The 102,500-nt window shown below is 44.3% G+C and overlaps 2 protein-coding genes and 1 long non-coding RNA gene across 6 annotated transcripts; 2 read left to right on the top strand and 1 right to left on the bottom strand.

Annotated features, from left to right (window-relative positions):
* Nucleotides 1-38,177: 38,177 nt before the first annotated feature.
* On the bottom strand, nt 38,178-60,933 carry bmf1 (BCL2 modifying factor 1). Of its 4 annotated transcripts, none has more exons than XM_031580068.2 (4): nt 59,600-60,933; nt 55,092-55,297; nt 53,146-53,318; nt 38,178-43,038 (listed from the first exon to the last, which is right to left on the bottom strand). In XM_031580068.2, the coding sequence occupies exons 1-4, from the start codon at nt 59,779-59,781 to the stop codon at nt 42,934-42,936; spliced, it is 666 nt and encodes a 221-aa protein (XP_031435928.1). In that variant the 5' UTR covers nt 59,782-60,933; the 3' UTR covers nt 38,178-42,933. The 4 variants fall into 4 exon arrangements, with proteins under 4 accessions (XP_031435928.1, XP_031435931.1, XP_031435929.1 ...); XM_031580071.2 differs by having other exon boundaries at nt 59,613-60,924; XM_031580069.2 differs by having other exon boundaries at nt 59,580-60,923.
* Nucleotides 57,676-69,566, top strand: LOC116223434. The gene is made up of 2 exons (XR_004165080.2): nt 57,676-57,859; nt 69,326-69,566. It is a non-coding gene; the product is annotated as an uncharacterized LOC116223434 (long non-coding RNA).
* A 20,551-nt stretch (nt 69,567-90,117) lies between these two features.
* Nucleotides 90,118-101,271, top strand: LOC116223517 (adhesion G-protein coupled receptor G2-like). Its single transcript, XM_031580558.2, has 18 exons — nt 90,118-90,128; nt 90,396-90,480; nt 91,007-91,084; nt 91,191-91,250; nt 91,427-91,579; nt 92,062-92,115; nt 92,360-92,449; nt 94,065-94,236; nt 94,933-95,086; nt 95,376-95,513; nt 95,684-95,794; nt 95,909-95,951; nt 96,356-96,459; nt 96,793-96,920; nt 97,303-97,574; nt 97,968-98,058; nt 98,606-98,889; nt 99,641-101,271. The coding sequence occupies exons 2-18, from the start codon at nt 90,402-90,404 to the stop codon at nt 99,769-99,771; spliced, it is 2,142 nt and encodes a 713-aa protein (XP_031436418.1). The 5' UTR covers nt 90,118-90,128; nt 90,396-90,401; the 3' UTR covers nt 99,772-101,271.
* Nucleotides 101,272-102,500: the final 1,229 nt, after the last annotated feature.

Raw genomic sequence — 102,500 nt, 5'->3', positions numbered from 1 at the left:
TTTCATCTTTCTGGGCAAGCTCTGGGGGTGTCCAATAGTACCAAATACTTAGGGCACATTATCTCAGACACGTTGGAGGATGATGCCGACATGTTCAGACAGAGGAGATCGCTCTATGTCCAAGCTAATATGTTGGTTAGAAAATTCCACCACTGTACATATGATGTTAAAATTAATTTGTTTAGAGCCTACTGCACCCCTCTCTATACAGCTCCACTCTGGGAGGTTGCGTTAATTGAAAGTAGCCTATAATGACTGTCTTAGGATACTCCTGAAGAAACCCAGGAGTACTAGAGCCAGTCAGCTGTTCTGTAATATGGGTCTAACCACCTTTATGGCCTTGCTGAGGAACCTTACTTTTAAGTTTATGAGTCGGCTGGACTGCTCTACAAATTTTATAATTTCATAGACCCTAAGGTCTGGGAACACTGGCATGAGTGCCTTTTTTAGCCCTTCTTTCATTGTATATTTATATGTATTTATGTATTTATATGTAATTTATTGATTATATGTATTGTGCATCTTCCATGTGGGCCTTGAGCCTGTAATAAAGTTAATAATAAATACATATAGACACCAGGCGTGTGTGTGTGTGTGATATGCCACCCTTGAATTTCAACTTGCCACCCCATGTAAAATGTTCTAGAATCGCCACTGGGCCTACGGGCCTTCAATCAGAGCACTGCACAGTCATGTGGCCTACGGGCCTTCAATCAGAGCACTGCACAGTCATGAGGCCTACGGGCCTTCAATCAGAGCACTGCACAGTCATGAGGCCTACGGGCCTTCAATCAGAGCACTGCACAGGTGCGTGGCCTATGGGCCTTCAATCAGAGCACTGCACAGGTGCGTGATTGGATGCGTGGGAAGCCCTCTCTAGCCTCTCCATCAGGTGCTGTGGATAATTAGCTCTGCAGAAAGTAAAGGCAAAATCCTAAAAACACTTGTGTGTGTGTGTGTGTGTGTGTGTGTGTGTGTGTGTGTGTGTGTGTGTTTGAGTGTGTCAGGACTGCCAACTTCAAGGCCCTTGGCATGCAAAGAAATAGCTTGAGATGCATAGCCGTGAGTGTAAAAGCACCAAAGCAGGAATGTAAAGCACCAAAAGTGTGAGAATGGGAAAGTCTTATGAAAGTGTGTGTGGGTGTGTGTGTGTGTGTGTATGTGTGTGGCTTGTGTGTTTGTGTGTATGTGCGTGTGTGCGGCATGTGTGTTTGTTTGTATGTGCGTGTGTGTGTGTTTGTGTGTATGTGCGTGTGTGTGTGTGTGTGTGTTTATGTGTATGCATGCGTGCGTGTGTGTGGCTTGTGAATGTGTGTGTGTGTGTGTGTGTGTTTGTATGTGTGTCGTGTCATTCTTTATTCCTTAGCTGTTATTGTTTCTGGTTTATTCTTGTTTTGTTTTGCTTCACTTCCTTCATGTTTCTTCCCCCTGATTTGATCTCTGCTACCCTCATCTCCTTATCTCGTCTTCTTCCCTCTCTCCTAGTTTTCTCTCCTCTCTTCCCCTCTCTGTTCCCTTCTTATCTCGTCTTCTTCCCCCTCTCCTAGTTTTCTCTCCTCTCCTCCCCTCTCTGTTCCCTTCTTCTCTTGTCTTCCTATACCATTTCCTCCTCACCACTATTGAGTTACTGCATGTGATGCCATACACTGACTTTGGCCCCTTTCTCCCCACTGTTTTGCAGTCACATACTCACACACACTTACACACACACACACACACTCACACACACACACACACACACACACACTCAGTCACACACATAGACACACATACAGTCACACACATACTCACATGCATACAGAGTCACACACACACACACACACACACACACACACACACACACACACACATGTGCGCCCATGTTTGGGGTCAGAGTGTGTCCTGACCCCACTGCCAGCTGTGTATGTGTGTGTATTGTTTAGCCTTCCACGGTGACAAAGCCACTCTGGGCTTTTGGAAAGCTCTCGACACCCGACACAAACCGGTGCTATCCTTCCTCTGAATGCTCGTAAATCAACCACATGTCTCTAGTGTTGTTCACACACACACATCTCTCTCTCACACACACACACACACACACACACACACACACACACACACACACACACACACACAGTCTTGCACTGTATGTTTCCTCTCTGCACACTGACTGACACTGCTGTGAGGCTTCATTTTCCTCTCCCTCTCTCTCCTCCCTTTCTCTTTCTTTATTTCTCTGTCTTCTTTATTTTCTCTCTCTCTCTCTTGCTCCCTCTCTTCTCCTTTCTCTGCCTGTATCTAAGCCAGGTGTTGTTTGGCAGAGCCTGGATTGCTGCTGTTGCCTTCTGCTGTGTGCGGCCTTTGATAAGAGGATTTTATCTGCAGTTTACAGGATTTGCTGTCAACATATCAACAGGATAGGAGTTATCACGGGCCGTCGGCATCTTGACATCAACCCAGTGCTTCAGGATCTGAGGTTTGTTGAAAACAGGACTGCACGGCAGGCCTAAACAATAGCATCACACGGGGCAGGCATCTGTGTGAGTCAGTGACCCGTATAAGAGGAACCAAGAGTCTGAGGGGGACACAAAGTGCGGGTGAAATGGTGAGCCTGTGGCCAAATGAGAATGTCAAGTTCACACACACACACACACACACACTCAGAATGAGTAACACTCACCTCGCCCATGTCACGCAACAGGGCCATTCTCACCACTGGTATCCAATATGCTTATTTATGTTTGTCTCGCAAGTCTCTCTTTCTCTTTCTGTCTGTCTGTCTATCTGTCTGTCAATCTCTGCCTGTCTCTGTCTTTTTTTCTCTGTCTGTTTCAGCAAATCTGTCTCTCTCCTTTTCTCCCTCTTTCCCTCCCTCCCTCTTTCTCTCTCTTTCAGCGCGGCCTGTCAATGTGTAAGGTGTGGGAGATTCTTCGGGGTCTCATGTGTGTATTTTTAACAGGCAGCCGTCCGCTCCACTTTCTCTACTCACTGACCTCCATCTTGCCCTGCTGGTGGCAGACATCTTTGGCATTCGCACAAGTGGCTGAGCGGCCTCTGAGGTTAAGGCCGATAACTCTCACTTGACACGGCGTGCACGAGATGCTGCATGCCAGAGCTGTGGCATGAACTGAATGCAAGGGGAATTGGTGTGTAAGTGTGTGTGTGTGTGTGTTTGTGTGTGTAGGCATGTATGTGTATATGGTTATGTGTGTGTTTGCATTTGCACATGTGCATGTGCATGTGGATATGTGTGTGTGAGTGTGGATATGTGCATGCGTGTGTGTGTGTGTGTGTGTGTGTGTGTGTGTGTGGACGGTGTAATGGGTGAGGGGGCACTGTAGAGGTCGAATGCTAGTGATATGAGTGACACCCCAGATCCTTAGGGAGGTGGAGCACACTGGTATGGCATGAGGCACAAGAATGTAATAAGTGTGTGTGACAGTGTGTGAGAGTGTGCGAGAGTGTGTGTGTGTCTAAGAAGAGCGTGCCTCACGGCAAACAGTGTCCGCAAGTTGAGCTGTGAAATCAGGGAGGAGTGGACTCTGCTGACAGGGGACTCACACACACGCACACACACACACACACACACACACACACACACTCTCACACACACACACTCAAGGCCATGACATATCTATGCTGGTTAACTAGTACTATTGTAAAACATTTTTTTTTGTTATTTTAGTCAGTGGAAAGACACAAACTTCCTTTTACCCTGAGGATAATCTGGGTCTTATTTTAGGGGAAGGGGGGGTTGATACCAAATTTGCACCAGTTTTTGCATACCAAACTATTAGTGAATCATAGCTTCGAAAAGAGTTCACATAAGCTGAGAGAGAGAGAGAGAGAGAGAGAGAGAGAGAAAGAGAGACGGAGGGATGGGGCGGTGGAGAAGACAAGACGGAAGAGTACTCATGCAATGCAAGACTCTGTAGGGAGGGTGGAGAACAGAGAAAGGAGGTGCATTCATAAGATGAGAAAACCCGTGCAGAGGAGGAGAAGAAAAACAGGAGGATTGTGGGAGAAGAATATCTTCAGTTGGAGTGTCGGAAAAGACGTAAGGAAAGAAGAGAGAGAGAGTTTCAGAGAGAGAAAATTTCATTGTGGTGTGTGAGCCCCTCTTACCCACAATCCTTTGGTGAAATTGTAATAACAGTCCACCGAGAGTATTTTTAGAACCATAGCGTGGTAGGAAAACAGGATATCCCATTCTTTGTTTTCCGTCAGACTCTCTCTCTCGTCTTTCTCTTCTCTCTCTTTGTGCGTGTGTGTGTGTGTGTGTGTGTGTCTGTCTGTTTTTTCTAGCAGAACATGTGTTTGTGTGTTTTCCATTCTGCTTGTTTTTATTTACACACAAAGATGTTTGTTTGTCCGCAAAGCATCTATAAAACATCCACCACCCTCAGTGGCAACTCTCATGAGGATTACCACTCTCAACCACCACACTGCATAGACTTCAGCTACTTTAGAGCTCTCTAAAAAACACAACAGCTTCCACCACCCATCAAAATTCACACTCACATGAACAAACAACTCAAGGGGCTCTGTTAATATTGTCATTTATTCACCATACTAATTCTCAGGTAAGAGAGAGAGAGAGAGGCAGAAGCTGGAGAAAAGCAAAAACCTTTCCTACTTATAAGGCACTTCTGGACTTTCGCCTTATTTTTCTAGCTTTAGTTAGGTCGGCCAGAACTAGTTTGGTGCTGCTTACTCTGATCAGATCTACCCACGTACTGTAGCCTGAGTAAGTCTTACAAGTTGTAAGTGTTTTGAAGAGAAGCGTCTTCTAAATGCATGAATGTAAATGTAAGGTAGCGCAGTAGGCTGCGCACCTGGTGTATGGCGGAGGGAGATGTTTGTGTTGTGGTTAGAAGTCTTGATTGCACTATGAACCACATAGTGCCTTGGAAGATGAGCTTCGTGCCATGTGGCTACCAGGGTTACTGAGAAAAAGGCAGGCCTCTGTGTGTTGGTGTTTGTTGTGGTGTGTACTCTTTGCAGTGAGCCGGGTGGGGGTTGGAGGGGGTTGGAGAGGAAGGGGGGGGGGGGGGGGGGGGGGGGGGGCAAGTGGTGGGAGCTGCCAGTGGAACAAAAGGTCGACAGGGGCAGGTTCTGCGGTTGCTGTGAGCTTGCTGATGACCTCCAAATGGTGTTAGTCATATAATGCACCCACACAAACATACACATACACGTACACGTACAAATACACACACACACACACACACTCACACACGCAAACATACACTTACACACACACACCCACACACAATACACACAATACACACATTCATACACATACCCACACACACACACACAGACAGACACAGACAATCCACGCATACATACACATACATACAGACAGAACACACACAAAATCACTCAGAAAGACACACAAAACAAACCCAAAAAACACACACACAAGCATGACACATAATTATAAATGCATACTGATAAGCAGACACACACACTCACACACATAACACATAAAAACACATGCCCAAAAGACACACACACACATCGACCAGCCCTGCTTTGCACACGATATACTGGAGATAAACACTTCCCTCCCTCTTTCTCTCTCTTTCTTTCAGACGATGAGTGAGTTGTTACTCTTGGCAGGAGGCCCAGTCCTGATGCTCAGTGTACTCCACATTGATGTTGTGCTTGCTCTCTCCCAATCTTTCTCTCCCTTTCTCCCCCCTCGTCTCTCTCCCCTCTCCCTCTATCTCTCTCTTTCTCTCTGCCCGCTTTCAGTCTCCACTCTTTCACTCCCTTTTTTTAACCCTCCCTCTACCTTCACCCCCCCCCCTCCTCATCGCTCCCTCCCTTCTACCCTCCACCCCCCCCACCCCCCATCTCTACCTCCACTCCCTCCCTTCTCCCCTCCACCCCCCCATCTCTACCTCCACTCCCTCCCTTCTCCCCTCTGCTGTTCCTCTGCAGACTCTGGCTCTCAGGTTTCTGTTGGAGCTCTGGACAGCCTCCCTGCTGGTTCCCTGAAGCTGAAGACGGACGGAGGGAGCTGCAGCTGGCTGCCCCCCCCTCAGTGTTACCCTATAGACATTAGTGCTTAATAGACCATGGCCGTGTTTCTCTTTGTCAAACTGTGCATTAGGACTGAGATCGCTAGTCATTTTTCTTCTCCAAGAAGTGCTCTGTGCCAGGAAAGCATTACTGTAACGAGGTCTAAGAGGTCCCAGGGTTCAGTGATTGAGTATTACAAAACTTGGGCCCAACGTTCTTTTTATGGAGGCAGTAAATAATCAACAAAATATCTGTTGACATTCATGATAGTGTGAAATAGTAATGGGCTCAGATTTGGACTACGGTTAGATGAAAAGGATGTTGAGCCAAAGTTGATGCTGAGCAAAGGCTTATGAATGTCCCACCTCAACTAAATACACTAAAAACAAATAAAAAGTCAATACTATAAATGGGTAGGGTGGTCATAGGCTATTCAAAGTCACTTGGTCAACATAGAAAAGATAACATGTGTACTGAATGAAATGGTAAACCAGAAGGTCAGAGGTTATTTGACAGCTGGCTGACAGGTAGTTGAGAGCTACACCTAGTTAATAGTTGTGTACTTGTTGAATACTTGTTACATAGCTGTTGACACTCTCTTGACTTCCTCGTAATAGACTAGCATGACTGCTCAAACGGCAGCAATGGTGGTAGTGGTGGTTTTAGAGGTAGGTGGACGCACCGATCTTTTGTCTTCGATCTCACTCATTCTGTGGGGGGGGGGGGGGGGGCTTTTCATGAGTCCATGAGTTTTTTTCCATTTTTTTTTTTAAACCTTCAAAGCTTCGTCATACCTCCCAGCTCATTTTTAAACAGGGTTAGTTGGTGAAAAACACTTCTTGACTCGCCTACCCACCCCAGATAATTTGTCCAAGTTAATCTGTACTCACTTATAACTGCCATAACTTTGGGCTGCTGAAACATGTAGGTTTAAATTAATCAGCGTGTGAACGGCCATGAAACCTCCTCACCCCCTCCCAACACACTCACAAGCAGATGTATGGCCACATGCTTACATGCACACACACACTCACTCACACACACACACACACACACACATAAACATATGTACAGCCACATAATCGCACACACATACATAAACAGACACATGCATTAAAATACACACACACACAGCAAAAAATTCACACATGCACACACACAAACAGACACAGACACAGATACACAAACGCACACACACGCGCCCCAAATGTGTGCTTATTTTTAGCGAATGAGAGAGACAGCTGCTTGCCATTACTCACAGCAATGTGTGAACACTTTCATTCCATCTATGGCTGCACGCTAGTATTGTGTTAGCACCGCCAATATGTGACGGCCCAGCTAACCCCGCCCACGGGCAGATGGGAATAATGGTTTTGTCCTTGTCTCTGCTCAGGTGCGCGTGATTGGCTGGAGGATAAAAGGGCTACGAATCCATCTCTCTCTCCTCCTCGCGGCTTTTGGCTTCCGTTGTGTTTTGTTTGTTGCTCCTACTGATCCACACCACATTTTGGTTATCCCTTTACACTGACTTACACCACACTTATTTAATGTTTATTGCTTTACTATTTCATTATTTCTAGTCTGTGTTAAACTCCTATTATTCTTTATTAAATTCACTTATTATTATTGAAGTCGTGCGTGGTCTCCCATTTTATGTTGCGTACTTAGAGCCGGTACGTTACGAAATACAATACATGTGATTCTCACTGCATGGTAGCCCCTGCTCTGGGGCTAGGCGCTGGTATGCTTGGCAGATTGGTCATTGCGCGCGCCACCTGGACGGGTTTCTGGTTAGTGTTGTGTTTATTGCTAGTCACTAGCCTGTGCAGGGATTTCCATCAGGGAAAGATGTTACTAGTGAGCACAGCCTAAATGCAAACTTTACCCATATTCATCAGGCAAGACGGTAAGGTTACTAAACCTCTTGTCTCGTCTTGTCTCTTCCAAGTGCTGCACTAATCTTCCTCCGTGAGTTCTGTGCCATCTGGGAATCCCTTTGCTCCAGCATTGATAGATCATAAATATGCCTGTAGAGTAGAGCGTCACGCGTGCCAAGTCACAAAAAGTGGGAGGTGCGCGATTAGCCGCAACTAAATGACAGCAAAGTGTAGCATGCGCCAGGGGAAATAACGTCACTTTTTGGCGCACGCCACCTTGCGCATGGACTGCAACAGCGACCATAAATAAGTCACGATGAAACCATATGAACAGGCCCAAGAACAAAACACATCAGTTTTCCATTGAAGCCAGTGAGAAGACGTGTTTTTTGTAGGCTTGTTTACATTTAATGCACATAGTCATTGTTACTGTTGTCCAACGCCCAAGATAAGTCATGCATTGCATATTTATTACAGCGATAATGCTGCTGCTGGATGCTGATGTACATTAGCGCCCTGTAGTTCCTGTTCCTCCGGCGCAGTGAGCAAGGTCTTCCCCCTCTCACTCATCTGCATGCACTGCTCTCCACAGGAAGTCTCATCTGTTTGTGTGTTACATAAACACGCTCTCTTCCTGAAGACCTCAAAAGAACTCACAAAGGACCTGGCCTCTGAGATAGGCCCCTGTTTGTCGAGTTATTCCAATTACTAGAGTGTATTTCTCTCTCTCTCTCTCTTTTTCTGTCCCTCTCTCATTGCCCCCCCTCTCCCCCCTTTCTCCGCTCTCTGCATAAGGGGATTTCCAGGCAGGCAGGGTCTTTCCCAGGGGTCAGAGAGGTCAGCTAATTACCCTCCAGCTGATGGACATCAGAGAGAGCAGCAGATTAGTGCTGTGGCAGTCATTAGCATCTGCATCCCACCCATTTACAGGTGGGGAGTGTGTGTGTGTGTGTGGGGGGGGGGGAGGCTGGGGGGTTGAGAGGAAGAGATACAGGGGTATTTGACCCAGGCAGCCAAGTCCCTATCATCACTCAGAAAAGAATGCTCATCTCTGTTATGCTCATGGTGATAGACAGCAGTGGTGTCTGATTCAGAGGCAGCTGCACATCTGCCCACAGAGAGAGAGAGAGAGAGAGAGAGAGAGAGAGAGTGAGATGTGCTCACAGAAAGTGGTATCAGGAAGAGTGAACTGCACAGAAACCACATTGTGCTATGAAGAGCATGAGGTGTTAGTTGTTGTTAGGTGTGTAAAACATGTGAGCAACGAGTGAGAGAGAGAGAGAGCGATAGTCTCCTCTTCTGCAGCTGTCACCTTTGTTTGTTGTTAGTTCTGTGCTTTGCCGTGACATTTGATTAAAACAGTCTAAGGCAGAGACAGAGGTTGTGACAGAGCTTGTGACTACGTCTGAAAAAACCATGCAATCCACAGGATTTCACAGGATATAACAACAGTGTATCTAAGCGTGATCATTACTACAATTCCATGGCCTGAGTAGTAGGATTATGTGCATCTATGGCCAGTCTAGTTAACACTGTATTACACATTCTGTATTGTATTGTAGCGACCATTAAGTGCACTGACTAGTCATTGTCATTGTGACACTGTTACTCATCACTAACAGACTACCCCTAAGCCTAGTTCATGCTGTTACAGAGAATGAATGAGCTGATAGTCTTTGTTAGTGATGATATTACACTGTACGAACTGCTGTAGTTATACAATAATAGTGAGGGCTATCTAGCATGATGTGTGGCTTTCATGGGCTTATCATCCTCACTGGTTTGTGTTATCATTTCATTTTGTGAGAGCTATTATTGGTCATACGTTTTTTTCGTCCCCCGATAGGCTATTAAGTACAGTTTAATGTTTCATACTGAGTAACAAAGAGTGACAACAGCACATACTTACATATACTACTGGATTATGGATCTATGGCACGTAAGTAATGTAAGTATGGCATGTAAAGTGTTTCCATATGTACTTGCTGTGATATACAGTGGGACCCTATTATTGCATAGTTTTGGTATTGTATGGTTAATAACACTACCAATATATTACTGTGCAGTTATATGTGTTATGGTATTATTGCCACTGTCCCGGACAGAACCTGACTCAGGAGTGTATCTGTCCCTGATCTGGCACAAACGTTTGTAAAATCTGTATTCTCTATGACCTTTAACCTGCACTGTTTACAGCATCACAATACTCCTCACAATGTGAATAGAGAAATGTGTTTATGTCTATTAACACTTGTTATTTTCCTTTCTGCACAGCCTCATAATAACTGAGTCATCTCCATACCACGTAGCTCATGGTGGTTTTAATGTCAGGGCAACATCGCTGTCGTCAAATTGCACAGCTAAATATACCCTGGATGAGGAACCAAAACCTACCCCACAGGAGAAGGCTGTTCTGTGGTCGGTGAGCTTGATGCTGTAGCAACGTGTATTCTCAGCCATTATGAGAGGGGCCTAATTTAGCTCCACTTTAATGAGGAGCCCTGTGTCACTGTTTCACTCCACTGCATTTGCCTATCAGATGACCTTTAGCAATCGACTGACACTCTCTCTTTGTTCTGTCGCATCTCCTCTGCCTCTGACTCATGTCTAGCCAACCGAGCTCTGAGAAAGAGCTTTGTTTTTAATCAGATACATGTGAGAGAGACAATAAATGAGTGTTTGGACAGAGCTACATTTCAGTCTTTCAAACACCTCTAATAATCCAATGTCTCCTCTGCAGTTGCACAGCCATTTCACTGTCACTGATGTGATTTGGACCGATGTCAATGCAGGTCTCAGTACTAAATGTCAGCGACATGTGACACAGAAAATAAAATAAATTAGCGTTTGGATAGAGCTGAATTTCAGTCTTTAAAGCAACATTATTTACAATTTTACCTTAAAATTCAACAGCCTCAAAATCATTTTGGTGGTATACTGACTTGTAATACGGTGAATGGCGTCTGTTGCACTATGCTACTTTGGTGGACAGGGCACAACACCTCTCGCAAGAATAATGTAATGCTTTATGACACCACTTCACACAACAACAATTAGATTAGATCATTTTAAGAAGAAGCTAGCGTAGTATTCTCTGTATGGACATCACGGCAGAGGCGACAAAGAAACCGAAGAAGACATTGTCTGAGGAAGCAAGGAGGAGAAAAAGAGAGAGTAACCGAGCAAGAGTCTGACCAAGAGTCAGCAAAGGCAGATTATGACGCCCCAGCTCTGGCTTTGGCTCTGGCGCTCTGGTGCTTAGGGGGCCCAGTAGGTCCATGCAGTTATGTATTTACGACAGTGGTGTAAAAGTGAACTACACTCCGCAACTTTAGGGGGAGCTCAGTAGCAAAAAATACCAGTTATTTCATAACAGGATGGTAAAACATCTCTAGTAAGTTACATAACCATTCCTAGTGTTTGACTGGTGTAAGTTCTAAGCTCAGTACTAAATAGTTCACAAGAGGGTGACAGAGAAAAGAGGCCATTCTCCTCTCTCCATGGGGACAGGTGGGCTTTGGAAGGTCAACAGGGGTCAAATGACCTAAGAGGTCATGCATGGAGAGAGGGGTGGTGGGGGATGACCTGAATAGGGTTGTTGCGACCTGCACATTTCTAAGGTTTTGTTAGAAAAGGTTCCCTGCGGTCAACATGGTCAATGAATGCTGTCCCCTTTGCCCTATTTTTTCTCAAGGTATGTATGCGTTTAGGTGGGTAGATTTCACATATAAACAGACATTTATAAACAACTTGTATTGATTCCTGTAGTACAAAAATAAATTATGCAATTTAACAGGAGACATGGATGTTGATACACAGGATAGTACAACACACCAAACAGTACCAAACATGACAGTGGTGGCAAGCCACTTATCAACACTCAGTGATCACTTTAGGCCTAGTGCTTCAACTGAAGCCAAACTACTGGTCTGGTGTCATGACAGAGAAAGTCTCTGATGTAAGAAGTGGTTTGTCTATTCAGTTCTATGTAATCAGTCAAAGTATAATTACAAAGATGGCCGGAGGTGGATTTGGAGTCATACCACAATGACACGATCCCTCAACTTATCAGTAATCTGCCACATTTGTTTATGACTAAAGCTTCACTGACTGAATCAATCAGACATGTTGGCAAATGAGTACTGAGTTTATAATTGTTTGCATAGCATCCTCCTGGAATAGCCACATGCTAACGTGTGGTCCAGCAGCAGACGCAGTAGTAAACAGTGTATGGCGAGCAAACACGGCTACACAAATGGCAGTCCGTGTGGACATAACACTTGTTAACCGTGTTGGTTTTTGCACACACTTGCAAATCAAGCCCCTCTCAGGCAACCCGTATCTGCAAATCGCAGATTGCAAAATGACAGTATAAGCAGTGGAGTGGACATATCTCCTTCTGAGATCTAATTTGCTGAAGTGTAAAAAAGGGGAGCAAGTGTTCATAAGTTCACCGTGATTTGCTTGCTTGCGTACTGGTCGGAGCTGGTGGGAATTTGGCTGCCTCAGAGCTGTTTAAAGTGATTGCTGGCCTCAGTGGGCCAGGGTCGCTGGGAGGGTGAGTTAGGAGTGAGAAGAGGAGGTGTTTGGCTGCAGTGGTTTCCCCCCCTCTCTCCCTCATCTGCACAAGTATAAGAAGGGAGGGTGAAATAGTGTGAGAGATACAGAGAGCAGTTGAATCTGGATGCCAGATTAGTATTGGAGTGCTTTTTGGGGAGCTGTTCCCCTTAATCGTTGCCAGTGTAGGAGGAAAGGGTAAAATAGAGAGCAATTGGACCCCCTGGGCAAATCAATTCATTGCAGTTTTCAGTGTTATTTATATACTGTAGCTGCATCATAGCTGCACTCTAAAGGTTTCTCAAGGTGCTTCACAAACCCAAAGGCCCAAACCCCTGAGAGCAAACAGAGGTGATGGTGACCGACCACCTGGCTTTCATCAAGGAGAAGCCTGAGACCTGAGACAGGGTTATTATCATCAACTAAGACTAAGACGAAAACAAATGGTTTTTGAGACATTTTTGTAATGAAATAAAACAATTTACCCAAAGAAAAGGTAAAATGAAAACGAAATGAAACTAATAATGATTGCAAAAAAAAAACTTCAAAACAGCGGACGTCGAATCTATTCAAGGTGGCGGGTGTCACACTCCCAAAATTCTGGGTACTGTGTGTAGCTATAGCCGACAACCTTACGATGGCAATAAGCGTGCCAGAACCTACACTCACTAACTAATTATCAAGAAGAAACCTGACACCTGAGACAGGTCAGAACCGACACTCACTAACTAATAGAGGCCTTATTATCAAGTGAAGAAGTCAGATGTGTTAGGGAGGAAACGTGTGAGTCATGTATGGGACTATTTCAAATTGAATAGTGAAAGTGGTGCAAGCGAATATGGGGCGCCGTTTGTAAAATGTTGCACGTTCGAAAATCCTGCTCAGTTTTGGTACATTTAGCATTATCATATGAAAAAAAAAGCATGACAATATTCAAATGTCACTTTTTCAAGCATTTAGAGATAAATTCATGTAAATTCATGCGATAACTTTTCCAAGGATCATTTTTGGCAGTAACACAAAGTTGTTAAATAATATAAATCTTTCATCTAAATGTTAATGTTAAATGTTAAATGTAAATGTTAAATATAAATGTAAATGTTAAATGTAAATGTTAAATGTAAATGTAAATATAAATGTTAAATGTAAATGTAAATGTTCAGTCTACATGTCAGACTTGACTACAGAACATTACAATATTTACGGCAATTCATAGCTTTCACTCACACTACAAGGGATACCTTGCGGGCAAAAGCGAAGATGTCGACCAACAGTGGACATTGTCGAGCAGTGCAGCCTACTCAATTACGATCGCCATCAAACACAGATCATACCACAATAGCCAGACAGAGATATCTAGAAAAAAATTACATTTTGGGAACCTGTGATCCCTTTACTGCACCCGCTGATATTTGTATTTCTATAACGTCGTAGAAGTCCCTGCCTGAGCTCCAGTTTGGAGATATTTACATCTATCTAATAGAAAATCCGTCCCCCTACACACCTCAAAAACTGAAAGCCTACCAAAAGCACAGATAGTAATTTATTTTTCAGAAGGGGATGGGTTCATAACGATGTCGTCTGGAAGGTGAAAACTAATAAACATCTTCATTATCAGAGCAAAGATGATTGCCATTTAATAGCTAGCTACCAGCTAGCGAGCTACATGCTGTTAGCTAGCAGCCTTTAGCCTACCCAACACTGTTCTTTATCATTTGACACAATTTCCTAGTTAACACAAGTACAACCACCTGGTCTGGCGAAAGACAACTGAAATTATCTTCCCAAGTTTTTTTTACTGGCATTGTAGTATTACCAGTTGGATGACAAAATACAGTAGCCTAGCCTACTTGCTTAGGTACTTGTCCATCTCAGAGCAGAAACCGGGTAATCCAATTTTAATCGTGTTGATGCGTTGTTTCTTGACTTTATTTCTTGATCTATTCCCGTTTTAGGTAGTTATTCTGATAAATGAGGCGACCAAAACAGGGTTACTGCTTTTATTGCAAGCTCCAAAAATAAGGCTACTTTACTGCCCGTCTGAGAAAAGTTGACCCAGAAGACATCTACAATCAGCTGGAAACAGCCGGGCTTGTCTCCTCGCCGATTTGAACAGCCAACCGAGCAACAACTGTCTGGCATTTTACTACCTATGTCAGACAATTTTAAAGCAGATATATTAAATAATCTTGAATGAAAGATGGTCAGTTCCTGTATAAATTCCAGTGGAATATTTGCTATGGCTTTTTAATAAACACTAAGCGCAACACAATGTGAAAATGGCACAGGGTTTATGCCCTGGTACAAGTTATCACGAAGAGACTGTGCTACCGTCACACACCTGTATAAACTCAGTCCCAACAACGACATGCAATGAGAACATTAAGGAACATTGTTAAGGAACATCGTTGAGCGCTAGTGCATCACATAGAGGAAAGTATGCGCCCGCCGCACGGCATTATGGGGCGACTATGCCGGCACGTTACAATATTTTACTGTAGCCTACCAGAATCAGTCCATCAGCACAAAGCAGACATCACAATTTAATTGAATGCATTTCATAAATACATGTTCTCCTCATGTTGGCTAATTTCATGGCTGTTTGCAATAAAAAAAAGAAATGTTTCAGCCTACAAGGCGAATTTGTTATTATACAGTTACTTGCCTAAACGATAGAAGACATTCCTCCAAAATACCCGTTTTTAATGATTTTGTTTCCGTTTCTGATTTCCGCTAAGAAAAAAATGTTTTTCAGGCTAATAGAACTTTAACGTTCCAGGTGTTGCGTAGCAACCCATTACTTGCTGACTTCAAGTTACAATGACTTTCCGGTACGTTAAATGACCGGACTTCTTGCGGATCGATATGAAAGATGTGAATTAGAATTGCCAATGACAGCGGCCATTAACTTTTCGCAGTGGTGAATATCAAGAAATTACAGACCTGCTAACGTTGGGGTGCCCCATTCAAATCAACTGAACTTTTTTGAACATTTTGAAGAGCCGTAAGAAATAAAGGCCTGCCCCTAATACAAGCCTGCCCCAAATACAGGCCGGTGCGCTGTGCAGCCTAAGTAAATAAAAGCCCCGGCCACTATTTGAGGATTTACGGTAGTCCATGATATAAAAACGAAAATGGAACTAACAAGACCCCTGGTGAAACTAACTAAAACTAAACAGGAATTCAGATTGAATACAAACATATTGTTGAAATAAATCTGAAAATAGAAAACTATTATAACCTTGGGCAGAACCCAGCTCAGAAGGGGGGGCCCACTGCTGCACCTCAGTGAGAGAGGAAGCTGTGAAGCACAGCCTCTCTGATCCCTGTGCATCTTGTTTAATCTGCAAAGAAGCAAACCAGCACACAGAATATGCATGGTGGAGAGCAGAAAAACAGCAATGGCAATGCTAGAATAACCATTTTTTCCCTTGGAATAGTCCCTGGGAATCAGAGACGTCATACTGAGGTTGTCACAACTTACACATTTAAGCTGTAGGAACACTACTCCGCTATCTCTTTATTTCCCACACTCTCAGGCCAAATCTCACTCAATTATCACCTAACTGTCTATTCTCACTATAGCCACATTCTAAATAGAAGCAGCAGAAAGGAGGTCAGAAAAAAAACGAGAAAACACAGAAAGGTAGTAGGGTTGTGAGCCTCCCTTAGGAGACACGAGCTACCACAGAGCACATGTAAACAGCTCACTCAGCTTGTCAGACCAGGGCTCCAGGAGACACGCAGCTGCCAAGAAAGAGCACTCGAAAAGAACTTGGACCAGCCTCGTACCGATGGTGTACTTTACAACGGAGAATGGTTTGATATAAAACCCAGATGCTTTATTTAAAAGGAGAATAAAAAATAAAAAAAATGCTAGGGAAAGAGAAAGGAGACAGAGTCAAAAAGACAGAGAGATAGAGAGAAAGAGAGAAAGAGTCGCTGGGGTGTGTGGCGCTTGAACGTGTAGTTGGATGTCCGAACGCCTGGGAGGAGGGGTAGAGGTTTTAATGCACTCCCCGCTGATGGTGTGTTCGTTGTGGAGTTCAAGAGTTCATCGCAGTGCGCTCATATAGTTTTGCTCTTGCACTGTTAACCGCTCGACGCCATTGCCAACCAGAGTTGGTTTGGGGTGACCGACTAATGATACGTAGATCATAAAAAACCCCATGCAGGCAGCAGGCAGGCGGACGAGTGGTTCAGACGGAGTTCACAAGCCCAGGCACACGCTGCAGAGGTAAGACCGTCTGATGGGTTAAACGAGGAAGAGAGCTGGAAAGAGAGAGAGACAGAGAGTGTGAGACAGAGAGAGAGAGAGTATGTCTGGAGCCAGAACCCTATGCCAAACCAATAACTTGGAGCCAAGTCCAAATTGTTTAGATTTTGTCTCTCTCCAAATAGAGCCTCTTCTCAAACATGGCAGACATGATGACCACGGCAAGCGGGATGGTCGGGAGTAGTCGTTAGGAGATACACCACTGCTCCGTGTCCATCACAGTAATGTCATGTTGTCATCCCCATCCCATACACACTGACATTACCCATATATGTTACCACAGCACCAAGCTTGACCCCAAGCTTTATGCAGTTACTCACACAGAGCTTGTTCTATGTGTTACGAGCTGATTGCCTAAGGTTTTGACAGGGATAAAGTACCGCACCATGGAAAACGAGATAAAATGGCATCAAGGAGCATTGGCGTGAGAGACAGTATTGTCCAGGAGGTCCATGGCGTGGCAATCTTGACGGTAGGGACAACAAAGCACTTTTTGTGTCCCTCGTTCAAATGCGCTTTAGGCGAGCATTGTGCACGCCAAAACACACTCTATCTCATTGGTCACAAACAAAATAATAAACATGACCCATGTGACGTCCAAAGGCCTCGTCCTCTTTTCTCTGCTCCCCCCCCCTCTCTCTCTCTATTCCTCTCCTCTCCTCTCTCCTCAGTCTGTTTGTTTTCTACAATGGTGATTAGCAAAGTGAAAAAAAGGAGAGGGGAAAACAAAACTGAACAACCCTAATGGCAAACAATCCCACGGACCCTGAGTGGAGCAGGGCCTCAGCACAGAAGAGGGGGTTAGGGGGTTATAGACGGTATAGAGGGGATTACGAGGGGGGGGCAGTAATGGAGGCTCTGGAGCCTCTCTGTCGGCTGATGGCAGGCATTTATCAGAGGGAATGGAAGGGGACGGCTCCAGCTCTGTGTGTGAGTGTGTATGTGCCAGCAGGCGTGCACGTGTGTAAGTGTGAGTGAATGTGTGTGAGTGTGTTGGCATGTGCATGTGTGTATGAGTGAGTGGTGTGTGTGTGGGTGTGTTAGCATGTGAATGTTGAGTTTTGCTATAAAGTTGCTAACGCTTCATGCTAGCTGCAATTACTTGATAAATGAAGATACAAGCACAACTGTTGACTGATTTATTAAACCTTAACATTTTTCATTCACCTCAACAAGTTAACTCTGTAAGCTACAATTCATCTTGCTAGTTTTTAAAATGTCGCTTGTTGTTGCATTTAGCCAATAAGCATCAACCATCAATGCAAGCCCCACCCAGCAGTCATGTTTAACCAATAAGCATCAACCATCAATGCAAGCCCCACCCAGCAGTCATGTTTAATCAATAAGCATCAACCATCAATACAAGCGCCACCCAGCAGTTTCAGGGCCGCAGAGAAGTACCTACCCCGGAGTCGGCTAATTTCTCCCCCAAAAACGGCCATGAAAGGGGGTGGGGGTTGTTCCTGCGGTAAGAACGCACACACAAATGTGTTTACAACATAGCTGCGACCTGTTGGTGTGTGATGCATATGTCTTTGTGTGTATGTGTGTATGCATGTGCAGGGTGACAGTTTCACTGCATCCTGCTTTATACTAACAGGATTGCTGAAGTGAAGGGGGTGGATTTGTTTATTCATTTAGTTGTTTCTCACTTTCATAGGCTTTTGTGCTAATCCGTGGTCTAGTTCACAGCACAGAGTCTGATTGCAACCACCCTCCCGTCTGCCCTGAATCAAACTTTTAAGAGGCACTTTAAAGTAAACACATAAATATATAAACGTGACATTGACAGCCTCGCTCCAGATTTAACACTACACTGTTATTCTGACAGTAGCACGCCGATGCTAAGTGAGCGCGAGGTCATCGGCAGCCGCTCTGTAGAATAAACCATGACAAGGTGCGCAGACCCACAGAGCGAGGGAGGCCGAGTGAAAACAGCCTATTCATCACAACCCTTATCTGCCGAGGGAGTGGAACATTACGAGACTATGAGACTGAGGCTAAACACGAGAGAGAGAGAGAGCTGACTTCTTTTTTTTTTCACAGGGGGCTTATCAGCAAGCCGTACAGAAGGTGGGCACTGGTAGAACACCGGTTTGATGGTTAGTTCTTTAGTGAACACCTTGCAGATCCGGAGGGGCATTAGAACAGAGTCAGTGTTTTCACGCTGAAATGATCTCTGTTAGCCACAGACTGGTGGTACTGGTGGTACTGGTGCTACTCGGGTGAATTTGAATGCAGATTTTCTCTGCCCCCTCACAGTCTTTGTCAATATGATGAATCCCACCAAGCCCCCCCCCCCCCCCACACCACACACACCTCCTGAAGCAGATCAGAGGGTGTGACCCGCTGTGCATTAAGGGGCTGTGATCTTGCTTTCACAGGTCATTGACTGGATTTATTAAGACTGGTGCTTGTAATCTTGCCGATTTTAATGTAAGCCCATTTGGGGATTGGCGCTGGGGTCGATCACTCTCCGTGGGTTAGTCCAAGGCCGGGGCGAGAGATGAGGAGTGGAGATAGAGCAGGATTAACCAGCATGAGCAGGGGGAGAAATCGACGGAATGAGTTTATTGTTTTAAGCGCCAGGGCCCTCGCAGAAAGCACACAAGCACATCAGGGCTTACTAAGGGTGCTCTGATCCGATCAAAGCTGAAGAATTATGACAGGTCCAAGGTTGCCAAAACAACGGTCTTATACATGCTTTTTTTTATTTGCTCTACTCTGTCCCCGAAGAAAGCGAAAAAATACGATTATTTACATCACGCCTTATCTCTTGTTTTGGATTAGCCATCGCAACGCTTGCAGTTCTGGACGTGCAACTCACAAAAACATCTGAAAGCAATCCAACACGTCCTTATATTTTTCCAACAAGAGGCCAGCTTGCTGAGTTGCCCAGCTGATCACATGAACACATCAGCACTCTTCAGAATCCAGCAAGGCAAACGAGGTTTGTGGCATGCTGCTACATGAGTCCAAAAAGATAAGATAAGATAAGATAAGAAGATGGCAAAGGATGTATAGCCTGGTTTCACCCTTGAATAAACAACACCAACACTTGAAGGTGTATTCAAATGTTCCCCTCACTAAACCGTTAATCAGTTAGGGCTGTGGTGTCTGCGAGGCTGAAGAGTGAGACCTCCACACCCACAGTAGTTTCAGTCCTAAGGTCTTGTTCTGCCCACGACTAGGTTTCAGTGACACGTCCTTCTCTGCACGTCACCCACACACACATGCATACACACACACACACACACACACACACACACACAAACACACACACACACACACACACACACACACACACACACTCCGATAGCAGCAGAAGGTGCAGCAGCACAGTGACCTGCTGCAAACAGAGCCCATGCCAGCCAGCCACCTAGTTTCACATGCACGCATGGCCAACAGACCTGAACTGTCACCACCATGGAGCTATAAACCAACACACCAGCCCCGTGACCCTGTCCTCCCCCACACACACATGTGTCTTTTGCCAACCCCTTCTGTAGTTGTTTTTGTGTTACCATCTCCTTGGTCACATAGAAAGACCTTAATCTCACCTCTGCCTGGCGCTTTGCTGGAAAGCCACACCAGACAGCTCCAAGAAAAACCTCAGCCAGACTAGGCTGAGAGTTCACAAGGTCACCCTACCCACATCGCCCTGATTGGTCTTGTTATCAGAGTGAGTGCGTCAGAACATTACCTCTGGGTATATCTTCATAGTGGCACATATGGTCACATTTGATCTTCCTGTACACACAGATGAAAAGTATGCAGTCCTCTGGAGCTTATCAACCTTATCAGCAGAAAAAACATATAATGTGAGCAGTGTTTGCTCTTTTATGTGAGAGGGTGCTCATTTGTACCTGCAATAAGTGTATTTGTCTGCTTGTTTGTTTGTTTGTGTTTGTGTATTTCCCAAAGTAGCACAAAACACCAGATATCGTTTTGATATTTTGGAGCTCCCACATATGGTCTGTCATCCATGTAGTGGGGACATAATCAGCAAAGACTTTGCAGTGGTGCAGTTTCAGCTTTTTGTTTGTCTATTTGTTTATTTTGAGTGACAGGACAGAGATAGACAATAGCAGTGAAGTGTACTGCTGGTAATGGGAAGCAGAAAGTGGACAGGGAGAACGGCAACTTGAGTCAGAGCCCAGGGGGGGTTCCTAGCTCCAGATGTCTTCGTGTTTTTACTGCCAGAGGTCAAGAGTTCATGCCGCCTCCTCTGGGTATTGTAGTTAACCGTCAAGCCCTCCAAAGGGGCTCCTGGGAAGACTAGCTCGCTGATTGGCCATGATGGCAGACCCTTGCTACCTCAGGCGTGCAATTGGTCAGTTGAGTTAGCATACCCTTATCTGTTTGTAGTCTTAGGTGACTCGAGTATCAAACCCTGAAGTGACCCCTATGGAGTGACACTCTTAATCCAGCCTCTTAATATGGTTAATATGGTTCTCTCGTGACAGACGCGACGATTATGTCATGGGATGTGCTTTAATTCAGTTAAAGGAGTGCAGACGATTTGGAAGGCACCACAAAATTACATCTCAAGAGAGAGGAAAAAGTGTTGGATGAGGAACTGAACACTATAAATACACATACACACAGAAACAGAAAGAAAGACAAAAGTGCCTTGTCAAGCAATTTAAAAGATTTACATTTTTTGTTCCCATTTTCAACACGACAGCCAGAGCCATAGTTGTACCCTCACTCACCACAGACTCATGTAAGTATTGTTTCGAAGTTTGCCAAAATGGGGCCACCGACATAGACCAACATGAGTCTACAGCCAAGCTGGACAGTGCAATGAAAGCCAGTGTGACTGCTGGGAATCACATTTGCTCTAACTTCAAACATGCTTCCTGCTCCTCACGTTTGTTTGATGGTGAAGAGTGTGTTGGTAATGCCTTGATTGTGACGACTGTTTGGAGGTGAGACACAGAGAGAGGGAGCGGGAAAGAGAGAGAAAGAGAGAGAGAGAGAGAGAGGCCAGAGAGATAGGGGGGCCAGAGAGAGAGAAGGTAGCACAAGTTTACATGATGGTATCAATTCGAATCTAGCTTTATTTGGACAATGCTATTTTTTGGGGCAACTGCTATTATCCTAATATATATGGCAGTGAATAAATCGAATCATTGGCCGAAAGCATGTCGTATCCGATACGATAGGTGGCGCTGTTTTCATTACAACTTCTACCATTCTAGGCTAGTGCATGAAAGAGAGATGGAGGAGACACAGAGAGAGATGTGAGAAAGAGACACAGGATGGAAGGTGGTGGTGAGAGGAAAAGAGAGAGCGAAGAGGACGAGGGAGGGGGAGAGTTAGGAGTCCTACTACTCTGTTTATTGCCATCAGGACTTGGCTCCTCCTGGCTTGAATCGCATGCGATTGTTTGAGGGGAGCTGGAAGACGGCCAAGCCTGGAATAAATCAACACTGTCAGCCCTCAACAACAGCCAGAGAGAAAGAGAGGGGGGGAAAGAGCAAGAGAGTGAGTGTGTGAGAGAGAGAGAGAGAGAGAGAGAGAGAGGGAGAGAGAGAATGAAGGGGGGGGGACTAAAGTTTTGAGCAAGGAAAGTCAGGAAAAATGAGAGAAGCTGGTCAGCATGCAGAAATAGGGCAGAAAACAAACCAAAACAAAGAAAGGAGAGAGAGAGAGAGAGAGAGAGAGGGGGCAGTCTTTGTCGGTTGTTTTGAAACCTGAGCTTGAATAATATCCCTGAGTTTAACACTTTTCCCCAAATGTTTTTGCAGTTGTTACTTATGAGCAATCCATTGCGTGAGCAGACACACGCACAAATACCACACCAACACACACCCATATTTTTTACACACACCACACACACACGCACCCACACAGGGCACACACTGTGCATAGGGCAACAAAAAAAATACATTAAAAAGCTTTTCAATGGATAACAACAATCTAGGTTTTTCTACGGACTACCACACCATTAAACGAATATAGGCTAAACACTATATATTTTACCGAAATAATAACATGAATCATTGTGGTGCCCCTCTCCCTGTGGTTTGTTTTGATTACTTCTGACAACCCTCGCAGTGACAAAGGCAAAAGCTATAGCAAAGGGAGTCGGGAGCAAAGGGAAAAAAAGCTTTTGCATCTCTTGAGCGTATGTCTGAACGTGTTCATTCTTAATATATTGGAACATTAACATTAGCCTACATAATGGATGCATACCAGGCAAGAAACGTCCAAGTTTAACAGTAGCTTGCTATTGTTAGAAAGCTAAAGATCTTATAGACTACATTTAATGTTACAAGCCTAGTCTAGGTGGCAAAAAACGAATGCTAGACAGCATTGAAGTTAGTGAGTGTGTATGTGGTTTATTCTAAGACAATTATGACATGGTTAACACGTAGCCTACCGTCCGTTTGCTAGCCTGTGCACCAGTGTCTCCTGCTTCAGATGTAACTTTAGCATCTCATCTGATCCGTCCTTCTTGTACAGTAAGTAGCCTATAGGATGACTTGTTGAACTCCTAAACTCAACAAAGACACATCTCCAGTTCGTTTAGTACAGCATTTAATGGACAGTATTTCTTAGTATGAGATTCACACCCCTTCAACTATGTCCCAACCAAACAAACAGCACAAACAGTTCTCCCATTTAACATCTTGGTAAAAGGCCAAACTATGAGAACGTAGCCTAAACCAAACATCTGAAAGTGCCACCAATCCACCATTAATGAATTCACCATCACACTGCATCAAGTTGGCTACAGTGAGAGAGTATGGGCGGCTCCTGGCATGCCATGCCGGTGAGAGACTGAGTGTTCTGTTGGTTTGTAGGGTTCTGTTCTAGAACAATGCAGTGGTTTTTTTGTGTAAAAGAGTGTATGGGTAATGTCCATCGTTAGTGTCTTGAGCTAGTTTAATGTATCTGTCTACCTTTAATGTGTCCATCAGTGTGAATGCAGACCTGCCCTCCTGTTGTACTATTGAGTTAAGAGTTTCTGTATGTGTTTCCCAGTTCATGTGCATTTCAAAACAGGCCAAAAAGAACCTGTCTCGCTACATCGGTGTCAGAAGATTTGCTGAACATCCTGAAGATGACGACGCCACTGTAGATTGAAAGCAGATATCCCAAGAGTCTCAATGAGACTAACAGATGCCACGTCCCTGCCCGGTGCCTGCACAAGTGTAGCTGCCAACGGAGCCAGTATTCCCCGCTCGGGCTGCTGAGGTTGCCGGGCTCACCAGGGGGAAGATGCAGACAAAGCCTGCGTTCCCCATGTGGGCCATGGAGGGAGCCCTGGGTATAGCCAGCCCCGCAGCTCCACTGGGGCCGATTCCAGTGCAGTGCTCTGCCTGTGCGAAGCTGTCATCAGACCCAGCCATGCCGGGTGCCTCGGGACCAGCCACCGATTTCTCCGCGGCTCATCCTCGGCAGGGGACGATAAAGCTGCCACGCTGCAATGACGAGGGGCTGCCAGACATAGGATGCCCTTATAGATGCTGGCACAGCTCGACTCGGGGTCAATGGAAGAGAAGTCAGTCCAAGTCACACTCGCCCTGGAAGGCAAAGCCCTGTGAGTCTCCAGCCAGTGGAACGACTGAACTGGTCAGCCACCTAGTGAGTGCTGCAGCGCCGGTTCAGTCGACCTGTCTACACCGCTGTGACACTAGTGACAAGCTGGTCAGCCGACGCAGGACAGAGGAAGAGAGCCAGAGAGGCTACGCAGCGAACCTCCACTTCTGCGTCCGGCGGGGGTACCCCACCTTCGATGGCGTAACGCAAGAAGAATTTGCCCTCCAAGCCTTTGACTTGGGGGCTCAAGCGCACCATGGACCCTGACAGCGGCCCTGCCCGAGGCAGAGCGTGTCCAGCATGTCCTGCGCTCCCCCAACATGAGGCACCAGGAGCGCCAGGCGAACCTGAAGGAAGGTGATAAGAGGGAAGTGACCCACCAGGCCACCACCACACCTCCGCAGCGATCATGGCGGGGACCCTGGAGAATGGCTGGGCAGTTCACGGAAGGGTGCATGGGGATGCCATGCGAGCGGAAAACTGACTGAGAGAGTGTTTCATTGGTTTGTAGTTTTCTGTTCTAGAATAATCTGGTTCATGTTCCTTTTGTGTCCGGTATGTGTACGTGTAATGTCCATTGTTTAGTTCTGTGTTATTCTGTTTATTTCCAGTTAGTCTCTTGTGCTAGATGAATGTATCTGTCTTCCTGTTAATTTGTCCGTCAGTGTGAATGTTGACCTGCCCTCCTGTTGTACTATTGAGTTAAGAGTTCCTGTGTGTGTTTCCCTGTTTGTGTGCAATTAAAAATAAAGACTTGAAACCAAGAAGAACCTGTCTTGCTACAATATGTTCTTTGCAATTTCAACCAAATAAAGAAGAAAATATCTATAGCCTGTAAGATATAGGCCTCATATTTTGTATTTACTTTAGTTGTTTGTGTTCACACCATAGCTTCACATTATTACTCAGAAAGAATATTACTTAATAACTATTAAATAACTATTATAATAATGTTTAATGTTTTGGGGAGGGGACACACCACAAAGCAATTCTGCTTGTGGCACCCAAATGGCCAGCAGCGGCCCTGCACACACAAACAAAAAGCAGCTATACTCTCATCCTCAACCCTGGCGTGCAATTATGTTACTCTGCCGTCCTGCTGTTCCACCCATCTCCCTTATCAAAGAAAGACGCTTAATAAGCCAGTTGGACGACTCCGTTAATCAGTCTTCCAGCAGCCTCTATAAAACAGAGAGGCTCGACTGGACTCCATTTTGCCTGAAGGCTTTATCATCTCTTTTTTTCAGTATTCTTTGAGCTTTAGAGACACTCCCTGACTGTCTCCCAACGCGACTGTCTGGAAGGCGGGTACGGGCGAACACCCGTCTCATTACCGCTTCCCACATGCAGAGCCGGCGAGGTGCAATTGAAGTTTACGCTCTCGTTTTGATAAAAAAAAAAAAACGACAAAACGAAAACTGTAGGGGGAAGAGAAAGAGAATATGGCAACTGCCTATTTTCAGACAAGAGAAATCCCTTCTCTATTGCTGACATCCCACAAAGAGCGGGTTTGTTTACCCTGTCAGTTGAGTGAAAAGCCGGCCGTCCATAGGAGGCTGCTCAGCGCTTTCAGCTGTGTGCCAAAAAGGGACTGTCTGTCAGATATATGGCGGAGCTTAACACAAGTCCCAAGTGATCTGTTCATTCGCTACAGCACACATGTAGCTTACTCATATCAATCCTTATTTATTCATTTGTGTTAAGTATTTTTTTATGCTTGAGTCAGAACTCAAAATCGCGTTCACCAAAACAATTCACTGCAGCCAATTCAGCGTGAGCAAAAAGTTCACTGGGTTCGCATGCTGTGCTTGGAAGATTTCAGGTCCCTCCCCCTGACCACAGGATAGGCTGGTGTTTGCGAGGCTGTGTGTGTGTGTATGAGGGGAGGAGGGGGGCTGAGCGTGATTGTGCACACGTGTTTATGTGTCTAGTGTGTGTGTGTGTGTGTGTGTGTGTGCCACAGCTGTGAGACTGGGAGTGACTGTCCCCTCCGGCTCAACAAAAGACTTACCCGGGTAAAGCGTATCTCAGTTAACAGTGTATGTTTATGTGCAATTGCACAACACACGGGATTGATAGGTGACTGTCACAGTTTCAACCCATTACATAAAGGTACACGGCCATGAGCAGACACTGAGAAGAGACTGACAAGTTGAATGGCTACCTGGACAAGCAGCTTGTTATTCAACCTTTCACCACTCCTATTGTTACTCACTGTACTTTTCTTCAGGCTGTTTTCAAGATAACACCCCCCCACAGACACACACAAACACACACAAACGTACACAACACTCATGCATGTGAAGAACACAGTGTCTTTTCTTTCCCCTGTATTGTCTGTTTTACTGATGGAATGTTGGAGTTAACTGTGCTTAAGTGAGAGAAGAGTACATCCCAAGAGATATTGAGATACCAGGGGAATGGGCTTTGTGTTTGCACTCACGATAGAGTTTAATGGCTTTCAAGGATGGCTGAATTAGAACCAACAGTAGAGTGTGCTTTGTGTGCACGGGTAGACACACATACTCACACGCACACACACACACACACACACACACACACACACACACACATACACACACACACACAGACACATGCACACACACACCTAAATACACATAGATGAACACACTGACAGGTCATATGGAAATGTACACACACACACAGAGTGAGAAACGACATATCCAAAGATAGTTTCAATATTGACTTAGAATCAACAGGCATGTCTTGCATTGTGGGAGTGGACTTGGGTTTTCATTAAGTGCTGACCGCCCGCTGCTCTCAATCTCTCTCGCTCTCTCTTTCAGGGCACCAGTACCATGGAGAGATTGTTTTGGGGGGGGTTACTCAGCTGTTTGAGCCCCTACCCCTAAACCCCTTAACCCCCCCCCCCCCCCCCCCCCCCCCCCCCTTCTACCCATTCCACATGTGCCTTTGTTGGTGGGGTTGTAATTCCCTTGACAACGACGTGAATTTGTGTGAGCGTGTGTGTGTGTGTGTGTGTGTGTGTGTGTGTGAGCATGAGTATGTGAGTGTTTGGTCCCCTAGAGCCAGCTGTGAGAAGACAAAGGAGAGGTGGTGCTGGGAGGTACGTGGAGGACGGAGTGGTATAAGACTTTTCCCCCTCTCCACTCCCCTTTCTCTCCTCACTTTTTCTCTCAGTCCTCTTCCCTTCCTTCCTCACCTCATCCAGCCTTTCCTCCCCTTGTCTCCTTATTCTTGCTCTCCGCTGGTTTCCACGTCTTTTTTAGTCCCAGTCATCCCTCTTTTCGTCTGTTCTCCTCCTCTCATGAAGCCTTTCCTTCTTGCCCTTACATTTACTACCCCTCCCCCCACCCCTCAATTTAGCTGCATGTGGTAATGGGGTGGATTGTGGGTAATTAAGATAAATGGCAGAAGTACACAGTGTAATAGAGAATCTAGGCCAGCTGACCAGAATGTTGGCCAATTATCCAGAAAAGCAACAAGATAAGAACCAAGTCACTGGGCAAAGGTGGGGGCATTACTGCAGTTCTTTCTCTTTGTCTGAGAAGGGAGATTCAGAGAAACCTTTTGCTTCTGTAATTGTTTTCAGTGCCGAACAACTCAAGGCTTAGAAACAACTGGGGTGGAGCAAGTTGAGTGAGGCTTTTTTAAATAACATGGCCAGAAGTTTAAAAGCAGCAGTGCTGCTAAATAATGCTGGTGAACCGAAAACATTAAGCAACCCAAGTAGAGGTTTTGGGGGTGGATTGCATTAATGTTGTTCTATTTTTAGACATGAGTCACAATCAACACGTAAAAGCAGAACTCCAAACAGAACAAATAGCATGACTGTGTAAGACTCACAACAGTGACAACAGGAATCTCTTTTGTGAGCTGACATCAAACAACAAACAAGTAGAGACTGTGTTTTGCTGGACACTTCAGTGTGTGTGTGTGTGTGTGTGGGTGTGGGTGTGTGTGTTTGTCCCCTGCTATGGGCTTCATTTCGCATGCAGGGCAGAGAATAGTGTGTTTATGTTCTAGTCACTCCATCTTCTCACGGTTCTCCAAAACCCCACACGAGAATCACACACACACACACACACACACACACACACACACACACACACACACACACACACACACACACACATACACACAGTGGAAGTTAATGAGCTGGCTTCCAGCCTTCCTGTCGTCCCTCGTTTCTGTCTTTCCCAGAAAATGCTACCAGACAACACAGCATGACAAAAATATTCAGATACAACAGAAAAGGAAACCTTTTCACAATTGTGTTTACTGATTTAACTCCTTCAACATCATGAAGTCTTGAAGCATACTCATTTTTTGAAAACTACATGCAGATCTAGTATTCTGCATCCTGTTTGTCAGGTTTAAGATGATCATATATTCATAATAATAATTCATAATAATAATCTTCATTTTTTGACTCTTACAACAGAGGAATGACCAATGGTAGCAGATCTGTGTGTAGCCATTTCTCGTTCATCTGCAGTGGCACTCCAGCTGAAATGATTTTTTGATGCTGATTTGCATGTTGATCTTCTTCAAAGTCTGCACCATGAGGTGAACTGATACCACACTCTGGAATATCTTGTTTGGTTTCTCTTCCTCGAGACAAAAAAAAAACAGCCAACAACAACTCTTAGCCGACTGAGGAAATAAGCATGTTCTTTAAAGCGGCAATTAAGCAATTATCTCCCAGCTGGTGAGAAATGATCTATGATGGAGGCACAGCCAGGGGAAACCGCTATGGGTTTCACTCTGTGTGGGGTTCAGGACACACCTTTCAGCACTAATTTGCTGTTAGCGCTGTTGCTGATTGCTCCTTTATTCACCGACTGTCAGCCAGCCCTTTGGGTGCATTTAACACCACTGAGGCAGAGCATTAAAACCTGCACTGTAATTAGTAGCGAGCCGCTATCATAGCACTTTGGTGAACTCCCTTAACGTCTCTCTGCTTCTAGGAAGGGAGACTAAAGCATCACAAGCTTATTAGTCTTTGTCATTGATACGTCTGTATTCTATCTATCCCCTCCAATTCAAACCTCTGCAAGTAAAATAAGGAGCTGTTTTGACCGTGCGTGTGAGGGAGAGACAGTGTAAACACCAACTGCTTTCTCCAATGCAGGATCCAGCACAGAAGGGGTTAAGAGCGAGAGGCAACAGGGGTGTTTTGATTGGCTTCGCAGACATAAACAAGAGCCGCACTTGTCAGTGACCCCTAGGCCCGACCCACGGAGAGATAGACGGGCGCACTAATGGGTGTCTCTTTCAGCAGAGCGAACGGAGAACAGAGGAGCCATTGTTCAAGGGGCCTCGGCGGCCAAGGCTCTCCCCGGCGCAGAGAAAAAAAAGTGCTGATCCAGCCGGAGTAGCAACTTCAGCAGGCCAGCAGCGAGCGGTCTGCACACACACACACATACTGACACACACACACACATACTGACACACACACACACAGGGCTCCATCCCCCACCCCTAGCACCACAACAGTCTGTCCCGAGGGAGATTTTAAACCCCATGCAGGATAATCATCTCTCCCCCCTCCTCCTCCTACCCCCTTCTTTTTCTCTCTTCTACTCGCCGGACTGTTTACACACAGAGGCACAATAGGTGCTGAGGTGGGCCGGAGAGGGGTGTGGGGTGGAGGGGTGGAGGGGTGGGTGTGGTTACTGATGCAGGAGCCACTGGTTTCTTAATCTGAGATCGGTCATCTGAGACGGGATATTTTTTTACAGCCCTGCACACTGACTAATTATGCACATCAGCGTTTTATCCTGCAGGTCTGGACTTCGCCTTAAACTCTTAGGAAAACAAAATGGCACACATCAACAGGCAGCATCAAGTCAATGGGGCTGGCTGGGCTTTTCATTCAGTGTGTGTGTGTGTGTGTCTGTGTGTGTCTGTGTGTGTGTGTGTGTGTGTGTGTGTGTGTGTGTGTGTGTGTGTGTGTGTGTGTGTGTGTGTGTGTGTGTGTGTGTGTGTGTGTGTGTGTGTGTGTGTGTGTGTGTGTGTGTGTGTGTGTGTGTTTGACAAGCACATTCTCATTCACTGTCAGTGGGTGTGCTGATATTGTCATTAGTCTTCTTTTCTTACTGATGGAGATAATTTCCAAACACTGTTAATGACTTAAGAATATAATAATCAAGTGCCTTGTATTATTAATTACCTTATATGAATCATGTGCTTATGTAAGCAGGAACATGGCTTTTCTGTGTTTCTGTGTGTGTGTAACTTAGATTATAAGGTGCCACTTAGTCTGCATATGTACAAGAGCATGTTTAGACCAGAGGTGATAAGAAGGGTCGAACTGTGCTTCTTCTGACCTTGCAAAACTTCCATCCTTGCCTCGGACGTCAGAGATCCACCACGTGGTTATCCCTACGGAACGCTAAACTTCTGTCTATATAAACCTTGTGCGATGTGTTTATCATTGCTTCACTTTCAGCCTTGTGCTGGGAGTGAGCCCGATTGCAATTGTTGTTTGTCTAATAAATATACTTATATGCAGCTCCGGAGTCCTGAGGTAACTAGGGTGAATTTTCACCTATCACTTACCAGTTAAGGTTAGGGTTTGGGTTAACATTAGCATTAGGCTGAACGTTTGGTTAAGACTTCTACTACTCTGGACATGGCCTTATACTGTTTTGTGTGTGAATGTGGAGGTATGTGTTTCCCTGGGTGATATATCCGAATATCTGAAGGAAAGCAGTGGGTTCAGCAAGAGCGAATATTATTGTCACACTTTATAAAAAGTAGTTTGTATAAAAAAATCTGTCATATGTGGAGAAGTCTACTCTGCCATTCTTGTCTCCTTTGAGTTAGATATGTTGAGAGATCAGCCTGACAGATTGGCGTCTCTAGACGTCCCTTTGTGTTTTTTTTCCCCAGACTGCTCTGACTGTGATTACCTCCCTGCTCTGTTGTTCGGATCAAAACCACATCCCCCCCTGACAGACGCAGGAGCGAGCCGGCGCTGGTGCCAATGCCAGTGGTGCCTACGGCAAGATGGAGGGAGGGAGGGAGGGAGGGAGGGAGGAAGGAAGGGTGACGGGGAAGTGGCGGAGCAGGTGAGTCAGGTGGTGCGAAAGCATACCTGACAGTGCTGAACAACAGGTCTGCCACGCGAGAGAAAGGGAATGAGAGAGAGAGAAACCTGGAACTGCACACCTCCGGGTTACGGCTTTAAACAAAACAACAGATGTAACCAGAGTTGCGTCTCCAGCTGCTCCGGCTCAGGAGAAAAAAAAATTGTCTAACTGAAAGATTTCTCTAGATGTGTGTGTGTGTGTGTGTGTGTGTGTGTGTGTGTGTTTTACTTTCTGTGCATGTGTGTGTGTGTGTGTGTGTGTGTGTGTGTTTTACTTTCTGTGCATGTGTGTGTTTCTGTGACTGACTGGGGTGATGTGGTTTTTATCTGCTCGTCTACAGAGAAGATCGACAGTGAAAACATGTTTTGGTTAATTTTGTCAATTAACTTCCAGCCACCCTAATGAGCGTTAATCTCCAGAGACTTAGCTGCTCTGTTTTGGTAGTTTGGTGTGACTTCACTTGGGCAGCCAAACAGACATTAGGGCCATTGGGGATCAAACCCCAGTGACCCCTCTGCTTTTCTGCAGTACACCCAGATGACATCGGACTATGGCGTCCATCTGGCCCAGATCTGGCCGGACCGTTACAAAAGACCATAACCAGCATCCATCTAGACAGCCGTGACCTTTGGTAAAAAATGACATTAATTTAGAGTGAGAGGGGACTCTATAAATGGATGTAAACACTGCAAACCCCTCTACAACGCAGCAGGAGGCTAGGGCACAGGTCAGTTTTGGTAGTGTGTGTGTGTGTGTTACTTCACTGATTAACTGAAGAGCGAGTGTGAGCCTGGTGTGTACCTGAGCCAGGGTAATGTGTGCCCTGTGTTATTCAGCATCACTGTTTTGGTTGAGTATGAGTGTATGTTTTTGCATGTGTAGGCAAGGTTGCGTAAGAGTGTATGTGTTTGTTGAAATCTCACCGCAAACATGGTTTGATAGTTAGTGTGTGTTGCCACCCTGCTGTTCCTTTGGTAGAACGTGTGTGTATATATTTGTTTCATAACATTGAGTCCCATGTGTGTGTGTCCTTTACCAACACCCCTGACTAGGAGATGTGCTTGCATGAATGCGAACATAGTGTATAAAATAGGGTGATAGTGATGGAATGAAACCCAAAAGGACTATATGCTGGTGTACTTGAAATAGGTGACAATCGCCACAGGTTTGTCCGGTCAGAACAATAACGGATGCCAATGTTCCAATGAGGTCTGATTTATTGCACACACACACGAAGTGAAGACATGAAGTGGTTGATGAATGATGCCCGTGAATATAATTATCCCGTGTAAAGGGACTTATATCCACATTTGAATCCGTGAACTGACTGATATAATCCGTGAAATGATAGAAATGAATCCGTGGTTTCTATTAACAATACAAATGACAAATATATACAATTAAATACAATAAAGATGATATATACAACAAGAATGAAACAGTATATACACTATGAATATTACGGCTATGATTAACTACGGATATGTTCCTTTCACACCGTGCCGCGTAACGGTGAACATTCCATTATCTCCCGTTACTAACATTAACTGATTGAAGTGACGGTAACAAGTGAAATACAAATTATACAGATGACACATATCACAAACACTCACATTCTCAATGACGCACGGCAAGAATGAAAGTGAATGTCTCTGATCGTGATATTGTCCGATGTGCTCCTTGATGATGACTTCTCCAACACCGCTCGACTTGACCCACAACTTGGCCAGAGGAGGGTCGGCCTTATATAGTGGAGAGATGACGGGGGCCTTGAAACTGTCTTGAAACTGTTGAAGTGGCCAAATGGTCAGTGAAATTCCACTGTGCACGAGCCCCACGGAACTCTGGGATCAACTGATAGGCTGACCTTTCATGGACCCCAGGTCCCGTGAGTGGCCGGCACAGCGGGGGTGCACAGCTGGGTGCAACTGGTGGCCTTTTTAACAGCCGCCCTCAACTTTGCGTAGCAAAGGTGTTTTCCTGCAATGAGCCAGTTGCATCCTGCAGGAATGATGGGAGACGGATTGCAGCGGGCCGCGTGTAGGTCCGGTCCTCGACCTGGATCTGCGCTGTCCGTATGCTGATGAGGTGTAGTTTGAAGCAACCACACCTGTTGAAATAGAATGCGGCCTGGAAAGCCGCAAGCTGATGGGTGAAAAGTCAGCCATTCTGGAAATGACTGAGTTGCTGCGCCATCTTCGGCACTCAGCACAGCCGTGCTGGTGCTTCCTGACGGCCTGTCTCCCCCTCAAGATCCAGAACCGTCGCCGTAGCTCAGAAACCACCCTGTCCGGGCCTGGATGCATGAGCCGGCTGTCACCGTCCTGGATGATGAGCTTGGTGATGGGGTGATGAGGATCCAGCACTATGGGGTGCAATGCGTCCTCCTCCAGGGACTCACACCTGCGGAGCCGCCCCCCCACGCGGATCAGTTGGACCTTTGCGTCAAACTCAGGAGCCAACCTGAGCAGTCTGCTGGCTGCAGGGACAGGTTTCCCTGTGGAAAGAAGAATGAATTCCTCCGGGAAGCAGTCTCTCTGAACTGTCCGGAGGAGAGCAAGCTCAGCTTGCCTGACGTCCTCTGCTGCGGGGTCTGTGGGCGTGGCCGCCCCATGACATGCTCTGATAGAGGCCTCCAGCAGCTCTTGGTAGCTGCTGAAACCTCCGGGATCTGGAAGAGACTGAGCAGAGGTCACAGAGACGTTACCACAGAAGATTGACTTCCGCAGGTTAGCAGGCTCGTAGAATGCTGACCCGTCTCTTCCTGCTGACGGGGAAGGCTTCTTCCTTGTGCCTTTGCTGCTCCGTGCCTCTGCACGGATGGACTCCTGACGCAGCCGTTTCCCAGTGCCACACCGGGGACCAAGGACGGACTGTTGGAGTGCTTGATGAGGCAGGCGATCCACCTTCACTCTGACTGTCTTCTCCTCCTGTGACCTGACAGTGGCTGTGTCCTGCTTTGACCGTGTGATGAGCTTCACATTCGGGGAGGGCAAGACATCCATCTGCCAGGGCTGAGCCATGTGATGAGGCAGCTCAACCGTTGGAGGATGAGTCCCAGTGAGTAGACACTGAGGGGTGGAGGACTGATGCATGGGTACATTGAAAGGGCCTTGCAGTGTCCAACCGAGGCGTGTGCGCAGTGCAGCCGGTCCACCTGGTGGGCCTAGGTGCACTCGCTCAACTGGGGTGAGGAGATGAGGGTAGTCAGACCCGATGAGGAGAAGTGGTTGGGCCTGACTGAATGAATGAAGGGGCAGGTCTCTGAGGTGGTGATAGGCTTTTTGCAGGGCTTTGACTGGATATGAATGAGTGGATAAACCAAGCTCTGTTGAGGTGAAAGCTTGCTCTATCCTGAACCGCTTCTGAGGATGAATGGCTGATGCCACAGAGAATGAGACTGACCTCCCTGGCACAGCCCTGACGTCCTGACGGATGGTTCTGAGTGCCAGCTCCTCACTTCGTCCGTGAAGACCCAGCTCCTGAGCAGCACTGTGCAGCAGCATTGTGCGCTCGGAACCGTCATCCAAGATGGCGTAGGTCTCCATCTTCTTGTTGCCATGGAATAGGCACACCTTTACCATTTTCAGCAGTACGCTACCACCCCTCCTGGCAGGATCGAGGTAGTACGTCACCGGCTGACTGGCTTTGGGGGCTGGCTTCTCCGGTCTGGCGTTCACCTCGTGCAGCACTTCCAGATGCGTCAGATTGCATGTCTGACATCTGGCCTTGAGGTAGCACTGCACTGTTTGATGATCCCTTCCACACCTCCAGCACCGTTTCCCTTTCTTGATCCAGCTGACCTTCTGATCCTTGGTCAGCTGCTTGAATGTTGTGCACTGATTGAAATAGTGCTGTATGTTGTTGCAGAACGGGCAGTACTTCTGCGGCTGCTCTGCCTTGCATGGTGAGGGCTGTGCTGTCTTGGTGGGCTCGACTGCCTTAACAGGTGAGTCACACCCAAGCAGGACAGTGGTTAAGTGCACGGCTGGGCTCTGGTTCGACCTGGCGCCTTTCTGGCGGTCAGGTGGCTCTTCCAGCGGTGCTCTGGAGTGGATGAATGGCACCTCATCCTGCTGAACACGGACCTCCTTCTCCAGCCAGTAAGAAAAGTCCAGCAGTGTGGGGATTGGTGTCCGAATGGGGTCGATATAGCGTTTGAACTGGATGCGCAAGTCATGTGGAAGCTTTGACAGCAGTCGTGACACATGTGACCCACACTCCAGTTCTGTTCGCCCTTCTTTCCCCAGCTGGTCCAACATCCCCACAAGGGCCCGCACCTTTAGTGCGAACAGGCGGAACCCCCTGCTGTCACCGCTCTTGACTGGAGATTCAGCAAGGACCTCGTTGATGCGCTGCAGAGCCAGCCTGTGTGGCTGGCCATACAGCTCGGTGAGTGATGCCATGGTGTTGGTGTAAGGATACCGGCTGTTGCAGTAGGAGTCTGCTATCAGCAGAGCATCCTCCAGCTTCAGGTGGTCGACCAGGATCTGGTACTTGAACCGCTCAGTCGCATCCGCAGGCAGGATGTTCTCCAATGCCAGCTTCAGGCGGGCAAACTGGCGGGGGTCTTCATCTGTGAAGCACGGGATGTGAGGCTTTGGTCCTCTGTAGGTGCTCTCTCGTCGGGGAGGAGTAGGTGGCCCGTCGTAGGGACCCTGCCCCAGTGGCCTCAGTCCAGCAACCGGGTATGATGCTGGGTTGTAAGGACGAGCTGATGAGGTGCGAGGAGGGGTGAATGGCACCATGTACTGCGGTGTTGGTACCTGAGATGGCGGTGCGTGAGCAGCTGGGCTGTGCTCTGGACGCATATGCATGCTCCGCATATGATCAGTCAGCTCAGCCACAAACTGTTGAGGTGGATGATGTGGGCGTGGCACCTGCCACGGAGACGTGTCATCATCTGGTTGGACCACCAGCTGAGAATGATGAGACGTAGTCCACGGCACACCTTGCAGGTCATCCACTGGCTGAAGGAAGGGCTGCCTGGTTGTCAGCGGCGTGGATGAGAAATCCGGGAAGGGAAGCCTTGAATAGGATACCCCACTGTCTGCGACGTGGGGTCGTCCTCTGGATGCGGCAGCGAAGCTGGTGGTTGGAGCTGGTGGTGCCTCTGATTCACGTGGTGAGAGGGCTTGGACAATTTGCTGCATATCAAGCCTTAATTGCTGATTGTCCTCCCGCATCTCCCTGAGAGCTGAGAGGAATGCCTCTGGGAGTGGGCTTGACTGCTTCTGTCCAGCAGGTGGTGCTAGAGCGTCCACATGGCTGGGACTGATGGCTCCACCAACGGCTTGGTCTGGGAGTGCGTGTGCCTGATGTAGATGAGGCCTCGAGAGCTTCACCGAGTAGTCATCCAAGCAGCTGGGCTGATAACCATCACGGCGAGCACGAGTGTTGTCTCTTGGCATTGACATCTTTACTGTGGTAAATGTAATCTCCGGCTCGAAGGACCATATAAAATAGGGTGATAGTGATGGAATGAAACCCAAAAGGACTATATGCTGGTGTACTTGAAATAGGTGACAATCGCCACAGGTTTGTCCGGTCAGAACAATAACGGATGCCAATGTTCCAATGAGGTCTGATTTATTGCACACACACACGAAGTGAAGACATGAAGTGGTTGATGAATGATGCCCGTGAATATAATTATCCCGTGTAAAGGGACTTATATCCACATTTGAATCCGTGAACTGACTGATATAATCCGTGAAATGATAGAAATGAATCCGTGGTTTCTATTAACAATACAAATGACAAATATATACAATTAAATACAATAAAGATGATATATACAACAAGAATGAAACAGTATATACACTATGAATATTACGGCTATGATTAACTACGGATATGTTCCTTTCACACCGTGCCGCGTAACGGTGAACATTCCATTATCTCCCGTTACTAACATTAACTGATTGAAGTGACGGTAACAAGTGAAATACAAATTATACAGATGACACATATCACAAACACTCACATTCTCAATGACGCACGGCAAGAATGAAAGTGAATGTCTCTGATCGTGATATTGTCCGATGTGCTCCTTGATGATGACTTCTCCAACACCGCTCGACTTGACCCACAACTTGGCCAGAGGAGGGTCGGCCTTATATAGTGGAGAGATGACGGGGGCCTTGAAACTGTCTTGAAACTGTTGAAGTGGCCAAATGGTCAGTGAAATTCCACTGTGCACGAGCCCCACGGAACTCTGGGATCAACTGATAGGCTGACCTTTCATGGACCCCAGGTCCCGTGAGTGGCCGGCACAGCGGGGGTGCACAGCTGGGTGCAACTGGTGGCCTTTTTAACATAGTGTATTCTAGTTGTGAAGCCAGGTTTGCACGGGTGTGTATGTGGGTTACCACACCCCTGCTGAAGTAGCATGTGAATGGTGTGTGTGTGTGTGTGTGTGTGTGTCTGTGTCTGACTGGAAGTCATTAGCCTGGTCAGGAGGCTTGACTGGGTCCAGTGAATTAATGACCTCACAGTGGGAGAGGGAGGCAGCGGGCAGAGGCGCTGCCAAACGCCTGGTTGCCCACGGAGATGCCCGTTACAAGAGGATACACTCCAGAGACAGAGAGAAAGAGAGAGGGTGGGAGGAAGTGAGTGAGAGAAAGAAAGAAAGAGAGATGGAGAGAAAGAGAGAGACACACAAAGAGAAGGTGGGAGGAAGTGAGTGACAGAAAGAGAGAGATGGAGAGAGAGCAACAATGAGAGAGGTAGTGTGTGTGCTACAACAATACGTTATGCTCTTAGTACACAATATATAAACTTAATTTTAGGTGAAGTTTAAGTATGGTAAGGAAAAGGAGACACTCAATGTTTACAGTTTAATACATTTTTATTGAAAAAAAAGTACCAATTAAACAACAACAAAAAAAAGTTTTCTTTCAGAGAAAAGCTCTTATTTACATTGCACATATATTGCACTATATAACAAATCGTCTAGACCTCCATACTGTATAAAACCAGGGAGAGAAAAGTAATGAGTGCACAGTACAGTCTCGAAGACACACAGTCAATGTTTACAAAAATGCTACATTTTTGCTGGGTCTCATTTCTTGGTATACAGAGTATGTGTGATCCTCAAGACTTAGTTAAAAATGTATGAAATGAAGGCAACTTCAAGGATTTCAGCAATAAATGTAACTAACAGTATATGTTGAAAAACAGATATTTCTTTTTTGATCCCAATACATAACCATGCCAAATTAAGTCAAATGTGATGCATTTTTCCCCCGTTCTGTTTTTTTTAAACATCACTATAAAAAGTGAATCTTACAAGCCCGTACCGCTCTTTCCACACCACAGTTCAGCAAGGAATGTTGTAAATTCATTTCCTTTCTTTAAAAAAATAAGAAAGCCCTTGATCTCATTTGATATTTCATAGAAATCCCGAAAGGTATTAAAAACAATTTACAGGCTAAAACTGCCTCTTAAAAGCAGATGTATGAAAGTTTTGTTTTTTTTAAAGTTAGAAAAAAAAATCATGAGCAAGAACAAATCGTAAGGTTCACACTTCTTCAGGTCTTCTTATTGAATTACAATGGACAAAAAAAAAATTGTAATAATTCAAGACACTGACGGTTTTCAACACTAAACTGACTGTTCTTGTGGACCATCCTCGAGCTCGGTCACACTTAAACTGACCCAACTTCTTTCAGTAGCTCCTTCACTCAACCTCCCTCTAACCCCCACAAAAAACAATGCTAACACTGGGCAACATGGTGGCTTGCTTCCCCTCCACCTCAACCTTCAGAAAGTGGACCAAAAACGTCGAGTCCATACAAAAATAACACAGGAGGACATGTAATTTGCCTGTCTGGCACCTTATCGTCAGATTTCAGAAAATAACCCAGAGTGTATGTATGTACGCTTTACTACAACAGCCAGGGATTATGGACACGTTAACATTAAAGAACCGCAAAATATCTTTTTTTCTTTTCCAGTGCATATCAATTTAAAAAGTGTTGAAAGTCTAACCAATAAGCAATGCCCAGTGACTTTACAGAAGATTTGGACAGAGTTGAAGAAATTGTACTAATTTCACTGCCATCATTCTTCCAAGGCGAAATGATCACTGTGGCTAACTTGTAAAGACTAACTTGATGATTGACTAATCTATGAGGGCAAGTCTTGTATGTGCAATGACTAACAAAGGCAGAGTGACAAACAGCATCTTTAGCTGCTAATTTCAGTGTACAGGGATTCAGTGGGCTTTGAGCTAGTGGTTGAAGGGAAAGCTTGGTCCTTAGCTTTTATGTGAAGACATCACTCAACAGAACAAGCCTCGACAATAGAAAGGCACAGCTTTCTGGGTAAAAAATAATAAACAGCAGTAGCTTTCTGCTCGTATCAGTTTTTTTTTGCCCTCATGATTGTTTTCGTACACGTAACACAGCACAAAAATGTCGCTGGTGTAGTGTAGAAGGCAATTAGACTTGTTCAAGCAGGTCTCTGTATCAAACCAAGAGTTGGCCCTTCTGATTTTCTTTTTTTTGTTGCCAATACTATTCTTTTTTTTTTTAGTTGATTGTTTTGAATTTAGTTTGTTTCTGTTTTGTTTGCTTATCCTCATTGAGTGAACACAACTGAGATTCTGGACATTAAAATGTACTCCCAAGAAACAATCAGACAATGGTGGCCCCTACCATTCAGCAGAGAAACACAAATGCAATATATACAAATCTAAGACCAATAAAATGAAGTAGAGAAATTGCACACATGAATGTATACAGTAGGAAATGGGCAAATATACAAACAATAAATAAGAGGAAAAACTAAAAAAAAGAAAACAAAATAAAAAATAAATTACAAAATAAATGAGTAAAATCCCCAATGTCCTATATAAGTTTTGGGAGCAGTCCACATGTACAGGGTCCAGAGAGACTAAAGTATGGCAAGACTAAAATGGAAAAAGGGAGAGATGGAGAGGCAGAACTACAAGGACAGTTAACTGGCTCAGCGTTCAAATTTTGCAGGAAACAACTACAACTTTCAGCTCCTAACGAAAAACATGCTTCAAATGTAGATTCTGCCTCCAATAGCTCTCAACTTTATAGTCACCCATTTACAGCTACATCCACAAGAGAGTCTACTGTACCATACTGATGTACCCAAGGTTGCTACCTGGTGGCAATTGAAAAGACAGCTTTGTGAACGGTTCACAACTGCACAGGCTGCACATGTGATCTTCATCCTTCATGCATAAGACTCTGAAAACTGAATCGGCTAGAAATGTATGAAATGATAATCATTTAAATGGGATTTTTTTGTTGATTAAAAGGGACAAAGGTGTAACAGTGGGGGTGACTTGGACAGGAGGACAGGTTGTACGTTTTTAAAAGCCCTTCGAAGTGAGACATGTGGTTTCGTCAGAGCATGTGGACTCCTCAAACTTGGACATGAAGTTGGAAAGGAATAATAAAACAAAAACGCAACACAAAATAAAAATAGCCCCCCCCCACACACACATAACAGCATTGACGAGAATTAATCAGTGTCTTCAAACATACCAAAAACATTATAACAGTAATAACAGTTCAATTCTCTCTTCTGAAGATTTTCTCCTCTAGTCTTGTAAAAAAATGTTTAAAAGGCAAAAAAGTAGTGGTCATTTATATTCAACAACACCACTGCACCGTTTAACAAGGTCACCTGAAAGGTATATAGTCATATGCTTTTTCTGTTTTAAACTTACAAAAGCCCAGATAAGTATCCTGAGAAGAGATGCAGTCGATTCACAGATTTGTTTGCACAGTATTGCTCAGGTGCCAAACACACAAGTGGTTTGGAGTCTCTCCAACGGGCAACAAAGACGAGCACACTTTCAAAACATCTTGGGGGGGGGGGGGGGGGGGGGGAGGCACCTATGTCAATTTTAATGGTTGAAACAACTGCATTTAGTGGATTGTTTCTGTTCAGTCAAAGACTGCTATTTTGTAGTTCAATAACCCTAATTTTGTCCCTATTCTGGATAAGTTTGCCATTTTGTCTGATTTGAATAAAGGGGAGATAAAAACAAACAAACAGTCGTATCTCTTGGGGGAAAATAAACATGTTTTCAGTCACCTTCATTACACACTTCGAGAGGTTTGTGTTATTAATCAAATTTCAAACTTCACCACATTCATTCAGATTTCAGTTTCAGGACAATTAATCCCTATGAATTTTTGTGTCCCTGACTGGTAGGGAAAAAACTAAAAGAAAAAAAGAAAATAATAATACAAATAATAAAAGCAAATAAAAAAACAAACAAACAAAACAAACAAACAAACAAAAAAAACAATGTGCTTTGTGATTCAAATCCACCACCCTTGGCAGACGTACTCTAGTGCAAGCAAAATGGATTCCACAGCTCATCTGGGGCTCTGCCGGTTGTATGACAGAGGTGCCTTCTTCTGATACTCTTTCGTTTCATGATATGCCATCGGGAGACGCTGTTACCCCCCAAAAGACTAGGAGGAGCAGGGAGCACTCCTGGGTCTCCTTACGCGAGCAGACACCAGGAGAGACTCTCTGGAGAGATACTTGGTTGGATTCTTTCGTCTGCCTTTCATATCTACAGTAGGAATATCACCAGTTTTGTAATCCTTTCGGATTTAGCCCGCGCCTCACTTAACGCACTTCATGATGCCATACATGGCAAAACAACTAGACAACAAACTGGGACTTGAATCCGCGTGAGGAAGCCATTGAGGACATAACATTTGAAAACAAAAAATGTATAGACACTGGGGAAAAAACAAACAAACACACACGCATTGATACAAACACACACACACACGCACGCGCATACACGCACACACACACACACACACACACACACACACACACGCACACACCAAAAGGTTAAAGAAAGAACAAAGAATATTTAACATCTTGTTGAAAAAAAAACGTAACTGGACAAGCTGAGGTGCAAAACAGAAAAAGAAATACAAAAAAAAACAGCCTCTTTGGAGATTAGTTGGTTGTCAAGTTGATTGGTTTCCTGGGAGATTTCAGAACAGGAGCTCCATGCCACCCCATCTTTTTCCTTTCGTTTCCTTCCTTCTTCCCCTCTTCCTCGTCCCAGGGTGGCATGGAAACAATAAGGCATTCCCAAGACATACGGAGGTCATTCAAGAAGTACACATACGGAAGTGCAAACAATAAAACAAGAACAATATACTGTACAAAATACTACCTCCACACGTTCATTTTTTTCTCACTCCTTTTTTCTATTTGTCTCTTTTTTTATGAAAATAGGAATAGAGAAAATCTTGTGAACAGTATGGCATCATCTTCTTCTTGGAGAGGAAAAAAACCACCTCATCCTCAAGAGGGGGGTTTAAAAAAAAAAAAAAAAAGCAAAGAAAAACAGCAGAAAAGAGACTCAGGTTCCCCGACCAGCGGTCAACCAGCCTCTCCTTTTTGCTCGTCTCTCTGTCGCTCTCTCCATTTCTCCCTCTCTCAGTCCTTCTTTCGTCTCCAAACCCGTGTTGAATCTTGGACAGTGCCATTGGAGGTCCTTGCCACGCCAAGTGGGACCGGGCAGGACGGTCCGGTCCGTGGTGGCGGCTGGTCCGCTCGGTCCGTCTCACCTCGGCCTGCCGCCCTCCGGTCTCTCGATGAACAGGGTGTATAAAGCCCACGCCAGACGCCACAAGAATGGCTGCCGCTGGTGCCTTTGGTTTATCTGGAACTGTAAACAGAGCAGACAAAACAGAAGGACCATTATAACAGATGAAGTTGAATGTAGGTGTTAACAGGTTGGGCAACGTCAATTTCTGATGACTCACTGTTAGTAACTGACTAACTGTTAGTAAGGGTGGGAAAATGTCATTTTTTATTGACACAGCACACAAGTAATCAAACACCAAGATAAGACCACAAAACAATAACGATATTTTCACAAATCACTTATTCTATGACTTCTAGTGAAGATCAGAGGATCGGAAAGCCATAGAAGGACAGAGAGCCTTTGTATCACTGTGTAATTTCACTGTGAACACACCCACACCAGGATTCACTGGCAAGGACACATTAGTCAAATATTACACTCCTCTCAATTTCAGTCGTCATGGGTAACTGTGCCAAAGACCACTCTTTGACCTGGGCTACCCTAAGAGACACTCTCAGAAACACTGCTTGGATATACATACTACACACACACAGTATACACACACACACACACACACACACACACACACACACACACACACAAACACACACAGTATAGGAAACAACACTATAGATGTATTATACAGGCACACTATAGAGAACAGTCTTCCCCAGACTGCATGCCTTCTCAGGGAAGTCAGCAAAAGCAAATTGTCCTCACGCACACCTATCTGGCTGGCACCAGGACTCTGACTGGATTGAGAGATTAGCCTGAGGGATAATGCCATCACTGCCACAGACAAGCACAGATAAGATAATTGTAATAAACAGGATTAAGGAGGGGTGAGGGGGGTTACTGTGCAGTCAGTGAAAAGATTCGGGTAATGTTTGTGTATGTGTGTGTGTGTGTGTGTGTGTGTGTGTGTGTGTGTATGTGTTTTGAGAGGGGAGTGCTGCTGCTGCTTTGGCTCAGAACTCGAAGAGACAGCCAACACTGATATGGTATCAGCCCCTTTTTACCGACAGCCCATAAAACTCCGTACGAGTGAGCGAGCGTCCTCTCAGTATCCTAATCCCACCTCCACTCTCTCCCTCCGTGTTCCCTCCGATACCTGACTGGCACGCCGCTTTCTTCCTGCACTTCAGATGTGGGTTTACGACTTGGGGGGAAAAGGGACTTTTGGGACTCTCGATCGACATGTGTGGACATGTCTTTTCATGACCCAGATTAATGATACAGATGGTATAAAAATACCATCCTCAATTTCAACATGGTATAATAATAATAACAATAATAATGATGATAACTGTAATCGCAATAACACGGATGACAACACTGTACGCTCTGTGTTATGGAAAATGCTAAAAATAGGCAGACAGTAATGCACTTCTGCACCCACACATTTTCTGTCCCGGCTTCTGGACTTCCTCCATTGTTCGAGGAGGCGGGCTTCCATTGGCTGGCAGAGACGAGGGCAAACATTGCACAGCGTTGCATAAGCCTGCGCCAGCAGCCCCGGATTTCTCCTCGTGGGTAGCGAGCTGGCTGGCTGGCTTATGCTTGCGCTGCACTCGCACTGCTCTGTGCAGGAAGGAAAAATAAAAAATAAAAAGTGAGTGAAGAGCTGCCACCCCCCGTCTGCAGCTCTGCAGGGAGTCGGGGTGTGTGTGTGTGTGTGTGTGTGTGTGTGTGTGTGTTTTTTTGGGGGGGGGGGGGGCTATTGTTGTCATCCACTGCAGAGTGTATTTGAAAGCAGACACAACACATACTATCAAGTTTGCGACACTGTGTTGTTGTGTATTTGGTCCTGTCGTGCTATGGCGATGAAAACAAATCAAACCAAAATGAAACAAAAATAAAAATAATTTCCTTGTGTCCCTGTGGATGTTTAAGTGTATAGGTGGTAGGCCTATGTGTAAGTGATCTCACGTAAATCTGTGTTTGTGTCGTAGAATCTAAATTGATTAACAATCAAAATTCTACCAGCAGAATATCACACTCAGACAGACAGACAGACAGACAGAGAGACAGACAAACAAACACACACACGCACACACCAAGCAGTCTTTGAAGAGTGATGTTTCCACTGTAAACACAAATGAGGAAACATGAAACTCAAACACTGTCAAAGCTTAACTCAGCAAGCTTGTACGTCAGCACAGGGTCATGCCCTTAAACCACACAGCCTGATAAAGAAACTTCCAGAAAGTCCCTCCCAGTGCTGCGAGTGACCTTTAGAGCCACATTATCTAGGAGTTTCTCATATGTGCGTCTATGGTCAGACATGAAGTGTCATATATATATATATATATATTTATTTATTTATTTATATATTCACACACACACATATGTGTGTGTGTGTGTGTGTGTGTGTGTGTGTGTGTGTACGAGTGTCTTGTGGGTATCACACACAAGTACTCACACAACACACTGTGTATGTGTGGACCTGGATGTCTGTGTATCTGTTTGTCTATCTGCGTCTGCATGCATGTGTCTGTCTGTGTTTGTGAGTCTGTGTGAGTCTGGATGTCTGCATTTCTGTGTGTGTGTGTGTGTGTGTGTGTGTGTGTGTGTGTGTGTGTGTGCACATCTGTCTGTGTGTGTCTACTAGTACCCGCTTCTGTGTGTGTGTGTGTGTGTGTGTGTGTGCACATCTGTCTGTGTGTGTCTACTAGTACCCGCTTCTGTGTGTGTGTGTGTGTGTTGCTGGTACCTCACCTCCTGTGGCTAACTGTCAAAACTGAGTCAGAATCTAAATTTACTCTGCTGATAAGGGCAGACCTGAATTTACCCAGATGCTCTGTGTCGTCACAGTGGCCTTCACCCTTATCATGGGTTCATGCAGGCTGCCCATCTCACCTCATCACCACACACACACACACACACACACACACACACGTCCTGAAACACCAGTTGCTTATCAGCAGAGCAGTCATAAACAGCAGACATACAGCAGCATGCTGAATCAATGCCTTTCACCATAAACACACACACACACACACACACACATCCCTATGTGTGCATGCTCACACAAGCAGACAGCAAATACACACAATTGCTGGCGCCTAGCAACATGCTGAATCTTGGCAAAACAAACACACGTGCAAAAACAACACATGTGTGCTTATACTCACACGCACACTCACTCACCAGCACGCACGAGCACAGACACACACACACACCGTCTGGTGCTAATAGTGTTGGGGTTTTATCTCTTTATCCGATGGTTACTCAACAGAACTCCAATACTTGTGCTGATGGTGACTAAGCATGTTTGATCACCGCTCTCACGCAAGGCACACTAGAGGAGGGAGGTTTGTTTTGGTGTGTGCGCATGTGTGTGTGTGTGTGTGTGGTTTGAGTATTGTTTTTCCTTCAGAGCTGCGACATCGCAGTTCCTCTCCTGTGTGTGCGGCGACACACTAGTAGGCTGTCAGGAAGTGTGACTCAAAGCGTACCCCTTCCCCCCCAGCCCCATGTCTCTTCTGCCTCTTTCCTACCCAAAGCACAGCTGAAGTTGTAAACACGTGTGTGTATGTGTGTGTGTGTGTGTGTATGTATGTGTGTGTGTGTATGTGTGATCCCTAAAAGCCACTGTGACTGCGGAGTGAAGATAAGGAGAGTGCCTGACACCACACACACACACACACATACACCTAACACACACACCTAACACACACAGCAGACATTTAATCTGCTTTCAGCACTCATTCTGAGAGCAGCAGGAGAATTCCCTCTGGAGAAGAGAAGAGGGGTGTGGAGAGGGGGGGTTTGAGATAAAAAAAAAAACTGAAACCTAATTCTGCCCCTCTCCTCAGTCCACCTCTCATACACACTCGGTGACAGCTACTACCTGCTGCTGAAGCTCTTCAGGTCACACACACACACAGACACACACTCCTATTAAAGCTGCCCGTGGGTCTGAAGCATCGCTGTCAGAGTGAGGAGCAATTTATCTGTCAGCAGCCCAGTGCCTCTCATTGACTTCTTAGAGACTTAATCCACGGCCATGCCTCAGGCACTGTACTGAGACACACCGAGAGAGATATGAGAGGGAGGGAGGGAGACAGAGAGTGAGAGAGATATGGAGAGGGAGAGATTTTGAAAGACAGACAGAGAACACTGAGGGAAGGGGGGGAGGAAGAAAAATAGAGAGAGGAGGAAGAGAAAGAAAAAGACAGAGGAAATAGAAAGTGCTCAGGAATAACAACCAAGACCTCACTGTCACACAAACAAACACACACACACACACACACACACACACACACACACACACACACACACCAACCATAGGGCAACATGTCTAATGGAACACTAGAAAACCACACCAATGCCTGACAAAAGAAAGGGATGACAGAGCGAACCCAGATAGAGAGGCAGGGAGAGAAAGAAGGAACACAACAAAAGTTAAAGGAGGGAGAAGGTTGGAGAGACAAGTAGTCTTAGTGAGGAGATAAAAGCTGGGGAGAGCGAGAAAAAACAGATGTGCTGTTCGACAAGCTCTCAAAGCTTCTGAACACAGACACTGTGCACATTGTAAACAAAGAGGCAAATCTACACCCTCAGAAAAAAGAAACAGAAATGAACTTGAACTTGAACTAACTGCGAGAGAAAAAAGAGGGAGAAGGGGAGACACAGACAGAACTAAACAGACAATGAGACACTTGACTAGAGATACAAGGGAAGAGAGAGAGTGAGAAACAGAAAAAGAGGGAAGAGAAATAGAAGAGAGGGAAATACACCGAACGAGAGAGAGAAGCAGGCAGACAAGAAGAAATATATACAAGGTGCGGTCAAAAAGTTCTGGGACTCTTCGTGTAGTGAGCAAACTGAGCGCAGCACAGTAATGTGCATGTAGCAGGTGCAAGCAATAACTTCCGTGAGGAAGGATCCCAAGTTCCATCGACTGATCAACATCAGCACCTGTGTTACACGTGTTTTTGTGACCACAGGTACGTGCGGATTTGAGAAACTTGAAATGCCTCTGAAAGTCTACGGCCAAGCAGTGAGGGTTTTGGGGGGAATTCACATTTCAAGGTGGGCAGAACATCACTGGAGGACGGTGAGAAGTCAGGACAACCCTCTATTCGCAAAACCCCTCTAGACATAGAACAAGAGTTTACATATATGCAAGATGGAGATGCTTTATCTAACGCTCATCACGATAGCAGTCAACAACATCCAAGACCAGCATTATTAGTGCACAGCAGGGTAAGACTAAATTCATTTACCTTCAATTAACTAAATTGGACAGGCACTGAGACACAGACCTACGTTTATTAAGTTATTACATTAACATTACCGTGTCCCTAACATGACAGTGTCCTTGTAACCTCATGTAGCCTCAGTGTTTCATCTACCCCATGCACAACGTTTGACGATTTTTTTCAAATTATAAAACCAATACAAAAAAAAAATCACGATTTCTGAAGTCACTCTATAGAGTTGTAAGCTCAAGATGGATCGCCATCAAGGAAACTGCTGACATTGTTAACGTGTCATTTGGAATAGTTCTGGCAATCCTCACATCCAATTTGAATATGCATCACCGTCACTGCCAAGTTCGTGCCCAGACTCCTGATTCCCGACCAGAAACAACACTGTGTCGAAGTCTGCCTGGATCTCCGTCAACAGGCCTAGGATGACCCAACCTTCATGTCAAGAAGCATCACCGGTGAGGAGAGTTGGGTCTACGGCTACGACCCAGAAACCCAACAGCAGTCTTCGCAGTGGAAGTGCCTACAGTCTCCAAAGCCGAACAAGGCATGTCAGGTAATGGGCTCAATCCATGCTGGTGGTGTCTTTGACATTCGCAGGGTTGTGCACTTTGAATTCCTTCCCAGGATCAGACTGTCAACACTGAGTTTTACTGTGACATTCAGAGGCGTCTGAGGGAGAAAAACGACCTGAGCTGTGGCGCGATAGCAATTGGATTCTCCATCACGACAAAGCACCTGCTCACAGTTTGTTGGCCACAACAACACAATTGTAACTCTCCACCTGCCCTACTCGCTGAATTTGGATCCCTGTGACTTCTTCTTCTTCTCCAAAATGTGGTACAAACTGAAGGGTTAGAGTGGAGGACATCCAGCGAGAATCACAGATGGCGCGTCATGCGTTTACAGAACAGGACTTTACAGGCAACACTTTGAAGGGGACGGCGGCCAAATTTAAATCTGGTATGTTTTATTGCTTCTTAAAGGCGCAGTCCCGGAAATTTTTGATCGAACCTCGTAAGTTCAGATATAAAGGAAGATAAACAGAGTAGAAATAGAAAGGGAGAGAGAGAGAGAGAGAGAGATGCAAAGTTCGTGAACAGCCTTAGGACTCTTACCTGCCTCACTGCTTCACAGTTAATTACACAACGTTTCCCCAGAGCCTTGCGCTGTGTTGATCATGCTGCCCGCAGACCGCACACACACATATAAATTGTTTGGGCTGTTTGGACTCATCCTCCCACCTCACGATCAGTCACCGGCAGCACCGCTAATGGGGAGCAGCTGGCACCGTTGCCGCTGCTACTGCCACCTGCGACGTACAAGAACAGGCCCACGTAGGCCATCTATCGACACGCTACTCGTTTCTGTGCGGTATATGGACAGGAGAGGCTACATGCCGCTAGCTCGTCACACAGACAGACTGTTTTCACACTCCATACCACGCACATGCACATGCACATGCGCGCACACACACACACACACACACACACACACACACACACACACACACACACACACACACACACACACACACACACACACACACACACACACTCACACAGAGACAGACATGCACAGACAACTCTGTTACAAAATGCCTTAGGGAGACTCTTTCAAGGTTCTTCAAGAGTTCTAGGTAAAAAGCTGATAGCCAAAGGGGTTCATCAGAGGGTTCTAAGGAGGACATTTATCAAAGAACCTTGATACCAAAGAACCTTCTTTTCAACAGGGGTAGGCATGTCAATTCCTCATTCTAGGAGGATGATGATGATTGCCTAAAGGATTTAAGGTTACACTGTGTAAGTCTACGCAAACAATGTGCAATTAATCCAGCAAAAAGCATAGGTGGATTACTTTTTTTTTCTACCCAGAAGAAAAAAGCCCTGTCTTGAGACAAACAATACCCCAGACAAAAAAAACCGAAAGAATTGGATATATCTGGTAACAGCAGATTACCAAATGTGGTTGCCGTTGGTAATCTCCTCGTCACAGGGCAGTGGCTTCACTATCGCAGTTTCGATTGCAGTTGGCATCATCTTCAGGCTGGCATTGCCACAGAACCTCCCTGACCACTGGTGCAGTGGAGCTGACACACACGCACACGCACACACACACACACACACACACACACACACACACACACACACACACACACACACACACAGAGTGCTCTGTGGCGGGGCATGGGTAGGCCCTGAGGGATGTGGAGCAAAGCCTCTTATTATGGCGTCTCTTGTGGGCGCCCCTGACGGCTAGGGCAGGACTAGCTGGAGACTCCCAAACCACAGCTGTTTCTCTGAGCCATACCCCCACTCACAAACACAGACACACACACACACGTACCTACGCATGCACGCACGCACACGCACGTACGCATACACACACACACACACACACACACACACACACACACACACACCTTTCAGTAACCTCAACTTCCCCATACTCACACTTACCCATGCACAAACACATCCCCACAAACGCACACACACACACACCTCACCAACATCCAACTCCCTCAGACCCCTGGCCAGCTCCACAGCCCTAGCCAAACCCTATGCCCCCCCAAAACACCCAGCACACACACACACACACACACACCAGTCTACAAGCCCTCCACATTCACCCGACACAGTGCCAGGCCTCCTCCCTTTCCCAGGCTGTTTACCTAGTCTGGCCACTTCTCCTTTTTTGGCCTGTTTCTCTGTATGTGTGTATGTGTGCGTGTGTGTTTGAGACTACACGAGTGTGTGTCAGAGGCAAGAGGTTCAGTGTGTGTGTGTGTGTGTGTGTGTGTGTGTGTGTGTGTGGCTTAAGCGGAAAACCGTGCTCCCTCTGATTTTCAGGCAGTTTAAATCATGCCTCAAGGCAACCTGACCATTAGAAATTGCAACTCATCCTCATCCAGGATGGCCACCGGACCAGCACTGTATTCTGCTGAGAACATTAACACACACAAACACACACACACACACACAGTATAGGATCGCTGAGGGCAAACACACACAAGGGGGGGGGGGGGGGGGTGCAGAGTGATAAACAGGAAACACCCCAGGATGGGTGACACTGGGGGTAAGAGAGAGAGAGAGAGAGAGAGAGAGAGAGGGGGGGAGAGAGAGAGAGAGAGAGAGTGAAATAAGAGAGCAAGAGGTGCACAGAGGGAAAAGAGTGGTAATGAGTTCATGAGGGTGGAAAACATGACTGAGTGAATAGAAATTAAGAATGAAAACAATAAACAAAGAAAGACAAAATGAGTGAAAGAGAGAGCGGAAAAGAGGAGGGGATGTCCTGCTCACGCATCGAGTCTCGGGGGGGGTTCATGAGCCAGGTTGTGGCTCGCACTGGTCTCCCTCTCTCCCTCCCTCCCTCTCACACACTCTCCCTCTCACACACAATTCCCATTTTACATTTCTAAGGCTTTACTGACATTGACATATGTAGATCATAGAACAGAATACAAAAATACTGCTATTAATAATTATTATGTTATTAGTTATATGTTATTTATAAATAACATATAACTAATATAATAATAATGATAATGGAAAAAAGGAAGGAAAAATAAAAAGAAGTGAAAGCACTACTAATTATTTGAGACTAAGATGAGAAGGACAGGAATTTATCTGCAGCATTTTTAGGTAGGTGTCTTATTTTGAGACATATCAGCACAAACTGAGCTGCAAGCTCTAATGTCTGTTTTCTGATTTTAGAATTTTCATCAAATGACAAATGGATGGATTTTTTTCACTACCTTTTAAATATAAGTTTTTTGTTAGTGAAAGATATGTAGGACATTCTGGAAGAAAGTCCTCGATATTATATTTTCTCATATTCTGCAGAATAAACAACCTTGTTGTGGTAAGATTGCATTATTTGATGCATTACTATGGATGTGTACAAAACCTCTCTCTCCCTCCCTTTCTGTCTCCCTCTCTCTCACCCACACTCTTTTATGTCTGCGGCTCCGGGACATGGCAACAACACCGCCACCCCCACCTCACTCCGAGCCACAGCTGATGGACAAACCACCTGAGTCAACACATCAGCACCGCCGCCCAGCTCAGGACACACATACAGGCTAAAATTGGACCCGATTCTACGTGACTCAGGAGCCAAGCAGGAAGACAGCCAATATCAAGGCCTTAGAAAAACCCCTGTGTGAATACACTGTCTTCACAAACAATTGCTTCAATGAAGAATGTTACTGTTGATTTTAGTCCAATCAGCAGGAGTGCGTATGTCTAGCACTTATTTTTTCTCAATTGTTAGGACATGCTTTTAGGTGTGATAGAAGCATAAAACAATCTTTGCCGTTTCATTTGTTCGACTAGTCATAAATATTGAATATTTATTAACAAATGTTCGCAGAAGTTGTGGCATGCTATTTCAGATGTTACCAGCTAACTGAGCAATCTTGCATGCTGCAAAGCCCCCACCTGGACTCTAGTTTCTGGAAGGCAGGTGTCTGACTGATGGGAATTGTATACATAACCAAAGATAATATTTCTTGAACTTTCCCATGAAAAGTGGGCTATTTTGGGGGTTTTATGTATGACCTCTGAACAAGTAGGCACTTTTTGCAATAAACTCGATTGAGTGGCGTTTGTTGCTGGCATGTGACTTTTTGTATTGTATTTGTTATAATTCCGTAACACATGTACATTGTTAAAAAACAAATGATCAAATTGACAAAGTAGTTTGAACTACTTTTTCTAAGTAGCTTTGGATTATTTTAGCTATAGACTAAATTTTACTCTAGGGTAAGTTTGCTGTAGTTCACCTTCTTCCAGTGTGAAGTAACTGGTAGCTTTCAATGCTATGTTTTCAAAGTAGCTTCCCCAACACTGCTTGAGTGTCAGTGTGAGTGACTGACTGAGTGTGTGTGTGTGTGTGTGTGTGTGTGTGTGTGTGTGTGTGTGTGTGTGTGTGTGTGTGTGTGTGTGAGAGAGAGACTAGTGTGTTTGCATACCAGCTGTAGATGTTCCTGGTGGAACTGATCTCCGATCATCTGCAGTTTCTGGCCTATCTCCGCTTCCACACTCCTTGCTGCTGGTTGCCGAGGGGGGTCGGCAGGTCCCCACTGGTCTTCAGCCATGGCTTCACCCACACGCTCAAAGTGGGACAATCGCAGGGCTGCGTTACCTGCCATCAAAAGAGACACACACACAGAATATTGATTATGTCAGATAGAGTTATTCTACTAAGTCAACTTTATGCTGCAACCACAGCCCCTTAATGAAGCAGCTTAACACTTCTCCCAAGATTGTGGTATTTCCAGTTTAATTTTACTATGAAATAAAATTGACAGGTACACCCTTTCAAAGTATTTCCCCAGACAAATTCACAATCATACCCACAGCTTTCATGACAGGAAAACAATGTATCCCCAAACTGTCTGCTTAGACATAACTCAGACAGCACAAATTAAACCAGACTTCTCCATGGTCACATGTTGTTCGCCTGGTTTCATAACAATTCAAATCAGACAGAGCGCCGTGCAGTTAAACGAAACAGTAGACACAAAGGATTCTTGTGGAGAGTAAAAGAAAACCGGTGCCACGTGAGTCACAGGGGGCTGCGTGCCACGGCCACTGAGGAAGTTGCCCCACGAGTCGAGAAACGCTCGAGAGAGTGACTGGGACTGACTGGGATAGTGGCAGGTTATAGTAGGGTAAAGTTAACTTAGTGACCATTCAGTTATACTCCAGCTAAACCTGACTTTGTGCAACAGCAGCTAGTAGAGCATGGTACATAGGTGGGTAAATGGGTTTGATATCTAGGGCGCACTCATGTTATTGAAAAATGTAGGCCCCCATATCTGCAGAAGACTGTAATTCACTTTGGGTGAAAGTGTTCGTTAAATGAATAAATTGAAGTAAATGTACATCCATATCTCTATCACTGTATATGCTCCTTGCACACATCCATGACAATTCCCTCACACACTGCAGGCATTTGACAGAGACAGCTAAATCATCTATGGCCATTTTCATTTCTTACTATGTAGATATCAGGGCTAGAATCAGTTCCTAAACCATTGATTTAAAAGCTGTACAACCCCGCACAATATGACCGACATCCAGGGCACGGCATCTGCCACTCCTGCCGGGCTCAAGCCAAGGGCTCCCTGCCAGTCAGTCCGCCAGCCAGGCAGGCAGCTAGCGTTCCTGTGTCTGCCAAGGTTATGCCAGGGCAGCGAGCCAATGGTTGTTTGCAATGCAAAGCAGCCGAGCGAGCCCACAGGTAATAAAAGCCATCGTGACCAAGACCGGCAGACGGCAGAGGGGGGGGCCTTGGAGCCACGGGGCGGCAAACGAGCGGCCGTAAAAGTGTTGCCCTTGCGGTTCAGTGGCGCCTGGCCTCAGGCTACGACAGGAGAAGGCACTAGCTGGTCGGGAGGTGCCTAGTCTCTCTCACACTCACGCAAGTTGGCTCTCTTTCCCTCTCTCTCTCTCGTTTTTTTCTCTATGCGCTCACTCTCTCTGAGGGAGGAAGCCGTCTCTACCAGGCTCTTAAGAAATACAGCATTTGACATCGATTTGTTTTGGCATCGTGAGGTATAAACACAAGGCAGTTTTACATCCAGCAACGGGAACAACAAAGCTGACAGTAGTTACTGATTCTTTATCCCTGCAACAAGCCAGTGGATTTCAATAAATCAAGCCTCCTGATTCAAGAGCTGTGATAAGTAGCAAGTCTACACAGTTTTGGTAAGTGTCAAAAATACCCTGATGGAGTGTTGACAGCAGAATTTTCATCCTTCAGAAAAGGGCACACCCACAAACACAACACCCCTAATAATAGGGTCAAGTTATTTATTAGGAAATGTATCTGTGTATTTATCTGTGAGCGGTGTGTGTGTGTGTGTGTGTGTGTGTGTGTGTGTGTGTGTGTGCTTGGGGGGCTTCGTCTTACCGCGGAAGAGTCGTCTTGGCTCTTCTGCCAGGCCACAAGGCAGCATGCCGCTGCCTAGCAACAGGGCGGGGCTGGGTGTCTGGGTGGCCCTGTTCTCCGACTTGACCTCCTTTATCTCCCTGAAGGGTGTGTGCCAAGTGTGTGCCGAGTCCTGAAAAACATCCTCGTCCTCATCCTCCATGTGAACCTCCCCGCAATCGGGCTGCCTGCAGCCAATCAGAGGAGAGAAGCAACAAAAGACAACCAATTAGATGCCAGGCTTTATCCACACCAGGACAGGCTGCCCAGAGATGGGCGTCTTGTAACCAATCAGGGAAGAGAAACAAACGGTTTACAGAGCCCTGTAAAGGGACATTTAAAAGTTTTCACTTTTCGGGAGTGACGCAACCTAAAAGTGTGACCTGTCTCGTTTCAGGTGCCACTTCAAAACAACAAAACAACCAGCACGCTGTGTGGTGGCCAGCTTTGATTTTCAGGGGTTTCGGAGGGGTTCTGAAGACGCAGGAAAAAAAAGTCATCTCAAGCTACTCTCTGCAGAGCCAACATTCAGCATTTTTTTCCTCAGCAAAGTAATAGTAGGGTGGAAATTAGTGTGGCTTTAGCTGGGCCCCTGTGTGATTTGGTTTAAATAGCAGAGGTTGTCACCACAACGAAACCACACACTCGTTTGACTGTGGTTGGGCGACTCGTAGTGCTATATTTAGGCCTAACCGTAGGCTGCCGTTTGGCGGGAGCCTGGTCATCCATCTTTCTCTCCCTCTCTCTATTCCTCCTCAGCCCTGAGGTCTTGCGGCTACATTCGGTCCTCTGGAAAGCCTCAATGTTCCGTGAGTGACAGCAAGATCAGCATTCACTACTTCAGCAATATGGTTTACCCGTCTAGTGCCAACAGAGAGACTGAGGCAGCCATCACAAGGCCATTCCAGCGCAAATAACATCGAGCGAAACGAGGAGAATGAGGGCCCACCCCCCTCTCTCTTTGGCACAATAAAGCTGTAAATTGAGAGGCATGACACTGACAGTGCGCTAGCGTATGTCCCTTCTGCAACAGACAAGAAGCTCATGACATGGCACGGTCAGATGTCAGAAGTTTTCTAGTACAACATGATCCATGGCGAATGGATAATGACTGCTTTTTAATACTTTCTTTTTTTTTTTTATTATACAAATCACTTTACACATCGGTCAGCCTGCCAATAGCTGAGGTTGTGTGTTGGCCTTGCAGTCACCCTGGCACTTCCTTCTGTTTTCTTTTCTCTTGCTTTTTAATAAATGATGATAATTCCATTAGACAATCTGTTTCCTATGAACCATCTGCCATTCTGACAACTTATTTCCATGCCATTTGTGTGCATATTGCATATGGCTCTACAAATCCACCGTGCAGTCCTTGTGTTTCGCTGGACAAGACCCACGACAGAAAAAGGTTTTGAGAGCCGGGCTGCTTGAAGTTGATAAATGCAAGTTTTGGTGGGTTTTGTTGCAGACAATTGCCAAGTTGCGAGTGCTGCAGGGCCGTTGTCTGCGACTTCTCCTGAGCGCAGGGCACGAGACTCAGCACTTCAGCGTCATACAGCTCCCTCTGCTGCCTTCTGCTCACTACACACTGACCTGCTGCCCATGTGAGGACACACACACACACACAGGCATTTTCCCTAACAGACATGAAAACACCTGAACACAAGGTAACACATTCACTGAGAAAGACACACTCACTCACACACAAAATTTCACTCACACCTTTGGCCAGTCATTCCCATACACCTATCCATAAACACGATGTATCCATTCTAACCTGATAAGCCCCACCCTGACAACTTTACTGTGATGTCCTGAGCTAAACAGTTCTCCAAAACATGCCTACAAGCTACTCTTTGCAACCTCAGACATCCTGCCAGTCTCTGACTCCTACCCCCAACTTCACACCCTTGCTTTCTCACTCCCCCCCTCACCTCCTAATAGAAGCAGACACACAGCCAACTCTCACCAGCACACACCCACGTCCCCAAAATGTCGATCTCACACATCAGCACCAACAGGCGTCAAACCATAGTGAACACATGTAAACATGACATTTACAACTCGCACTTTTTACAGGAATTGTTGTGGTCAACATTTGAACATGTGTTGAACTGCCAGCATAACAGAGTGTCAAAAACAAAACAAAAAACAGCTCTGAATCAAAGTAAGCGATGGTGAAACATGAAACTGGTTAAACATTTAATTTGAAAGTATTTAACAGTTAACGGGGAAAGATAAGCTTGAGAGATGCCCTCCGGCTATGATTGCTAAGTCAAATATTAGCTAATTGTGTTTAAGAACGACACACAAGGTGGCCTTCGTCGCCTTGAAGGCTACCGCACGCGCTGAGTGCAGCCACAGCATCATATTACATCATTTTTTTTTTTGGAACGCCCGCTCACGAGACCACATATTTCTGGACACGTTTGGGAGAGGATAGGAAATATTCAGCCATTCACATAGTGCCATTATAAAAATGTCACATATAATTTAAAATACATAATTTTTCCCCAACTAAGCTTTGCCATTGGGAATATGGCTTTGATACCAAGTTCAACATGACAAACGTTAAAACACCACCCCCTGGCTGGCGGTGTCAAAACAAATTGCAAGTACTCGCTTACTCATGATAGCTGCTTCTCACTACAAGATTCAGGAAATGACAGCTTGGCTAAAAAATCTACCCTCCACGGCTGCCCGACGTCGAGATTACCTTTCTATATGTGGATAAATGTGTACAGACTACGGTAAATGCATTGTGTGTTCCTTATCTATCCGTTTACCAAGACACGATATGATATTTAAAAATAGGTAAACGACTACGGAAAGTTCCATGTTTTGCATGGCTTGACAAGTTAGCTCGCTAGCTGTGTCACCCACGATAATGGTAAATTGGCAGTTACCGTTTACGTTAACTTGGTACGATAGCACCGAAGGTTCTAACTTGTTGGTACCCTGCCTCCCTACGGGTAAGTGTTTCGGGTGGATAACGGACGGTCACATACCGTTAGTCTAATTCCTTGGGCGGTGGTCAGTGTGTGATCCCAGTGTATCAAAATATAAATCAGTTGTATTAGCAAAAGGAACAAAGTGACAATTTAACTACCTGTCCCAGCAGGGATTAAGTTTTACTTGTTCACAAAACCCACCGTCACGATAGATACCGTTACTTGACTTTTCCTTGGGCAGACACACGGTTGTTCAGTGAACACATTGCGCGCAGTCAGATACATAACTTTACTATCGATAGGTACGTTACTTTGCGAACTTAACTTCCGTGTTTTCTTTTTTCCAAATCCAGAACTTCGCATTTGTATCGAAAAATATTTTAAACCGTAGGATTTAAACATTTTAAGTATATGGAAATCAACATATGTCTATCAACACAAATGTAGTCGACATAGTCTTGCTAATATTATAATAACGACAATTAAATGTGCATAAGTCTTTAACGTTTAAAAGACGTTAACGTTGAGTGACTAAGCAGCAAAACACTATCCTACTAACGCACTGCCAGACTTATGACAACTATGGCGTTATTTTTTACACAAAGTTTTAGACCTCTTGCCTAGCACATTCAAGTTAAGTTAGTTAACAACCGTCCCCCATCAGCTTTCGCTTGCCATGAAAACAAAGATGCAGTGGGAGGAGGGAGTTTTCCCATTCCGATAGTGGTGCGCTAACTTACCAAAGGGTGGTGGGTTCTAATATAGAGGAGCATGAGAGTCCACGGCTACCACCGAGTTTGGAGACAAACCAAAATTTTACCGAGCCGTCTAAGCCGCCAAACTGAATATATTTTACACAAGTTTCAGCATTTTCTAGCAAGTCAGAAAACGTTACGGATTTTGCTAATGTGTATTCCAAATCTCTGCATGAGCTAGCAAGCAAGGGAGGTGGTAATTCTGCAGGTGCTTTGGTCAAATAACCTTAACAACATAGCTAAATCAGTCCTTTAAAATCAAGTTTATCTACACAACCACCTATAACGTTATCCGTACTGAATATATACAGAGCCAGGTACATAGTTATATATAGTTAGTATGAACTGTCAGACGGACGAGTGACAAACATAAACGTTACAGCTATCCTATCGCTACGTATCTACCGGTAACGAGCCCGCTGGCTAGTTGGTACTTGCCCCTATCGAGGCGGTATACAAGCGAACCTCGCCGAAGCCACAATTTCCAAACCACACTTGTCAACTCTAGCTGGATATTTTTCAGATTTAATAATCAACAGATTGTCTGTCAACAGGGTCATCAAAAAACCAAATCCACTGATTTAACATCCGTTTGCCAACACCGCATGTCAAAAAACAAAATATGTCTAATGTAGCCAGCAAGTTCGTTAGCAAGCGAGCTAGCAATCATTATTCGCGTTGTCATAACTTAACGTAATTAATACTGCTGCTGTAAAACTAATATTTATATAAATTATACAGTTGATGTAAAATCATACTTAAACCTGATAAAGAAGAAACTAACGTTACGTCTTTGCCTTTGATAATTTGCTCAGGTTCTTCATAATACCTCGGTGAGTCCTCCCAGTCGTGGTATTTCCTTGTCAGAAATGTATTTGTAAGATCACGATTGTTGGCGACGCAGGCAGGGTCGTGCTTATCGCTGCTCAACTCCTTTCTCTGCTGTGAGTCGAGTGGCATGCCCATTTCATCTTCGTCGACGTCAGAAGACAAAAAGTACTCCTCCCTTTGACTAAACGTCACGAAGTAAATAAATCAGCCTTAAAGACACAGTAGCATCACACTGAATTGAACAGTTAAAATGTGTTAATATCAGTTTAATTACCAATGTTGTGAGTGCTGTATTTTACGATACATTTTTTATTTATTTTATTATCACGATCACGGATGTCATTTTAACTTAGGGTTACAGCCACATTGTAAGTTACGTGGTGCCACACTGCATCAGGACAATTGCATCATACAATATTAACTAATTCTGTAAAATGTTTCAGATGTAAAATGTCAGGTTGATCTCAATAGACACCAATTGACTATTTAACGAATATAATTATTGGCACAATATATGTTACTCACCACAGAATTGAGTGGTTATACCTTTAAGAATTAAGCTAGAAGTCCTGACAACCAATCAAAATGTTTGTTTTGATCCCGCCTATTTAGACACGTGGATGGGAAATTCCCCAGCGGGAAAACTAGTCCACTTTCTGTCAGCGACTGCCTCCGCCTTTTCTGCTGCTGAAATGCGTAGCCACTGCCTATTTGAATGACAATTGTCACATCTGTGTGCCATTGTGTTAACAGTGTTTATTTTATCGATGACGGATAACACACAGCCAAGTCCCATTAAGAATAAATTGAAGAACACTGAAGAATATACAAAATAAATAGAAAGGGTAACCTATGCATACAAGTAAAGGATGCAAATGTTATGCACATGAATGTACATTTGGCTAAAGATGATGGACATATGGCGCAAAATGTAAACATATCCAGTAATTCTGAAACATTGACAGCACTACAAGATAAATTCTTTGGATGATGTATGCACACAATTTTCCCCTTATGTATTTACCCGTCTACTTGATCTTATTTTGCTCATATGAGATTGAAGCCCGATCTATGCTCATCTTTAACAATCCCCCCACTGCCATTGTTTGATGAATAGGTGACCTTTATCCAAGAATGGCAAACAATCTGCCTGTAATCAGCATTGTGCACTGTGTGCTCTGCCTGACACAGCTGTAATGGTTTCTAATTACCTTTCAGCATAGCAGACCAGCACATGATTGTAACGTTCCCACAAAAAGGCCGCGCCCAGTCCACTCAGTCCACCATGCCACTGTTTGTGAGGCTCTATTTATTCCCCTTTGGAATCCAGTGCTGGCTTGAGAGTGGAGCTGGAAGGCCGGGGCAGGTGCTGGTTGTTATGATCTGCCCTCTCTCCCACCCCCCGGGGTATCACTGATCAATAAACACTTGGACAGCTGGGGGTAAAGAATGACCCTGCATTCTCTCACACAGAAGACAATTCAAAAACCCTTCAACACCACTCCCCTACCCCCACTAGGACTACTCAGCCCCCAACACTCAATCTGTCAGTCATCAGACTACCTTCCCCCATTGTGGGCGTCACCCATAGGCGCAATCACATGCACAGAAACACACAACATACCTACACACCCACAATCACACATGTACTCACAAACACGTAATGCACACACACATACATGCACATTGGTGTTTGTTCACTCACAACCCTCCTCCCCCTCCCCCCATCTCCCTGCTGCATGCACACATTAAAAACACATCGACTGCACAACACACACTCTCTTCTTGCTTTTAAAATTTCATACAGTACCCGAGCAGTGCTGTGGGACCTGATGTGACAAGTAGGAAGAGACTGCTTTCACATCCACTGTGGTATTGGAAATAAGATTACACTTGCATGACCGAGCGCAGAGCAAAACAAAAGCTGTGGGGGAGATCCAGCACTGGCTCTTTCAATATCAGTCATAACAAAAACACCAACACATGACCCTGGGCTGGACCCACGTGTAGGAATTATCCCCGTAGAATGAGTCAGTTCATTCCCATTTTCCCAAAACCTGTGGAGGTGAGAAAACAAATCGACAAATCTTGGCAACCTTTCTGTTCCTTACTTCAATCCTCGTCTTTTGTTGTTGAGTCAGTAGGACATTGACAGTTCAGATTATATGTTAGAGAAACCAACGTAGGTTTTCTTTGAAAGATGCTCTAATGGTGCATTTCCTATGCAACTTCTGTTCTATTGAAATTTCAACACTGCCCATCCCCCATGTTATGGCTTATTGACATTCTCTGTATTAAGATGCCAAATGCTCACAGTTGTAAAGCTGTCCCCTGTCATATTGAGATCTACAAGTGCATTTCCATAACCAAAGCTTCCATAACCAAGAAAAAAAGCAAAATAATAATAATAAAATAATCCACCCTCTCACAATCAGCTCCGTATGTTACAAACACTCTGAAATCCAACACCTTTTGTTGACATATCCAGGGATGGGTCCTCCCCTCCCCCGGTTCCCTCCACTCTCACCTCCCCTGAACTAAACCTTAACCTGACTAGCCAGGCTCCGAGTTCACAGCGAGTTTGTTTGGGTCTGGGCCAATTCATTAGGCTGTGATCAGGTTCACAAGGCGGCCACAGATAAATCTCCACTTGCACCCTGCACTGGTGACACAGTCACAAACGGGGGAGTGTGTGGTGATGAAAAGTCTGCCCTTAGCCGCAGTGTTGTTAGTAGCCGTTAGATCACTTTTATTTGCAGAGTCCTTGCGGACAGTGGTCGTTCACACAGTTCATCTGTGACGCATTCATTCATGTGCTTCATGATGCGGTGGTTTGTTCATTGTTCACAACATGTTTTGCCTGATCATTTCATCTCATTCACAGAACTGAACTTGTTTGTGTTTTTCTTAGATAAGGCATGGGAATTAAGGTTTTAACTGAAGTGCGTTCTTTCTTTAGCTGGGTTGATATACATTCACAGACCTTGTTTATGTTGTGGCTGAACACTGATGTACAGTTGTATTGAAAAGTTTGGGCTCCCCTGGGGAAATTACAGATTATGTTGATTATTGTGGTAAAAGAAGTAAATAGAACCCTTGCAGCAAAGACAATGAGGCTTTTTAAAAATGTTAATGTTGTGTAAAGACAAAAATGTAGCAGAAATTGCAAAAGTGTGGACACCCGACTAAGTCAGCAATCCTTGCAAATGTTTTTGGTAGGCAGCTAAAAGTTTCTCTATTCTTGATTTGTGAATTTTCTTTCTAGCAGATCATTTCAAGTTCTGAGATACATTTAGGGTGTCTTGCATGCACATCAAATTTAAGGTTTACCTACAGATTTTCAATTATGCTTAAGTTTGGGGCGTTCAGGATATTCCAAAAGCTACTGTTTGCATTTCATGAAGCACTTCATGTATTTTGAGGTATACTTTGAATCATTGTCCTGTAGGGACCAACATCTTCAGTAAGCTTCAGTTTATTGACAGACTACATGACATTTGCATTTTTAATTCTGAGTCTGATATTTAGAGGAATCTGTTCTTCCCTTCATTCATATGACATTTCCCGTGCCTCTCGCTGCTAGAAAATCAGTTATTTTCATGCTGCCCCTTTCCCTCCAAAAACACCTTTGGTGATTATGGCCAAATAACAAAATTTTAACATAATCTGCTCACTGCACTTATTTCCAAAATGGCAGTGGGCTATTAAGATGTAATTTTGCATACTACAGACATTTGCATATACAGTATGATAAGGTACCTTCTGATGGCTCTTCCTAGTAGTTTGTCTTATAAGTGCAAACAGCACTGCACAGTGGAATGGTGCATCACCACACTCGTGTCAGATCAATCTTCCTGGAGGGCTTTTGAGTCATATGAGGAGTTTGTTTTTACGCAGTTTGTTTTGTGCGGTTTTATCTGAAAGTGTATCAGATCTCTTTCAAGATATCATCTTGACAGTTACCCTTAACAGGCACATGGAAATGCTGTGGTATCTTTTTAAAACCGTCTGCTGCTTTGTGGGCATCAGATAGATTCATTCAGATCCCCTGTCAGTTGCTGAGTTACACATGGCCTGTTGTTGAGCATTTAGAGGAGACAGAGAATTCATCAGCTTTTGAAATTGTCATGAGCTGACCATTCCAAATGACAACTCTTGCCCTGCTTTACATGCCCTAATTAGTAAAATAAGCCTTAACAAACTATGTTATGTTCCGAAAGTGAACGGGTGCCCAAATGTTTGCACATTTCTATTTTTTGTTTCTGTTTCATTTAAATAAAAAGTAACAGTGCAAAAACATTTAAGGAAGTCTTCATTTTCAAATGGTCCTTTGCTACAGGGGTTGTATTTACTTATTTTCACTTCAAAAATAAACAAAATACAGATTTTGTTCAGGGGTACCCAAACTTTTGCATACAACTGTATATATTGTAATATAACTGAACCATAACGTTGTGGTGTGATGGTTTGCCATTTACTATGCTTCTAGTTGTCTGGTGTTGTTTAATTAAGATTGCAGATGAAGTAAAGCAAATGCTTGTCCCATTATGTTATTCCTAAGTCAGTGCACTTGTGCTTAAAGCATGCATATAGTTCATATATGCATAAAACATGTGTCTGTCGTTTAGTTATGTAAATCATATTTGCATTCCGCTGTTTTAATGACCAGATATGGCTCACATAGTAGTCCATATCCAGCAAAGACCTTGACACCATTTTATCTGCTTGGATAAGATGTGTGGTGTCAGAGGCAAGAATGAAAGATTTATACGAAAAGACATCAGTGCCGTTTAAAGTGCAGTGCTGGAGTTACTCTGTTTCCATGGTAACTAAGGAGAAGGAGCACCGTAGCGACGGGCGCGAGACTGAATACCAACCCCAGTGCCAGCAGATTCCCTATTGGCCTTCGCTGCTTGTCAGAGGGATTGTAAACACAAACAAGTGGTTTCCTGGGGTCTAAGGAGACAAGTCAAGAGAGGATCTGGCATCTCTTTCGGTTGCATCAGAAAGCGCAGTAAAGAAGCTGAAAAGGACACACACACATACACATACACAAACACACACACACACATACACACATGGCTGCACAATCACATGCTCCACTTCCCCTAGTAGCCCTGTAACCCATTGCTCCCCCTGACCTCTCCCTCTCTCCTCCTTATACTCCTCCCACCAACACACACCCACACACATACACACACACATTCACACACTGACCCACCTACACACCCACACACCCACACACACTCCTCCTTCTCTCACCAAAACATCCTCTGCACGTGGTGAATCCTGCCTGGAAACCAGGAAGGGGGATTCCGCCCACTCCAATTGGACGAACTCCATAGCAACCACGTTTGATCCGCCAGCTAGTGAGGCGTAGCACGAGAGGCACACTGACCCAATAGCAGTGTAGCGCAGTAGACACACTGACCTGGTAACAGTCTCCTGACCGCCTTGTCCCGCCTTCACCCCGGCCTCATTGGCTCAGTGCAGCTTCTCTACCCATTTGGTGCACCGGCACTTGTCATTCACTCATTCATATTCATTGCTCTCTTTCCAGCGCTGTCATCAAAATATTTTTGCAGAGGGCTCTGCAGAGTCTCTGGAATTTAACATCAGTGGGGTTGTCACCCGTTCCTTGTTCCCAGGAATGCATGACAAAAGAGGTGAAATCCATGCTTCTTTCTTCATAAGGCATAGTACCTTTTTTTATCTATTGTATACATAGTTTACAAGAATGCAAGGTAGGCATGGATTATCATGCGTTAAGAACATACATTTAGTTAGTTTAGTTTAGTTAAAGTAAACTTAATGTTTGCAAGAGCAATCAGAGCCCACGTTTTTCAACATTAATGCTAACAAAAGCAAGATGAGCGCGAGTGCTGGACTTATCTGCACTCGCTCGGAATACATTAAGATGTGAAACCTGATTGCAAGGTCAAGCCTCTGGTAGCATGCAGAGGCTTCTTCTGGCAGCATGCCCAGCTGCATGTGTTCTTTATGAAATCCTATCACCGGTATAGAATAATACAATGCCCTACTTACTTCTAAAGAAGTTATATTATCAAGAGGTATAATCTTCACGTGTATGACTCGCATGGAAGGGACCATAATCATACACGATTGAGAGGATGTTGCGATGAATAACGCATGCGTATGTCTTTCCATATGCATATATTATCCTTATACGTCTAGTCTGGCCCAGAGACGGTCATCACAGACGCTGAGAGAGATCCTCTGTCTACAGCCCCTTGCGCTGCTCTCAGGTGAAGACAGTGTGAATAATTAAGCAGTCAGTGGGTGGGAGAGGCTCCTAATTTAGGGCTCTGACCCTGGCCTTTTTCAGAGGCAGACAGACGCAGACTCGACGGGGCAGACTCGCAGTCAGTCGCGAGCCGTCCAGGGCCACACAAAGATGCCTTGGATATTAAGCAATGACATCCGATCTCCCCCAGGTAACCGAGAGGCCTCAGACACAGACGATTTATTTTTCTCTCCGTCTGGTAAACAAACGGTGTGTTCGCCCCTTCTTTTCGCTTGCGGCCTACGTGCGCCTCCGCCACTCTGTCTCACGGCGAGTTTTTTTGTTGTTGTTGTTGTCGTCGTTGTTGTGTTATCCTAACGTCACCTGGAGACCTGGCCTAGTTTCTCTGCCTCAGTTCGATTAAACGGTTGTGTTTCCACAGCTAACTTTTTTTTACCATGTGGGGTCTCACTCTTTACCCGCATTAGATCATCAGTATAAGGCTTTTGGGCCTGATGTTTTTATTCAGCAGCACAGCGATGATGGCATTGCTCATACACACACCAGAAGGCCTGCCTTCCACATGGCCGCCCCCGGCTCTCGACGTTTGGATCTGGCGTAATCTAGGAGTGCTGGAGGTCTCCAACAATCGCCCCAGGGGGGTCAGAGAGCCTGTTGTACAGTATTATGAGTGAAAAGCTGCCTGTGTCCATCTGTTCTTGTGCTACGCTTCCCTTCCCGAGCGCGACACGCTCGAGCGATTCCTATCGCATTGAGCCGCCGCAGTTAAAGGAGGATTTTGTTCTTTTGTGGGAATTATGTGCAACTGTTTTGATCTCCCTTTGTGGGTCCTACACCAGATGAGATGTGACAGACTCCTTCGATTCTCCCCCTTGGGATGTTTGTAGAGTTCCTTAAATAGATCCCATTAATCCTCTTTGAAGATCAGTGACCCACAACACAGTGTGAGACTGGACGTACGCGTAGAAAAGGCAAACAGAGAGGAGTAGAGATGAAAAGATAACCAAAATCTGAGCCCACATCAGCCCTTAAGACACCACAGACCGAACACAAATAATCCCTCAAGCACTATACTTCATCACAGCTTGACCTTTTCATCAATATTATATTACAGTGTCGTTCAGCTTAGCAAGTACTCAGAGTCAATCCGCATTCATGTGCATGATCTTAGTATGATTTGCATGGTTATGAGAATCGAACTTGAAATGTGTTTTACAGCTGCACTGCTGTAACATTTCACAGAAAAGGCTAGAGGTTTCCATGGTCGACCCCATTGGTTTTCCTTTTACTTCAGTCATCATAGTTATTGTGGACATAAGCCGTGACCCATGAACCAGTGGCACATTGAAGTGGTTGACAGCAATCAGAGTTTAAAGAGCCGGGGCTTGCTGGTTTCCATGGTGGAATGTGGTTAAGCTCTGATCTGCTTTGGCCAGAAGAGATCTGACACAAACAGTGTTTGAACTTTCTGTGTGTGTGTGTGTGTGTGTCTGTGTGTGTGTGTGTGTGTGTGTCATCCAAACAATGAAGCTCAGTCTTCTCACTCCACCATGAAGATATTTGTACACACACTTCCCAGCAAAACCATGCAGACTCACACACACATACTTCCCGGTAAACGGTACAAACAGCTTCAGACAACTGTACTTGTTCAGCAGATGCAGACAAGGGTGTGAGAAGATGTTCTTAATGTATACCTGTGTACTTGAACGGGTTTAACTTATGAGAAGTGTTAGATTTAAATGAGGTTTAATGACTTAAAATGGGTGTCTGTAAATTCACGGCTTGCAACAATGCTAGCACTTAATATTCAGACATTTTAGGCACCCCAACATACATGATGAATCCCTTTCTTTAGACTTGGGTTCCAGCTTTCTGTAATACACAACATGTTATCTCTCCTGCCCCATTTATACGTGATACAGTAGGCCCGGGATCCTGTAAGCAGATAGCGTGGTGTTTATTTAAAGCTTAATTACCCGTAGATGGTTTAAATTGGGCCTACATGAAGGGGCCCAGGTAAAAGCCTCTTCACTCAGTTCATAGTGCTCCACTGATGGGCTCTCTCATCAAGTGCTAATTATTCTGCCAGGACCCAAGGGATCCGGTTTCGCCCTCTGCGCCAGCTACTAAACATTTATCTGCCATCATTCATATTTAACCATCGTCGATTATCTCGCTACAATGTAGGAAGCAGACAGACCCTCACTTGACACCTGGCACAGCGCATACAGAGTCTATAAAAAGAGAAAGAAAGACAGAACGAAAGAAATCTCACATATCAACACCTGTTTGCCAAAATTGTGGCTTCACAGTCATGCAAACACCTGCCTAGAGACATGCAGGTACAAAAACACACATCCATCTTGGAGCTCAATAATAAGTGACTCACCTGTGAAATGAACAGACTCTTGCTGTCTCAGCACATCTCAGCACATTTTTTTCATCATTTTACTCCAAGGTTTTACCAGGCTGTTAGCTAATAGCAGGCAAAATACCACTAAAGTGGAAAAAGTAACAAATAAATAACTGATCCATGTCAGCAGGTTTTAGATACAAAAAGCTGGGATTAGTTCAGACAGGACAAAAAAAAGAAAAACACACACACAGAGACACACACACACTGACTGAGAGAGAAAGGACTTGTAGAACAGTGTGTGCAAGTTAACCTGATACTGGTGTAAACTCTACAGAAACGAGCAGGGCTTGTCCCTCCGTGACCCAGCCCTGTTGGGCCTCCCCTGCCTGAGACACGGTAGACAGAACCAGCCCCAAACACCACACACGCCAGCCACGGTGAGTTGCGGCACAAGGGACACCTGGCCCGACTGCCCGTCTCCCGATGGGTGCCAGGTCCTCCTCAATGGCTGACATGCACCAGCAAGCCCTTTGAGCAGTTCCTCCGGAGCAATTTGTACTTACAGCGGCCAGTATAATTATCCACTAGTCGCCAGGCCAGGTCCAGGCCCATGGCCAACTGTAACCTTAGCCGCTCCTGAAAGATGCAGGGGCTATTAAGCAAAAAACACTTTGATATCGCCTTGTTGCCGCTGCGAGCTGTGAATCAACAGGTCTCACTGACACGGCTGCCTTTTGTTTGTTTTTTTTATTTTTTTTTTACTGATGCTGCCTTTCGTGATTTTACATTTATTATGTGACAAACAGATGGAGTAATAGCTTAATGATATTGTGGTGATTTAGTCCACTTGATGCTAGTTCAGAAAATATATGATTTAGTCCACTTGATGCTAATTCAGAGAGTTAAGTGATTTAAATGTATTCAAATGTCAATGTCAAATGTCAAATAATCAGGGCTTAGTTTACAGGACCCACCACCTCATTGGTTGGGTGTGTTACTCACACTCATGTGACAGGCGAAATATAACTTTTCAATGTTCAAATTTAACGTTTCAGAACTCTTGGTAGGGGCACGGCTTGGGAACCATCAGAGCTTCCATGTAGAAGGTGCCACGTAGATGTCTGTAGATGTGGCTGATGCAACACTTGGAGGTGATGTGGAGCGCTGTGGAGCAGAGCGAAAGAGGGCGTTTCCTGTGTGGTAAAAGTGCAAGACTCAAAGACGTCACGAGGGACAGAGAGCGAGCCCTGAAATAGCCATCTTCACTTCAGATTGATAAAGATCTCTTTCATCCTTGCTCTTCTTAGCAGGTTTGTTTTGGGTGTGCATTGTGTGGTAAAAAACAGTAGGCCTACTATATGTGATAGCAAAGAGCTTAAAAGAGATGCCAAAGAGCTGACAAAATAAGCGTTACATTAATTGATTCCAAGCTGTCCACCTCTTCTATTGCTATTATATTTTTCGATATAATTTGTATTTTTCTGTTGATATGTAGGTGTATGGGCTATAAAATGTTTGAATTAAAAGGCAGTAGGGGTAAATGTGTAACCAAAACATATGAAAGTCATCTGACCCATGGTGGGACAGGTAATCAGTGGGTGACCTCAGACATGTCCGTCTCCTGTTTCACCTCTTTGCCATCTTCACACACACACACACACACACACACACACACACACACACACACACACACACACACACACACACACACACACACACACACACACACACACACTCACTCACACACACACACACCAGCCTGGACTACAGGGGAAAGTCTTACACACACACACACACAGACATTGGCACACACATACACACTCACACACATGAACATAAAGTGCACAAACACACACATACCGCACTCACACACATACTCATAGACACACACAGACATGCAAACACCAGACACACTCCTTCTCTCAAGGCTGTCGACAACACGCCCCAGACTATGAGCGATGGGCACCGGTCATGCCGTCATGGCAACATAATGCCCTATTATCTCCCTGGGTGATCTTGGGCACCTCTTCATTATTTATCCCCATCTGTTTCAAATAATGGTCATGCAATCACGGTCATGCCAATCAAAACGGGGACGGCAAAGAAAAACATGAGTTGAGTTACGGTAATGAATATGCGCGAGGTGTCGCAAGGTATGAGCCTGAATTATTGATCCCATGCAGCAGAAGAGGCAAAATGATCAAAAATCAATACCTCTGTCCAACCCATTTCTGAACCAGACCGTGGTGAAATCCAAGCTGGGGTTGAGAACATCATATACCAGGGCGATGAAGGCCCCTTAATGTATATTCCATGAATAATTTACACCTTTCCCAAGGAGAACAGAGGGCAGGAACCCCAAGGCCCCTTGAATACGAAGCGGTATACCTTCTGCGTTTACACTGAACTCAACACTGAGTGCTTGAGCTGTGTGTGTGATGTTCATGCATGTGTGTGTGTGTGTGTGTGTGTGTGTGTGTGTGTGTTTGAGAGTGGTCATAATGACCGCAGTCTGGGTTAGATGGAGAGACACTTCATGTTCTGACATGCACCGTCCCGACCAGTTTCTGTCCGTCGAAGGAGGAGGAGGAGGAGAGGTCATTGGCATTGGATGACCTGTGGCCAAGGTTACGTGAACCCCCACCCCCGCCGAGGGTGAAGTCAGATTCCCTAACACATGGAAAACAAAAGTGCTGCCAATCACATAGAGCCAGGCAGCACATCAACAAACAACACAGGAGCCCTATTTGTGGGACTGCAGTAGAAAAGGGCTTAAGCTTACAGCACGAGGCTCAAACCCCACTGTCCTCTATTGGTTTGATGATATTGATAACCAGGGATGGTGGGGGGGGAATGCATTTCATCTAATGGCTTTCTGATAATGCATTTGAACCTATAGGGCATAAGGAATGCATGCATTGTGCGTGCAGTGGACAGTCATTCAGAGTGCCCAGATGTCCTGGAAATGTTGTTGTGCCAGCCAGCTTTTCAGTAAATTCGTTTGGATTTGTGAGTACATTGACTAAATTATCCCCTCACGTGTAAAATATGTATGTGAAAGGTTAACAGTTCAGAACAGTGAAATCTCCATAAATCTATACATCCCATAATTCCCCTGCTGCCAGTGGATTAAGCTTTCTAGGGGAAATCCCATATGCTCTTTGTCATGGACGTTTGATCTAATGTGTTTTGCTCTTTAAAGACCCAGTTATTGTTTATCTCAAGGTAATGTGGTGAATTGCATCACACTGTATGGGCGTCTGTAGTCTTGAGTGCATGTGATCTATTTTTTTTTCCCTTTTCCTTTTTTTCCCTCTCTCTCTCTCTCTCTCTCTCTCTTTCTCTCTCTCTCTCTCTCTCTCCCGCTTCAGTGTTGTGTGAATTGAGAGAGTGGCTCCCACATGACATCATTGTATATGGTGAGGTGCAGCAGATGTTGCCTTAAGAAAACAAACAGAAACATGTTACTGGTTAAGTGTCACCACCAGAGAAATACAGTTTTCTATTCTATGGTTGCTAGTATTGGGAGAGAGCACCTAGTCCAATTCCGCAGTGCCCAAGCTGGGGGAGGCTGAGATCTGTCATAAATAAATGACCATGATGGTTGCTTTTCCATCTCACATCTGAAGTGCAATTGAAAGAAGAGCATTGAGTGTATAGAGAACCTCCAAAATAAGTTAGGAAAGGAAGCTAGGGGGATTGTCTCACTCTGTGTGTGTGTGTGGGGGGGGGGGGGGGGGCATTGCAGTGAGGTTGACCAGCGCACGACCACACTCCTGGGTTGTGAGGTGACATAGTTTAGACAGCCTCTCAGACGAGTTCTCTTTGATGTTAGTCTCCTATCTGCTGAGCGATCAATAGATACGTGGGTAAAAAAATAAAGCCAACATCAAAGCAGAAGGGCCCGTGAGTTGCTGTATCATGTGCTTGTGTTTTATTAATGCTGTGGCAAAGGGCTTTCCTTTGATAGTGAGGCAAAAACGGCAAGAAGGGAAACCGAAGAGAAAAATGAATGCATGCCTATCATTTAATCTTTCCTGCGGCGTTTAATTATTAACGTTAAACTCTCTGGTCATCCGTTCAGGCTCACGGATTAATATAATTACTCTAGCGTAACTTTTTTGTTATGTAACTTTTTATATAGTTTTATTGGATGCCCCTTGAAGAGAACAGGTTATCAAATCACTTAATTATGTTTACACAGTAGTTTTACAGAGTAGTTGCATGACAACTTAATCGCGAGATTCCAGGTTTATTGGTTTGAATGCAGATGAGTTGATTAGCACCTTAATTAAAATGTCTCACCTCCACTGTAGGATAGAGGATTTATGAGGAGCTTTCGGCAGTCTGTTTTGTATGAACATGTAGGGCAGGTTTTAAATAATTTTGGATGGAATACAGTGGTTTGAGATGTCAGGTATAATGAACACAGTGGATAATAATTGATATCCTGTGTTCTCCTAGACAAAGTGGTGAGGCTACCTTGTCTCCTACCACCAAATAGTGCCTCTAATTGTGTTAAAGTTGCTTGTTAAAGCTTTGGTAAACTTCTTCAAAAGGAAAAACAGAGGTCCACAGAGGAATTTCAAATCTTTACAGTACATCCCTCGGATATCGAGTAAAAACACAGAGAGGATAATTCTTCAATTTTTAATCACTCGAAGGCTGCGGACGGGACCTCTGTGAGCCCTGGCTTTTCGATTTCATATCTTTGTTCTGGGGAGTGTGGCGGATCAGCAGGCTTTAATTAGCACCTGCCCCCATCATGGCTATCCAAGGTGGTCTTGCACCGAAACTAGCGGGGTATACTGGGGGCACAGTGGGTGTCTGGAGCTGTATAATTTCGTAAAGAGCAACACCCTCTCACACACACGTACGCACACACACACACACACACACATACATATACAGCCCCCCTCTCACACACACATGTACACACACACACACACACATATACAAACACGTCTCGTTATGGCTGCACTGAAACCCTGTGGCTCCTCGCTGTCTGTATCACTGCAGTATCCTCGCTGGTTTGCAACAATAAAGCAGCTCGGCGTGTGTCCAGCAGCATGGAATGATCTTTGTCTACCTGAGCTTTTTACACCTTCCTGTTTTTTCCCCCGCCCGATCAATAGTTCTTCTCGCTGGACTCACGGCACATTGTGTTTGATGTCCTACACCACATCTACCACCGCACACACACACACACACACACACACACACACACACACACACTTCCACACCCCTTCCCTCTCTGTCTTTTGTTTGTGTTGGCGATAACAGCTTTTGAAGTGTTGTCCTCCGAAAAGCCACCTCCCTCCTCCCCCACCTTCCTTGTCAAAAAAATAACTTGTTGCCCCTGAGGTATGTGGTCATCAACAGGATTGGTGAAATCCTTGTGGGCTTTTACACGTATAGAAGAAGAAGAATGTATGCTTAGTCGTAAATATTAATGCATTTAAAAACCCCTGGAACGCATGGATTGAATTCATAATGCATGCCCTTCGAGGGAGCGAATGGCAGCCTAAGTTATCCTCCATGTGCCAGCTGCATATACAATGAAAACACAACGCTAATCCTCTTTCAGTATGTGCCGCGGGGTACAGCCTCCCTCCAGCTAAAGGAGCACAAGGCTCATCACATTGTCTAATGAGATAGTCAGTGTTTCTAGGTCACTCTGTCCCAAGAAGCAACATGAAAGCTGCTTTATTGATCTTCTGAGAAACATGGCAAACGTGAGCTGAAGAGCTTTCTAGCTTGCTTAAGGACCCCTCCCCCACCCGACCACCCCTACTCCCACCCCCCACTTCAACTCTAGATGCTGGTGCACGTGTACGCGCCCAACTTCACAAACACCACTGTAACAAACACATATGTAGACACACAATCCGGAGCCCCCCCCCCCCCCCCACACTAATAGGTTTCCCGCTGAAGATCTCCACTTGTTTTTCTAACGGTTTGTCCACTCATGTGCATGCGTGTTGACATGAAATAGCTTGGGAGGTTCTGATTTGTGTTACTTAGGATCCTGGAATAAACACCAACAAGAGAGCTTCAGATTGTGCATTCTACACCAAACAAGTGTAAATGGAAACACATGCAAAATACAAATGCCTTAATCAAAGGGATCAAATGTACAGGGTGCAGGAGAATTTTGAGATGTTTTTTTTTTCAAATGTGTTTCTTTGTTTATCTGTTCAAACATCCTTGTTGTAGGTCTATGGTCTGATATATATGAGCAGAGCAACACCTTAGCTCTAAAAGTGTTATATGCATTTTGTTGGACTATGCATTAACCTCAATTTCTCACTGTTGTTAATATTGTCTTCTTTCTAATACTTTGTTATTCGCTTTGGACAAATACTTTAAACATAAAATACTCCAGCAGCGCACAGGTAGTAGTGCCTGTGCACTAAGGATGTCAGCCAGACACGTCCACAATCCTGGAGCTAAAAACCAACCAACATAAATACACTGTGAATGTAAATAGTTTTCTGTTATTTTGTGTTGTTTCATTTTGATTACAAAGCGTAGTCCGATTGGTATGTTAACGTTCATACGTTTTTAATATGTTAATATTAAATAATATGTTAAAGACACAAAAGCTTGTACAGAATTCCTTTATTTATTTTTTTATACCTGGAAATACATTTTATGCCTGGACACAATACATTTTGTTTATTAGAACCTGTCAGTGTACGGATACCAATCTCTGTGTCATCTGTGCACCATCACCTGGATTGAATATGTGGGGAAATGTGCATGTATGAAAAAAATAAAAACACAGATGGCCCACACAAAAATGTGTTGTTATTGTATGTATGGAAATATAGACATAATAGCTATCTTGGCGTTGTTGTTGGAACATGAAGTGGATGAACTAGTGCAAGAGTATGAAGGATATCAAATTTCAAATGAATTTTGTAGTAATTTTGAAATGTTTCCAAAAGCCCCAAATGAAGGTTGAAAAAAATTATAAAAGATAATAAAAAAGAATAAATGCTGGATGCACATAAACAATGAAAATACAAAGAAAATAGGTAACCTCTCTCTACTGTATATTTTAGCAAGAAAATTATAACATAAAGTATTGTTGTTCCTTCATTAGTTCTTTTGTGAAATCGCATTAACACATTAACATTACAAAGGTGACATGCTTTGGATGACACAATCAGCTACATCAGAGGAAGTCATTGTTCAGTTTGTCAGAATTGATTCACAGTTCGTTTGAAATGCATTTATAATGGGGTTGAGCCTGTTGTTGGTGTAGAGGCTGTGCAATGGCACAGAGCAAAGTGCCCATCTGGTTGTAGCACTAGCACATATTTTGTACTGTACTGTTGTAATGTAACACTGGTAAATTAATGAAGTGACTTCTTCCATCTGAATGACTTGTACATGCAAAGGCTTTTTCAACTGACCAGGGATATTACACCAGAGATGAAAAAAGGACAACTGCAACACATGTGACGACTGTATAGTGACTGTTAGACAGTCCTTTGATTTAGTGCCCCTCGGAGGATTGTCCATTGTACTGGAGTACTAAAGATGACCCAGTGCATCCTTACACTGCCGTTTGGTGTCACAATGAACAATGTCAGACAAGACCAGCTAGCTGAGGTGGAGTGGAACATTTTAGCAGAGTTGACCTTTCTGTGTGGAGGAGTAGAGTTGAGCAGAGGGACCCTTCACATTAGCCGTATCACGCTGCGCACAGGTGCGAAAAAAAGATTCTCCAATCTTCCCCTGTCGCCGCCTCTGCTCCACGGGGATCGCTCACCTCTAAGCACCGGCCTTTTAATCTGCCCCTTTCACAGGCTAATGTGCTGACATTGTCATTCCGGAGAGTTCCAGACCACCTGCAGCTGGGCTGGGGTGAGGAGGAGGTGTGAGTTTGTGTGGGGGGGGGGGGGTTATTATGACATCATCTCCTCTGAAATGACTCCCTGCTGTGGCTCCAGCTGTGAGAACCTGTCAGAATTATCTGACACATTTTCACCTTTGACCCCTCCCCCACCCCCTTGCTGGACATGTATTGTACACTGAACGCAAGGAGTCTGAGGGAGTGTGTGTGTGTGTGTGTGTGTGTGTGTGTGTGTGGGGGGGCAGCTGTGTATTGTACAGTTGTGTTGGAGTGCTGAGCTTGATGTGTACCCTATCATCAAACATTCTCACTGTACACCATGTTTAAAATCAAGAGGGAATTTTTTTAAAACATCTGATATGATTATCAGATTATCTCTCTTTTGGTGCTCATATTTTATGCCTTTACAATTTAAGGCTCTTATGCTGTCGACAAACACAATGAAAAACATTGTTGTTTTTGTCATTGTTTTTTTCCCCCTTCACGGGCATTCTTGTGGGAGTGTGTGTGTGTATGTGTGCGCATGTGAACTCTCCTCCACCTTGGCAGGGAGCTGTCGGCTGTCAGTGCCCATGTTTAGCACCCCCTGCCCTGCCCGCGTCTGTCACAGCCTCTCTGGCCAGTCTGAAGCCTGTCCTCCTGAGAGCCTGGACCACTGCCCTGGAACAGGAACACAGCATGGAAATCAGACGGGAAGACAGCAGGCATTCCCCAGAGAGAGAGATATGGGGATAGAGAAAGAAAGAGAGGAAAAGAGAGGCATAAAGAGAGAAAAGGACAGAGAGAGAGAGGAGGGAAAGGAAGAGAGAGAGTTAGGGAGGAGGCTAGGGAGAGAAAGAGAGAGAGGGAGAAAAGGAACACGGTATGAAGTGTTAGGTACAGGACGCCTCACTGCCCACTGGTCTGACAGATCAGGCAGCTAACAAAGCATTCAGACAGACAGCCGCTCCGATGCCAACCTGGTATATGAGATCATGGCCTGGCACTGGCATGACCTCATGATGGATCACTTTCATTGCATCGCCGGCCACTCTGTCATGGCACACATAAGTCTTCACCAGTGGCACATAACGATTCCCTGAGGAAGTGCAACTGGTAACTTACTCATCACTGTGGCTAACCAAAAACCATGGGGGCAGTTTAATGAAATGGCGGGTTTGGGATGCCACCGGTGTGCAAAATAAAGCCTGAATGATGAAATCTTTTCGCCATAATGAAAGAGGATATGCGGGCGGATAATGATGCTAAATGTTTCCCCGAAGATGAGATCACCACGGAGTGTGCAGCTCCTCCTCCCGAATTTACCTCAGTGTCCAATGCTCTTTGTGACAGGAAATTGAAGCCTTAATGTGTGGAGTGACAGAAATCATTTTGGTCCATTCTGCAGTAATGACCCTTTTAATATTCTGTATTACAGCATTGCCTTTGCCAAGTGAATGAGGTCATTGGTCCGCTTACTGTTCTATTTGTCTGCTACATTCCAATTCCCATTTGCAGACTTACCTTTCAAGTGGTAGGTAAGTAGCGCAAACCATTAAGCTATACAATTTAGAAAGAAACACTTGAACTTAACAAAAACTCTAACTAGTCATTAGCCTGCCTTTAACCTCTAAATGAAGAGTTTGCCTTCAGCAAGACATCCCACTGCTATTCTCTCCATGTGTCTGATGGGCTCCCTGGGGTTTCGCATTCCTCTGCTTTTGTGTGCCTCTTTTACCACCCCAATACCAGAAGTTACACCCGACTTCACACTTCTATTGTGATGCAGGGCGAACAGGTTTGGGCTCTGTCATCCCAACTCCCATTGAGTTTCTTCACACCTCAGCGTGATCCCATCATTCACACACACACACACACACGCGCGTGCACGCACGCACATACAAACACACACTCACTCACACACACAAATGCACGCACATACAAACACTCTCTCACTCACACACACACACACACACACACACACACACATGCACCCACCCACACACTCACACACACATTCACACAAATATGTAAATTCCTGCTCAAGAACACCCACATAGACTGTCCTATCCAGTCTGTACAGCACAACTTTGGATGATATCAATAAATATTTAAATTATTTGAATAGTGCTATGGATACAAACTTGTACATAGTTGTATGCACACTGCACACACACACACATTTTGTATACAAGTTTACACTACAAGTTTAATCAGGAAAAAATATTTCTGAGTAGTCAATGAGTATACAATCCATTGTGGGTTTTACAGTTCAAGGGTAAAGGAAACATTGTCTCTTCCAAATAAATATGCTTCCTATAATTGCTGATATTGAGCAGTACTTTGCCAACTGTTTGGCCTTTGCTTTATGTAGCCCCCCAATGCAAAAACATGACCTCAGCTGCCATAAACTAGGACTAGCACTACGTCCTCAATGGCAGTAATCAGAACATGGTATTTCACTGTTTGTGTATGATTCTTCAAAAAACAGATCTAAGGCGCATGATATTTCAAACATTTAAACGTTTTTGTCAATCTGAGAAATGGTGAAGATGTCAGGTGTGTTTGCAATTCCAGAGAATGGGTCTGCAGAAAAATGAAACCAGTCAGAATGGACAGTAGTACGTTTATGCATCTGCTCATTCTCTGTGTGTGGGATCTGTGCAGCTATCAGGTCTACAGGTCTGTCATGTCTGGCAATATACAACCCTTTAAGAGAGCTACATCAGTTCATGATATGGGCTACTGATTCCAGATGTTGGGGAGGGTCATGCAGCATACAGAGGTGTGAATGGATGGAGAGAAACCACAGTGCTAAATTGTATTTAGTTGGAAGAACCTGCAGACAAGCTTTTACACAGAAGGTAAGGATTAGAGTAGATGGTATGTTATATAGAGTGGTCGGCCAAGGCCGGCTTTGCTATCTTTCCCTGGAGTTTTAAGCTGGACCAGTAGGGCAGGTTTTGAGCTCTCTGAGCTCTCTCGTTGCCTCCACTCAGACTGATAGGTCTCCCACCACTGCATCAGAGACCTCTGCTGGTTTTAAATGTGCGGTCCACTTTAGTTCAGTGCCGGTTCTCCTGCAGAGGTCATTTAAATCTTGCCAGTCTGACCGCACATCCCCACACACATTATCTTTAGTTAGGATTAGCTGACTGCTGGTCCCTCTATTTCCATTTGCCCACATGAATGGCGTTGGCTGGCACATCTTTGCTCATCTTACCCTGTCGACCAAGTACAGCCTGGATATGCATTTCCATACATCAGGGTCTGCTCGCTTGAGGGTGTGTCTGGTAAAGGCAGCCGAGGTGTATGAACATACAAAAATATTTTACATACTGCAAGCAAAGAACTCCATGACACAAGAACTAATGTTAGTTTCCTCCGTTTATACCCCAGTTGCCCATACATGTATTTAGGTATGTATAACATTAGCCCACAAAGCAAAAGCATTTGGTTTTATCTAAAAATAAATCAACCTGTTTAGTTTCCAGACTAGTACAGTAGTTCTGTCTTAAGTCAAAGATAACGGAGGTTGCTTGGTTCAAATTGTTTCCATTTGTTCTAAGCCCATATCGTTGCTAACATTAATATTCTCCCCAAGCTGTTTCTAATTCTCTGGGCCAGCTTGCCAGCTTACGAGTTCTCCAGAGAATGTTATTTAACCACGAATTTATACCACTTGTCACAATGAGAGAATATGTGTATTTGCTAATTCAGCGACTGCTTAAACACGCTCACTGTGGTAGAAATGTCAATGGGCAGTTTACCACTTACTATTGTCGTTATAGTTACAATTCAAACTTCTGCTTCATGCGTGTCTTGATATACAAAAATAGACAGACTATGGAATGATGACTGAACCAATCACAAGAGGTTATCTTCGATGACATTCGGTGTGTTTGGAGGGCGGACCTGATGCAGTTTGGCCCTTCTCAGAAGAGGATCCAAAACGAGCGCGGCGCGGCACAGTTTGGTGCCGTTCAAATTGTAATGGAAATGCAAATGAGCTCGGCACAGTCTGGCTCGGTGCGGCCAAGAGTGCCAATGGAAAAACCCCAAGTGGCTCTGGACTTTCCCCTCTGCCTTCTTGAGTGTCAGTGTGGCTTTTTCTTGCTGTTTCCGACTGCACTCACCTCTCCCCGCTAGGGCGCCTGTAGCCCTCTGCAGTCTGCTGCTTAGGTGCCCCGGGTTAGCTTACAGCTACAGCTACAGCTGCACGCTTGCCCCAGTTAGTGGATGCTGTGTGGGTGTGAGTGTTTATGTGTCTGAGCATGCATGTGTTTGTGTATGTATGTATGTGTGTGTATGTGTGTGTGTGTTTATGTGTGTGGGTATGTACTGTATGTGTGTGTGTGTGTGTGTTTATGTGTCTGAGCATGCATGTGTTTGTGTATGTATATATGTATGTGTGTGTATGTGTGTGGGTATGTATTGTATGTGTGGGTATGTATGTACTGTATATGTGTGTGTGGGTATGTACTGTGTGTGTGTGTGTGTGTGTGTGTGCATATCTGTTTATGTATGTGTGTGCCTGCACATCTGTGTATTTGTATAGATTATGGTGGAAACTGTGTGACAAACCCCCTTGAGGCAGACACAGACAGGTGAGGTCACTCCCCCAGTGACACTATGATAGAGTGAGTGAGATCATGGACATGGCATTCTTTAATGTGCTTTCCCCTCTATATATAGACATCTGTTTTGTAGCCAGCTTCTGTCTTTATTTATATTTCGTTAACGTTATCCCCTATTATTCTCCACCTCTTATCTTTCACATATGCTACTTACTAATTTATCGAGTGTTGTGTTACTCTGTTAAGGAAAGGTTCTGTGGAAATAGCACCTGGAGAACTGTGTATATGACAAGGAAAAGTTTGATGAACGATGCTTTCTGTTTCACCCTGTACTTGCTACATTTCACAGTAATCATTGACTCTCCTGTAACTCACCATATTAGTCATAACTGTGTATCACATGTGTATAGTGTTAGCCACGTATAGAGTGTACACCACAGATAAACACGGGAAGATAGCATGTGAGTAGCATCAAATGACACTTAAATGGCAGATGAATGACATCTCTAACCAGCCAAGTCTCCTACAATGTGACTTTGATCATGTGTCGCTGGGCTAGCATGCTCATCCATGTGGTCCTGGACATTGTTAAGTGAAGGTGAGAAGGTTAAGTGAAAAGGTCTGTCAAAAAGTCCAATTTTTAAATTAGATTTAGCTTGATATGAAACATTTTGATTCATTTCACAATCAAGTTTATGTTACAGACACAGACAGGTAAAGTAGGCTTAAACATTGTTTAGAATACTTCTGATGATTATATAAAGACTGAGGCAAAAGGTTTCTCAGAGAAAAGGGGAAGTTTCCAGGGAAAAAATACAGGAAGGTATTCAATACGGACGCCAAAACAAAAGCACCCAATTGTTGTCGTTAACTGATTGAGATTTTGTTGTAAATGTTTAAATAAAATGAAACAGAATGAAAGAAGAGACAGGGACTTTCTGACCAAAGACTCCTGACCAAACAAATGAATCACATGCTCATTGACAGGTTTACGCATTACTGTGATGGTTCCTCTTGGCTGTCCTCTTCTCTCTGTGGTTTCAAATTTCACAACAGCCCATTACAGACACACCTCCCAAATATCACACACACTCATATCTTTTTTCTTTTCTGATTATGACATGCTTCAACACATGACCAGTGTCATCCAGCCCTAAGCCTACCCTTCTTCAAACCCTCCTTTCATTGTGTCATATCAACCACATCCACCAACAGGACGAATGGTGGTTGTTTACATGAACAAGTTACATAAATAAGTCACACGTCTCGTCATCTCAGCCTCATGATGGAAGATGCAACTGGTTGTTTCCATAAGTTGACCTACCTTGTGTAACGTGTGCATGTGTGTTTGGGTTGGGGTGGGGTGGGGGGTGCATGATGTAGGGAACCATGGGATGCTGTATGGCCAATCCAGTGACTGGATGGTCCTTGGCACACACTGTCGACCGTCGCTGGGACTTTTCCACCTGTGTGTGTGTGTGTGTGTGTTTGTGTGTGACGGTGATGTGCTGTTTGTGCGCCTGTGTTTTGGATTTTCTGTTTTTGTCCCCAGAGGCCGCGGAGGAGAGCAGCGGCAATTGCTCTGGCCAGTGTTGGGTGCCACCCCGTGACCTTGTAAAAGAAAACCAATGAAAAATTAATGCCAGAAATACGACCGTCTGTTTTGTTTTGGCCATTTAGAAGCCCTTGGGGTCATAAATTATGTTTATGCAGTTTTCTCTCTGTCAGTCTCGCTCGCTCACTCACTCTCTCCTTTTCTGAGCCTACAGCCTCACTCTTACCCCTCCTCGTTTCTCCCTCCCGCTCTCCGGTCTTGACAGTGTATATGTATTTCTTCACCTCTCGTCTGGGGCATCAGGTGGTCAATGGATGGTATCAGAGGCCGGTAGCTGGGTCGCGCTGGTAATTTAGAGGTAACAGGAGAGGGGGGGTGAGATTAGTGGGTGCACTGATTTACTTTCTGCAATGTGAAATATTTCAACCAGATGCCGATCGAGTTTTACAGCGCACAGTAAACCAATCAGTGACCTCACCAGAGCCGGTCACATCCATCATTCCCTGCACATGCTCCAGAGTACGTGCGAGTAACGTAAGAATCGGACTGAGGGGGAATAGGAGGACAGAAAACAGAAGAAAAATCATTACTTCCCTCCCTCTGCTTCCTCTCAATCATGTTCTCCTCGTGCTCTCATAATCAGACTAACCACCCTTTTAACATCGATAGCAGAGCTCTGACTTAAAAAAATAAAGAACGGGGGGCTTGGGGAGGCTGGTTGGCGCAATCGATAGCATGTCCTTTCGATGTAAAGAAGCGTGGAGGATGAGATGGACGCTTCAGGAATGTAACACTTACTGTAATAGGCCGGTGGAGTTAATGGCCTCTGAAATACAGTGAGGCCTGAGGGGGGCCTGTGGTCGTCTGGAGGCAAGAGGAGCACTTTGCATCGACAAACAGGTTCTCGGGCCAGCAGCTGCCAAGCAAGTACACAATTAAGGAAAGTGCAGAGCAAGTCCACCTGTGAGTGGACAGAGCAGTGTTATTTTGGGGAGGAGGGAGAGGGAACTGGAGGAGGCAGAGGGGAGAGAGAGCAGGGGTTTTAGAGGCAGTGAGGGATATGGGGGGAGGGGGGGGGGCGTTTGGGGCAGGGAGTTTGAGGCAACGAGGGGTGTGTGTGAGGGGGGCGGGCTGTCGTGGGGCGGTGTAGGGGTGGACTATGACAGGCACCTGTTGGCGTTGGAGATGGGCTCAGGGGGGCATGTTTGAGCCTGTAGCCCCAAACCACCGCACCACCAGCTGCCCCGGGCTCTCGCCTCACAGCCTGCCATTCCAGACCCATACATTACCCATAAACATGAGATGGAGAGAGAGATAGAGAGAAGGGAGGGAGAGAGAGGGAGAGAGAGGGAGAGAGAGATGAATAGAGAGTGAGAGAAAGGGAGGGGGTCTACAGATGGGTGGGGAGGGCTGGTGAAATAGACATAGAAAAGAGGAGAAGGCAGAGCAGACAGAGAGAGAGAGAAAGAGAGAGAGAGAGAGAGAGAGAGAGAGAGAGGAAGGGAGAGAAGAAGACTGTTCTGGATGCGAGTAGGGAAGGAATGTTCTGGATGCGAGTAATGATAGAGCCAGTGGGGGTCATGGAGGGGGAGGAGAGGAGAGAAAGGAAGTAGTTGTGAAGAGAAAACAGGTGGAGAAGAGGGGAAAACACACAGTGGAGGAGAGAGGTAAACACAGGGGGGGGGGGGGGGGGGGGGGGGGGGGGGGGGGGGGGGGGGGGGGGGGGGGGGGGGTGACCGCACTGCCTCTAAATGACAGGAGCTCTGATGGAGTTAGACAGAGAACACAGGGAGAGCCAGAGCTTGTTACCTCGCTCTGCAATGGCAACACTGCCGTCCTCTGGCTTCCACCGGCTCTCTACATGCCAAACACACCTCTGAAACTCCCCTGTCAGTCAATGTCCAGCCAAGCCCTTTGCATACTCTCTCTCTCTCTCTCTTGCACACACACACACACACACACACACACACACACACACACACACACTGAAATAACAGGGAGGGATATTGTACAGTATAAAAACCACATGCATTTGTACCATAAAAATATGACTTTTAATGTGGTAATAAAAAAGTATACTCTTCAGCTGAGGTTAATTCCTACATTTGCTGCTGCTGGTCCTTACATGGATGCTGGATATGTTGGATAGATCCACGAAATGCTTACATATCAAACACATTTACAGTATGGTGTGGGCTATGTAAGCCATCCACAACATGCCATGCCATTTCTACGCGTTGTCATTGGCCATAAATGGAATTACGGAATGGCAAACATTCTGAATGATAGCCAGAGAATGACCTCACATCAACCCGTGGACAGATGGCTGCAAGACCTTGACCTCTTGACCCCTCTGGAATGCTAGCAACATTGTATCATCGCATTCTGCCAAGCTATGCAGAACTACTTACTGGATAATCTTACCAAAGCCAACAGAGGAACATAACCACTTACAGAATTCATACTTTAGAATACATTCATTACACACTGGTTGTGGTTGCGTATATTGATTACGTAACATCCACCAAAATGAACTTGAATAAACCTAAGGGCTGATATTTGAAATAATCATAATACATAATCTAAGGCTGCAACAATTAATTGTTTACGGTCAAATAAAATAGCAGAAATGCAAATGTGAGACGTACTGTTATGAAAAGATCTGATATACTGACTACTGCGTTGTATTGAGTGTACAACATTCATGCTCTATAAAAAGTAGTCATCAAGATGAAAGAGCAAAAACATGAGCTAGTATGTTTTATGTTCAATACTTCTCTCGCTCTCTCTCGCGAGATGCCTCTCTCTCTTACACACACACACACACACTCACACAAACACAACCACACCACACTCCCCAACTCCCCTACAGTTGCCCAGTGGTCTTGTGTGCTGCCCAGCTTGGTCTAAATGATGAAACAGTCAGCAGCTGTTGTTTTTCGATGGCATGGCCAAAATGGTGCCACATTCAGCGTTGGGGGCTGGCGGATTAGACTAGAGCATCTTGGTCAGTCAGTCCTCCCCCCAATCCCGCCTGCCGGCCAGAACCGTACCTTACGAAGCCACGCCGAACCTGGGAGAGCTGCTACCAGACTATGCCAGTGCCTCCATTATGGCTAATCAAATATTCATCTGCCACATGCCACTGAGCCACAGACCCTCGCCGGGACGCAGCCGAGGCGGGAACAGATCCACCCCTGACATGCTCTGCCTCTGGGTGTGGGGCGCTGGAGCCCTGGGTGTTTCAGTGGCCCTCACAACAGGTGCACTGCCTAGATCCAGATTCAAAGTCACAAAGCTATTGTCTAAAGCTATCTTCAAAGAGCAGAAGAGAATGGTCTTTGCGGGGGTCTTAAAGTGCAACACACAGAAGTGCATACTTATGGTGAAATACCAGTACATCATTAAAGCACTTCAATTATAACATCAAAACGCGGTAAAGCAAGCTTCAAATTACTTTGAATGAAAGTTTAAAGCAGATTATGCTTAAGATGGACATGAGGTTGACATCACAGGTAATACTTTTAAAGCCATCCCCCCATTTTCGACCAGTATACCAGACCTGGGTTCTCATGTACAAAGCCTTGTGTACAATTCATACTAAAACATAGTGTACATACAAAGCTTGGAAGCTGCATATGCAAAAAAAAAAAAAATCAGATATGTATGAAACTACACGCAACGTTCCACGCATCTTTTCTTTGTGCATGAACAAGGAATTGAGCGCACTTGCACAAGAACCCCCCCCTCTAAATAACAAAAGCAATTTCACAACTTCACACAAACCAGAAAAACTGCAACAAAATGTGTCTGTGGAAGTATATATTCACAGTATTATGAATGAATTGTGGTTTATTTGGCAGGGTTTCATAGTTTTTAAGTCACACTATGACTGCATTAATACCTACTATTTCCCCACTCCCCCTACCTCAGGCTTCCTGTCTGCCCCCCTCCCCATCTCATACTTCTGAGTAGGACACCCTCCCACTCACTAACTACAATCAGGGCGCCCACCCCGACAAGGTTAATTGACCCATGTGGTGACATGATATCGTTGCCGTGATGTGTAAATTAGTCAAAGAAAACCGATCGCGCAAATGTCACCGTTCCAAATTTTTTTTGTGTGGCCGCCCCATACTGGCCTCAGCAACATGCCGCCATGAGCTTCTGGCCATGTAACCCACACATAGATCCGTCACTGAGTCATGATCATGGGACAAAATATTGTCGCAGTCTCTAAACAAACCTTCCATTTGAATTCTGTCATTGGCAATATCCTCTTATTTAACTGCATACACTTTGATGTGTTATTATTTCCAATAAGGCCCATATGTAATAGTTTCCACAAGTGGGCCTACAGAGAGTTGTACTGCATAGCCTCTAAGTGTAAGTCTAAACCAACTGATGAAAACTATTAGAAATATGTGTGCGCCATATGAAGTTGGCGTGGAGGAACGCACACTCTCACGTTAATTTCACTCTTGATACACCTGGCTGTGAGCGTGAAAGATGCCGTACACAACATTTTGGGGAATTTGCAACAGTTGTACATGAGGCTCCAGCCTCCCTTCCATCTCTCTGTTCTGCCCTGTCAATCACCTGCATTGCCATTTTTGACTGGCATCCTGAAGGCCCAAACTCTGATATTGGTCTGCTCTGAACTTCTGATTGGTCAACTTATCAGCCTTACTGAGAAACTACCAAAGATGCTCAATCAGATTGCTCTAGAGAAGCCTTTGGGATGCACAGTCCCTTCAGGATGTGCTTCTGATCACCATTCGAAATCTTAGTAACTGTGTCCTTAATATTTTTACATCTACATTTTTTAATGGTTCAGAATAAAAACCTAGTTTTGAGTAATGGCAGTGATGTTTAATGTGTGAAAAAACACAAAGACCGCTTCACAAACCACCACTGGTTATTGATTAAGGACCGTAAAACACCATAGAGCAAAACTACACAATGATTTATAGGTTCATCATTCAGCATCATCAACCACAGTTTGACAGAATGTGACACTGTTGTCCTAATCATTCCCTGAATCGTCTCCATGCCGTCTTCCATGATAGGGCTGGCAGGGGTGTAGACTGGCCAGCCAATTACAGTGCCGATGACATCACCTCTTTGATAGGGCCTCATTGATTGCAGGAGTTAACTCCTAATCGCAGATTGTCAATAAACCCTCAGATCAATAGCCCTGTGCATGAATACTTAGCTTCCCAATCCCACCAGAGGGTTGTGTGTTTTTACTACCATAGAGCTAATCACCTTAGCCTTCTTTTAATGTGATTCCAAAGATGTTAACAACCGAGGGTTGGTTTCACTGTGGTCCCCCAGGGGCCTACCAAACCGTCATTCATTTGTCAGTTACTTGTAAATGAGATTTACTGTGCAGCTCATTTTGGTTTAAATAAGAGCCGTGGTGACACAGGTGTCACAAACACTTTAAATGCCCTGGAAAGTTTCTTATACAACTTTATTCTTGACTTTAAGTCATGAAATCCTTAAGAGACAAAGGGACATATACTGAACTTCCTGGTGCGGTCATGTGACAATGTGTGAATTTGTGTAACCATGACAATATTTCCAAAATTGTCGTGTGCTTGGTAAGTTACTTAAGATAAGTGTCAACCTATTTAGCAATTTTAATACTTAAATAATATGTCCTACATTACATTTAACCTTTTCTGACAACATTTCTTGAACAAGCTGAAAGAAAAGATGTTACGAGAATATCGTTGTAACATATATGCCACATTTGGCCTATTATTTTGAATTAATATATTTTGTCTGTTGTCCAATATTTAAACCAATGTAAATATAAACAATGGTGTCAAATTTATCAAATTATTTATATGAATGTATTATGAAGCAATTTTGGCACATCAGTAAATAAAACAAACAATTTTGTAGTACGAATAACAATGCACATTCAGAGGACAAAGTGTCAAACGAGTGTCACACCTCCAGACGATCTTTATACTCCTCTGAAGTATTTCATAAAGTTAATAAAAGTGCTTGAGTTACTGAAGGAACAAACAAATGTGTACTGTGTACAAAAATCTGAACATCACAGCAATGTTAACACTACCGTTAAAGAACCGGAAATATTGATTGGCCTCTACCTGCGTCTTTGCCAAATGCCAGGAAATCGTGCACGCTGGGAAAATGACACAAGGGGTCCCATGGTGCTTAACAAGCTGTCACACAATCTTTGACGATAAGGGGTAGTATTTCAAAAAAGTAAAAATACAAGTGTTCCGTGAGGTCTATTTGGTCTGTTTCATGGCCCCTATAATTTTCCTTTAAAGAGAAATGTGTCTGGGTGCTTATGGGTTTATGGATAGCTATGCAGTGGTGGTCAGATGAGAGGCAAACAAAAAAGGATGGTGACTGAATCTCAAGCCTGGAGTGATGTTGACAGGAGGAGGGACATTCTGATACTGATAAGCACTGGGAAGTATAATGATGGAGGACTGTCGCTTTTTAGCACATTTTAAATAGGTTTAGATAACCATTGACAACCATTTATTTTCTAATTACGTTCCACAATGTTCCTCAAAGCGTTGTGTGTCTTTGTGGACACTAGAGGGCGCCATAAATGCACTCTTTTGAACCCAGGTGAATTTTGTCCTGATACACCTGACAGTTATACACATACTATATAGCTGGCATCAAATCAATTATTTGCGTAGAGTTCATCACAGATATCTGGGTCACTTTGATCACAATGATTCAAGAAAGTAATGTCGTGCTCAAAAGTTATTGGCTGATAAAACACAGGCTTCACCCAAAGTGAGATCCAGCGGTGTATATGCACACACACACACACACACACACACACACACACACACACACACACACACACACACACACACTCTCTCTCTCACACACACACACAAATGTACTCAGGCAACTTAACTCACATTATTCTAATATATCTAAACAAACATACAGTATACACACATATGCAAACACACTTAAACCATCTCTCCCCACCCCCCACCCCCCCCCACCCCCACATACTGAATTAAAAAAAAAAAAAATCTTCAGTCTCTTTCACATATGGAACCTGTAACATTGCCAGGTAAAAAGAAGATGTTAAAAATTAGGCAGTTCAACAAATAGCTCCAAACGTGACCAATAAAACACAATGGTCTATGGTGGGAGATGGCCTTCCCATGTCCCACCCTAAACAGTCTAACATGAAATTTCACCGTATACTGACATCTGTTCTCTTCGAATACCAATTTGCATTTATTTTGAATTTCAAAGAGAAGTGCAGACAAAAATCCATTTCATCATTGTACACAATTTGCATGCACACAGTACAGTAAGATGTTTAGTCTGAAGAAGTCCAAAAGTGAATTTTCCTTCAGAAACGGTTGCAAGTTATGTGCAAGCAAGTTGCAAGTTATGTGAACATGTTGTTTGTATATAAATGTTATGTAAATCATTATGTCTATGACAATGTCAAGGGGGCTCATAATATTTCAGAGTCAAATAACTACAGTACACCTATCTGGTGTTTGCAACTCTACTCTAAATGAATATAGGTATTTACTATGAATATTTATGCACATCCTGTGTTTCATATTCTACTGATGACATACTCATGCTTGATCTACATTTCACTATCAGACCAAAATATTGAAATTCAACAGTGGCATTTCTACAGTAAGAAGTAGGATATGTACAAAGGACTTCCTATTGGAGTCACTTTTATGTTTTCATAGGCAAATCATAAAGTTCGCTCCAGGAATGAAAACAATGCATTTCCTTTAGGCACGCAAACTTCTAATTTGCAAGTGAAATATGTACCTCTAAATTTTGTATCATTGGCTCCGAAGGGCACGAAACACATCTCTTGCTCCTACCGACAGGTAAGCTGTTTTGGGAGTTCTGAAACGTATTCAAGTTTTATTTTTAAAAAACTGTCAAGGAAATAGATATACGCCTTCCAGGTAAAGTCATTGTATGCATGGAACTCATTACATTGAATGTATTTGTGTGTTTTATGTGATTTTAACGTTATGTTGTCGGAATATGTTTTTTTTTTTTTTCATATCAAAATGAATACCCATTCTTGAGTACATTGAGTAAGAGGTTTACTGGAGAGAGAAATTATAGAAATTATGTTGGTATCACAGGCAAAAATGGCTGTTCAGTTAAGCTATACCTGGATCTTCTTATGGACCACAATAGCAATGTCATTTGCTACTCAGGGCACGAAAGGTAAGTTTCATTCAAAATGTGTAAGAGAGGCAAGGGCCATTGGCATCTTAAGAAACCAATTGCTGCAACACTATCATAATACTATTTATTTTGCCAATTAAATCTCCAATAAGGCTAAAGTTGCCATTAATATTACTTTGTATTGCATAGTTTAGGATTTGCACATATGGTCCAATCATTTAACTGCCTACACTTTGCTGTGTTATTATGTCCATGTGCCACTACTGTGATAATTCAAATCTAGTTCTTCTTCTTCTTCTTATTATTATTATTATTACTGATTTATGTGGATGACTCAGCTCAGATACTACACAGATACTCAGATACTAATACACTATCACTCCTTAGTTCTCTTTCAACATATAAGGATCTGACATGTGTTTCAACAGTTCTTCAGTTTTAACTAGATCATAGAATCCCACAGATTTAATATTTCTAGTGGAACAGGAAAAACAACAAAATTCTCAATGAATTGCAGATTTTACTTCTTTTAAAATGTCATTGTATGTGTTTTTTCGTCACACAGCTTGTTTAAATCACACAAAAATGGTTGTCATCAATGAAGTGTCAGAACCTCTAACACAACAGAATTCCACATGTTCAGGTACTGTAATAGAAAGTATATCTGGATAATCTGCCTAAGATTTGACTAGACTAGATTAGCCGAATGTGGTTCATTTATATCAGCGTCTCTTGTTTCTTCTTTCCAGGCGACTGTTCAGTCTTCAGCAAGCTGTGCATATATAATTTTAACAAAAAACATGCTCCTGGTACGTAGTGTACATATGCCACTTCAACACAACTGTACTCTCTTTATCATTTGCACTCCAACTCGAACATGTTTAACTGATAGTGATATATCATTAAATGAGCGCCAATTTAAAGCCACTGAAGTGCATTTATGTGTAATCTGTGCATTTATGTGTATTCTCCGTGCTACACACAGCATGCAATAAATCATGCCACACAGAAGACGATACACCCTTCATCTATAATGTGACGAAAATGGATGACAAGTACAACTTAGTCTTGCATAAAAGCATTCTTCATCTAGTAAATATCTGGATTGTACGGAACTGGACATGGATGCCCTCCTGTGGTAAGTGGTAAAGTTAATTTATTCATGCACACAAAACACAAGCACAGTCAGGCTGTTTCTCTGTGTCCACCTTCAACTGTGTTTGTTTCCTTTTCTCTGGTCTTGACAAATGCAAATGTGATAAGCAGAAATATTGTGACACAAACTTTCCCCTGCCCTCCTTGAATTCTATCCTTATGCCTAGTCTACAAAACCTTTTCCATTTTTGTCAGTAAAAACAACATATTGCGCCTTTAATGTTGCTGTGAAGTTCTCTCTTTATAGCGTTCTAAAAACTCTAACTAAACCTTTGGCGCACCCTTCAGGAAACTAGAAAGAATGCAGGTGTTAGTGAATAGAATCTGTATGTTCCATGGGAATCCATAGCTATTGTGTGGGGATGTGATTCTCAAGACCAAAATCTTGGTGTCTCATCTTTGTTTTGAACACATAAAAACTCCTGACCTCTGTAAACACTGGTATGACACTACTTATGACAACAGAAGCCCAAGCAGTACCCGCCGGAGAAACCAGCCCTATTGGTTGTAACCAAGCAGGTTAGTTTCTCACAATTTTCTCCTTTTAAAAAGTTCGCAATTCTAACTTATTCAGCAAATTCCTCCTCACGGCCCTGTAGCTGTCCAACAATTCCAGCCAATCTACATGGTGCATGGAAGGGAGGGGTGTAATTTGATTGGCTATCGTCTTTTAAGAATCATTGTGACACGAGTTTCAGTGTAATTTGAATTATTAACCAAGTCATCATTCTGTAGTGCCTGACCTTGAGCCTCTCTTTTACAGAAAACTGTGGAGATTCTAATCTTGTAATGAAGAATATCAGTCCTTCTGTGGAATGCAAAGATAAACCGTACATCGAATTAAAATGTGAAGGTGAGATGAGACAGTCTATCATTTGTCTGTTATAGTGAAATTATGAGACTCAACGTGGCAAACAGCACACCATATGCTAATACTTGGTACCAAGTAAGCATCCAGCCTCTGTCCAAGTTCCTTGTGTCGTTATACAAGTAAAGTACAGTGGGGAAAATAAGTATTTGAACCCCTGCCGATTTCGCAAGTTTGGCCACTTGCAAAGAAATGTGTGATCTATAATTGTAATAGTAGGTGTATTTTAACAGTGAGAAACAGAATATCAACAAAAAAATCCAGAAAACTGCATTTTATAACATTTATGACTTAATTTGCTTTTGATGCAGAAAATAAGTATTTGAACCCCTAGCAAAACATGACTTAGTACTTGGTGGAATAACCCTTGTTGGCAAGCACAGACGTCAGACTTTTCTTGTAGTTGGTCACCAGGTTTACACACATCTCAGGAGGGATTTTGGTCCACTCCTCTTTGCAGATCCTCTCCAAATCCTTAAGGTTGCGTTTTCAATGGGAGGGAATGAGGTTCAAGCCCAATATTCCACGTTACATGGCCCCATCCATAGTCCCCTCAATGCAGTGGAGTCGTCCTGTACCCTTGGCAGAGAAACAGCCCCAAAGCATAATGTTTCCACCTCTATGCTTGACGGTGGGGATGGTGTTCTTGGGGTCATATTCAGCATTCTTCCCTCTCCAAACGTGGCAAGTCGAGTTGATGCCAAAGAGCTTGATTTTGGTCTCATCTGACCACATCCTGTCTCCCAATCCTCCTTAGAATCATTCAAGTGTTCATTGGCAAACTTCAGAGGGCCCTGTACATGTGCTTCCTTGAGCAGGGGGGCCTTGCGAGTGCTGCAGTACAAACCATTACGGCGTAGTGTGTTGCCAATGGTTTTCTTGGTGACTGTGGTCCCAGCTGCCTTGAGATCATTCACAAGCTCCCCCTGTGTAGTTCTGGGGTTATTCTGCACCTTTCGGATGATCACCGATACCGCACGAGGGGATATCTTGCATGGAGCCCCAGACCTAGAGCGATTGACAGTTTGGTGTTGCTTCCATTAACGAATAATCGCACCAATAGTTGTCTGCTTCTCACCAAGCTGCTTGCCGATGGTTTTGTAACCCATTCCAGCCTTGTGCAGGTCTACAATCTTATCTCTGACGTCCTTGGTCAACTCTTTGGTCTTGCCCATGGTGGTGAGGTTGAAGGTGTGAAGTATGATTCTTTGGACAGGTTTCTTTTATACACGTCACCAGTTGAGATCAGGTGTACCTTGTTAGGCCTAATGAGGACTAATCTGTGTGCTTCTTGGGCACATAAGTGGTCATTGGGAGCCAGAATTCTTGCTGTTTGCTTGGGGGTTCAAATACTTATTTTCTGCATCAAATACAAATAAAGTCATAAATGTTATAAAATGCAGTTTTCTGGATTTGTTTGTTGATATTCTATTTCTCACTGTTAAAATACACCTACCATTACAATTATAGATCACACATATTTTTGCAAGTGGCCAAACTTCTGAAATCGGCAGAGGTTCAACTACTTATTTTCCCCACTGTATATAAGCTGGTTGTCTGTGTTAAGCAATATGTTGCTAACTCATGTTTTCTATTGAAGGAACCAAGCCTGACTACTTCATACTGACTCAAGACGAGGCGAACAACAACACCTTATGTGTGACCTGCGAGAACCCCAATAAAAAGCCAGAGGCCAGTGTGTCCCTGGAGAACGTGACTGACACGACGGGCCTCGTCAGTAAGGACGGAACTGTGAGTGCCTCAAAAGCCAGGTAAGTATCTGCAAAACCCACATCTGTGTGGCACAGAAAACAGCAGAAAAAGGTCAACACTGCACTACAGAGTGGCGGGCCAGAACCTGGCTTTGGAAATAGAACCCTTCAACCAACAGTTGAGGAGACGGTTCTGTACGGTCAAAACACAGTGTATATCCAAAGCCATAAAGCCAATCAAGTTTGCATTGGTTTCAGCACATAGCTTTTTTATTGTGCTGCTGTACAGAGCACATGCTCTAGACTCGAGGGTGTTGGCCACTGAGGCCTCAATCAGTGCTGTTTTTAAAGACCTGTATTAGTTTTTTTGGCTGACTCAGAAACAGATCTGGCTTGGATGTGGCCCAAATCAGGTCCAGGTCTGTTTCAAAACCAGATGCTGAGGTGCAGCACTGCATAGCCATATATGCTTGTAGCGCTTGCGTGTGGTGGATGATTTTGAATGCTTGAAATCATTCTTTTCTGGCAATGTAAAAGTGTGTGTTTCTTCAGATTGTTGTGGCCCCTTGCAGACTTGCGTACATATCCAATATCTCTACGAATACAGTAAATCATTTACATAGTTAATATGTGGGAAATTGAATAACCTTGCTGAAAAATGTATATCACCCATTACACATACAAGTGAATGCTCTCTCTCCTGCCCCTACTTCCTTTCTTTCTCTCTTGATCTTTTGTGTCTGTTCACGGACATAGCGCTGTGATGGAAGACATGAAATCTATCCTGAGTAAAATAGGAAACGCATCGAGCGCAGCTGTGTCACTTGGGGAAATTAAAGGAGTTGTCCAGCGGCTTAAGGAGAAGAAGCGTGTCTCCATTGCATATTCCGCGGAAAGCAAAGAAATGATAGTAAGAAGAAATTTTTTCATGATTTCTGATTCGAGGTTCAAAGCTAGCAGTAGTGTTGAGTAAGACTACCACCTACAATCAGTATATTTCCTGGTGGCATGGCAGCTACAGCAAAGTGCTACCAGCTCCAAAGTAGAAGGGCCTAGAGAGCACATACTGACCTGTATAAGGCCTGTACCTCTGTACGTCACTACATAAAATCATCTGCTAAATGAATAAATGAATGTGTAATGTCTCTTGAGATGCCCCATATCACAGCTAACCAGACACACTATGCATCACTTCACAGCTTGTGTCCAATCCAAACGCACAGAAGACACAGTTCAGCTGGTCTGTTGACCTTCCTGCAGAGGCTGTGAATATATCCCAGTCAGCCAATGATGGAGAGGGGTTTGCTTCAATACTGCGCTTTCCTAAAATGACCCCAGTAAGTAAGATAATCTGAGTGTGAGTACTCATTATCTTTATAATCTTTCTGTTAGAGATATTAAAGAAGGTGGTTGACAAGGGATAAAATGTCAACATTCCAATAAGAGGAATTGTACAGTGAGAAAAGGTGGTCATTTCACTGAGCATTGTTTTTCATATTTTACACAGGATGTCAAAAATAGCACAATTTTAAACGATGCAGTGTATGGCATATCAATGGGCGCCCGCATCTCCAATTTGACAGACAAAATAAACCTTCGGTTCAAGACTGAGAGACTAGTAAGTGCGTGAGCAAAGGGGAGGTTCAGAAGTGAATGTCATACTTCACCACTGAGAATGCTGAATGCAGAAGAGATTTAAAAACTAAACGAAGAGCCATTTTCTCTGTTTCAGCAGGCGGGTACTGAGGTCAAGTGCAACTCCTGGGAAGGTGTCGGTATGTCATTTTTACCCAATGCATCCTAAACATTCAAACAAGCAAATGAAACAAACATACAACAGCAATACAGGGTTTGGTGAGCTTAATGTGAAACATTTCAATTAGATGTTAAAATGTAAAGTTAACTTTACAGCCAAGTCTCCCCAAGCTCATGGCAGTTCCTGATTTACTGTTTGTGGTCCGATGAATGCCATTAACAGTATTAACTGTCATTAACTGTGATCACTGCAGTACTCCCTCTTTCTCTGTTGTCATGAGTGTTTTATGTGGAGGACACTGGAGGAGTTTTATCTTCTTACATGTTGTCTCTCCCTTTCTCTCTGTTTATCTCCCTCCCTCTCTCTGTCTCACACCCCTCCTTCTCTCTCTCTCTCTCTCTCTCCCTTTCTCTCTCTCTGAAGGGGACCAACCCAACTGGACTGGGGACGGCTGTGTGACAATAATGTGCAATGACAGCACCATAACATGCGAGTGCTCCCATTTGACCTTCTTTGCCATTTTGATGGTAAGATGAATGGCAACTCTCTCTTTCTCTCTCTCTCTCTCTCTCTCTCTCTCTCTCTCTCCCTCTCCCTGTCCCTCGCTCCCTCACTAATACCACAGAGAGAAACATACTGTGCATACAGACCACAGATGGTGGTGTTGTTCTTCACTTTCATATCATAATAGTGGAATACTTGCAATAACAACATACAGTATGTGCAGTTTGTCACTTGTTGCTGAGGTTAAAAACATTGACATTTCCCAAATAACGTTGAAAGGAGTCCAGTGCAGTGAAATGAAAGTTTTGAAACACTTGAAATAATTTAATTTTTTTTCTTTCCTCATTTCACTCCAGAGTTCTCCTCAGCCTAACGGCACCATCACAGATGCAGATCTCAACTCCCTGACGTACATCAGCTACATCGGCTGTGGCCTTTCCATGTTCTTCCTAGGGGTGGCGCTCTTCATGCATTTCCTGCTACGGTACACTGGGCGGTCTTAACTAGATTTTAACATATACTTTCAATGTCATACTTGGTTGGCTCATTCTTAATTATTATTATTAAAGGCACGGTCCTTGGTTTTAATCCATTACACTTTTAATCAAATTCAACAAAAATCTCCTCACGCAACTAGCTATAAATCAGAAATAAAGTGGCTCGGATCAAGCCATACACTATCCCAGCCAATCAACAACGTTGTTTCAGGAGCACGGAAGGAAGTTTTTTTTTTGTTTTGCCGTTAAGTTGAAATATCAACAACTAGCCAGGATCAAGGACTGCACCATTAATTGTTCTGGCACTTGTGGTATTGATGCTGTTCTATTGTGTTTTGTTTCATTGTAACTTTGTTTGATTCGACACAGCAAAGGCAAGTCCAGCCAGGCCATCCAGATCCTGATGAACCTCTTTCTGGCGCTCTTCCTTCTCGACCTGACCTTCCTGAGCAACGAGTGGGTGGCCAACACGGGCAGCTACCCAGGCTGCATCATCATCGCCACCCTCATGCACTACTCCATGCTGTCCACGTTCACCTGGTTTGCCATGCAAGCGCTCCACCTGTACCTGGCCTTCGTCCGTGCAAGCAACAATAAAACCTACAAGAACTACATGCTGAAGATGTGCCTCTCTGCCTGGGGTGAGACAGAGTCATGCTTAGCATATGCGTTTTCTCCAAAGTCACTTACAGGAAATAAAATTAACTATTAACTATTATTAAATAACTAAATTAATGGATGATGTTCACAAACAAATTAATGATAGCCATTAGTGTAATTTTAGCATCCAAATTTAAACCCTACACTGGAGCTGGACTAAACCATCATCCATGTAGTTTTCTCATATGGCAAAGGTTATGTGATGTTGAACAGAAAAATGTGGCAAAACTATTCATCTATCTGAAAAATGTTTCCCCAGAATATGGATACGACTCTTATTGGTATTATTTTATTGTCTTAAGTGTAGAGTATCTATATACTATATCCGACCTGGTTGATATTGGCAAAAAACTTGTTCTCTGTTTCTTTCTCAGTTTGTCCTGCTGTGGTCGTCATCATACTTGCATGTCTGAATGAGTACAAACTGGTGACCATCACCACCACCAGTGGATATGGAGCACATATGTAAGTGTATTTTCTGTTCATGACATGTACAAATGTGTAAGTCATAACATAAACTAAGTCATTGACATTAAGTCAAATCAAATCAAACTTTATTTGTAAAGAGACACAGATTTTCCAGAGATAAAAAAACAGGAAATGACGTAGTAACAATACTGGCCCTGTAAAGGCCTGCTCAGTACGGTTATCGTCAAACTAAGTGACAGCTGCTAGCTGCTTAGCATGTCATTAACCTCATAGACTTTCGGGTTTTACCAGCATTAGGGATTTAAGGTGCCATGTTCCTTCCACCTCAACAGCAGTGTGCATATTGCAGTAATTTATTGTACCACTTCAATGACAGATTGACCCAAAATTGATAATAAAAAAAAAACAATCGATAAAACAAAATAAAAAAGCAGACTGACCTGCTGAAACAGCACTGTGATAATCATTTGAGTCTATACTATGGTGATCACCTCACTGTTTCAGACCCACTGACAAGCCATCTCCAGAACATTCATCTCAATCTTCAAACCTAACACTGATCCTTTCCGCTATCCCTCACAAGGTGTTGGATCACGAACCCAATGGTGCACTATGTGGTGAACATCGGCTACTACGGGGTGGTGTTCCTCTTTACTTTGGGTATCTTCTTCGTGATAGTACAGAGGATCATCATGGCCCGTAAGCTGAAGGTACAAGACGCCAAGACTCCCTCCACCTCCAAGAACCTGATGACCATCATGAGCCTGTTTGCCCTGTTAGGTCTCACCTGGGGAGTGGCTTTCTTCAGCTACGGGGCCATGCTCATACCATCATACTACATCTTCAGCATCCTCAACGCCTTTCAAGGTAACAGCAACAGCCAACGAAAGAGTGAACTGCAGGCAGCATTTAGAGTTATGAGCTTGGATGTGAATTCAATGTGACACCAGAAACTGCATTAGAGTCCGGTAGTGCTAAAGTAAAAGCAGCTTCTGAAACAGAGAGAGACAGTACAAAAACAAGAAAAGGAAGAAAAAGAGAAGAATTAAAGGGGGGGGGGGGCTTTAAAAAGTTACAAAGACAAACGTATATTCAAAAATAGAAACCTGGTTCTCCAATTCTAAGTTAACAGAAGCAATCAGTTTCAATGGCCTACACGTCAAGGGCTTATGGTTCAAGTCTAGTTCTGGCGTCAGACGCCAGGATGGTGCCAGTGACTCGACAAGTAAACAGCCTGTCATCTCTCAGGCGATCCCAACCACATCATAACCATATAACACTGTATTTGCACGGGAGAGATAGGAATAGCACAGTTTGTTCCTTATTTTCATACATGATGCTAGGTACACTTCCTCACTGTCTGTGGCAAACCAATACTTTGTCAAACCTTCATATAATAAAATATCTCACTAGTGTCTTTCAAAATCCGTAATCTAAAACAACATGAATGTAAATGTTATCAATAGGCACTAAGCCCTATTTGATAATACTTCAGATGCTCAAGTCTACAGAGCAGGAGGCTATAACCATTAGTAGATCATATATCCGAAAAGAAAAAGTATGGTGGTAAAGCCACAAGGTGAGAGAATTAAACAGTTATTTCTCCTCCTCTGCCCAGGCTTGTTCCTGTTCATCTACTACTACAATAGCAGCAAGGTCCTCGGCGAAGACTCGGCCGCCAAGAGCTCATTCAAGGACAGCACGTCTTCCAATACCGCTATTACAAACGTCTATGATAACATGCACTAACTGCTCATGTTTTGTTTTTTTTAAACAAAACAAGGGTCTTCAAAAATGTTACGTTTTTAGATGATTCATAATTGGTTCTTTAAAATACTGCAGGTTCTACACGGAACCTTTTCCACAGACAGAGATCCTGATTGGCCGATGGGAAGTAATAGATTTATTGGTAAAGATCTGAAAGTTAAAAGGCGTGAGGCTAAAGGACCCTTTTGGGGCCTCTGTGAAAAGCCCACTAGAATTGAGACTCCTCTATGGAGAAAGTCAGATGACACTTAACTTATCTTTCTAAACATAATGCAGGTCTAGACCATGATAGGGTGAGAAAATACACAGAGTTAAACCTTTGATCAGTAGCCTGCAGAATGTTTGCTTCAGCTAGACATTGGCAAATAGAAGAGTACCTTGTTGTAGCAGACTGAGAACTTCATTAGTTTGCTATGTTAATTAAGTTATGTAATACTGTAAAGACACGGGTTAAATGGTGAGGTAGTTGGAGTTACATTAGTTGTACAGTCAAATTTATATTATGCAAAATCTATAAAATGCTTAACCCTTAGAAAATAACAAGAATGACACAAATGTGCATGTTTTATTCGTAAACAAATGTCTATATATTATACTATGTTTTACACTTTAAATATATGTATACAGATATTAGCCTACTGCATATCCCCTGTGTATACTTCAAAACATTTATTTAAAAAATGTACCCTGTTTTGTATGAGTTAATGAGAGAAGTGCCAAAGAATTTGCGTTATGCAAATCCACCAACACTAGGGCGCAGTGTCGGTTAGTTTTCTGTCACGCCACTCTCTAAAGACGGTTGGGGTTCAACGACAGAGAGACGCTGGTCAAATATGCTCTGCAAACGGCAACAGTAGTAGTCTTTAGTAAACATGTGTGGCATGCATGACTCCTGCTGCAGACACCAGTAAAAAAGATTACTCCAAAGTCCCTGAGTCACCCATTGAAAACGGGAAGTCGGGTTATGCTTCACAGCGAAAGGCCCCGTAGCTTACAGTTATGTTTTTTTTTTCTTGATGAATCTTACTCGCACGAAACACCCCTTAGCCCTTTCAAATACCATCTCCACATCAAGAACCCTTAACCAAAATACATCTCCATTCCAATAGCATTATATGATGTGCGGTAAAAGACGACTAGGCGCAGTCAATGAGGAAGGATGTCTTGCGGCTTTGACTCACCGCAGAGATGGGAAGCCGACCTGAGTGCTTTGCGTGCCTGTGGATAATTACCGGACCGTCTACTGAGGGTTGTATCCAGTGGCATGTGCGCTTTACACGCAGAGGAGAAGTGATCTCATGGCTACCTGCAGCGATAAGAGGCTGCAGGAGAACCGCTGGCTTAGCCCACTGGTTAGCCTTTGACCCCAAACGCTAGCCCTGACCGTTTGTATATTTTGATCCGTCTTTATTTACCGAACTTTACTTACTTTATTTGTCGTCTGTACAAATGTTATTTTTATGAATAAATGATAACCTAATGACGAAAAGTCTTAAAAGTCTTTACTTACCTAAGCGTGTAAAGTTATTTTAGAATTTGCATGACACACAGGCAAAATTAAATAATTCGTTCTGCAGGTGGATTCAAGAGGGTCAAGTACTCAGCCTTTTTATTTTATTATTCATTTTAACCCAAATGTCTGCAAGAGATGTCTCTACAGATGAAACATGCGCTGGTCCTACTTATATATGTCCATTTGCGGAACTTCACCATTGAGGAAGTCATCTCTTCCTTTTGCCGTCCTTGGAACCACAGCATCCGTTCTCTGATGACCGCGGTCTTGCCTTGCCCACGTTTAGATGGTTTCACAAAGGCATTCTTGAATGACTGCAGTTTACTAAACTGTAGTCTACTGTGTGCTTAAAACACACAATGCTAAGAGTGTGGCCATTTTTTTTTCTTCTGAACTGCATTTCTGTTTGTTGCCATTATCCCTTTGATTTAACTGACACACAAAAAAAGAATGAAAAGACAAAGGAGATGAAATCTGGAAGGCATGGCTAAGCACAAAAATGTGGTCACGTTGAGCCACTGGAAATTGTTTACGTGAATCATATTGGCATTTTGATGTGGTGTAAGTGGAATCAGCGTAGGGAATATCTGTGGCAGTTGTTGTTTGTGGGTGGCATCCCGTTTGGCAACCCTATGGTGAAGATATCCCTGCAGGATGCAGCCGAGCCCAGGATGGAGGCTGTGCAGGGTACCATCTCCCCAACATACTGTAGATTTGACACGTCTTTTGTACAGTGATGTCCCTTGTCATAACGGTGCAGTAATGTGTTTAAGAGGATTTGGCCAATGTCTGGGTCTACTAGTGCTTCTTTTCAATGAGAATCACTCAGATACCATCAGACGGACAGCCAGGAAGAGGAAACTTCTATTTGCATAATAGTGTGGCGTGTTGGGGTAGAGAAGCTTCCGGCATGCTGAGGAGCAAGGGACAATGGGTGGCTCCCAGAATGCCGTGCGAAGGAGAGACTGTTTTGCTCTGAAGTGTGTAATGTTCTGTTCTGGAATAATGTGGTTTATGTCTCCCTACTGAGTCTAGTGTTAGTGTGTGTACCTGTCATCATTTTGTCTCTGTGTTATGCTGATTTAGGTCCTGTATTACTTAATGGCGTTAGCCTTGCTTCATCTATCCACCGTCAGTGTAAATGTCAGTGTGAAGTAAGACCTACCTTCTGTTTCTCTTACACTGTATGTATGAGTGT

This window comes from Clupea harengus, chromosome 14 (genome assembly GCF_900700415.2).
Source record: "Clupea harengus chromosome 14, Ch_v2.0.2, whole genome shotgun sequence".
Lineage (NCBI taxonomy): Eukaryota > Metazoa > Chordata > Actinopteri > Clupeiformes > Clupeidae > Clupea > Clupea harengus.
Note: the sequence above shows the minus strand (reverse complement) of the source record. Positions and strands in the feature narration are given on the sequence as shown.

Coding starts and splice junctions, on each gene's coding strand:
- bmf1 (XM_031580068.2), bottom strand. CDS start 59,781: ATGGGCATGCCACTCGACTCACAGCAGAGAAAGGAGTTGAGCAGCGAT. Junction 55,298..59,599: donor ATCAAAGGCAAAGACGTAAC/GTTAGTTTCTTC, acceptor GATTGGCTGCAG/GCAGCCCGATTGCGGGGAGG. Junction 53,319..55,091: donor GCCAAGACGACTCTTCCGCG/GTAAGACGAAGC, acceptor TTTTGATGGCAG/GTAACGCAGCCCTGCGATTG.
- LOC116223517 (XM_031580558.2), top strand. CDS start 90,402: ATGGCTGTTCAGTTAAGCTATACCTGGATCTTCTTATGGACCACAATA. Junction 90,481..91,006: donor TGCTACTCAGGGCACGAAAG/GTAAGTTTCATT, acceptor TTCGTCACACAG/CTTGTTTAAATCACACAAAA. Junction 92,450..94,064: donor CATCGAATTAAAATGTGAAG/GTGAGATGAGAC, acceptor TTTCTATTGAAG/GAACCAAGCCTGACTACTTC.